Below are 103,814 nucleotides of genomic sequence, written 5' to 3'. Positions count from 1 at the left end.
AGACTAGAGAAGATCATCACTGACGCGCAGCAGCTCGAAGAAGAGCCTTGCGCGGCCGTCCTTGCTCGTGACCTTGATGTTCAGAGATGCAATGACAAAATCCAGAAATTGGTGAGGTTTTTGTTACAGTGGCGTTAACGATGCTTTTAATGTGTTAAGTTTATTATGGCCTACAAGGGGATGGACCTATGGGTGGGAACGGCATTTAGCTCACCATCTGCCTTCAAACTAACGGAATAACAAACAAATCAGGCATGACAGTACAGATGTGTAATGGAGAGTTAAATAGGCAGGCAGTCATCGTATTAAATATCACGGGGGGGGGGGGGGGGGGGTCTTTTTGTGATATTGCGTCTGTGCAGGAGGAGGAATCTGCCACGTTGAAGGATCAGAATAAGAAGCTAACCACAGAGGTACGATGTTTGCAACTTTTTCACACAATGCTCTTAATCTTCCGTTGTTTACTTCGGTCACACGCACATTTCGTTTCAGCTCACGAGCCTCCAGGAAGAGCGAGACCAAGATAAGCTCAGCTCGAGTAAGATCAGGGATGCGCTTCAGACGCTCGAGGCAAGACCGCGGATTCAGCTCGTTTGTTTGTTTGTTTACTTCTGGCACCTTCCTTCATGAAACACTTATTGTTTTGTTCATGTCATGTTTCTCTTCAGTTGGAAATTGAAGAAGCTCATTTGGGACTGCAGCAGAAGGAAGAGATTATTCTTCAGGTAGAGGCAGCGGTGTGAGGCAGTGACTCACCAAAACCCACACACGAAAGATTTTCCCATTAATATGGTCGTTCTCTTCGGAGTTCAGCCTTGATCAAAGGACGGTCGCCTTTCATGAACAAATGTTTTCCAAATGTGTGTTCTTGATAGAAAGACAAGCTGTTAAAAGTGTCTGAAGAGGTCGTAGAGGAGTGGTTCGGCTTCATGAATGTAAAAGTCACCCTCGTCATTATTATTATTATTATTTATTAATATTATTATAGGAGATGTTTGTGGGTTTTCTTGTTTGATCTTGTTCCGTTACTTTAGGATCTCAGGAGGACCAATCGGGAGCTGAAACGGCAGTTGGAGGACCGGCAGGATGACGCCTCATTGTAAACCATGCCGTTAATAATCCTCACACTTTAAAATGCGTCAGGTGCATTCGCTGAGTCGTCTGTTTGGATTCATGGTGCGGTGTGTTTGCTGTTTCCAGCGCCGTGCTGATCGATGTGGCGAAAGAAAAGGACGGATCGCTCGGCCCCCATCTGTCCTTCGCAGAAGAAATTAAGCAGCTGGCCTCCTCGGCTGAAGTGAAAATGAGCGTGTCGGAACCTACAGATTGTACACACGTAATGTATAATGTAACGTCCGTGAAGAAATTATTCAACCTGTGTTTCCATGACCGGCCACTAGAGGGAGCCGTTTTAACGACGCGCTTGAGATGAAATCATTAAACGAGATGATTGATTTGCTTTCCTGTATCGGCAGGAAGAAACCGACGATGATGATGATGAGCTGCTAGAATCTCAACATCTTCGTCTCGGCATTCAAACTCAAAGGTAAGGGATGCATTCAAGGTCAGAAAATAACAAAATGACTTTGGCGTGTTAAAGTCATGCGTTCTACATTCCTGCATGCATTTTAACCCTTTTGTCTCTGTTGTCTAAGGTGTTCAGGATTTAGAGCGGGACTATTTTTGCGGTTTGTCTTCATCCTCATCCTTTTGGCCTTTTGTGCTTCAGGAGGCTGTGCAGAAATCCTTTTTTCCATCGCACGAATTTGGAGCAGTTTAAACCTGGCATTACATCCCTTCTGCAACGTCCAGTATAACACGTTACCTCCCATTTGATGCAACCACTTCATTTTCACGGACATGTTAATGGCGTGCTGATTGCGTGTGCGTGTTTCAAGATCAATATGTTTTGTTTTTTTTACTCACCAGAATATAAAGCTGGACATTTTTATTTTTACACAACTAAATGCTGATTGCTTTGCAAAAATACATAAAATAAAATAAATTCTGTTTTAAAATTGTAAGTCTCTTTGCAACTTTATCTATTACAATTTTATTAAATAAAAGGTCCCACGACTTTTTTGTATTTTTTTTTTTTTTGAAGACAGGACACTTTGAAATATGTGCAAAACTGTTTCGGACAATTGCAGGGAAAACAATGAATGTCTCACTTAATCTCCAGGAGCCATTATTCTGTTATGACTTGAATTAACTCGTCCTTTAATGGCTATTTTAAGAACTCTTTCTTCATAATGTGAATATATTTTCACGCTTTATCAATGAAGGAACAAACAAACCTATTTATTTATTACCCTTTACAGCGCAGTCAGACCTATTTAAAGCCGGGAGTTAATTCTACATCATTTCTTCAGGATAATCGTTTTCATGATTTGACGTATTTGCACATCTCCAGTCGTATGGAGAGAAATTTGTGTCAAAAATATTTGCAACCGCAAAACGGATTTGCAAGCAAAAATAATGATGTTCATAGATGATAATAGAATTGTTTGCAAATATTTTTTTTGGTTGCAAATCCGTTTTGCTGTTGCAAATATTTTTGACACAAATTTCTCTCCATACAGTCGCCCCACCCATATGAATGAAGGCGCCCCCTGGTGGCCGTTTGTGAGAACAACACCCAAGACGGAAGATCCTCAAAAAAGCGATCCATATTTAAATGCAGAAGGAATCTCGGGGAGGTCCGGATGGATGGAGCGCTATACATTTATGCGTTATAAGGTACCAGCTGACGGTTGATTGTTTTTGCCTGCCGGAGTCGGAGCTTTCGGATGCGGATGCTGACAGACTGGCGCTGGGTTGGATGCTGAGGTGCGGATGACAGGCCAAACGCGTCCCAAAGCTCAAATAGATTCAGGACGATAGATCTGAAGCAACGGGCCAGTTTGATCCAGTCTGAAAGCGGAGCAGGGAGGCGACATGTTCTGAGCGGAGCGCCGGAGCGCGGCGGCCGCTGCCGGGATGAGGGCGCCGAGGAGACCGAGGCAGACGCGGCTTCTCCCGCGGCTGCTCCCGCGGCTCTGCGTCTGCGGACTCGGCTTGCTTGCAGCCACCTGGATCTTTCATTTCGGCGTTAAAGGTGCTTCTCGAGAAAAAAAGAGAAAGAAAAAACAGTATTTTGGACACAAATTATTTGTCTTTGACTGTGTAAGCGAAGTGGAAAATAAACGTTGGATCCGTTACTTCGCGGTGAAAGTTACACGTTACTATAGTATGTCGTGCGGAGTAGATACTAATACACGGTAAAGGTTGTGTTAAACTTGCAGAGTATCGCGGACGGTTCAGTACTCAGAACAATACGTTTTGTCTCTTTGTGTTTATGTTTCAATCCCACTTCGCATGCAGGCATCCATAAACCCACGACCGTGGGTCGTGACGTGTCCGTGTCTAAGAGAGATGCGACCCCGCAATCAGGAGCAAACCGGACGGACAGTGTTTCCACAGCCGGTGAGACCTTTGAATTCGGTTTATTAGTGCGTAAATGAGGAGAGAGAGAATTCATTTCTGCCCAACACGTGTGTGTGTGTGTGTGTGTGTGTGTGCGTGTGCGTACGCGCGCGTGTGTGCGTGTGTGTGTTTCGAGATGGACTTAGAGACAGTATAAAAGCATTTAACCCAGTCTATCTCTCCATCGTTCATTTCATCAAACTGCACGTCGTGATGCTTAAACCCAGCTCAGCCTTTGAATTCGGTTGCTATGGAAACTGAATGCTGAAGTAGTTGGATGCTGCGCCTGGAGCCGCTGCCCTGCGTAATGACCCGAGCCTCTCATTACGCGTGTGATCGGATCTGATTGGCTCACTTTGAACGAGGCAGCTTCATTTGTTTAGAGATGAATATATTTTTATTATATTTAACTCTTTAGAACTGAGTTTGTATTTGATGCGTTTGGCCTTTCGGGATATTGTGATTTCTCCATCATATAAGTTTGATACACAAAACAAACATTTATCCCACAAACGATCTGAGGTTTAGAGCAGAGCTGTAAATAGAGTTCATTCTCATTATCGATTAAGACATTCGTCAATTAAACAGCAGCAAACAATTGTTTGTTCTCCTTCAGTTTGCAATCACACAAAGAGCAGCGAGCAGGAATGCAGTTTTATACTTCTTTACACATAAATCAAAGCGGAATGATGGAGACAGAGAACTTGAGATCTTACAGAGCAAATGCTGCTGAACACAAATCTAATCTCAGCTGTCAAGGGGAACAAAAACCCTCTTTTAAGTGTCATCTATTCCTGAATACAAATGTAAAAACAAATAATCTCATTAGTTTAAATCCTCTAAAAATCACTTTTAAAAGGTCAGGCCAATCCATATATGGATCATCATATAATGTGGATTAGTGTCTGTCCTCCTCCAGGTGTCGGGGATTTTCCCGAGGACGTCTTTAGTCTGGAGCAGAAGCGACACGGAGCGGTGCTCCTCCACGTCGTCTGCGTGAGTAGCGCCTCAATGGGGGGGTCATCTGCTTTGTGCTGAACTCACATGACCCCCCCCCCCCCCCCAACCCCCTCGTGTCCCGCAGGCTGTCTACATGTTTCACGCTCTGGCCATCGTGTGCGACGTTTACTTTGTGCCATCACTGGAGAAAGTATCAGAGGTAGGACCTGAAGGAACACCTGAAAAGGACATGATGCTTGGATTTCAGCTTCAAAGCTGATTGACCTTTTTGATTTCATTTCAATTGATCTCCTCTAGAACCTCAAGCTCAGTCAGGACGTCGCAGGTGCAACCTTCATGGCAGCTGGGAGCTCCGCCCCCGAGCTCTTCACTTCTTTGATTGGTCAGTATAGGACAGGTGATGATCTTAATTACCTGCTTGCTCTAAAAGCAGGGGGGGGGGGGGGGGGACTTTATGACTCGCGGGCCAGGATGGGCTCTGAAATTTGACAAGAGGGGCCGGAGCAGGAACAGATGGATGGAGTGTTTGTGCGAACTAACTGGGAGATAAAGTTTAAAATAAATTAATTTCTCTGATGTTTTTATGAAGCTGTGATTTGAAATGCGCGACTTTAAAAAAAACAAAAAATTACCAGACACATTACGTGTATTTTCACAAAATATTAGTATCGGATCGATATCGCCGATACTCTCCTGTATCGAACATCACTAGTAGATAATAAGCAAACGAAGGTTAATGTGTCTGGGGTGCGCCATCTATTGGGGACATGCGGGTATTACAGGGAAAAGGTCAAATGAATGAGGTTTAATTCTAATAAAATGTTATTTAATGATAGAATTTGGACCGGGCCAGCGTTTGCCTAATGGCTGCTCTGAAGGGTTAGCCCAGTGATTGCGCTACCAGCACTCAAGTGGGCTTTACTTATGAACTGCATCTCCTGATTGAAAGAGAGGAATCAAGTGTAAGAGGGCACAAACACTCACTGGCCAGTTTTAAGACATAACCACGTGCCAACAAGAACAAGACTTTGTTTTTTCCTTTCCAGCTTGCATCAAGTTTTTATTTAATTTTTTTGCTTGTTTGTTAAAAAAAAAGAGGGACTGTTTCAATAAATATGGATTTAGTAGTAGTAGTAGTAGTAATTTTATTTCAGTCAGTATCTTAAATGAGAACAAGGAATTTTAAAAAAAATTAGATTTAAAAAAAATCGTAATTGAGTAAAACATAGATGTGGATGATAAGAATTCAGGCTCAGAAGTAAAAACGAGATTAAATATATATATATATTACAGTATTTGAAATCATAGATACAACAGAATAATAATACACTTAAGTTGTCAGAACCTATGGATTGCCACGTTCAATACATTTGATAGATTAACCCTCTACTGTCCCCTTTTGCATGTTTCTAGGTGTGTTTATCACAAAGGGCGACGTGGGTGTGGGAACTATCGTGGGATCCGCTGTCTTCAACGTTCTGGTCATCATCGGCCTCTGTGGCATCTTCGCAGGACAAGTACATTCTCTTTAACCAGCCCTGAAGCTCAACGATAGACCAATCAAACATTTAAGACAAAACAATTCTCCTTGTGCTAATATAGACCTCTGTGGCCCAGATTGTGATCACGTGATGACATACAGTATTGCACTATGACTTGCTTGTGCTGCGTCTTCCCTCTGCAGCCCATCTCCCTGAGCTGGTGGCCTTTGCTCCGTGATTCTGCTTTCTACATCCTCTCCATAATTCTCCTCATCCTGGTGAGAAATCCTCCAGAGAAAGGAAATATGCACGGGAGTCTCTTTTTTGTTTGCTGGAGAATTCATTCGTTTCTCTCGTGATGAAAAACAACATATCTTTTCAATTTCTGTGATGCCTACTTGAATACGATTGGCCAGTATCTGTGGTTATCTGATTCCAGCTGCTGAATCTTTTTTTTTTTGTTTTTTTTACCATTAATATGATTTTTGAGATGTAATAAAAGTATTTTTTTTAATTTTATTTGCAGGTGATCTATGATGAAAAGGTCATGTGGTAAGGCCTGAGACTTTTGCACAAACCAGCAGCTTGTTTTCTGGATACTGGTTTTGGAGGCATTCGACTGTGATGGTTTTAAAAACACAAACGTGTTCCTGTATGAATCTGTCTGTTTCAGGTGGGAGACCGTCGTCCTGATTTCTACGTATGCAATCTACATACTAATCATGAAGTAAGTCTTTCTCGTCTCCCATTTCCATCCCATCGGCGCCGAGCCGTCGTGCCCTTCGTACTCGGCTCCGTGCCCTGATCCTCGTGCGCGTGTCGTCTCTTGTGAAGGTTCAACAGGTCTCTTCACGGCTTCGTCGAGCGGCACTGCAGCAGGGAAGGTCAGCCATGTCTGAGCGGCCTGCGACGCGCGGCCGCTGGAGGAAGCGCTGGAGAGTGTGAGAACGACATGGTGCCGCTGAAGCCAGGTACAGGAGCTGGCTTTTATGTTTACATCCAAAACATTTGAAGTTGCCTCTGAGCGGCGCCCAGTCTCTGCTCCGCTGTGCATTTTCAAACTGAATTGGTCTGTCCTCTTTGTCTTAATCAACGCTCCTTTCCATTATACTTGCTCTGCTGCTAACCTCCATTCACGCTCCCCCCCCCACACACCAGATTCATGCGTGGTCGCCGGTCAAGACTCGGGGGTGGTGATGGTGGATGAGATGCTGAATGTGCACCCCCACCAGCTCTCCTTCTCAGAGGCAAGCCTCCGCCTTCTCATAACCTCACATTCCCCCCCCCCTCACCCGCCTGCACATGGCAGTACGCATGGTCATCAGCGAGGTACACTGCACATGCTCACCCCCCCCCCCGTAACCCCATGTTCCCCTCTTTTTGTTTTTTTTCTGGTCTAGGTGGGGGGGAGTGTTTTAAAGTGCAAATGTTGCATCTAAAATCATGGCCAGATTAGCAGGGGTACATTGTTTAAATCACTGCAGTAATTAATAAAGCATTGTCGTCGTCCCCCCCCTTTGTGAGGCTGGAACTCCTTCCTACGTTTCTGCCTGAACCACCACCGGCTTCTTTTAGCCAGAAGGGAGCAGCAGCTCGACTCTGAGCTTCATCTTAGCCCAGCCACCCTATGGAGGAAGTTCATTACAGCTGCTTGTGTCTGCAGCATCACTCTTTCTCACCCAGAGGCCAGCGGTAGGAAGAGTGTCGGCATGGAAACCAAATCCGAGGCCACGGTTCTTGACGGCCTTGCAGTGTGTGTCCCGCCTCTCTCGTATTCTTGGAGTCATTGTGTCTTAAAATTCGCATCAACGGCATCTTTTTTGCTCAGATTGTTTGCAGAAAGGCAAAAACGATGGAGAAACTGATTGGAGGATCAATACTCTGTGTTCTGTTGTTGGATGGATTGCATCTGATAAGCCACAACAAAACACACACACACACACACACACGCACACTCTCTGCCAAATGCATATTACCCCAGGCATGAAAGCAACGGAGAGTTCAATCTCCTCAATCTGCTTCCTCCATCTCGCTGCTCTCCTGCATGCGTGCTTGCCTTTTCCAGTTCCAAATTAAAGTGTAACTGAGTGCTGAGGCCTTCTTCCCCCCCTTTCCTTTCATGACCCCCCCCCCCCCCCCCAAACAGAGGCAGAGGTTGATCCGAGCTCGAGTTGGCCTAGAGGATGATGGAGTTTCACGTGAGGAAACTTTGGGTACAAACAGGCCATTGGGGATGGAGAACGGAGCAACGGCCGAGGGAGACTTGCAACCACTGGAGGCAGGCAGGGAGGCAGGTAAAGCGCTGGGCGGGGAGGAACAGCACAAAGATGAAGAGGAGGACGAGCAGGAGGAACCAGAAGAGGAGGATGCTCCTTTCAAGCCCTTCGTCCTGCCGGGTGAGTGGAGAATGAATGCAGAAGGTTTCAAATCATCTCAAAATCACATCAAGTGGCAAAAGACATGTGTTGTCCCTCAATTGAAATGAGTCTGTTGGAAGTGTTCATCCATTCATCCATGGCTTCCTTCACTCATTTCCTCCGTTGTTATAAAAGGATTTATTACAAACTGACCTGGTTTAGAAATTACTCGCAAGTCTTGACGGACGTCATGGTCTCTGGGAAACGTTTGTGTTTCTGGCTGGCTCCATTGGCTCAGGTGGCCGGTGTGCGCGTCTGAAGTGGCTGCTCTCTTGGCCCGTCAGCCTCCTCCTCCACTGCACCGTCCCCGACTGCAGCCTGCCACGGTGGGAGCGCTGGTATCTGCTCACCTTCCTGTCCTCCACCCTCTGGATAGCCCTCTTCTCCTACCTCATGGTCTGGATGGTACGAAGCACACGCACACACACACACGCACACACACACACACACGCACACACACAGATGATCCTGTTTCCTTTGTGCTTCTCTCAAGGTGACCATAATCAGCTACACTCTTGGCATCCCGGAAGTCATCATGGGCATAACCTTTCTGGCAGCCGGCACCAGCGTCCCTGACTGCATAGCCAGCCTCATTGTAGCCCGACGAGGTGTGTGTGTACGGATGCACGTGTGTGTTTGATCTGTTTGTGAAACACGGTTTGATTTCCGTTCATTTACGCCCGGACTAAACTCGAAAATACTCCTGATTGTCAGAGAAATAGTGCATAAAGACTAAATCCTCACAATTGTGACAGATTGTCCCCAAATATATATAATAATATAATAATAGTATAATCTCTCATCTCCAGAACTACATGGAGTCGTATGAGTGGCGCGTCATAAGGTGGATATTCTTATTTTAATTGGGCTATTATTGATTTTCATGATATGGGGGAAATCGTAAATATTGAATTCAAAATCTGCCTCAATATCAACATATCTTTGGCTCGAGATACGCCCTGACTCAAAAGGTTCTTGAGGATGTATTGACAGTTTTTCAAGCAAAAGGCCCACGTGCGGGTGATCACACGACTTCCATCAGACTGGAGGTTCACTGAACGGCCTTCTTCGGGGCTTCCAACTTTCTTATGGTGGTTGAAAGGTCTGGAAAGTGGCGCTAAACTAATTTAGAATGTTTCTATAAGGCACTTTCATTTAATGCAAGTGCATCAGACGAATCAAATAAACATTTGTTTAATCTGTTTTACTTGAAAGTAACGACCAATCATCCCGTCTTCATTGCATCTCAATGGCATCACATTATCGTTATGATTTATATGTCTGTCTTTCACAAATAACATCCCTCTCTTATTTCACATCACGGCACAGAAGGTCAGTTGTTAGAGTTTTTTCCTGTTCCAGTATCACACACGAGATAATCATGGATTAAAAAATATATATATATGCAGTATATAAATAACAAGTGAAAATGACAGCACAAATCTGTGATGTAATAGTGCACTATTCTGGATGGACTGGAGGCCTGAAGCCATTTTGACCTCATTGCCCTGCATATTTCAGCATGCCTTTCCTTGCAGGGATGGGAGACATGGCGGTGTCGAACTCCATTGGCAGTAACATCTTCGATGTGCTGCTGGGTCTGGGCTTCCCCTGGGCGCTACGGACTCTAATCGTCAGCTACGGATCAGTGGTAAGTCCAGCCGTTTCCTCCGTTTCATACCTTCAGCTGTGATTCTGCCACTTCCGTGTGACGTTGCCCAAACGTGCAAACCGAGATACTCACTGAGATTTTGTTAGCTGCTATTTCAAAGTTGGGGAAGGAGCGGTCGCTTGGTAAGGCAATAAATGTTGTTTTTGGTGCTATTTCTGGTTCATAGGTCACAATCAACAGCAAAGGCCTGGTGTACTCGGTGATTCTGCTGTTGGCTTCAGTCACTCTTACTGTGAGTTTAGCGCCACCTTCTATGACCAATGCTGCTGAAATTCATTTATTTATTGTAGTAAGTGTGACATGAATAAAGAAAGTCTTTTTTTCCATCTTATCTTCTTCCTGCCATTCAGAATCTAAAGTTCTCTTTCTGACTGTGGCTCCCCAGGTCCTGTGTGTCCACCTGAACTGCTGGAGGTTGGACCGCAGGCTCGGCCTTTGTCTCCTTCTGCTGTACGCCGTCTTCCTCCTCTGCTCCGTCGGCTTTGAAATTCTGTAGCGGACACACACCTTCCCCATGAATAGTCGTACAAATGGACGCACAAATAAGTGGTCCCCCTCATTCTACACCTGCACTGCTGCCATTATTAATCAAACGTACGGGAAGATGAGTTTCCATTTTGCAGCGACTCTAACAGCTGCCTGGAAGCCACATGGTTAAGCTTTGATAAATTACTATTTTGCATAGTTTTGTACCGAGCATCTCTTGCCCAGTTTGTGTGAAATCAAAGCCAACTGTTTGCACTTTGACTGACACCAAATTTATATACTACAGTATTGAATTTGTGTAATCTAAATCCAGGAATACCACATAAGAAACCCCAAAGTGTGTTCGTTTACCGATTAATGGCTGCCACAAGTAACCTCAATGACCACACGATTATACATGCAAGTACACACGTGTATTCGCTTCTCGGCATGTGCAGTCATTTTATGTCCGTCAAGCTCCCTCACGCCTTTGTGTCTGTAGTGAACTGCAACGCGCTGCTCATCCTCACGCCCCAGGCAATTGCACTAAGGCTAAGCCACCGCTTGTCTTGGCCTTGTACAGGAGGTATGTCCCCTTCGCTCCTTTAAGCTTCTCAATATAGATGTGGTGTCCCTGGACAAAGTGCGACATGCCACAAATCTTTTTTTTTTTTTAATATCTGAAGAGAATCCTTGAGTGTTTGTTGTTGAGTGCAATTAAATTGTTTTGATCTGTGAGGCTTCTCGTGTTTCATTGCGGGAGATGGACCGTAAACCATTCAGATCAATGGAATACATATATACTATATATCATTAGCCTAATAGCATACTTGCCCTAGTCTTATGCAATGCCTATTGACAATGGGCAATTATGCTACAAGGCACGCACTCGCATAGCAGCCACATAACCGTCAGTTGATGCTGAAAGTATTGGGATCAGCTAAGGGCAAAAGGCAAAACTCAAAATGCACACGTGATTCAGATTAATATTTATTTCAGTCAGGCTAAATCAGTTTTGATAAAGAAATGTAAAAATAAAAATAGCACAACAAAGTACATCATTTTACAAGTACTCATAATGGAGGTCTGACATATCAGAATAATCAAATAAATTCAAGCGTGTTACAGTCATAAAAAAAAATCAAATAGAAAAAGTCAATACACAGAATGCGTCAGCTATATATACTTGGAAGTGTTTGCTATACCATAGACAAAGTTCTACTAGAAAAGACTCCCAGTACCAATGGAATATCGTGTAATATAAAAACAAAAATACAAACAATACAAGAACCAAAAAAACCAGGTGGTGGTGGTGGTGGTGGGGGGGCATTCATACCGGTGCAACCTGCATGCAAATCTACCTCAGTGTGACAAAGATACCAAAAAAATTGATACAAGCAGCTAGTTTGTAAAAGCCTGTGTGACCAGTTGGCCAGCCGCCGTTTAAAAACGACTTGCAGGATGAAGTCACCGCCAGGTTTTCTTTTACGACACTCACAGCAGCCAGTTTCAAGGTAAGAACAGCTTTAACTGACTCTTCAAAAGTCAATATTTTCAAAACAAGACAACTTTAAATAGAACAATGTGAGCTGTGTTAGATGATAGATGAAGTAATGTATACTGAAGCATTCATTCTGCTCCCTAGCCCAACTTTGAGTGTTTAACAGTATGCTTGTCTAATTAGTAACAGAATCAGCAATGAAAACTTTGTTTTGTTTGTTTGCAAATATTTTGTGCAAACAGTCATGACATGATGACCAGAAATGAAAACCAACGCCTTACAAACCGGTCTAACCGTTTTTCTCCCATGGTCAGAAACCTCCACAGGTAATCGTGGCGTGTGTTTGAAACGATGGACCCGGGTGCTGGCCGGCGTTCCTCGGGGAAACGGCTTCAGAAGATAAATGATCCAATCAGACAAAACATCACGGACAGTTGCCACTACAAAAGTCAACTAGTAACCAGAACAATAATAAGAGTAATATAATAATAATAATACTCAACAATATACATGGTGATATTTTCTTTAACCCACATTGAGGGATCAAAAATAGATAATTTGGCAGAAAAGTAACTGTTAACTTGGCAGTCCACAATACATCATTTAAGTGTGAAAGGGTGCAGATAACTAATGCTAATGCTCATCCATTAGCTCCTGGGAGTTTCCATGGAGACATCAGTGAGTCCAGGAGAGAGTGTGTGTGTGGCTACGCTGTGTGCAAGCACATTGTGTGCGTGCTTGACGGCAAGTCTAATTTGATCCTAGACTGAGCTGGAGATATTAAGACTTCTAAAGCTGATCTGAGATCTGGCCAGAACCTGGAGCTGCAAACTGACAGGAGGTCTGATGTTTCCATTAGGGAGTGGGGTGGTGGTGGTGGTGGTGGGGGGGGTCCCATCACCGAGGGTCTGGATTCGTTCGTGTGACGTCACTCGGGGGCTGAGCTCTGGTTCTGCTGGTAGATGGAGGCCTTATCCTTCAGCAGCACCAGACACAGGTGACAGCTCCAGCTCCCTGAAAGACACAGGAGCACAGCGGGGCCGGGCTCAACATCTCTGAGTACACGCAAACCAGTTTAAGACTGATGCAAATCAAATAGATTTAGATTGTGGACTAACGTAATGCACTATTTGAAGACTTCACCCTTTGGCATTCGGGACATCAAAAAACAGCTATTTTTTATTTTATTTACTTTATTTATTATGCAGTGCAGTTTGCTGCACTCTGACTCGGTTTTTTTTCTACAGCTTAAATAAATGCGCCAGAGAAATAACGAGACGAAATCAACCCCCCCCCCCCATAAAGCAAAGATGGTAAATGATTACATTACAACGCAATTCCAAAGGAGACGTGCTTCACAGCATGTGAAATGTAAGTTCTTCAGTATCAGCTTACCCTCTGGTGGTTCAGTCATGGGGGGGCTTAGACAGTACATGTGGTAGCCTCGGTCACAGTCATCACAGAACAGCAGCTGGTCCTTGAGAAGCAACAGGTTCAATCAACCAGTTAGAGGATTTCAGACGGATAATTGCAAACAACCTTTTCGATTTTTGATTTTGAAGCGGTCAGAAGTTATGGAGCCACACATCACGGAGATGTTAGATGAGCCCACAGGAGCCGATTAGACTCTTCCTGCATGGAGACTGGGCTCGGCGACACCGTTAGCGGAAGCCCGTCGCCAACATGATTCTCAGAAGCAAACGCGCACGGTGGAAATACAATGGAGGAGGCTCACGTCATTCTCTGAGGTGCCGCAAACGTTGCAGCACTTGCACTCGATGCATTGCCAGCGGTACGTCTTCACCGCAGCCATCATCACTGGCGTGAACTGCAGACAGGTTGGGTGACCTGCAGGAGGGAGACGACATGGGCAAGACGTCCAACACAAGTAAATACGGTTCTTTATTCAAGCGGTAAGTTACATTTCAATATCAACGGCAAAGGTAAAGAGAGAGCAGGGCTTAGCGAGCCGCCAGTCAGCGATGAGAGACACAACATACCCGAGCGTCCACAGTCTGAGCAGGACACCAGCTCTTCTGATTGGCCAGTCTTCTGGTTTAAAGTGGAGTCCCCCAGACAGAAGTCACAGTAATCATTGGGCATCGCCAGCCCATTGGGACCCTTTTTAGTTGCTGAGCAGGACGAGTGAAGAAACCACTTAGAGTTTATTCAGACGACTACTTACATTATCAAGGAGCATACAGTCAGTACAAAAAAAGATTTTAAAAAAATCAGCTCATGAAACAAAGCAGAAAACCCCAAAAGGTAGGAGCTTTATTAATGATTCGATGGATTACCCTCATCTTTGACATAAAGTAGCTGAAAATATTATTGGTAAACTTATTTCATGTTTCTTTTGTTAACTCAATTCCCCGTTTCCTGCTGTGGTTTCTCATTTGCAGCTCCAAATCTAATTCCGACTTGTCAGAGTGACTTGTACTTCAGGACCATCATTAGAATTAGATAATTATCAGCAACTTCTTCAAATGATATAGCCTAGAAGTTGCTGATAAAGTTCAACGGTAGCCCAACACAGTTTAGAAATCAAATAGCCAGAACTTTTGAAGCACAGTTTTTACCTCGCAATTGGCTAATAGTGTATCAAATCAAGAGGAAAAAAATGCCAACAAACTGTTCAGGAATCCAAAGTCAGACTCAAAAAAAGAACAAGAGAGAGAGAGAAAGAGAGAGATCTTTCGTACAAACACAAGCTACATTGCATGCAATCAAACCTCCTTCCTCTCTCTCTCTCTGTCTCTCTCTCTCTCTCTCTCAGCACTAGAGAGTGACTCACTCTTCTGCTCCTCAGGCTGGCGAGGAGTGGGTGGCGCCTCGATCTCCTCGCGGTCCTCGCCCTCCTCCTCGGCCAGGTGAGAGTGTGTATAATGGTAGCTCAGGCCAGGACGGTTCTTGTAGCGCTTCCCACAGACTGACACACAAACACATTCACACAAAAGTGTTAGAGCGATGGCAGGTAACATACTGTCCAAAAAAGGCGCGCAGGTAGCAAGAAGGTACGTAGCATCAAAATAAAAGTTGGATAGAAAAAGCATCCAGATGGGCTACTGTTCTTATTTTTATATCGACACTACAAGTTCCAGGTGGGTTCTTTCAGATCACACCATGCACTGAAAACGGTTGTTTCTGTCTTCCGGGGAAAAGCGAAAGCAAAAGACATGCATGAGACAAAGAGGATGGGAGAAAACCTCTACTCACTGTCACAAGCATAAGGCTTGTCCCTCTCCTCGAGCGCTGCAGCGGCAGCTTCTTGTTTCTTCTTGCCATTCTTGTCACTGCGACTCTGAAAAGACCATTTAACAGTTGGGATGGTCAATAAAAAGAAAAAACATGTTTTACTTCGGCTCAAAGACTGAGATACAAAATCACTAAAACGAAGGCGCTCATTGAAATGAGAATCCGATGCTCACCTTGGATTTGCTCTTGCCTCGCCTCTTCGGGGTCTCGTCCTCAAAGTCTTCGTCATCCAGGTCGTCCAAGTAGTCATCGTGGTCCAGGACTCTCTGCAATATGGTGGTTTGAATTAGGCGGCGCTGTACTAAACATCTGGTTCCATCCTCTTGAACCAGATTCCGATGGCTGTACGAACTTAGTGACTCCAACTAGCGCAACATGGCCTTCGACCTTATGCATCCATCTCCCCCGTCCACTAAGCCAAACTTAAGTGAAGTAAAAATACAAAACATATTATATGTTTGTCTCCATATTTATTTTTTTTAGTAAATGAACAACTGTAACCAAAAGTACTTCTTAACCACAAAACTAAATGTAGTTTCAATTTTCAAATCACATCAGAAACATTTGGGAGAAGAAATCTGTATTGCCTTGAATCGCAAGTCCTTACTTAAGTCAGTGCATTTGAAACATTGTTGTGTGTTTTCTACACACCAATTTGAAAACAAACAAACAAAGGGGATTCGTCTATTTTCTAGCCAGACCTTGCGGACACGTCCAGAGGACGTGTGAGTGGCCACAGAGTTGGCAGGGGGCTCCACCGTCGCTGTGTCATCCTCAGAGCCACGGAGGTCCGACACCACACTCCTCCTGTCAACGGGGTCCGCTTTCAGCAGGGCCTCCAAACTGCTGCCATCCACCACCCCCAATGAATCCCGTTTCTGGCCAAGGTCACACTCTGCTACGCACAAGCCAAAACAGTAATGCAAACACAAACATGACTGTTACATTACAAGATGTACTGGTCAAGATTGCTCAGGATAAAATAACCCAATCCAGCACATTTCTGATGGGAGATCAGTCATTCCTTCAGAGGTGATACCTGCTTTAATAGGGGGGAAGGCCAGGCGTGGGTCCTCAGGAGGATGGGAACGCCGTTTCTTCCTCCAGCGACGGGCTGGGTAGGTGTAAAGCTGCCCCGGAGCTACACCTGACAAGATATGGAGCAGCGCAAACAAAGAACCAGCAGGTGAAGCAAGTTTTGGCTTGTTATATGCTAGTCAATCCTCCAAAGAGAAATAAATGGGCCGTATTGTTTCTGTTAATGTTTATTATTTTTGCACAGGTGGCATGCAAAAAAAAAGTACATTTATTTTTATTCGAATCTTTCAGAGTACATGTTTGTGTGATTGTTTATTGATCACTCCCTCTCATTTTATACCTGCACTTCGGTGTCTCTTCTCCATCCAGATGTAACAGTTGGACTGGGCAACACCAGTTTGAGAGTCCAAGAAAGGCATGAGGATGCTGCGCTCTGCACACAGACGAGCGTTGTAGCTGTGGCACTGCTCCATGGCATCTCTGTAGTACTGCTCTCCTAGCCTGAAAGGGAGATGGTAGAAAACCACAAGGTCAAACAATGAAGTCAAGTCAGAACAGCATAGCTGGATAGATATTCCAACCTGAACAGACTTACATAATAATAATAATAAATAATAAATTGTGCATCTGCTAATATAATGTATGACTGTAGACTTGAAACACAGTTTCCCCATTGTCAGAGTTTTCACACTTTCTAATTATATTACATAACATTTCAAAAGCATTTTTGAACTAAAGATGCACAACTTAATATAAATTGGCCTACCATTAGGGTTACATAAACATGTTTGTGAATAATAATAACGGCGTATGTTCTCGCCTCACGGCACACAAAAAGACTTCGCTTTGACGTCTAACGCCAAAAGCATCGCTGGGAGGGATTTCAGAACAAAAGGACGACAGTTAGCAAAAGCGTTTCGTCACAACAAAGCACGCAGCGAGATGAGAGCATGGAGGACAATGAACTCTTACTCCGCATGCGACCGGCTAGAAACAACATGGACGACGCAACACTACGCTGCTGCATCCTCGGCGAGTTTCGATTAGGAATAAGACGCAGCTAAAACATAGCTACATATTCTCGTTTGTGTTTGATCAAAGGCTAACAAGCTAGCCTTAGCGCAGGAGATAACGTCATTTTTCTGGGACAATCGCTGCGTCCTTAACGCAGCGATTGATGGTTCAGGTGCTCTAAAATAACACGGCTATTAATCCCACCAACAATAATCGCCGTATTGCTACTCGTTTTACTCCTGCAGTAAATAATGGGAAACTTACACTTTCACAACACTGTCGACGGCCGCCGCCATGTTTGCTAATTGCGGTTGTGCGAAGTGTGACTGCGCATGCGCGCACATATATGCGAACATGACTGCCCCCCAATGCCGTGCGCATTAAATAGCTTGTTTAATTTGATTGGATAAATGCAGCAGCGCGGTGTATGTAGTGATACCATAGTCACCACATCACTTCAATATATGTATGGTGAATAATATAACGGCCCCAGGGCCTTCAAGCGTCACGGCCTGCGTACCAAGGCTCGTACCAATGACGTATGGGAGGTGACGTCAGAAGCCTCGCCGGTCGGCCACGCCCCCCCAATGATTTAAAAAGTTAGGCACAGGCGATTTTTCAGCACAATGAGCAATTGTTTGCTGAAAATACTGCATGCATGACTATTTCAGTTTTAGATGGGGAACAGGAAAATGCTTTTTGTGGCTTTCTTGGTTGATATGACCTCAAATTATTGTAAACATGTTTTGTTTGTTTGTTGCACTCTTGATTCAAACCCAGTACCCTTTGCGGTGTCAGTCAAAAGCACTGAAGTATACACAACATCACCGCACTGGTGTTCTGACATATTAAACTTTACCATGAATTTAGACACGGGCATTATTTCGGCACAACGAGCATACAAGTGTTTGCTGAAAGAGCTGGGGTACATGAAAATGTTTTTTGTGGCGTCCCTGCTTGACATGACCTCAAATTATCATTGTATGCACAATGAGCATACAAGTGTTTGCTAACCATTTTAATTTCCCCATCTCTAAAATTAAAATATTTTCAGCAAACACTTGTATGCTTTTTGTGCTGAAAGAGTGCCGGTGTCTAACTTCATGACAACGTTTAATATCGCAACCCATTGGCACGTTCCTAATTCTTTCTTTCACCATTTTATGTTCTGATGGGGAATGTGTGCTACAAATATATAAACTCTGTAGTCAGTGTAGGCCTTTAATGATTCCTGCAGAACCTGCGCCTGAAGCAAAGACTGGTTACTCTGTTATCTGCTGCATATCAGGAAGTACGGTACGTCAGAGAATACGCAATAAGCTCCTTTCTCTATTTGACCTTTCCAGATAAATAGTTTTTTAATCAGCTCATTTGATAAAACTCACGCACACACATTTATCTCTTTCTCACTCTTTATTTTTTGTTTCATCTTTTCATCCCAGGTTTCACAATAGTTAAACTTATCATTTTAGATCCAATGACACATTTATTTGTATTAAAGCAAAGACATGATACAGTAGGTCCAGACAAATTATGTTAGCACATCATTAAAATATTTCTCTTTCACTCCTGTATAACATTAATTAAGTCTCATTCTAAACTTCATGGTTAGCATTCTCTCCTGTGGTTGTGGCATCACTACCCACCAACACAAAGTTATTTGGCAGTCTTTGGATTTTCCCTTTAAATATGTCCCATTTCTCAGGAATTAGACCCTTGTTGAAAAGCAGCGAAGCTAGGTAGGAGAACAACAATGTGGTAAGGATGGTGGACAACATGCAGATAGTCCTAACAGGAGAGCGCTGGACATATTCACCATCCTCAAGAGTGCAACCTGGGAGGTGAATAACAACAGGCAACCCTATTGATGGCTCACCACTCAGCAGTCTCAGTAACACCCCAACCACCAAGCCCATGACGGAGCCATAGCCGTTGGAGATGTTAAAGAATAGGACACAGATGAGTTGGGGGAACATGATGGTGTAGGTTATATCTGAGCTCAGGATCCAGAAAAATATGACGCTGTGTCGTAAGAAGGTGAGCAATGTTCCAACCAAGCCCACCAACACCAGAGTGACGCGGATCGCCCACTTAATCTCCCAATCTGAGGCCTATAGAGAAAGAAAAACAATCTGTGATTGGAAAGAGAAAATACAAAACAAGTTTTCCTTTCCCTCCAGTACCCGCTTACCTTTGTCCTCAGGATAGTCTTATAGATGTTGGAGATAAAGATAGAGGAAGCTGACAGTAAACCCGAGTCCATTGATGACATCACAGCAGCAGCTACGGCTCCGATGCCAAATATAGAGATGTATTGTGGGGTGAGATATTGCAAAGCAATAGGCAGAATCTGACCAGCCTCTCCACGCTTGGCTGGGGACGGAGAGCCGTACGTCGTCATGTTCCAGTCTAAGACCAAAAATGTAAAAATGACATTAGAAATTTAATTAGCCAACTCTCAATGTTCTTATGCAGTTAATACCTGTTGATGCCGCAACTGCTCCAATCAATGCAGATGGGATTCCAGCTATGAAGAGGAGAGGAGCTGCAATAAAACAGGTGATTCTGGCTGTGGCAGATGAAGATGATGACAGGATCCTCTGGTGGAAGTCTTGATATCCCAGGTTGCCAAGAGACTTCAAGAAACAAATAATAATTTGACCATTTGTTGCAAATTTACTTACTTATTATTTAAAGCCACCACATGAGGTAGATTTTTAAAAAAAATTGTATTTACCTTTCAACACAGCAAAATGTGCTAGATAGTAAAAAAAACTTTTTTAGCGCTATCCAATTAAACTTTAACAATGTTTCTGTTCTTATCAAGTGTCTGAACTGGAAGACATGTTTGCATGAGGGAGCTAGCATGAAAAATAAGTGATGCAGTTAATTATAAACCTCTAGATTGCATTCCTTACCATTAATAAAAAGTGATCTATCCACCTTCCAGCATTCGTTTTATCGATTGAACCAATCCAAGAATCCTGGTAGGTGAAGTTGAAAGCGGTTTTGGTGATGTCTGCCGAATGAGGATTCATCAGGATAAAGGGAACGCATAGCCACTAAAAAAAAAGGTAATGAATCACTGCATTTACATGCCTATTCACAGGATACATTGTCATCATGAGCAGAATATCAAGGGAGCAATAGATAAAACAAGACATCACAATGATTTGTCTCTCCAGAGAGAACTTTTCTTGAACCACATATGGTTGATTTTATTTTCTCTGAGATACAACTCACCAAACTAAAGAAAATGAGGATCAGCTGTACGATGTCAGTGTAAGCCACGGAGTAGAGGCCTCCAGCCAACGTGTAGCTGATGGCGACTGCAGCAGAGGTCCAAATGCAAACCGCGTAGGACAAGTCCAGAATTACGCTCATTGTGGAACCTTCAAGATTCAAGATACTTTATTGTCATTATGCGAACATAATAAAATCGTGAGAAGGCCCACGGCTTAAGGCACACATCATAATATAACATAAATTACACCAAAGCACACATTACATGCACGTAACACTACTTTACAAGAAATTCTCATTCTGTTTGGTGTCAGTTAGGGACACTGACGGTCTCCAACACCTGCAGCCCAGCGACTCTGGCAATCAGGTGAATGGTTCGACACCACGCAGCACGAGCTGCTGTTCACAAGCCTTTCATTGACAAGCTGCTTGGTTGCATCAATTGGATGAGAGCCAGAACAGAGATAAACCAATTCATCAAGAGTTTCAAAGCTCTGCCAGCCTCAGGTTCCCAGGTGAAGGGGGTAAGTGAGGACGAGTCAAATGAGAGGTGTGGCCAACTTGCTGTACTCGAGTATAAAGTGTTGGTAGGAGTTGATGAAACACATGAAATATTGAGACGTCTTACAGTTTCAGAGAGGATGGACCACTCCTCCACAGAATCTTGGCAGACTCAGCTCTAACTTGGCCTTTTATTTTACTTATTTGTGATCATGAACATTTCTGGAACTGGGTCATGCTGCCTAACGTCTTGGTAAAATGCTGATAGTTAGCAAGGCAACATTCATTCATAAAAATAATTTCCCTTAAACTAACATTTATCACATTATAATAAAAGAAAAAAGGGATGTATTGCATAATTACCTAGACCGATTAGAGTCCCAGCGACCCAGAGTATGTCAGTTATCAGCAGTGCCACTGAGAGAATTCCACTTATTACATTTCCATACTTGATCTGGAATGGGTCCATCATGGTCACATATTCTCTGTCTCTCATTGGTTTGGCAAAGAAGAGTCCACCTGAATAATTCAATCAAAAACAGGCAAACTGAATTGTTTCACTGTTTCCCTGCATTTGGTCTGTTTCACGGGAAGCTGAGATGTAAAACATTCTATAAGATCACATACATGGTAATATGTTTTACACATTTAATCTTATGTATATTGTATATAATATGTATTATGTAAGAAACATCCACTCAATAATTCAACTTGAGCAGCACAGAGCTTTAAGATTATATGTCAGATGAAAGCTGCCTTGTGTCTAATTGCCTCATTGATTACTGTTGAAATACACAACTTAACATTATTTACTGATATCAGTATAGCTGGATCTGATATTGTGAAGACAATTGTATGTGACTATCCTTCATGTGTGTGTTATAGTTGTTCGGTTTTCTGTCCTGCAAGTCCCTCCTCCTGTCCTCTGCATGTAAGAGTATCTTAAATAAATAAAATATAGGCATATAGATATATACCAGTAGTCTTACCAACAAAGAAAGATAGGGCTGCTGTTACCGGCATGACAGTCCAGACCAGTCCCATGTTTGGAGCATACACTGCCTCCGCCACACCAACAATAAAGCCCCCTCCAACAAACGTAGCTGTTGTAGGTAACGTGTACACACAGACAGACATAGTGACACAGGTTTCTTTAATTTTCTATCGAAAATATAACTTTCTGCCAAGCAATTATATTAATGAGGGGAGACTCTGACAATTGTGGAAAGTCTAATCCAGCACATCCCAAAGATTCTCAATGGGCTATGGCACTGGACTCTTTGGTGGCCCATGTGTGGGTAAAAGTTATGGTCCATGCCCTTCACAGTCATAATTTGAGCCCAATCAATTGTGGCATTGTCATCTTGGAATATGTCCATGCCATCAAGGCAGATTAAATCCATCAATGGAAAAACCTGGTCACTCAGTTTATTCAGGTTGTCAGATATATTCAATCGTTGGGCATGTAACAATGCTGACCCTACAGCAGACCTGACCAACACTATGCAGGCTTGGTGGTCGGAACAAGACATGACAGGTACATCATTTCATCTGCCTCGCTTCTTACTTTGTGCCCATTACTCTGGAACAGGGTCATTGTTCCAGAGTCCAGTATTTATGAAGTCTATTTAGCTGTTTAGCTCCAATGTTTCTCTTTGCTTTGTGCATGTGGTGGATTTGGTGGAAATTCTCTTACTTTCACTGTGAAACATATCCTTGTGATCTACATATAACACTTTAATTTCACCAACATTTTAAAGCTAATCCAGGGAAATACTCTTACCTGGTTGCTTAGCTAAATCCAGGGAGTGGTTTTTTGTTTGCCCAGGCAGTGTATACTGTTTTTATTATGTATGTAAAGCGTCTTTGAGTTCTCAGAAAAGCGCTATATAAATAAAATGTATTATTATTATTATTATTATAAATATGATGTGACAAACTGAGCAACAAAAAATATCTAATAACAATATATTACATAAAAAATAAATGCCAGATGACAGCGCCTCATTCATTTTGGATAACCTCATGAACACCCCCTTCATACCCAAAATTTAGAGAGATCTCTATACTTATATATAATATAGTAGAATGTCTCAGTTGGGCTTTGTGTTTTGGGTTTGATTGTCTGAGCACTGTAAAAAGTTATTGTAACCAGCCCAAACTCAATTCCATTACTTAACAGCACAACAGAGCAGCTGAGACACCTGAGCCTGAGTATAAAATACGTGCAGTAACATCTGATAAGGACCTGCTGGGACCTGCTTAATGCATCTACAGCATGAGACTACAGAGTATTTAAGTTAACCTGTGCATACTGCTGCACATTCTCTTGTCCTGGCCAGTGTCTGTAGCTGGAGGAGAGTGTGCCTTCAGTAAAATGAAAATAATTAAAGACTACCGGTACCTGCGGGCCACCATGTCCCAGGGCAAGCTAACAGTTTAGACATGTTGACCATTGAGGGGGAGCTTGTTCGAAGACTCCATTTCAGTGACATTATTAATGACTTTGCAAAGCAAGGCGCATGGCTTTAAAACTTTGATTTTGTGGAGTGTAGTACTTCCCGAGAGTCTTTATGAATAGTCAACTGTTTGTATCAGTAAAATTTTGTGTTCAATTTAATTGAAATTGGTTGTGAAGTTCTTATAATGCTCTTGTATAATTGTCACATTTCTGTTGTGTGGCTGTTCGATTTAAACGAATGGCTAGATGTGGTGGAGGATTATTTGGTTGGGGGAGGGGGGGGGGGGCATATGCTTCCTGCTTGTCCCGGGCCCCAGCAAGTCTGTTGACGGCCCTGGGTATACTTATAACAATTATAGTAATGCTAATGGATTTCATATTCACTGACCTGTCATGGTGAAGATCCCAACCACCAGGCCGATCCCTCTATTGCCCAAGAGCACAACCTCCGTCTGGCTTGCTTGGTTGGCTCTCATCACCTGCTTGGACTTCTTGGAGGCCCAAATGCCAGTTCCAAGCACCAGCAAGTAGAAAAACACTACCATCACCAGTCCTGGGATGTTCAGACTCATTGTGATCCGACCTTAATTCAAATTAAAGCAATCAAGTAAGAACTTTCAAAATGCCTACCACAACTTGACAGTCACCAACCTCCTTTAAACTGCTCCGTCTACACAAGATGCCGCCCACCTGTGTGCTCCTCCCGCCACTCCTGTAGGTCACCCTATGTTCTAGTCCAGTGTTTGTTAATCGATCGAACCCCAGGGGTTCAGTGAGTCTGTCTCAGGGGTTCGGCAGAGCTTCAGCCGTGGAGGGCGAGACGCACCCTACTCAACGTGTCAATTCGTGATGGACACGCCCCACTTGGCTATCATTGGCTGCAGATGAGCACGTTGCATTGCTTGGCCAATCAGTGCTGCGGGGAATTTAACGCGCTCAGTATTGAACGTGACTGTAATATTTTAATCCAGACTAACTATGTCGAGCAAAAAAAGAAAGTGCTCGGACGAATATGTACGACAAGGATTCACATGCATCACGGAACGTGATGGGAGTCAGCGTCCTATCGGCATGATGTTTCTTTTTTTCTTTTTTCTTTTTTTATTGAAAGATGACAAGTCAATACGAAACATTAAACAAACAAATGCAATAGGCTTGCTAGGGGGGAGCGCCTGCATGATTTACAATGCCAAGTTGAGCAACTCTAGTCTCGCACCGATCCAATATTCAGCCGAAATGAAAAATGTAGCTAGTATTTTTCCACTAAAGAAGGGTTCGGTGAATGCGCATATGAAACTGTTGGGGTTCGGTACCCCCAACAAGGTTAAGAACCACTGTTCTAGTCTCTTCTTATTAAAATAAGTGTTAACTCCTGCCATTTCCATCCTTTTGGCAAAATCCACCACCATCTGCCCTTCTAGGTTCCTGTCCTGAATACCAAACCTCTTTATCTCCATGTTCAACTTCCTGCAGAAGTTGGAGTCTGGAAAAGCACAGGCCCACCTCAAGCTGTGAGAGTTACAGCTGCTCTCGCTAGTGCCGAAACACCTGCATCCACCTTACCGACCAGGAAAGGAAGGCACTGGCATCACTCAAAAGGACCAAGACATCACCATTTTACCTGCTGACAAAAGTAGGTGCACAGAAGTACTCAACACAACCGACTGCTGTGGTGGAAAAATGTAAGTGTAAGGTACTTGTCTTCACTTGTGTGAATTATGTTGATATTCTTTGACATAATTAATGCTTCATTTTATTTCGGACACAATCTTCTCTGAATTATTCTTTGCTAAACTTTACATTTTCCCTGTCACCTCCGATATGCTTCCCTGATGAACCTTGAGACCATATTTGTTTGTTTTTATCTCATGGGATATATACATGCTTTTATCCTTGGGGTTAGGGTTAACCTCTCACATAACCCTTACTGAGCCTTTTCATATAAATATTGCATGCATAACCTTGAATGTTTGCACACTCATGCAACCACCGTGTGTTTGTCACGACAAGTGCCCAAAGCTGCTTTGATTAATGACTACCGGTAATTTAATTAAATAAGACAGGAGACAACCCTGTGACTCAGATCTTTATTTAAAAAAATTATGCCACAACACTAGCACACCAAGCTACAAGAAGAAAACCAAAGAGAGTTGTGCGGTGGCTTAGGACCAGATTTGACTAAAATGGGGACACGGTGGATAAAAGCACCAATTTTTTTTTATGTGCTCTACATCACCATAGCTTTCAATTTTTGGTGGGAGCCGCCTCATCAAGATGGCGGATGGTGGCCATATTGGATTTCCGCCGTGTAAAATCTGTAAATGCCAATATCTCGGCTTCCAAGCCACTTAGAAGGTCAATCTTGGTGTCAAAGTATACATTTTCTGAGTCAGGGAATGCATTAAAGCTATTGAGAATACCACTAGATGATTATTTCTGCAGAGATCAAATAAATAATGTTCATTCTGGCAATGTATGCATCATTTTCAACTCGATTCCTAAGCAGCTGGACATAAATGGATGACATGCATGGATTGAACTTGATTTGCTTCACTTTTTAACATAAGTATTATTGTTAAAAAGATATATTGGTATTTACAGATTTTACACGGCGGAAATCCAATATGGCCGCCATCCGCCATCTTGATGAGGCGGCTCCCACCAAAAATTGAAAGCTATGGTGATGTAGAGCACATAACATTTTTTTGGTGCTTTTATCCGCCGTGTCCCCATAATTTTGCTAAGCCACCGGACTAGAGTCATTGACAGACCTCTTTACCCGGATGAAATCATGGTCTCATATGACGTCACATCACTCTTCACCTGCATTCCAACGACAGAAGCAGTTAGAGCAGTAAAAAGAAGATTTCAGAATTGTCAAGACAGACGTTAGTGCTGACAGCGGTATGCAGTGCAAGGGAGGGCAGTAAATGTACCTTACACTTACATAACCTTAGATAGTTATGTCTTTGGAAGGTTGTGTGCTCTTAATAGCATCCTTCTGTTTGAGGATTATACATATCGTCGTACTGGGTGTGTAAAATCACTTGCAGACACCACGGTCACGTTGACTGATAATTGCATGCTTCATCTCCATTGACACAAAGAAACAAGCCTCTTTGTGTACTTCCACTATACAATTACACAGTGCACCATACTATTTACATACTTTGCAGAAGAGCAATATCTTTTTTTTCATTTTTAGTATATTTGTCATTTTATTTCATTATCATTGATTTGATATTAATTAAATAAAATTACAAAAACATGAAAAATTAAATAAATATAATGCCTGCACTCACCAAAATGGCTGTCCCCCAAAACACAAAATCGACGCTACTTCCTTCCTTCTACCTCAAGAAGACTTCAGTGACTTGCTTTACCAGTTTATCTGTGCGTTTCAGTTCCAATAAAACGTCTGGAGTTGGAGACTTCAGAGAAAGAAAGAAAAAAAGCTTATCTTGAAAGGCCGTCTTGCGAGTATATCTGCAACCAAATCTACGTTTCCCCCTCCTTCGTGAGTTAAAAAAGGCAAGTTTATATATATTGGATTTTTCTGCTAACGGCTCCCCGGCGTGGCTCTGGTGTGACTTTGTAGATCTGCATAGCGCTGCACGGCTCTCACAAGTGAGAAAAAAAAAAAAACATGTGAGTATCCAATCACAGGACGCGTACATGTCACGTTCAACGTGAAGCCAGCTAAAAAGCCTTACTGTCGCCAACTCGTGGTCTGATTGGCAATCGCAATTATCTATCAACAATATGTGCCCGTTCACACAATGCACAGACATCCGCATTGTTGATTCTGAAGGCCTCAGACAGATTTCATACAACCTGACAACAGAAACTAGCTGAATTCTGATTGGATAAAAACTCTAACCTAAAAATACAACACTGGGATATAATATGGCATGAATATGAATTATATATATATATATATATTATTCTTCATATATGTATGAATGCTATATATCTATGGCAAGCCGTTCAGGAAATGATTTTATATATATATATAAAGTGAAGTTTGAGAATATGGACCAAACGCCAATATATATATTTCGAACGCCGATATATATATATATATATATATATGGAAAGCTGATATATATTGACCCAATGCTGAAGTGTATATATATATATATATATACACACTTGATATATTGAATGATCGCTGACATTATCACGACGCTGCTGCGTTCGGTCCATATTCTCAAACGTCACTTTTTCTATATATACAGTGTATATATATAATTTCCTGAACGGCTTCCTGTATATCATATTTATGATAAAAGTCAATGTCATTTTAAATGTATTCTCCCATGATTTCTGGTTATTTTAGTCCAGCCACTGTGTAAATCAAATTAGGAGGGGAAGAGCTGCTCGGCGGAGGTCTGCGCTCTCTGAGTGCTTTTCTAGTTACTATTGCCTCTTCTGATGTAGCATTTAGTTTTATCCACCCTTTAAAATGTATTGTCCAAGCAGCTTGTATTTTATTTTTTTTCCTGAGAAATCTTGCATGTCTAGCAATCTCTGCATTCTTCTTTGTTAAATGTTTATTAATAAAACATGGGCTTTCTAATAATTAATATATACATTTGTTCCTCTCAGATTGTTTGCTTGTCTTGGCATATTTCTATTTGTGAACCTGATGATGATGGTGGCTTTAGCATTGTCGTTCCTCATTGGTTTGTTTTATATATATATATTGATTGATTTTGTTTAGTTAATTTGAACTTGAGGGGAGGATTTTTATATAAGCCCTTTCGGCTTCTTTTCCTCTCCTGCACTATTATTTGCCTTTGTAATGTTTTTGTTTATTTATTATTGTGCATATGAATAAAATGAAATGAAATGAAATGAGATGATTGTACTGTTTATTTTAATGTCTTTAGTGCCGAAGAACTGTTCTTCTATTGTGTCGTCCTCTTTGTCTTGGCCACCGGAGTTAGCTGCAGCTCTGGCATTGTCTGGTGTTAAATCCACTCAAAATAACATATGGTAATCTATTCTTAAATACTGCTCCAGTTCTTTAGAAGGCATTTTTTTTTTGTCTTTTTCCATGCTTGTTGCTTCAGCTTGTGGACATCATCCATTATTTTTTCTATTTTTACAATATTTTTTATTCCTCCAAATTTATCTCCTCCAAATCCTCAGCACTTCTTTGTTTTTTCGGTGCCATTATTTATGTTTCCTGAGTTTCTTAGTTGTGAGTCGATTAGGATTCGTCCCATAAAAGAGTTGCCAACGCCCTGAGAAAGAAATACGGGACATCTAGTGGGCTGGGCTGGCCAACCAGGTGTGTGAAAGAATCTGGATGAAAGGATTTTATTTTATTTTTTACAATTTTATTAATTGCTGCAATATGTCATATCCATTCTATAATATTACATTAAGAATAATAAATGCTATAGCTCCAACATTTACCAGACGGGTAAATGTCTATCTATAAAAGCCCAAATACCAAGACACTTAAACCTGCATTTGATTGGATGAATGGTTTTCAGTAACAGGCTGTTACGACCAGATAACAGCTGATAACAGCCAACCGCTGTGGCTGTTATCAGGTCGTGGGCCAAGCTGGAGCCTATCCCAGCGAGAAGCAAATTGTCATTCAACAGTTTATTTTTTTTGGTGCAAAGCACATTTTCTTCAACAGAACGCTGTCCCGCTTAACTTCAGTTGTTATAAAAATATTTATGGTGCTCTTTGAAGTACTTTCGGCAGCATACGGGAGCCACGCCTCCGAATTGGTGACGGTGTCGTCCATGCTGCAATGTTGCGTGTTCTTCCAAAAAAAAAAAAAAAACACTGCGTGACAGGCAGCGCTTCGGCCAATGAGGTGAGCCGCATTCAGTTCCGTCACAGAGCGCGGAAATGACATTTGGATTACCGTAAATGCTCAAATAAATCGCCTGAGAAATACGAGACGCGCATTCCTGCGTCCAAATACGCGACGATTCAGTTTTTCAAGGGACGGTTGGCATTGGCAACCCCTCCCCAAAAACGACGCTGGTTAGTAGGCCAAAGCCAAAAAGCCGGCTAAAGTTAGCTAGTCGTGTTAGCCAGTTGCTACACACCTGGTCGATGTTTTCGTCCTCTTTTGTCTCCTTTCTTTTCGCCTACGTGTCACATGTCACAACAAAATGACTGCTGGCAAAGTTTAAAGAGTTAAAAGAGGTTTAAAAAATGTATAACATATTAGAAATATATGCAAAGACAGTTAAGCATGCTTTTGATTGGACAAACCGTGTATGTGTTCACACACGTGTGTGCCTGCAATGTGTAATAAATGTATATTTAGTTCCAGTCTGGCCTGCCTCCTGGGGGATTTGAATTTGATACCCCTGATGTAGGGTCTGACTGCCTCCAGCAGGTGGCGGTAATGCATGACCGTTAAATGCCATAAAAGAATAAGAGGAGGATGCGGAAGAAGAAGAAGAAATGGTAGTAAAAGAAGAAGAAAAAGCATGACTGTCAACTACAAGAACTTGATATAGCTGTTCGTTGTTTACCATTTTATTGGCTTTGAAGGTGAGCTGCTGTGTATATTTTTTGCTTAAATATACCTTAAAATTAATCTTGAAGTTACGCTGACATCCGGATTAAAACAGTGTTCTAGTGTGTGAGTTGTTGATGTCAACATGATAGCGTTACTAGCGCCGTTCACGTACCAACGTATAAATAATGTACGGAATGAATTATTAATTCGTTATTGATGATACCTGTTCTACTGATAAAATGTGTATCTCTTAGTGGAACTGATTGTGATCGACGTGAATTGTTAACTAACAATCTGCGTGTATGACTCTGAGGCAGGTTGAGCATCCGGATATGACACAGGAACTATGCTGTATTTACAAAAGTATTGGGAAGCGCCTCTCTGAACAGTTGAATTCGGTTGTCCACTTCCAGGTGTATAAACTCAAAATGTGTCTCTCTCAGGAGAATTAAATTGAATTAAAGCGTGGCATCGTACTGGGTTGCCACCTGTGGATGTCCATTTGTTGAAATATCCTCAGCGCTAGATGGCTCTCATTCAGTGGCCGAGCAGCTGCTTTCAGGTCTTGCATCAAGTGCAATGCAAAGCTAGGGCAGTGATGGCCTGGTCTCGACAGTGGCGTGTGCTGCTCTGGCAAGCCGAGCCTGGATTTGGCGTTTGCCGAGAGAACAGCACTCTGACTGCATTTTGCAGAGTGTAAAGTTCGGTGTCGAGGTGTTTTTCTGGGGTTGAGCTCAGCCCCTAAGTTCCAGTGAAAGGAATTCATAATGCGTCAGCTTACCAAGACATTTTCATGCTCCCAACTCTGTGGAAACAGTGTGGAGATTGCCCCGGTCCAGGTCTTCTCCAATAATGTGCTTCTGGAAGAATGGACAAAATTCCCATGAATGCACTCCTAAACCTCGAGGAAAGCCTTCCCAGAAGAGCTGCAGCTGCAAAGGGTGTGGCCAGCTTGATATTAAACGCTACTGATTATGAATATGATGCTGTTAAAATAGTGAAATAAAAAGTGATGTGCCATTGTCCATTTCTTCTCATAACTGTTTTTTTTATTGCCCTCAATGGAAAAGAAATAATGTATAAATTCTTTACCTTATGGTTCGTCAGTCTGGGACAGATTCTGACATGATTTTGATGTGCTGAAGATGGGCGACTAGAAGCACGTCTTGAGGTGCTTCACCCCGTGGGCGGTTAAGTTGTTGATAAACACAGTCCAAACATGGAGAATCAATTTTAAAAAAAAGTGAAATCACGAGTGCCGAGAAGGAAAAAAGCGATGAAATCTTGCAGCAAAGAAAGACTTGTGTGTAATCAAGACAGGAATGTAATATTGAGACTATATTTGATTAAAATAAATGTTGCCCTCCAGCAGCTTCTTGATTGTTAAATGTTGATTATTTTAATAACCCTGCTTTATGTTAACAGCATCAGGTCCATAGCAGAAATGGAGGCTGGAGGAGGAGAGGTGAGTCTGGATGTGCTGGGGGCAGCCGCAGCACCAGAATCAAGTTTTCCTGGACACAGACAGACTTTTAAAAAGTCCGTTTGGGCTTTGCTCGAAGACGCGGCAAGATTGAAAACAGAGGGGAACACTTTCTACAGAGAGAAGAACATTCGCTCAGCGATCGGCCGTTATCATCGTGCCCTGCTGGTCCTCAGAGGCCTTGACTCTGAGGTGACGATGTCACTGAAAGAGTTTCAACCCGAGACGTCTACGCTCACACCTGAACAGGAGGCTGCGCTAAGAAGCACTCAAGTGGACTGCTACAACAACTTAGCTGGTAGAAGTCTGCAGCATTTCAGCGCAAACATATAAATACATTTTATTTATGCATAATATATGAAATGTATTCTTTTAATTTCAGCCTGTTTGCTGCAGAAACAGAGTGTTGACTACGCTCGCGTTCTGGAATATAGCCTGCGGGTACTGCAGCGGCGACCCAGAGACGTCAAAGCGCTGTATAGGGCGGGAGTTGCCACTTTGGAGATGGGAGATGCACAGACTGCTAAACAGTATCTCACACAGGCCTGCAGCGAGCAGCCAAATGGTAAGATAGTAGCCATATAACAGCTTAACCATTTGTTTGTGTATAATTACACAGTTCAGTCCTGAATTTTGTCTACACTGGCTTGAGAAGTTCTGGCAGCAAAGTACGCAGTACAAAGTCAAAGTGGTCACATGACCCACTGGGAGGGAAATATACTTTGAGTCACAGCAGACAATGTAAGGTACAAGTAAAGCATGAGTCCATATGTAGCCCATCTAGATTCAAGGGCTGTGCATCACACAAAAGACTAAAGTCTTATTTGTGGGACTTTTCTTAGTACAGTTACTCTATACAAACCAGCCTGTTTTAGGTTTGATTACACAGACGTAAAACATGTTGAAAATAGTTTTATTTAAAATCATCATGAAGATCATTATTCATGTTCTCCCTATGAGCTGCATGAGAAGTCCATACTCCTCTTTTATATGGCCTACTGTGGCTTGGGTGGCAAGAGCAGCGTCCCCTTATCAGAAGGTCTGTGTTTCAAGCCTGACCCCCCCCAGTCTACATGTTGATGTATCCTTGATCTGGTCCATAATTCAACCTGAGTCGGGGGTTGCCCACTGCTCCTCAGGGATGTTTCAAATGCAGGGTTGGGGGATCAATACATGTATGAATGCAAATAAGTCTCTGTCCAAATGTATGTAACAAGGTAAACCTTATCTGAACGGCATTATTCTAATAAATATATTCATCAGAACTACTGCATTCTTCTGTCACAGATGTCAACGTGAAAAAGCACCTGCAGAGGGCAGAGGAAAAGCTAAATCAAGAGTTGCAAAAAGAGAAGGCCATGTACCGAGACATGTTTTCCTCCAGCCCGAACAGCAACACCGGAGAAGGAATTAATGGAAAGGACAGAGTCCGAGCAGCTCAAGCAACAAAATCAAGCCTCACCCTGAGAGAGACTGTTCAGTCTTAACTGACAAACCGAATTCAGAATGTTTATACTTCTGGATTTGTTTTTATTTTTACATTTTAATGTGGTGGGTAAAATGTGTGCGTCATATAGAAGATTGGAATGTGGTCGGTGAAGCTGTTGCTGCTGAAAATAGGAGAGGACAGAAAACGTAGTTTCCTAGCAACACGATAGATGACGTTTCTGTTTTGTTTTTTTTTTGAATCCAGAACTAAAGCATATGGATGCTTCACAAAATGTCTCCGAAAGTTCAGGTGAGATTTTTTCAAGCACTACACGGTTATTGTTATCAAGTTGCCTGGACAGGTTTGTGAGTGTTCATTATTTTATTATGTAAAATATGTTTTATAAATACTGTTCAAAGTCTAATGTCTTGTTTCTGATTGTATTCACAAGCTCGTCTATGCATGTCAGCCACAGCACAGGGTTTGTTGTTACATTTCTTTTATTAATCTTAAGCCATGAGAAGCAACATTTAGTCTCATTTTTGATTTCTTTGAAAAACCTGAGCACAATATCAAGTTAAAGAGTATCCGCTTGGTTTTGGTCATTATCTGGCCGTTATGATTGTACTTCAAGAGGCAATCTTGCCCAGTAACAAAGAGAAATATCACATTCTCACAAAAACTATAATCACCGAACAAGTCACAGAGCAGCATGCAGACAGGAAGTGTACACAAATACATTCATGATGGTTAAAGGACAACTCAACCAATAAACCAATATCCATTGAAGTGGCTCATAGCTTATAAATATCTGCACTACTTTTCAGCCACAAAATGACTCGTATAATATTCTTGCCGCCGAGTTGTCAAAGCCTTTGAAACGACATTCACAGCATGTAAAAGCGCCACTGAAACCAGATGTTTCAAAAGGTGTTTGCAGCTCATGAAAAGGATTTAAGTTCCCCATCGCTGACATTTCTACATTGGTCCCATTACAGTGGACTTGCTTTCTAGAGCTGTCTGTTTATACACGGTCCGGGAGGAAGGTCTTCTGGCTTCAGTACGCTTTTAGAAGGAACAAAGCATTCTGAATATGCTGCAGAAACTTTGATACAGCTGTATTATTTCACTTTTTTTGTGTGCAGGTGCTAAAAATAAAAAAATTAATATTAAAAGTGGCTAAAACATTTCTAGAATGAAAAACAAAAAAATAATTTGTATGTTTCGAAGGCCTGAGAATAACTTCAGTCAGATTGGTAGCGGATAAAAGGACTGGCAGTCCTATGGCCATTAATATAAAACCATTTAATCATAAATCTGTGAATCTTTACCTTTCAAAATCCTTTAATATAAAATGTTATAGCAATGATTGCGGCTGTCTGATTATAATACATGGAAGATGAATTTACGGTGAGAGTCACTTCTTGGATGGCTTCCGTTTAAGACTCAGAGACCTCATGGAGCCGAACACTCTCCTCCCCAAGTCCCTCAGGGATAGAGACCTCTGAAGGGGCATCCGTGGTGGAGGGGATGGAGAAAAGGAAGAGGAGGATAGAGGAGAAAGGGAATGGCAGCTGCCTTCAAGGCTCTGAGAGCACGAGAGGTTAAAGAGACTAGCAGTGGAGGACAGCTGCTTGTCTTCCTTCTTCGCGCCCAGCAGCCTGACGCCTTCCTCCTTACTGATGTGCACGCCGCCTTGCCCCACGTCTAATGAGGAGACCCAGTGTGTACGCTTCGCAGGCTCCCTGCTGTGGTTATGAGGTACAAGCAACCCTTGGGACTCGCTCCTGAACAACGCTCTTCTGGAAAGCCTGAGGCTGGAGCTTCGTCTCTCTCCCTCCTCCTTGCCCATTTTCACTGAGAACATTGGGGAGTCTACGTTTGGCCTCTTGTCATTGCCGCTGGATGAAGCCTTCAACCTTCGATGCTCCTTCCGACTTCCAATGTTGTTTCCCCTCCAACTGTGGCCATACTGGACTTTTCCCATCTCCCTTTCACTTTCTTTGCTCCAAAGATGTTCTTCAAAGCCCCTCCAGAGTTTGTTGATTTTCTTCTGTGTCCGGGCTGCCGACTGATCGTGCTCCTCATCCCAGCTATAGTCTTCTTTGTTGGCATAACTACTTACTGTGGCTGCCCTGATTAACTTGTGGGAGGCATGCTTGCCTCTATAAAGCCCCTCCCCCTCTGCCCTTTTCCACCCGCCACTTCCTCCCTGGCTCATCCGAAGTGAACCGCCCCTCGGTGGGATACCACCATGGTCTAAAGGAGAGTTCCTTGCATTACTGCATGGCATGGAGCACTGGAAGGGCGCATCCCGTCGGAAAACGGAAAGCGGGGCGTCACCCACAGAGGATGGCTGGAGAGGGCGGGGAGGGGATCGGCCTCTGGAGGCGGGGTGGTAGGCAGGGGAGGAGGCCGTGGAAGAGGGAAGGTTGGATGGAGAATAGATCTGCTGGTAGTGGCAGTGTGAGGAGTAATGCGGAGAGGGAATATGGATGGTCTGAAAGGGACTGCTCGGGCGTGAGTGAGGTGGAGTGAGGCTAGACGGAGACCTTGGGGAGTGGGTGACCTCGAGAGACAGATGGATTGGTCGCTGGGGATTCGATTCGGTCAGTTTAGTGTAGTCATGTGACCGATCAGTCTGGGGCGTCAGATGGCTTTTACTGTGACTCCTTACCTCATCCTTGCTAAAGCAGTCGATGTCCAGTTCTACACCTTGTTCCATTAGCCCAACAACAACAGACCTAGAGAGGCCAGAAAGGCGGGAGATCTCCCCCACCATGGGGGAGTCTTCGCTTAGTTTGGGACTAGACTTGGTCTCTTCAATCAATTTACTGCGCTGAGAACCAGGAGCTGATCCCAAAAAGGTAACGACTGCCGATTGTCCGGTCTCAGGTGGAGCGCAGCTGCTCCAGTCCAGTGAGCGACTGAAGGTAGATGAGCCAAATCCAGGACTGGACCCTGACCCTGACGTAACCTCCAGTGAACTGCGATGACTCAGGTTGCTTGGGCAGGTTGAAATGCGAGGGCGTGTCCGAAGTGCCGGGGTGGATGTGGCGGAGGAGAGTGACGTTGCAGAAGCTGTAGAAATTGCAGCAGCAGATTCGCTCCTCAAAGCTCCACAGCTGGCATTTTGTGGATTCTCCAGCAGCTCGTGGCTCGAATGTAACCCAGGATTCAGGTTCAAATTGAGGTTGAGGCTTATGTTTAAGTCTTCTCCAGTTGCTGAAGGAAGGTTCCCTAGATTAATGGAGTTCCTTGTAACTTTTTTGCCAGTAGAGCTGACGCCGACTCGGGCAGCGTTTCCCATCAGCGACTTGCAAGGAGTCATGCTGAGTGTATTCCGACTCTCAAATGCAGAAAGTGACTGGGTGGAACCGTGACTTTTGCCAGGAGTACAAAGACCTCTATTTGTGGCCATACAAAGACCTCTTTGTGCGATCGGACCAGTTGTGGCGCCTAAGGTAAAATCAGAAGCGGAAGAGGAGGTTACCCGACTATGATATTGCCTAGCCAGTCGGGAAATATACTGTTCCAGCTGGGTGAAGGAAGCCATGGCGGAGGGCTGGGAAGGCTGGAAAGGCAGAATGTGTTCGGCGCTGTCCTCTTGGGTTTCATCTTGCTGGGCTCCTTCAGGATTCAGAGTGGCCGATTGCTCTTGGGTCTGCAAAGTGAAGAGGGGGCTCTGGAGAGCGACGGCATGCAGCGGGCTGGGATAAGGGTACACTTCTTTTGTCCGACGGGACATAAGGTCTGTGCAGTAGCGAGGCTCCAGCTGGGGGTTTTGGCCAAGAGAGTAGGTGGAGGAAGAAGAGGTGGGATCAAGAAGTAGGAGGAGAGAAGAAATCAGGGAGTCACTGAGTCGCAGCTTTCTGTCTGACAGAAAGCTGAGACCTGTAGAGTCGGGGTCACTTTGGACTGCAAAAAGTGAGAGAATGATGGTTTCAGACAAAACATGTTTTAGGTGAATCAATACACTGATAGCCATATTGCTATTTTGGACCATTTTCAGTTGACCTGTTTGAGCCACCTTTAGCTGACTGCCTCAAATTCCTCTTTACATGGACGGATTTACAGTCTGCACTGGCTCACCTGACACAGGTGCTCCTTCTGGTGGTTCGACGACTTCCTGGTTCCTCTGCAGTGCAGGCTGTTGTTGCAGCACTGCACCTTCTGACCACAAGATGTCATTGTGGTCGGCACACAGAGGAACCTGCTCCCATAGCTTTGAGGGTCTGGCTGGTGGAGCCGATCCACCCTGAGTAGCATCACTGGACACGGAGTAGCTAGAATCCGAGAGCGAGCTTCCACTCACAGAATAGAAACCTTGAGAAGAGAGGTAAAGGATTCAGTACACGATAACATCTGGGTGACACCGTCCAGAATATTTTACAGTTTAGGTGATATATACACGCATGATTTTGGAGAACCCGGAGAAAACCAACAAGGGGGGGGAACAAAAAAACTCCCCGCAGAAAGGAATCGAACCCAGAACCTTCTTTCTGTGAGGCAACACCACTACACACTGCGCCACCACTGACATTACAGTACTAAAATAACATGATTACACCGTAGAGTAACAACAATGGCTGCAATGGTTTAAAGTTATGGATTCCAAATATAAAGTTCTGACATATTACCTTTCAAATATTTTTGATTTGAGATTAACTGTTTTGAAGAAGAAGAAGAAGAAGAAGAAGAAGGCTTTGAGGAAGAGGGGAAGTCTGACCGGGATGTTGACAAAAAGCAATTTATGAGGGATGATGAGAGTTTGGCAATGAAGGCCAAAAGTTGAGCGAGTGAGTCAGAAAGAATTCAGAGAGTGTGGAGTCACAAAGTGCAAGTAAACAAAAGTAAAAAAAGATGACCGTTAATGGTTAATAGGGTTTCTCTGACACAAGGTGACCTGCAGTGATAGAAGCTTTCGGCTGTTTCGGCCATTGTGCAGGGTCTGAACACGCATTTAGGTGTGTGTCTACCTGAACTCGGTCTGGAGTCGCTGTCCGGTTGGACCGTGCCACTGGGATCTGGTGTCGGAGAAGTGAGCAGGTCTGAGGGAGCATCCCAGGACAGCGCAGACCAGCGGGGGTTACTTCCTCTGCCAGAGGCGTGGATTGCCCCTTCCTCCGGTGGAGCGCCACAATCCTCCGGGCCGCTCCGACAGGGCAAAACCACCGTGCATGAGGGAGGCGGAGCCTAGAAAGGAACATGACGGGGTTTGGCCTGAGCGACTTAGACAGAATCAGATATTGCAAAGAGATATATGCATGTACATAAAATTAAGAATTATCTGTCATTTCTCAAGTATCAACTGTAAAATATTTAAACTCTACTAAACACCTTTGAAGATGAAACAAAACCCGCAACAGCTAATTGTATGATCTAACCACTACAGCTTACTTTCAGTGGTTATTTTCTCATCGTGTTAGGAGTGTGTCATCACACTCTGATTGCGTATTCAAGAATTCTGTGCCAAGCAATGCTGAGATCTTTGGAGCGAAGACCAATATTAAATAAAGAATGTTTTGTTGTATCAATATGATCCTTGAAATATGCACTCAAATCCCCAAAGTTATACAGCAGTGGCAGTCTCCCAATCTCGTTGTATATCCACTATGCAATGACAATAAAGGCTCTCTATTTCTATGCGTGTCACATACACGATTAATCTAAAATGGACTTCAGCATAGAAATCTTCAATTATTCACACATTCAATAATGGATATTAAAACTGCTGAATAAACCAATGTTCACACAGATATCTCCATTTTATTGATGTCATGTACAACTACCATCCTAACTTTAGTAGAACTATCAATATTTAAAAAAATATATCTATAATTGCCCAAAAATTGCTGTACTTGTGTGAATTAATGGCTGCTGCATTCTGAATGTGGGTTCGTTATTGACCAGAAACACGCTCCGCTGACAAGAAGAGCCGGGAATGTGAGCCACGCGTAACACCAACACGAACCCCTCCTGCCCAATAAGGTCAGCAAAGTCTCTCCATTTCCGAGATTAGAAAAAGCTTGGTCAAGTAAATCCCCTCCTCCAATGATCCTCCCAATCCCCTAGCCCACCCCTCCAGGACAGGAATGAAGCCAGACAACAGAAACCCTGTGAGTGGCACTGATCAGTCCTCTTGTTAGTGGACGAACAATGCAGGTAGTGAGTCATTGTTGAGACAAATGTGGACGGTGGGGGTGGGGTGGGGGTCAGAATATAAAGGGAGACGGCAGATGACGTAACAAAGAGCAACTGGAGAGGCAGAAGGGGAGGGGGAGGGGGGGGGGAAAGAAGAAAGGGAGTGGAAGAAAAGGAAGCGGGGCAAGAGTTTGACCTGTCCTGTGGGCTTGTCCCCGTTTCCTTCGTGAGGTCAGCAGCTCAGACTTTAAGACTCATTCTTGTCCCGATTGTTTTTCTCCTCCCTGTGAAACTTCGCTGGGGGGGGGTCGGTGACCAAATAATCAAAGTGATTGAGAGCAACGGGAAAAAAGAGACCGAGGGTGAGTCACTGGGAGAGAAGGGCATCTTGAAGGGACACCCCCCCCCCCCACACACACACACTCTTCTCTAATATCCTGCCACCTCATGCTCACCATGGCTACAGCCCCCTCCCCCCCCCCCCTCCCACACAGAACCACAGCAGAACAGTCAAACTCAACCGGGTCCTGATGTAACACCTGTAGGTTCTGTTGTCTGAAGCCCGGCCGTTCCAGCAGCACCACTGGTCCACTTGGTCCCCCCCCCCCCCCCCATTACCTTCTCTAATGTCTAACTCTTCTTACAGGAGCCCGGGGTCTTCCGGATCATAAACATAATGCAGTTACACATAGCAGGATATAATGTTACAGAGGTCAGAGCATGATCAAATCACGGGAGGCCGACAGGCGTGAGGGTGGGGGGTGGGGTGGGGGTGGGGGGGGGGGGTCTGCCCAGAGCGCTGTAATATGATATTCCTTTAGCAGAAGAAGCCCCTCATACACCGGATGTCGGCTGATTAGATGATGTTGCCTCACGCCACGAGTGAACGGCGCCGTTCTGCCATGTCGAAGAGCAACGCTGACAAAACCACGAACGATTGGAGCGAGCGTTCGTTTATTCTTCACTAACAGGATTTATGTTTGTGCCATTTAAATCTAACGACAGTCTGTGCAGCTTCAGACTGTGGAGCGGTGTTACATGCTCGAGCTTTTTGGACATTATTCATTTCAATAATATAACTATCCTGAGAAGAACTAACTTCTATATCCGTCTCCTCTCTGGTTGCTACGGTTACGAGCACTTTTGCAAGAACAAGAATTAGTGAAACTTCTGAGGGCAGAAATACTCCCCAGCACCGACACGGAAAAGCTTCTCAGTTTATTCCTTTCAAAATTCTTCTTTATTGCCAGTATTCAATGACGTATTATTGAATGCACCCCTCACAGGCCTGGATGCAAACCCACAACCTTCCTGCTGTGGCCTTTATGCCACCCCTCCCCTCCTGCATTAGATTTCAGATCACATTCCCGACGTTCGCAGCACAAAAACAAAAGCACCTCTGTATTAATTCCAGCTGAAGGATGGAAATCGTTACTTTGTGTGTGTGTGTGTGTGTGCGTGTGTGCGTGTGTGTATGTGGACAAACACATGAGATCACACATCCCTGACCTTCTGTTACATTCCACAGTAAAATATCCAAGCTGCACTTTTAACTCCAAAAATGCATCAGACCAGACAGTGACGCACGTCGGCTTCCTTAGCGCGGTGATGGGGGGGGGGGGGGGGGGCACGCAACGTGACCCTTACAGCTGATGGCCCCCCCACCAGAGCCGAGGAATGCTGCAGTGTCCGGTCGTTTTAATATTTCCACCTGACACGGCGCCACTTTGCGCCAAGCAGGAGTTCATCCTGGTGCTGTGACCTCAATGACATTTGCTCTATACGCCACGGTGCAACACACGCACACACACGCACACGCGCACACACCCACGCACACACACCCACGCACACGCACACACACGCGCAATGCTGATGTGTAAGATGATCCGGCTGCATGTTTGGATAGTCTGGCACCATCTGAATCAGCTGCGTGTTCCAGCTATCCCACGGCCGTGCGCCGCAGGGCAAACCGATGACGCTACTGAGGGAGGGGGCATGTTGCGTCCATATTTAATAGCTGTCTCACCTGTTGCCTGCGGGATGTCGCAGCGCCGTGCTCGGCATCCAGTGCGACGCTTCCTCCCTCCACCCGTGTCGGCTCCACGGCGTCCACGACCTCCACGGCGCAGACGCGCTGCTCCAGAGCGGCGTCCACGACCTCCAGCTGTTTGCGCCGGAGCGCCTCCAGCTCCAGGACCCCGGCGAGCGTCGCTTTGAGGCGCTCCGCGATGCGGCCGCGCTCATTGCCGGTCCAAAGCGAGTTCACGCAGCCGCGGCGGCGGCCGGCCATCCTGGTCGCGGAGCCGCGGCGCGGCGTGGCGTGGCGTGGCGCACCGCCGTGAAGTGGACGAGGGGGGGGGGGGGTGAATGAGGCTAAACTCCTGCTGCGGGTTGAGGGACGTGCGTCCGGATGAACGGCGGAGACATTTACGCACTAATGTCCAGCATCTCTAACGCGTCATTAGCCGCACGCAGCGCCGGTGAGAATAATAGAATACACGCATAACGGAGTGACGTCAATAAACCGGAACGTATATTATTCCCGTGCTTCCTGCAGCGGACGCCGTCCTCGCGTTGCCATGGCGCTGCGTCCCTGCTGAGACAATGAACGCAGGCGGCGGGCGCTCCCGTTAAACGTGGGAGCAGGCAGCGGAGAGGAGGAGCCGCGGCAACAGGGCTGCATGCTGATTGGTCGACGGAGCTTTTCGAACGGTCGCGTGGGAGAAAAAAAAGACCGTCCGTGTCCGAGATGACGTCAGAGGACAAACTCGTTCCCGCAGGAGCGTGAGTTTATAAAGCGATGCCGCGTCTTCGTCTCCTTTTATTGGAGACTGTTTTTTTTAAATGTGGGATTTATCCGTAACCAGGAAGAAGAAAGAGTTCCATTATGTGCCCTTAATTTAATAAAAATAATAATAATACATTATTTGCAGATGTCTATCTGCTGAGCTCACTTTGCCTTTGTTACAGATTCCATAAAAATGTGAGCCCCCTGAACACACAAAGATTAAATCAAACATGGCATCTCTTTTAGGAGCAATCCGAAAAAGAAATCCAAACCCCAACAACCAACATCCCTCTTGTCGTCATTTAGTCTAAATATAAATAATATCTGTTGATACTCAGGTCATCCAGGTCACTAATGTTTCTGTGTATAATCCTGAGACTGACAACACAACATTTAGAGAAATAGCCATGAAGTCTTTGTCCAAATGGTCCCGAACAACCAACCACTCCCTTTATAAACTAATGTACTATAATAATAATAATAAAAAAATATATATACACACAATAACTGAGGAAACGTTCCTGAAACCACGGCTGGGGCAAAAATAACCAGGATCGTATCATTGACAATCCAGAGGTTTTTACTTTTGAATATGAAAACAATATTGTAATTATTTTAGTATTGTAATTTATGTTCTGTTTGGTGACGCGTTAGATATTTTATTTAGTTTCTGTTTTAATTAAGATAATTGCGGCATGCTAATTAGGATCATGACGCAGGTTGTTTTCCTATGATGCAATAAGAAAAACCGTTTAAAACCCGCGACATTAGAGGTTCGTGTTTTCTTTAATCAGGCACCTTCGACTCGCTGTGTGTCCCTCTATTCTTCCTTTAGTTTAGACATTCAATGTTCCTCAGCAATTTTATACCAGTAGTTGTTTAAGAATGCCAAAAGTCCACCAGTTTTAAAACTATAATTTGAACAATTACATTTTTTTTTTCTGTTGAGTGATCTTGGCATGTCAGTCATGTATCTGGATTCTGTGTGTTCGATATGGATGTAGTCGTGCAACTTGCTAAAGGGCCATATTTCAACCAGCAGAGGGTGATCATCTGCAAGAAAGCACAACTAATCGCATCTCAAATTCATGCTCGCATCTTAAAGAAGTTTTGCTAGTATCTCGGAACGCTCGTATGTCGAGGTATTACTGTAGATGCATGCAGAAGAAACCCCATATTAATCCCACGCTTGTAATCTCGATTGCCATGTAGGACGCGACCAACATGACAATCAGGCTGTAAGGCCAGGCGTTAACAAGACCCAGAGCATTCCATGGTGTCATGGTAGAGGAGGTGGTACCAGGGTCAATCGGCGCCAGAGGCTGGCTCCTGGTGCCCGGTTTGGCTGAATCCATGTTGGCATGTGTTGTTTCTGTTCTCCATATACTGTGGGACGTCCTCATCGCGCTCCTCCACATTTAAATGTCTACGTGACAGCAGCACCAATATCACAAGTAGACGTGACAATGCTGTGTGAGATAGACAGTATGTGTGAATCTGCTTTGAATCACACGCACACACAGAGAGTGGATCTCCTCCCGACTCTGTCTCCTATAAAACACCAGCGGTCGGAGGAGCTCACTGGGATTTGCTGTCGGCCCTGGGAGGATCGCCGCGCCGCCTCCGCCCCTGTTGGTCTGTGCAGACAGACCCAAGCAGCAGACATGGCTCCTTTTGAAAGATCCATGGAGCTGATGCCCTTCAAGCAGCGGAAATGCCTCGGTATGTCACGTTCTTTTTACTGCTTGCTCGATTGCCATGATTGTTGCATATATAACAATCTGACTTCACAATATATAATTTAGAAACAAGAAAAGATGAAGTCTGCAGCATTCGGTCTAAATTTCCCAACAAACTACCTGTGAGTTGTTTTCCCATTCTGTGTGTTTTACAAAATGAATGCATCCCATCTCCGGTTTTCTTTATAATACATGTGATGGCTGTGGCAGCTGATCCCAGGTGTGTTTTTTGTATTCAGGTAATTGTTGAACGTTACACCCGTGAAAAGACTCTTCCTCTGTTGGACAAAACAAAATTCCTGGTTCCCTTTGAACTCACCCTGGGCCAGTTCCTGTGCTTGCTCAGGTAAACGCTGCACGTGTGATACTTGACTGTAGAATGGTAGATTTGATCAGACAGTTTTTGATTCTTCTATTCTTTGTCTTGCCGCTCTTATCTTTTCACTCCACCGTCTCCCTCCAGCGGTCCGATTTGCATTGTATCAACCCCCCCAACCGTCTCTCTTGCTGTTCTGTTAGGAATAAGATTGCCTTGGACTCCACCCAGGCGCTGTTCCTCCTAGTGGCAGAGAAAAGCATGTCCTGCATGTCGTCCAGCATGGGGGAGATTTATTCTTGCCACAGAGATGCTGATGGCTTCCTCTACATCACATACGCCTCGCAGGAGATGTTCGGAGCCCCCTCAGTCACCAGCCGGTCCGTCCTGCTGAGACGATATGAACTCCACCCTGAACCACTGGTGGGGACATCACTCAACCTGAAATGGGAAGACAAAGGACAGACTTAGCCAAGCCCAAAGTTAGTCCATTATTTTCAATCGCATATTGATTATCATCCTACCTCATGAACTGGACTTTCTGACAAAGCAAATCACTCGACCCCCATCCCCCCCTCATCTCGCTGGTATTCGGACTTCACCTGAGCACTTATCTTCCCTCTTCTTTAACCGATTGCCTCTGAATTCATTTTTTTTCCTTTTTTTAAAAATGTGACCATTGGATGAACTTGCTGAAAACCAATTTCTCCAGTTTTTATCCCCAGTAATAAATAAAATGTTTAACCTTTTAACTTATTGCCCGTGTGTGCTCTGTTGATATTACAAAACATATTTACGCCAAAACAATGTGACGCACTACGTACCACTCCTCTCAATCCTTTTTTGATTTACTTTTGTGCCACAAATCCATTTGATTTGGATGGAGCTCGAACAGATTCTGTTGTGTAGCGCTGTTGTCTCACAGCAAGAAGTTCACAGATGAATGAACGAAATGACTAAAGAAACATTTGAAGATATTAAAAGTTTCAATTATAAACTCTTATAGTCATGCAGCAATTTGTAGTCCTGGCTAAGAATTCCGGTTATAAACAACAGCGGAATACTGATGGGAAAACTGACCGAAAGTCCCCGTGCACTCGTATCCGACAGGGGCCTCACTCCTCACCTGCTTCACAGAAGTGGTATTCCCTCCACACGATTGTGTGACATCAGGCCGACCTATAAGAACCTGCGAGGGTCAGCGTGTGTCACAGGCAGGCACTGGAGAAACTATATTTAAACACGCAGACAAAAAGGACAAACCTGACCCTCAACGTGGACGCAGGGGTCGAAGAGCGTACAGGGCCGATGGGAATCCACATGAGCAACGAAACAGAAGCAGAAAAACAGGGGAAAAGCCGAAAAGGGGACGGGAGAAAATAGGACGCCCTGGCAGTGGAAGACAGGAAAAAGGAAACGGTGTGCAGAACAGATATAGTAGGGAAGAGAGCCAGCTATTCAAACACAGAGTGTGCTGAAACAACGGGAAATACAGTCATGCCTCCTCTCACTTCACGCCGCTGTGGGCATTCCAGCAGCTCTCTGTCAGGCTATTATCACGCCAGAACCGCAGGAGCCCTGAATCCACCGCAAGACACGCAAGACAAAAGAGGAGGTTCCGTTTTTAATGCTTCTCGTGGTTTTCTATTAACTTCTGCTGAAATGTGAATGTCGTCTAAATTATTATTCTCTTTAAATGTCTGGAATTTGCAAGCTGCTTCAGTTTTGGTCATGACTTATCAACGTTCTGTTACTCTTTCTCATTCCTCAACATTTTAAAATATTAAGTTGTATTGTGATTAGACAGATTCAAAGTTTAGTAAAATAAAAACTGGAAGCGTCCGTCTCTTCCATGTCAGCGTGGAATACATTTTTGTTTTGTAAACTTAATTTGACTTCTTTCAAAATCCTTCATTTTACGTTAAACTACCCTAAAGAACATGCCGTCAAAGGCAACGTGTCCTGCAGCACTGATGACAATTACATCCTCTTTCCTACAGAGAGCAGTGTAGCGCGCCGCAACTATCAAAACGAGGGCATTTCAAAATAAAGGTCATCGTAGTGACAGAGGACAACGAATGAAAAGCGAAATCTAATTTACTCCTAAAACTCCTGTAGAAACACTTTCCTCTCTATAATCACAAGTCTGATGCACTCGCATGAAACAAAAACCCACATACCAATAAGTTACATGGTCCAATATTCCTTTTTATTTATCTGGCAAAATAATAAAAAGGGGTGTTTTTGGAAAGAGTCAAAGTTGACACTCAGGAATACAAAAATAGAGATAGAACAATTCTAACAGTCGTTTGATCTCATTTATTTTCTATCTCTCCATAAGGGGAAATCTATTTCTTTGGAAGAACATAATATGGACTATATAATTAACTGACATCTACACAGGATGCATAAATCCATGTTCAGCCCCATCATGGAACCTCCATCTACTCATCAGTTCATGAACCAGTAAAGTCTTTTCATCAGTTTGCAAATCACCCCCACCCCCATTTTTTTCCTAATAGATATACAGCAAACATTAGCCCCTAATGCACAAACACAGACCCCCCCTCCCCCCCTCCCTCCCCGAAACCCTCCAGTCTCTCTCTGGTGAACAAGATCACAGCGATGCCTCCTTGCGGTGTGCGAGGAAGCCTGGAGCATCTTGAAGAACGATGATCTCGCTTATGGTACTTTTTTGTTTCTTCTGGAGTATACAAAGCGTTGCCATGGCTTGTTAGAGCAAGCTGCCCCCCCCCACCCCATCTAGTCCTCCGATTCTGTGCCACGTTTCAATGGAGGTATCAGATGCTTGGGAAGCTCGGCCGGCAGCTCGTGGCCCTCTAACTTCACCTTGATCAGGTGGTTGGCCAAGGCGAACTCGTCTTCGTCGAGATAGCCGTCTTTATCCACGTCGGCTAGCTTCCAGATCTTTCCCAAGACCGTGTTGGGCAGCTTGGACTTGAGCATTTCCTTCTTGGCTGCAGCGCCGCTCACTTTACCGTTGATGGGAGAGAGGGTGTAGAAGATCTCGTCGTATGTCGGCTTGTCGCGCCCCACCACCCACTCCATCTCATCGATCCCCTCACTGGCGCCCTCTCCATAGCCATGACCGAAGGGACCACTCATGGTTCCCTCAAAAGCTCCGCCCTGGACGCACTGGCTGGGCATTGTGGCTTCTTCCTGGCGCACCAGGGCCATGAGACGGGCAATGTCATTGGCGAGCATGTCCTCCACGGCCTCCAGCAGCTTGGGCTTCAGTGGTGCGAACTTAGTGAAGTCCTGGCCGTTCAGCAGGTCCTGAAGGGATGGGGGGTGGGGGGGGGGGGGGGAGAGAAAACAGGAATTGCTGATAGAAATAGATCAATCTTCAATGGCTCCCAATGGGAGTGACACACAAGAAGCAGGATTTCCTGACAAACCAGGAAAAATAAATCTCAACCCCATCCTGGTGCGCAAAGGCAGGAAATAAGGTAAAGTGCAAGGGTTGGAGGGTCATTCTACTCTAAACCTTTGTCTCCAAATGGCTTATTTAACATAAAAACTATGTTTAACTCACAAACTACTTTGTAGGTAACCAGATTTAAAAAGTCATTTTTGTTAAATCGCACCTGCATCTTGGTGAGGTTGGGAAAGTCTCCAGGTGAGATCTGTTGCTCCTTCTCGATCTTATGGTAGATTTCTCCTAAGTTGGATATCAGCTCCTTCTTTTTGGAATCCTTTCCAAACACACTTGGCATTTCCTTTTTCAGAGAGCTGATAATGTAAGCTTGCACCTGGAGGCCATAAAAAGACATATTTTTAGTTATTAGCTGAGAAGCTAAACATTAACGGCTTCTTTGGGGCTGGACAGGAGGGTTTCCATCAGTGGCACTTTGCATCTGGTGCACGTAAGCTAATGTTGATCAAAAAGTAAGCCGATGAACATGTTGAACACGACACTATCAGCAAATAAACAATGCCATTGTGAGCATATTGATGTTAGCCTTGAGCTCAAACGAGCGCTGCGCCCCACGGAGCCGCTAGCGCGGCTGTGACCCTCTTTTGTTCGTACTGACCTTAGCGAGACGGGCTCGTTTGATGAGGTCGTTGAGTTTGCGTAGAGCCGCGTTACGCGGCAAAGACTGAATGTCCAAAAACAGGTCCTGCTCCTCGGCCTCAAACAACTTCCGGTTGTCCGGGACCAACAGGGGCTGGGCCCAGAACGACCCGATGTATACACGAACCACCTAGAATGGTTCGCACAAGTTATGCACAACAATTCATTAGGCTACACTTCATTGCCCCCACCCGAAATTGTTTTTTTAAGGTCACGTACATGACAGAATGTCACACACAAAAATGCTTTTTGGATACTCAAAGTAGAAATGCATGATGCAGGATGAAGCGCTGCAGGATCGACGATGAAACGAAAGGGATCAAACTTTTAGATGTGCGCGTGTTCTCTGCTTCAGATTCGGCGGAGAGACTTTGGCTGCAATGAGTCCTCAAAATCAATGAATAATTCCCTGCGTGATCCAAAGGTTTCTTTGGAATCGGTTTATGAACGCGGGACCGGATCAAACATTAACTCAAGAGCCGGAGGGGAATCATGAGACGGACTAGGTCGCATGGCATCAAGGCAGCACATGCACGTTGAGGAGGATGATTTAAAAACACTTTGTCACATTCACACTTTCGTTTTTGTGACACAAACTCAGGACATTAGCTAAACGCCGTCATTATCCGACTCCTCCATCTTTGGGTCAGTCGTCTGCGAGTCTGTCCTGATCTCCCCAAGATCGCGTGACATTTAAAGGTCGTTTGAGGGCTACATAAATCTGACAAACAAATTCCGTCTCACCTCAGGTGTGTTGACTATTTTCCCCAGAGACCACATGAGCGCTCCGTAGACCCTCATCAGCTGTTGGGTGCTGATCTGGTCCGCTTTGTTCAGAACTACACGCATTTTGTCCTCGTGATTCTTGAGGGCACGGATCACTTCAGAGAACTCGTCAGAGATGTCTAGCTTGTGGGCGTCGAACAGCAGGATGATGCGGTCCACACGTTCTGCAAACCACTCCAACACCGCAGCAAAATCATATCCTGCAGAAAGACGGGGGCGAGAAGACCCACCGGTTAAAGACGGGCACGCCCAGACATCGTTGTGCTGCCCGATAACTCACAATGCTAAACCCTTCCTGCCATTATTTACATTTACGTCCAAGGATTCACTAATAAAAGATGAAAAAAGGTTCAAATTTGTCAAATAATTTGTTTGCATTGTCGTTGTGAAATCATGAGAGGACAGCTAGTATTCAGATTTAGCTCGTCATATCATGTTGACTACTCTATTTGTCTGAAGCAAATACTGATATTAATATTTAGGAGCTAAACAAATTGTAAAACAATATACAGGTACAATATTAATTAATGATCACTTTGATCCATTTTAAAGAAATGTGATCAAAACACATTTTAAAAAAGGGACTTTTTATATTTGAGAAATTGACATTGTCATTGCCAGCTGCAGCACGTCATAATGGAAGCACCCAGATTGCCTCATACTTAGTTTGTCAATTCTGAACAGTAATCTCTTGCCACAGTGGATATATATTGTATGGCCCCGACACTAACACATGTACATTTATATAATACTAGTCAATAAATGGATCAAACTGCAAATAATGGGTCGAGAGATAACCAGGGTTGGTAGCAAAAAAATACGTTTTTATTCAGAGTTTTGATGGAGAATTGCTGAGATCCATAATCTGGAAACTTAAGTAAGATAAAAAATTAAGATAAATCAAGATGACATTTCTTTTAAAAGATCATTGTACCTTAACAACCTTTAATTTTGGGTCTCATAAGACGGGTTACTGCACCGGGTTTACCTGTATCTTCAGTTCAAACAATGCTTTATACGAGTCTTTGTGAGGTGGAAAATGAGCTTGTTTTTATTTAGTTTACTTTAAAATTGTTAGTCAAGTCCAAGACCACCAATGGCAGGACATTCCTATTTGTACTGTGACCAGATGAGACTCGCAATTTAAGCATAGAATTGGGCAGGAATTCATAACTGTGGATCTTCATACATAAAACCCTTTATTTGGCTTAATCCTTTTGAAAAAGACTCTTTTCAATTTTAGATCGTACATATGAAATGCTACAGAGTTTTTTAGACGTTGAGTCTGAGCCGGGATGTGCTACAAATATATTCTATAGCGGTTTGAGGACAGAAACGAACTGCGCTCCTCATTTCCTTTGGTTACGTGGATGAACAAGGGGACTAACTGAACAATTCTTGTGAATCTTTGACCGCTCCTTTGGCCGGAGGACCCACGGAAGGATTGAGAAAGACAAAAATTGTGGTTTTGATTAGTGACTGTGCGTCTTCTGATCTGAGGGGAATGCAGTTTCTCTCAAAGCTCATCTCGGCGGTCGCACAATCGGCACCAGATCTGCCGCGCACGCATTCCTACAGGGCAGGCTTTAGGCCGTCTGAGCGCATGCCTACGAAAGACAGGCAGAGAGAGACACAGTGAAGTGAAAGGAAAAGGAAGGAGAGAGCAGTTAGGGTCGGGTTACCCGCATATGTGAAAGTAAAAAGAAAATGCACAGCAAGGAAGGCGTGTGAAAAAGTGGGGATATTCAAATTCAATGATCCGTGCGGGAGACGGTTCAGGATATTTGCTCTTCTCTCTTAAGTCTGTTTTCCGTGTGCGTCACAGAATCAGACGGAGACAGCTGCTGCAGTTGAGGTTCACTTAACAGGTTAACAGGACCTCTAGTAGAACTTATCAAACGTCCTGTTCACAAGTTCCCTTCCAAGCTACCGGTAAGCTTTTGTCTCCGGCTTCAGTTTCAACCAAGCTTCAGACGCGTCTTCATTTTCGGGTCAGTTCGTTTTGCTGAATTAAAAATAATCCAAACCAAGTTACAAGATGTGGGAAAGTTGCCAAGTTGTTCTGCAAATTCACGCTTTTATTTTCAGTTTTTAATCACTTTGTGGTTGACGAAAGAAGAAGCAGCACTGAACCGCACTTCCTGAGGAGCACGGATGAATCCACAATCAAAGCGTCATCCAATGAAAACACTCGATTGAGAAATATTATCTATTGGTTTCTGAAAGCAAAGGAAGCACGCGGCTGTTAGACCTGTACTCGAGCATTTGTGTGTGAGCATGCACACACATGCACACGTGCACCAATACACACACACAGTCACAATCCTGTCAGTCCCGTTTACAGATGGCACCGCTATTACAGTAATATCTTTGTTTATGCCAAAACAGTTATGGCGATAGCCTGTGTGTGTGTGTGTGTGCGTGTGTTTCCCTGTCACTGAGAATACGTTTTTTGGTCTTTACTGAGTCCTTTACTTCCTATTGGGAATGCAACCGACAAATATTTTCATGATCTAGAATTAAAAAGTCAGATAGCGGTGAATGCCGATGAATTGTTTTAGTTTCAGAGAGCTCGGAGTTTTATCTTTGATTAGACGGTTTGGTAAAACCCAAAGTCCAAAATTCACAGACAATCCAATCAACTGCGATACCAAGCAGAGAGCAGCAGCAAAAAAAAAATCAAAGAAAATTTGTCTTAAATGCCTTTGATAACAAAACAAATATCAAAACAAGTATCTTCTTTATTGCCAGTTGCCTGACAGTCGAGCACCAGTTTTTTAAAATCCGGTCTTTATGCAACACAGGCGGTGGAAGCGTGAGGCGGAGTCTTGGGAAACTTTGCTATGTTTGCCGTTTTACTCCACATCCTCTTCCTCGTGCACGCAGAATTCTGCTTCTCAAGTCGGGCTGAAAAAGCAGAAGCTGCATTCAGCCGCACGGTAGAGCTTCAGCCTCCGTTATGTCAAATCATCAGAAATAAAGCCGCGTGTGTGTGTGGCAATTCCAAAGTGACCCTGAAGCGTGATGATCGTGAGGATCGATTCGTTCACTCGGCGCAGAGCAGAGGGAAACGCCTCAGATACGAAACAGTGAGAAACAGAGAGGGCGCACAGACGCGGGTCATATTTACAACTACTGCTGACGGTCAAACCGAAAACAAAAGGACCAGAGAATAAAATAGGAAAGAATGTGAACGCAGACGACACGACGGAAAAACACATGGAAATTACCTAAAAGACTCAGACTCGGTCTGTTTGGGTAGGCTGGGGCCCGAGGGCATTAAAGGGTTAAATACAGGTTTGGCAGCGCTAGGAGTGAGTCGGTGATTGCTCACTTAGAGGAGCACAAGCCAAACAGTTCAGGACAGGAAGAGCACGCCGGATGCTTCCTGCTCGCTCACAACTTACTTCCTTCCTTCGCGTTTCTGTCGCACGTGATCACGGCTCTTCCTTGTTCCGTTGTGTGGCTTTATTACGGTAAATGGCAGTAGTAGTGGGAAGTAGCCGAGCGTGAGAGTGTGTGTGTGTGTGTGTGTGTGTGTGTGTGTGTGTGCGTGCGTGCGTGCGTGATTCATCCAGACCTCTGCTTAGCCTCTGTTTCTCCCCAGACAGGATTCCCGGAGTGTCGATGATACTGATGCTCTCCAGGACAGCGTTGGGCATCTGGGCGCACATAAACCTGGATGAGAGTGAGGAAGGCAGGGGGGGGGGAGGAAAATCAGCAGGTTCATACGTGGGCTTAGATTTAAACAGACATTATTCTGGGGGGTTTCAAACCTTTTCGGTGTGGAACATAGTGGAACACTCTGTTATAAAACACAGTGGCAGTGGGTGGAAGGAAACGTTCGGGTTCCAGGAGCTGCCAACCACCGCGCTCGTCTACACTAGCAGCTTTAAAATGATAAAGCCAAATGCCGTGGCTCACCTGATGTTATTTAGCGATCGATTAACTACTAGTATCTGTGGAGGATGAATCAGTTCGTCTGTAAATCATACAAGACATGCCGCTCTGTTCCTTCAGCTATGGGATATCGCCAAAAATGCTTTTGCCACCCCCGTTTAACATCGCACAGGGGTGGCTTTCGCTGACGTATGTTTGTTTTCTACAACAACAGTGGAACTATATTATGACGGCCCGCTTTCCCACACTGGGGGGGGGGGGGGGGGGAACACTGACATTATTTCATGGCTTGACTGCCAGAAGCAATGCTTTTGTCTCAGTCAGGACACTGGGATTTAAACATCAAAGGAGGGGACGTCTCTGTCTCTAAAAGAAATCAAGCCAAGACACACACACACACAGACACACACACACACACACACACACACACACTTTGTGGGTTTTGCATAAACCCTCAGAGTCCTGCTGGAGACAAAGGAGGAGATTGTTAAACACCCCGCAGCCCAGAGAGCTGCTCCTCACTCTACCGTGAACCATCTCAGCGGCGGCCGGTCATAAGACCGGCAGAACCGTGCGTCCACATTCCTGCTTGGAACCATAATCGTGGTCCACAGACACACCAGACATCCCATAATTCATGTAAACATGAGAGAAGGGAGATCCTTTCCACGGCATTGCGTTACATTTTTCCACTGCTTCTCTCACAGGGAACGAGGGATGATATTCCGTTGGAATGTTGGCAGAAGTTTCCATCCATCTATCTGCTGCTTTTTCCAAACTCAAGAAACCCCAGCTGGAATTCTAAGAAATAGCTGACCCCTCCGTACACTGGGGGGGGGGGGGGGTCCCCAAGGGACATGAAGTACAATAAGCATGGTCCCTCACTGTCCGGAGACATCTCGATTAAATGATTTAACCATCCCCATGGCGACCTCTGTCACATGATTGGAAGTCCGACTCCAACTTGCCCGACAACCTATGACCTATGACCTTCCTTCACATTGTAACCCTAACTTCCTCTAGCGTAGAGGAAACACAACCAATACTGGGGAAGTAGTACACAACTGGGTATTTTTTGTTTTTTATTCCTCGATTTGTCTAAAATCGTAACATTTGCGCTACAGCGCGTAGATTGATGCACACTCGCAAACGTTCATGTGCAATTCCTTTCTCAGTAAAGTGCAGAGTCAGTGTCCTGGAATAACAGGCCACGGCCAGGACGGTGCGGGCTGGGTGTGGGGGGGGGGGGGGGGGGGGGACTCCACCATTGCTGACTAACGGCTTACAGAGAGGTCAAATACACGAAGGTCCTCCGACCCCAACTGGGTTCAAAAGCTATAAAATATAAATGTTCAACCGGAGACAGAAGAAAAGTTACTTTATAGGAAAGTGTGACTTGGGACTCGGTAAGAATCTAAACAACATGCAAAGGACACAACCAGAGGCCGGGCTTTAATAAATAAATAAAACGTACTCTAGTACGCTAGCCATTACCCTTTGAGTCTGCTCAATCCAAGAGCATACCGTGCGTGTGGATCACATGATTTATGTTTACTCATAAATAGCTGATTATACTTTGGTTAAGTCCGATCTGTGGCTGGTAGTTAAAGGATCGTCGGCAGGTTGAATGACTGGTTCGAGAGCGACAGTGGAAACGGCATCGCGCTGAAGGCACAGCCTGCTTCTCTGCTACTTACTGCCGGCTATGAGATCAGTCTACCCTTCAATGTCGCCATCCACCTGTTATTAGGAGCAAAACACTAATTCAAGTACTTTAAGCTTCCTGGGAGGGAAAAGGGAAAACCGGTTCAAACCGAGATTATAAACAGCCCCGGTTCTAAATGCTGCAAAACGGACGCCGTCGTCTCGGTTCAAGGCGAGCTCTGGAAAATGTGCCATCAAAAACGGACTAAATATTTTGTACACAGCACACTATTTAAAACGGGTCCTGCACCTGCTGTCTGTGACACACACACACACACACACACACACACGCACGCACACAACCCTCCAGCCTGCCTCTGAGACAAAGATGCAGACTCAATTCAACGGCAGCCATCTTCTTACGGGACGGAGCCCAAGGGTTTCGTAAACGATGCCCTGCTGAACAATAGTCTTAGATCGTACACAATCTCATCTGGTTTCCCTTCAGGCCTGCATCGAGCGTTCCAAAGGGGCGACGCGCGGCCCGTGACGCGTAGCGCCACCGGCCCTTTTAAAGCGTCACCTGAACTGCGTGAGCGACTTTCCTTAGAGCGACAGAGAGAAGCAAACACTCCGTGTAATCGAGCAGAACTCGGTGGGTAATGGGAAAACTGGCTGAACTGGGAAGGCGTGTGCGTGAATGTTGTATTACTGGAACACGCGATCGTTCGTTCCACTTAATAATCTTAAATTAATGACAAATGAAGCTACAGACTCCTCCTGAGCTCGTAGACCGTGTGTTATCCGTCTGTCACGTACCCACATACACAACCACAAAGGAAGTGACACCGAACGATGCCATCCAGAATCCACACAGACTAGACGAGATTAACCGTAGCAACGTCGGCCCAGACTCTTTCATCTTGTTCTGGGGCTTTATTTGGACTATAAATACACAGACTACAACTAGGTAGTTCTGATTCACAGGGGGTTCTGCCACAAGTACATCACTCCGGACTGCACTATGGATCCAAAGAGCTGACTTGATGACTAATAAACATTTGAGAGGTGTTCTGGGAATAACCGAATAGGCTCCAACAAGCGGAATGTCTTGAAGTACTTCTTCCTTAGTGAATCACCTGCTGACTCAATGCTATAGTGCTGGAAGATGCCAAAACCTTTAACCTTATGTGCCAAGATTTCACACCACCTAATTGCTTTATTATTTTTTATTTATGATCACAAGGAACCTCCGAGGACAGTACAAGGTCAGCTTGTTGCCTAGCAAACTATTTCTGCACCGGAGGGGGGGGGGGGGGGGGGGGGGGCACACTGTGACATTGACAGAAAACAATCCGTCACCGCCAGGTGTTTTTCAGAAGAAGTGCCAAGTGATGAGCAAGGATTAGGATTAGGATTAGGTCCAAAGGGAATACGAGTCCTTTCCCATGAGCGCTGGGTTTTCCTTCTCTTTACTGTCGGAGACACAACCGGATCCACACATATTCTCTCGGGATGATGAAAGAGGGAAAACTTCCACGCAAGTTGGGAGCATTGAGCAACAGCAAGATGTGACGTTAAAGTAAGAACGCTCAGGGGGGGGGGCGTCGAGGAGAGACGGGTAGAAGGATGCTGAGGACGGGACCACCAGGGGACGGGGCTAGAGGACGACCCACACGGACGTAGTGAGGGAGGACATGAGAGTGGCTGGTGTTGGGGGGGCGTTGGTTTGCTGTGGGACAAACCGGAAGTACAGCAGTAGTAGCAGATTAAACCAAGGATGACGATTTCTTTAGAAAGTCGCATTCCTGAATGACATTAACGCCATAACGCTCGCTTCCGGGTCACGTGACTAGATAACTGTCGGGCTAAGCTCCGGTAACTTTTTACATTCAAGCTGCTCATTTCAAGATCTCGTCTTTACCTGTTGAGGAACGCGTTGCCAAAGGCGTTCAGTTTGCGGAAGGGCTTCTTGGGGTCGACCACCAGGGCATTGCCCGGTATTACCCCTTCCTGGTCACCGTGCATCACCGCGATAAACGAATCCGTAGTCGGCTCGGGGCCAATGCGCATACCGGGGAAGTCCTGCTCCATGAGGTGCCGGATGAAGGTGGTCTTGCCCGTGGAGTATTGCCCCACCAGGAGCACCATGGGCTTGTTGTCGAAGTCGGCGTCTTCAAGCGCCGGGGAGTGGAAGTCGTGGAACCGATACGTGTCCTCCAGAGGGAATAGTTTGGTCCGGTAAAGCCGCCGCAGCCCTTCCGAGACGTTCTGGAAGAGCTCGGGATCCTTCTTCATGCTTTTCCTGAACATTGTTGCCCCTTAACTTGACACAACTGTGTCGGCCTCCCTTGAATGAATAAAAAAAGAAGCTAGCTGTGGTTCTAGCTGTGGTTCTAGCCGTGGTTCTAGCCGTGGTTCTATCCGTGGTTCTCTCACGCTGTTACGCGACTAGCTCGCCCTCTGGAATGAAGCAACTGCTGGGGCGAGGTCTTCGGAACTTTTGTCCCCACCCTCCTCTTCGCTAGCGGTCCACACAACTTCGGCTCGGTCATTCAGAGAGGACTCCCCCCCCCCCCCCCCCTCCACCCACTCCGGCTGACGTCGGCTAGCCCGAGGTAGCCCTAGGTAGCCGAACACCACCACACCGCTGCGTAGCGTGACTGCTGGGCGGCAACAATGACAACAAAACCGCCACAACGCCCAAAGGCTAATTTGCCTAGCACCCACCAGCTGTCAGTTAGTGAGCACCACCGAAGAAGAAGAAGGCTGGCTGGCACGCGGACGCCGGAAGTAGATTATTTCACAGTGAGAGCCGCACGACAATGCTGATCGATTCGTCGCAACCCTCACTTAAAATAGTCTCAACTATAAGCAGTTGAATATTATGTAATTAACAATAACCCATTTCAATTCTTAAATAATTATTACACAAACGTCTTGATTGTTTGTTTTTCTTACACCCCTGTAATTTCTGCTCAGTGGTCTGGGCCGTTGCAGAGCAAGCATACGTCACAGCGCTGCTCGGGTACCTGGCACTAGAAACTATACAAAGAATTGCAGTACTGTATTGTATATTGTGTAGTAAAGCAGGTAGCTTTAATAATTACAAATGTAAATTATTTTTGATATTATTGCCTATCTTTGTATTTTAGTCGCAGTGATATGCAATCTAATAAATGCTTTGCTATCTCCTCCTGACCTATAGCTTTTGGATACTCAAATAAAAACTTTAATTCATGTCAGTGCAACTTTTTTTTTTACTTTTTCAACTGGCTGCATCATGTATGATTACAGTGTTCATCTTACCGTTGTCTGCCTTCTGTTTTGATTTTGCATGATGTCAGGGTCATCCATTCAGACATTATGTCAATACGAAAGCCTTATATTTACACTCATACTATATTATTTATTTTCCAAAAAATAGTATGTTATTTTCTCTTGAATCCTCTATAGGATCACATTTAATAATAGTACGTACCTTCATTTATCATTTATGCTTTGGTTGTCCACACACACACACACAAAAGACAAAATATTTTCATGCAGACAAGTCTTAATTTCTTTATTTTATTCCAAAGACTATCCGTAGGAAAGTGTACAATTACAAAAAGAAAAAATCAACAACAACCAGAATTGGTTGCTGTACACAATCATTAGAATTTTAAAAGTTAGGTATGTGAGCTGTAAGTTACGAAGTCGAAACAGCTTTGTGATGAAAAGAGGTGTCCCCCCACAGATAACAGCAGCTCCACTGGAAGCCAGAGATTTTCCATATGGAGATGCTGTTACAGCTGGTGAGACCCACAGGGACAGCACAGCAGATGCCCCATGCAAACCACAAGAACCTGGTGGTGGGGCTCATTTCACCTGAATAGTGGGTTGGAAAGTGTTCATCTGATATTTCTGTCACAATGATACAAAGAGATTGAGGTCCTTAAAGTGTTTAGAAATACTTTTTCACTTGTAAAATAATAATAAAAAAAATAGGATTGTGTTACTTTGTTCATTCAGCGCCCACCGAACTTGCATTTCATACCACGTGTTAAATAGACATAAAGTATGTGAGTTCTTCCCAGCAGAGTCCAAAGAATCATAGGTTTAATGTTCCAATAGACACAATGGCAAACAAGTAAAAAGTCACATCCTTGATAACTTCATATCATTTTAGAGCCCTCAAGTGATGAAACCAGAGGTCGTCAGACTTAATCTAACATATCATCATGTCTGCTGATCTTGGTTTTTACTGCTTGTAAGAAACTATTACCCACCCAGTTTGAAACCAATAAATTCAGGGTCAGGAGGGAGCATCATTTCAGCCAATGACTATAAGTCATAGTCCATCAAAATTAATCTTTGACATATAGCTATTGATATGGCTTTAACACAAGTTGTAAAGGCAAGTGTACATCACCTCCTCGTCTTCCTCTTCATTTCACAGAATCTTTCTTCACTTGTCCTGAATGAGCTTTGACCCTAAACCATCTCCTTCTGTAAAAAAAAACAGAGCCATAAAATAATTGAAGCATAGACTGCAGAGACCTTCGACCCTTTTGTCTCCTTCAACTTTATCCACTCAGCTACAGATAATTCTACTGTAAATGTGTGAACAGATTCAGTTACAGAGAATGAAGTTTGAAAAGTGTGCGTCTGTCTCTCCGTGATGAAGAAATGATTCATTATTTTCTCGTAACCTTTTATAGTGTGAGGTTGACTTTATACAATTGACTTTATGACCCTACATTAAATTAGTATGGTTTCTTGACATTTAAAAAAGATTAGAGGCCGGAATGCGCGTGCGTGCACAAACACACACGCACGCACACCCAAGGGGCTTGGAGAATGCAGCAATGAAGAGAGATTTTAATTTAGATAATTAAATTGCTCAAAAGTTGATCTGTGACTATTTACTTTCTTGAAGCAAATGGGAGTTGTAGTAGAATAGGTGTATTTGGTATTTACTTGAATCAAATTACTAATAATTTCGATATAATAGTACAACTACAATAATATATAATACCACTAAACCTGCTACCCATACGCCTCATATATTCCACAAATGAAATGAGAAGTAATTTCATATCATAATGGAATATATTTCTTTGATTACTAATTTTCCATTTCATTATTAAAATAGGAAAATGTCATACTCACCAAGAAAACACTGGAAAAAGAGGTACGTAGCAATTAAACTGTGAGAAACATTAGAAAAATGGAAAAACATGAAAAGAACAAATGCATGGTAACAAAAACAAACCAAATATATAAATAGAGGAGAGAAGTAAGAATGAAGTGAACAGGAAGAGAGAGAGTTATGTCTCTGAGTACTGCTGGACTTGTGACTAAGGGCTGCTTAAGACTGAATGGGGGGGTGGGGGGGTACAAAATCAATCATTACACTCACTGTAAATATGTAACAGCCTAAACCAGCCCATAAAAGTTAGGATATTACATCGTTTGAACATCCTGGTACACATAAGCAAAAGATTATTCTTAAGAAATAAGAATAAGAGAGAAAAAGAACCTTGTCGCAGACATCAAATGAGATGATGTCAGAATGAGATTATATTTGAACATACATTTTATATGGCTGAAAACGATTTGCAAGTATTTGCATTATGTTTTAATTAACATTTTTGAAACAATAACCCAAATGTTTTGAACGGGGGTTTGTAGTACATGGCGGACTACATCAATGGCTCCTTCCCATTCTCAACAGATTTACTAGCTAACATTAACAAACATAAATTTGCCAGCTTTTTATGTTGTTTTTATTTATTAAGTGTTTAGACTTTTATCGTTGGTTGTCATATTAAAACGAAACGTTGAAAAGTATTCATAAAAAAGAAAAAAAGCGCAATCGTGAGTTTGACCTTTGTGGGCTCCCGTACGAAGCATTGCTACTGAGAAGGAGTGTTGTGGACTGATGTGTAAGAAGCTACCTAACCTTTTCTATTTGTGTATTTGCTGCTGTAACTGCCGTTATGAATAAGATAACACTCGTTTATTTAATCAAATATTATATACAAGCACACATTAGTAGCTGCGATTATGGATAGTGTGTTCCATGCCGCTACAGAGCTAGCCAGCGAGGCTCACAAGCTAGTTTTTAAGCTAATTCGATCGTTAGCCACAGTAATGCTAATTCTGGCATTCAGCACAAGAGCTGATGTCAGGTTTCTAGCTAAAGTAGCTGCAAGCTAAATCGTGCTGAAGTTGAATCACATTGGCTTACATTGTGCTGGAAGCGTGCTAGCTTCATTAACCTCATTTATGGTTTATTAAGCAACGCATCAGAATGACAGCTGAGCAATCTGCTATGGATGCCTATGATCTGTTTCAGGTCAAAATGGAAGAGCAAACGACACTAGAAAGCCTCTTGGAGATGGGCTTCGAAAGGAACAGAGCGTGAGTGACGCTAAATCCAAAAGGATGATGTTCCTAGGTTTAAATGGAAGCCGTCCTTTCTCATCTTCATGTCTTTCCAGTGAAAGGGCGGTGGCAAACACAGGAGACAAAGGAATAGGAGAAGCCATGGATTGGTGAGTCTCCCACACACACAATCTAACACGCTGGCGTGGAAACGCCTTGCTGGACGTTTACTCTGCCTTCTCTTAGGTTAATGGAACATGAGAACGACCCAGACGCCGATGAGCCCTGCGTGCCACCTGAGGGGAATACGCTCGGAGAAAAAGACGCCAGCCAGTCACCCAGCGAAGGACCGACGCTGGCGGAGACGACCGAAGGTCAGCGTCTTGTAGGGAGTTACGGTAGCGTGATGAAAACAAGCCCGTATGGAGTACATCATGTCAAAACCTGACAAAATGTAACGACATATACCTGCTTTGTAGGGTCCATAAAGTTCTACATCTCCATTTGTTTCTCCTTTTGATTAATCACAGGTATATCTGAATTTGGGTAATTTATACGTGAGTTTGCTCACATTCACCTGGTCACGGCCTCGCCACGCAGCACAAATGGACATATTCTCCATGATTTTGTATTTTGTTTTAAAGAGTAAATGTCTTATGTATTTAATTTACAACACAAGGCAACGCAGATGTTCACATTGTAAATTATGAAGCCTGATACACACACACACACCATTGTGTCATTGTATTGTTCTGCTTTCTCTGTGCATTATGTTGTGGGTCTTAATGGTTGTCAGTAAAACATTTCATTACTAGTCGATATATATTAGTTTTTTTCATGCCCTTGCTCATGTGTATTTTCCCGGCTTTAGAGTCGACGGGTACCGACGGTGATGATCAGCAGGGTGTGAAGAGGCCAATGTCAGAGGAGGAGAAACACGAGCAAGTTAAGAGGTGAGCCTCGACTACGCACCTGAGACAGTGTTGGTCTGCCAATTTTATAATACCAATTCAGTACTGGTGTAAAGCTGATTCCTGAGTTTCTGCCTGTTCTTCAGGCTAGAGGAGCTGATGCGAGTGAAACAGGCGGAGAGAAGACAGCGCGAGAGGGAGGAAGAGTTGGAGAGGGAGAAGCAGCGGAGGAAACATGGCCAAGAGCTGCAGCAGATTCGCCAAAAGCTGCAAGAGAATGATATGAAAAAACTCACTGATGACCGCAGGAGAGAGAAGATGGAGGATAAAATGGCAAGGTAAGCTGTTGACCAAAGTACACGTGTTCAAGTAATAATAGATGACAGCATACAATGACTGGACTGCGTTTAAGAAAAATGAAATGCTGCTAGTTGATTGAATGTCATCCTTATTCATCAGAAGGGTGGACTCCCGAGTCTTATCACAAGCTGAGAATAAGTACATTCTTTGTGGTCTTTATTCCCATCAGACAACGGGTTAAAGAGAAGATAGCACGAGACCGAGAGGAGCGAGCACAAAAGGTAACCTTTGCTTTGTTTGATTTTTAGTTTTCTGCTCTCTTCTTCTCCTTTTTGGATTTAGTCTTTGGACTTTGTGACTTTTTTTTTTTGGAACCTGTTTAGTTTGGCGGTTGCGACCAGCCAAGCACGGCTGCATCGTCTCAGCCGGCTCAGCCCAGCCTCCCGTCGCCCACCAGTCACGGCCCTCCACCCACGAAGAAAGAGTATGACGAGTCCAGGATACAGGTGCATTTCTGAAATGAGCATTTTATGTTCAAAGAAGCACAAAGAACAGATTTCATTTTAACAGATCGACTCCTATTTTAGACTTCAGTTTTTAAGATTAAAATGGATAAAAAATGTCACGCATCAGCAACGCTTCTGCATCAGTGAAATAGTCAAATTGAAAGATGGCAGAAGATTTGTTTGTTCTTTTCCTTTTTTAGGTCCGTCTGCTGGATGGGTCGGCCATCTCAACGGTATTTAAGGCCCAGGAGCAGCTAGCGGCAGTACGTCTCTACGTGAAGATGAACAGCAGCATGCCAGAGGGTGAGGACTTCACGCTGCTGTCACCCTACCCCCGACACGTTTACACCGATCTGGACATGGAGAAGTCCCTCAAAGAACTGGGTGAGCACTGTGATATAAACACACATGATGTATTGATTATTGCTCGTCATATGCGGTGACACATTCTCTCTGTTTTCTCTTCTCTGTGGACTCGTGGGGAGCCCAGCAGCTCTGACCTTTTTTTGTTTCTGAATTTCCATTGTCTTTCAGGCTTGGTGCCTTCAGCCGTGCTGGTTGTTGCTAAAAAGTGAGATCAGCAGGATCTGCTCTGAGCCTACCTCACCACCGCTTCCACTACGTCGACACAAAATACACCAGAAAGAGCTTGAACCAGGAACGGAGCTGCGCCCTTCAGTATCACTCAGCATGCCTGCTAACTGAACTGCAGCTTTCTGGAACTTTTCATAGTAACACTGGAAAAACAGTGCGGTTAAACGGTTGAATGATGCCTTGCGCCCCCTGAGAAGGGATTGATTTATGTGCAGTGTTTTGGAAAGTGACTTTTACGATATGATAGCTGGCTTCTGATTGGTACTGATCGCTTCACGGTTTTCCTACAGCACAAAACCTTCCTCATATAGCAAAATATCACACAAAACCCAGTTGATTGGTTCTGAAAAGGCCTTAAATTTAATCCTTCCTGATTTTTGGTATTTTATTTTGACAGGGTTTTTCTTTTTTTTAAATAAATCTAAGTACCGGGTATATTAATGTCTGCATAATCACCAAAATCTACTTGAAATAAAAGTGACTTGGAGAATTCTGACTTTTGTGCAAGTATCTTTTTTTCTCTTTTAAAAGAAGGATTTATTATCCTTTAGTCAGAATTGTAAATGCCTTCAGTAGCCACAAATTGGCACGCTATGGGAAGTTGGAAGCTGACAGGGTTACGCTATAGAAATAACTAGATCACTGGCAACATCACAAAGCTGTGTTGGAATGTCCTGAATTCCCGGGCTGCAGCTTTATTAGGACATATTTCTAAATTAAGGTTAAGGCTGGCATAGCCCGTTACTCTGATTTGTCATTTATATGAAATGTTTAGTTCCAGATCTTTTGAACAGATAAGTCCAAAAACCTATAAATATAATTCTTCCATTTTGGACTGATGATTGGCGAGTCCTAACAAAATCAGAAGTGAGCTGCTTATAGATGTTTTTCATACACGACGGTACAAAAAATGTGTGTAAATAGATGAATGACGGCCGCTGTCGGATGAGACGTCAAGTTAATATAAAGACTCGCCTGTGCTGTGAAAAAGACCAGTCAGTGAGCAAGACACAAACCTGAAGTTGTTCCTAATCGCTGTTTTACGTTTGCCTGTGTGAATAGTTATTACTGCTAAAGAGCAGGTGGCACCCTGCATGGCATCCTCTGGAACAATTGAATGAATGTGTGTGAATACTGGCTTGTGAAGTGCTCCGAGTGGACGGTCAGGCGAGAAAGGCTGACCCTTTAATTGGTAACTGCATACAACTTTGTGTATAAATGGGCAGTTGGAAGAATGCTTGAGGTTAATTTAATTGCCCATTAATGTAATTAGACTGAGGTGAAGATTATAGCCTCTAAAGCCCACTTGCAATTGAGCAAGATTAAAAACTCTGTTGACTTTGCACATAAGAGTTTCTCTATAATCCCTGATGTGAGACTTGAGGCAATGCTGTGATTTGTGACCAAGGTTTTTGTGTTACAATAATTAAGATTTTCCAACCCTCATTGATCTGTTGCGACACACTATAAAAACAACTTTATATACATTAGAAAAACAACACAGAAGCTACTAGGGAGAGTACAAAACATCAATCATCTGATTAAAACGAGACTGATCGCTCAGAGGACGGACGTCGCGGTCTCCTTTCATCATCTTTCCACTTGAAATTATTGACATATAAAACCAGCTTCTACCATTTAAATCCAGGACGGTGAGGTGACGGAGGAAAGGACGCTGGCGTGTTTTGTTTTTTTTTAGCAGGGGAACTGATAAGAGTCTGTTTCAGTTTGTAGTTCAGTCATCTGGGGGTCAAACCGCATCAGGCGTTCAGACCTGGTTTCAGGGTCACCGTCTCTAGCTGGGAGGGTAGTAGCCCTGGCTGTAGTTCCAGGTGTTCTGGTAGCCATAGCTGCTGTATTGTGGCTGCTGGAAATGAATCACAACAAAAAAGGGCTGTTGAACATTGTGCCAGTGTGCTCCATCCATCCTAACCCTTCCACAGGCCTGAGAAACCATTTTAGATTAAAGTGGACACATCTTTAATGAGAACTGCTGTTTCTCATGCACGAAAAGACAAACACACACTCACAACTACAGACAGGTATGACCGATTCACCCGAGTCGCGTGTTTTTGGGATAGTGGGAGGAAGTCTGGAGAACATGGAGAAAACCCACACAGAAACATTTGCAAAATCTTGAGCCCAACCTGGTACCAGCTGCTATAAGCCCCATAGCCGCCCTGCGCGCTCCTGTCGGCTCCCGTCACAGGTGGAGGGGGCGTGGTGATTGGGACGTGTGGCGTGGTGGGTGGGGCTTGTTCAGACACAGCGACAGCAGAGTCGTCGTCACCTTTACTCGCCTTCTCCAGGTCCTCGTCCCTTAAAAAAAAAAAAGTTTCTCTTGAAACTGATCGATTTCAACATCGAGTGTTGTCGTCCTTTGTCTCTCACCCATCCTCGGCTTCTCGCTTTGCTCCGCCCAGTTCCTTGAGCAGATTCTGGTGCTCTTCATACACAGACAGCACGCTGAAGAAGACACACGCGACAGTCAAACGCAACGAAGGAGCTCCACCGGGGACTGTAGGACTCCTCGGGGCTCGGAATGCTTCACAGTTATCAGAAGGTTTTCTGTTTAATTCCGACCTGCGGATGGAGTCGCCGTAATCCTCAGCAAACTGCAGGCCTCTCCGCGAGAGGAGGATCTTCGTGCGCGAGGCGAGGGGAGCTGCCAGGGCCCGCGTCACACACTCCTGCACCGCCTCCGCCGAAGCCCAGGGATCCTCCGACACCTCCAGCTCCAACAGGTTCAGGTGTAGTTTGTCGTTATCCTGATGGAGGACACAAGGAGAGAGAGGAAGTTACACACGACAGGCGTTTATGTTTCTAACTTACGAACTTCTGGCTTTTTAACGCTCACGTTTCAAGAATGGAGCTGCAGTTTTTATTTTTGCTGGAACCTCACAAGGTAACCAAAGCAAAGAATATGACACAGACCTTCGTCTGCAATGTCTGGCCCAGTTTGTCATTTTAACTACAGTTACTACTACATCCGTTTCGAAGTGGTACTGCTGTGATGTTGTCTCACCGGACTAATGGCCAGTGCATCCTGTAAAACTGTCCGGGCTCTGCTGGGGTTCCGTCCCAGTTTCAGCAGCAGACGAGCCAGTTTGATGGAGTAGAACGCGTGTAACGTGGGCCTCTCTTTGGAATCAGCCACAGCTGCCTGCAGCAAGGCCTCCGATTGGTCCAGCCGACCCGCCCGTCTCTCCAAGGCCACCCTGCGAAGGAGGACCACGGCCAACCCGGGTAGCGTCTTGTCTAAGGCATCCAGCACTCGTCTGGCCTCATTTAAGTCACCTGATGGAGAAATAATGGGAAAGACAAAGGTCCCGCCGGTTTGTCTTTTTTGAGTTTTGGACGATTTTCCGTGAGATAATGTCTCCCAATCAACTAAATATGTGAATCATAAATAAAATAATAAATTGCACAACTCTTAATGCAACAGCCAGTCTCACTGTCAGCAAACATTAATATATATATATATATATATATATATATATATAGTCCCTGTCTCTCCTCTGGACATGTCCAAACCATCGAAGTCTGTCCCCTCTGACCTCGTCTCCAAAGCGTCTAACCTTCACTCTCCCTCTTATTGTCTCATTTCTAATCCTATCCAACCGGGTCACTCCCAAGGAGAACCCCAGCATCTCTGCCACGTCTAGCTCCGCCTCCTTTTCCTCGGAGCTCAGACACGGCACTCAGACACGCAAAAAGACCTTCAGACATTTCCCGTGACAAAGAAGAGGCTCATTTTGCGTGTGCGATTTGACATACCGCGTCTCTCCTCAAAGGTCGACCAATTCAAGTGAATGTTGGGTTTGTGCGTCAGGTGGATCTCACAGGCCCGTCTGAAAACAGCCTGGGCCTCACGGACGCTCTGCGACTCCAGGTACCGCGTGTACTGAACACAAACAAGAGATGCTCTCACTCGACATGAATATGCCTTAAGATGTCTCAAAGCAGGGCTCACACAAAAAAGGTGCTCTGCTCACTCTGGTCCAAAACTCCTCATACATAGCGCAGGCAATTAGGCAGCGCTCAAAGAGGATGCGAACCCTACGGTCGTCATGGGCAACAGCAGCATCCGCTGATCCTTCCGGAGGCTGGGCTGCCACCTCTGTTTCTCCTGTGGCTGCCTGGTTTGGATCTAGTAAAAGATAATGGGAATTTTCATCAGTCGGTAAAATCCTATTCAGTCTGATTTAAGCCCGAGGACCAATGCCAGACCGGATCGTTTTATTAATAAGCATGTTAATGTTGGTGGGATAAAATGGAGGAAGCAAAGAACATGTGGCAGAACCGTTGATGCTTTCGGATGTTTTCACCTTGGTTGGGGTCTTTGGTGTCCTTGTCCAGCTGAGAAATCTCCCAATCAAGATAAGAGTGCCAGGTCCGCAGCTGGAGACGATCGAGGGGCTTGACATGGAAGTACGGACGTTTGATCTGCAGAGCCAAGAAACGGAACACAGTCAAGTCAAGCGGACTTGCGAGAAATGCTTAAAGACTGTAAAGGCTGGTGGGGAGTTCCAGATCTTAAACCAACTAGAAGTGGACAAAGTTGTGAGGTCATAATGATAATTGAGGTTAAATATCTGGAACACTTCGTTTGATAAGATGCAAAACATCTTTTCACGTTAATCCTAAAAATCAAGTTTACTTTCCATCCATGACATGGATAACTGAGAATATTCTCAGATATCAGTGAAGCAGCCACTGAGAAAATCTGGATTTTTGTATCCAGACGAGTATCAGGATCTCAAAATGTAATGGGATCTAAATTAGATCCATCTTCAGATCCCCCCCCCCCCCCCATCAAAATACATCCAGCAGTATTTTCGTAATCCTGCTAACAAACAGACAAACGGCGGCAAAAACATAACCTCCTCTGCAAAGGTAAATACGACGATTGAACACAAGAACTTCGGAGATACAAAAGAAAATACATCACAGTGGAGTAGAAAGACAAAAACACTAACGGCTTCTTCAAAGTGCCATCTGTTGCGAACTCCTCCCTCGTTGTCGTGGTACACTTTGTCCCTGCGAATCAGCACTTGCTCCCTGATCTTCTGCATCAAGTCCTCCTAAACAAAGACAGAGGAATCCCCAAAAAGAATCCTTTTAATTTCTCCACCTGCCCATCCTGTCGGGGATGAGCGTGAGCCAGCTGGAAGTAACTCACTGTGTCTGCGCCCTCAGGTGTGGCGGGTCCTTCCTCTCCTGGAGGCCTCTCCTGCTCCTCCTCCTGGGCCTGTTCAGCACGTTCTGCCTTCTGGCTCTGTCGGCACATCAGCCTCAGCTCCTCGTACTCCTCTGGGGAGAGCACCTCTTTGGGTCCGTGGCTGCTCAGGTGTTCCTTGAACCTGACAGATGAGATGGAAGGAAGAAAACGCAATTTCAATTTAGATTCACAAGAAAAGAAAAGGGCAAGAAACATATCTGAATCTGAGCGTCATTCTTGGAATAGTAAATGTAGCACACAAAAATGCATTTGTATAAATTGATTTCCATTCCTTCATTTGTGTGTGTGTGTGTGTGGTCTTACTTTTCGTAGTGGGTATTGTAGAGCTGGGTGGGGACTCTGAGGACTCTGTCCAGAACAGCTGCCGCTTTCCTCGCATTCCCTTGCTCCTTCTCCCACTCAACATAAAGATCCCAAAGCCGATCAGAGTGGAAGTCCATTCCTGCTGCCTGAACCGCATTCTCAAACACACTGGAAGAAGATATATATATATATGTAAAAAATATATACATATTACTTGCAGCTAGAATAGTCATTTACCACATTAGAAATGTATAGAGTGTATTTCTGATTAGTATAAAGTTATCATTGAAAAAAACATTGATTTTCTTTCAAAAATAAGGACATTTCTAAGTGACCCCAGACTTTTGAACGGTAGTACACACGTGTACGTACGTATTCAGACACTTCTATTTTAATTTTTTTATTCATCAAATTTTCTTTGCGCAAAGAATGCTGTAAGACGTGAACTGGAATAACGTGAGAATGTTCATCTACCTACGAATTCGCGGGTGTGACTCGGGCAGGTTCATGTCAAGTGTTCCCAGCAGCAGATTGATGTAGTGGATCCACAGATCTACACTCAGAGGGATTACCCGGAGACCCCGAATACACACCTGGCACAAATCACCACAATATTAGCTCACAAAGAATTGCGAGAAAGCCTAATTATTATTATTTTTTAATAGCATTGTACGCTCTCCAGTTTTACCTCCTCTGCTTTCATGTTGTTCCCTTCACGGCGCTCCAGATCGGCAAATTTCTTCCAGTAGCCGTAGCAGAGCGGGTAGCGAACAAGAAAGGCTTCTAGAGCTCTGCGTGACGCTGCAACATGGCTCTGGTGAGGTGACAAAAAAAAAATACAAAGTCCAACAGCCAACTTCCAGAACAAGATGCTTCGTAGCCTATTTTCGGCCACTAGGAGTTAATATAGGTTGCTTGGTAGTTTGAAGTTATTGTAATGCACATTTATTGAAGGACGGCAAGAGTGAGTTTACATCTACCTCGTTTGGTCTGGACTTTATGACTTCAGTTTTTTGTGGACCAAAAATGCACCATGACCATCGGACGCAACAGCAACAGCACAGAATTTACTCGTCACCAATAAAAGCGGCCCGTTTACCAATGAGGATAATCATTCGGCAGAATGTATGTATGTTGTAAGAAGTTCTTTAGTGTACTTTGAAAAATCATAGTGAAACAAAAATGGATGGAATCAAAAAATATAAAATACCACAAAAGCCTGAACCTTGGTCTCTAGTCTTCCAGTTGCAAAGCCGCCCTGAGAAGGTTTCCCAATATATACGAACCTCAGTGGTTGTCCTCCGTTTGTCTATTCAAAACAACAAACACACCTCTTGCTCACAGTACTGCAGGAGGTCAGTCCAGCTGGTGAAGTCTTGGGGACTGTCATTGGCTGCTTTCCACAGACGCTCAAAATCTGCTGGCATTTCCCCTTCCTCTGCAGCGTGAGGTATGGACGCCTCAGGGGCCTCTGCGGCGATGCTATTCTCTTCTGACATCGCTGCCATCTCAGTCGGAGGTGATGTATGACCTTCATGAGCCATATATGTACCTGAAGGGTAATAAGCAAATAAGCCCTTCTTGGAACATGAGATATCTTTTTGATGTGTGATGTTACAAGAGCATTACAAAAGTGTGTAAGGATTTGAAATTTATACTCAATCTGTGGATCAGAAAATCATTTCAGCATCAAAAAGCTCTTGTTCCTCAAAAATAAACGAATGAGAAGTTAAAGTTTACATTACAGTTTGTACTAATGTTGTATGGGCACTGCATGATTAATATCTAACATTTAGAACCATAAATGTATACAATGTTAACAATAACTAATAATATTGTATAGTGAATGCTGTTTTAAAATACTTCAAGTACACCGGATTTTGTAGGGGAAAGGTTACTTTGAAGATCCAGCTTATTCTGTATTGATAAACTATTACGGGTGATGAGTAACCAAACCAGAACACCGTAGGCAGGACCCCGAGTAAGAAGATCCTGCATCAGCTCCAATGTTTATCATTTTAAAATGAATTAATTATAGCAGACATCAATAAGGAAAAACATTGATCCCAATGAAAACCAGTAAATTAAGATATATCAGTAATGGCTGAAAGCACTTAAGTATGAATGCAAAACCTTTCCATAAGAAAATACCACTGGCCGAATTTAAGAAATTATCTTTCCAGAAAAAGTATCTTCCTACAGTAAAATTAAAAAAAGTGTGACAAAGCACACATTCTCATACTTACCTTTATGACAACAGTAAATCAATGGAACGGATCATATTATATCGTATAACTGTTCTATAACCGACAGCTTGCGATTCACGCACGACTAACAAAACAAAAACAACATCCGGTAGCTTTCGGCTTTTTTTCCTGAAGCACCACCTGCCTTATCCTGCAGAGGTATCTGTCATTCATTAAAATAAAATTAAACATCAATCGTTTTGGATATTCTTCCATTAATTTGTGAATATGAAGCAGTGACAAGCAGCCGAAACACTGAGTCGCTTCACCTGCGCTACCATGGGTCTATTAAAATAAAGTTAGCCTAGCCTAGCTTGCGTTCCTTTCTCCAGACCAGGTCCGTCTAAGAGTTCGTTCATAATGCTCGACTACATTAAAATAATCCAAAATAGTCTGCTAAAACGCCAAAACTTTGTATTGTCAATTCCTTAACATTAATAAAAACTACCTGAAGACTCTTCATGCTCCCCGTTGACGCTCATCTCCTCAAACCCTTCAGCCGCCATGTTTAAAAATAAAAATAAAAGCTCCTACGTCATAGGTGTGCGACAACAGATGAGCGCGTTCGGTCCATGCAATGCGCCGACTTTAAAGTGGCCGTCCGGTTGCCACAGCTTTTATTAATTTCTAGTGATTCTATATTTATGTAGAGTAAACACCATGTTATTAATTTAGTGCAACTTTTCTTCCGAGCATGTAATTGTCTGCATTGTTTTTATAAATTGTGACAATTCTAAAATGACAAATGTATCAAAACTGGGGCGTTTTTTTTTTCATTTGCTCAACTTTATTGTCACTTGGTCTCATCTTTTAGACTAGAGTACATCTGATAGCTTTGATTGACAACCGACATTTGTTACCACCAATTCAAGCCACTAGTAACAAAATGTATACATTAATGATGATTAAAAACTAACTTATAGAAAAAAAATCCTGAAATGTAAAATTATTTGCCTAGTCAAGAATTCTCCAGCACATTTGTTTGAATATTAACTCATTTAATATTCATTTAGGTTTACTTTTGTAAACACCAGAGAGAAAAACAATATTTGCTAGTGAAGCAACTTGAAAATAAATTGGATTTGACCTGATCATTAAGATCCAAATTACACACTGGAAATACTGGACAGTCCTGACTTCTAGTAACACAAAAACCTATCCACTTCTCACTTCAAGTGCATTAAAATGATCCAGCAAATACAGGGGGGGGATTAAGAAAGGGCAATGACAGGGTGATCAACAAGCAACGGTAGTTCAGCCCCCTGCAGTGATTCCTGCTGTTCAAAAGAACAGCTGAATTCCATCGTATCTTCGTTGAATGACTGAATCACTCTCACTGTGACATCATGACAATGAATCACTCAACGCAAACTCGTCACTTACAAAGGAAGACGTTAAACCAGCATGAATTGGCCAGAACTGGTGAGAAACTCGTTTTCGGTTTGTGGCATCAGAAAGCTGACATTACAGCCCCACAGTTGTTCTCAAATACATGAAATGTGACATGATTAAATATAGCGTGCCTCTGAGCTGACTGACGTGCTTGGCCAGAGGGAAGGAATGAATATTTAAGTCAAACTGGAAAGGTGGCGATAAATTGCCAGTAGGTGGCGCGTGTGCTTTGCGAATGTGAATCTTCATTTTAATTTGCAAAACAAAATCCTCCATTGTGATATTTTTGCTGAGGCAGACAGGATGGAGAACCCAATCGATACTTAAACCATAAACAAATGCATTCCAGGACATTTTACCTCTCAACTCCAAAAGATTCATCACAATGGCATAATTTGTGTTTCTCGATTGTCATCTACCTAAAAATGCGACAAACCATAATCCAACTCGTAGTAATCCTTTTGGTTCCAATAATTGTGGCTCAACACGAGAAGGACATTGCAGATGCTTTGTAGATTAATTCAAACAACAAGTTAATTATGCATCGTAATGTGCACTGTATTCCCCCCCCCCCCCCCCATTATTCCTATCCTGTCTGTTAGTCCTAAGCATCAGTGCCTTGTATCTGTTCTCTACTTATGTTCAGTCATTTTCGTCCTCCTGTTTCTCCTCTATTGCTACTCAAGCGTCACAATCCAGTCTCCGCCTGCATTCATGCCAGGCTTGCGGAGTGTCAGCACTGACATGGAGGCATCAAAGTCATACTCCAGCTGGCTCTCCTCGCCACCTGCAGAGCAAGAAGGAGACAGCATCACAGAAAGTAAACTTATGGTTGAGGGGTGGGGGCAGTGTCAAAACAACTCCAAGAAAGAGTCAGCCAAGTCACACTAATTTAATCGGTTTTGAAATGTGACCACAGCAACCCTCCTCTCAGCCATTTTCTAGCAGACTTCCACAAAGGCGCTCTAAATTCCTATCCGATCAGCGGTCCACGTAGAACGGTGCTCATCGTAACCGAAGTATTTACAGCAGTCAGCATGTTCTCTGGTCTACGGCACTCACCGGCAGTCTTCAGCGTGGCCCGCTTGGGTTTACTGGCACCCAGGATGACAACCCGCTCAATCCAGGAGAGGGTGGAAAACTGGGAATCGGGAGCCAGATTACTGTGGACCAAGCCATGGCATGTGATTCATACGTTATTATTTGAGGTTTTAAAATACAATGACAAATAATGTTTTGATGTGCAAAAACAAAAACGACAATGTGATGATTTGCTAAACTACTTTTAACAACATTAAAAACTAGACAGCTTGTTTTACAGTTGTCCACCCTTATTAGAATCCACTTTGTAATATTAGTAACCCGTATGACCAATCACAAATATAGCCGACTGGCCTATTCCTATTGGCGTTGCAACTTCCGCTTCTAACCACAGACGTTTTACTTCAGGGAAGGAAGTATTACACGCAGCTAAAACCTGAAGGATATCCTTTATTCACTTACACAGAGGTGAGGGCGTTGTTGGTGAAGGAGAGCCTCCTGTGGATGAACTCCTTCCTTTCATAGTTAAAGGTGTGGCCGTCGTCTATATAGAGCTCCCCCTCTGCAGTTCTCTGTCGGGTCAGAACTTAAAGTGTGACAATGCCACTTGGCAAACAAACGTGGTACAACAGCAGTGGGTGACAAACTGTGGCGTAGATCTGTTGTCAGGGTTAACACAGGTGCGTTACCTGGGGGTTGAGCGCCACAAATAAAGTGTAGGGATCATGCTCCATGCAGGTGGAGGACCTGCGAACTCGAAGCTTCCTGGGAATAATGGAGCCGCCACGCTGGAACACGGGAATCTGACAATGAGATAAGAAGCACCGCATTAAAAACACAAGAAAAAAAATTATGTTTTTTGTGTGTCATGATTTGGAATCATCATCTGAGACGAATTCTGCTCACAGACTGAGACCAAGTTCAACTTAAAATGATGGAAACACACACAAAAAAGAAATAGAAGGCCTTTCAGAGCAAAAGGGAACTCATTCTGGCTGGGATAATTAAAAGACGTGGAGGGCCTCCAAACACTCGTCTTTCGTGATTGAGGAATTAACAAAGATCTTTTGGCTTCTTACAGAGCTCATGGTGACGGGGATGTAAAGGTTCTGGGCTCCGTTGTGCTTCTGGAATGTATGGACATCAAACCAAACCTGAAGAACACACAAATATCCAGGTTAGGACTCTAGAGTCATTACGACACCATGTCTCATAGAAAGAAGCAGTCGCCACAAGAAACATACTTTAACTGTGTCCTCTTACCGCATCTTTGCCAGGCAGGTAGGCAGTGAGTCCCCTGGATCCCTCCTCAGTAACTGGGTGAACCAACAAGTCTCTCCCTGCAGCAACAGTTGAGCAACATCAGTGTGTCTGATAATCGTTGGAAGCTGAACCTTCCTTAATGTAATAATACACTGTTATTTGTGTGCAGAATTTTAGTCATCCTGGAAATGCATGGATTCTGTACGACACTAAAGACGTCTATGAACACCAGACAGTTGTTTTTTTTGGGGGGGGGGGGGGGTTAACAAAAAGTCAATCAGACCTCTTCAGCTTTGGGTGACTCACCGATCAAGAACTCATCATCCAGAGCAAAAGTAGCAGGATCCTGAGGATACTCCACCCACAGCGGTCTGTGGCACAGATACACAACTATTCCGTTTCTCTTTTTACAGAAGTGTGTTTGTAGATGACATGAAAGAGTTCGTGTCCCACCTGGACCTTACCTCATGACAGGCTGGCCAGTCTTGTGTGCATGATAGAACTGCTGGTACCAGTAGGGCAGGAGGGTATAGCGCTGGCGGACCGCCTCGCGGATCAGCGCCATGTTTTCTGGGCCGAACAGCCAGGGCTCGCGGCGGGGTGTGTCCAAGTGTGCGTGGGCCCTGAAGAAAGGCTGGTACGCCCCGGTCTGGTACCAACGCACAAGCAGGTCAGGGCTCGGAGATTTGAAGAAACCACCGACATCAGCTGTGAGAGGCGGGAACGTTTTAGTGTTAGCGTCAGGTCTGGGCCGTTCCAAACGATGACTGTCAAAAAGTCAGTCGGATGATTATTCAAAGGTTGCGTAAATACACCGGGCCTTCGAATTTATATGCCGACAGACCTTAACCTTCATAAAACTCACCACCGCAGAAAGAGATTCCAACCAGGCCCAAGCTCAGACACATAGGAATAGAGATCTTCAGATGGTCCCACTCTGCAGAATTATCCCCTGTCCATACGGCGCCTAAAGACAGGTATCAAGATGCTGCAATATAATATAACCCGCCACAAAGGATTCTAGCACATTACCCAAAAGTATTAAGGGTTTCCCCAATCTACAAGCTTTGTTTTTGTGATTTTACTTAGCTTCATTTACAAAATAAAGAGCTTACCATAGCGCTGTGACCCAGCAAAGAAGGCCCTGGTCAGAACAAATGGCCTCTCAACTCCTCCTGACCTCTGGATCAGACCCTCTGCTGTGGCCATGTGCTGTTGGTTGGACAGAAGGATCAGGATAATTAGTGGAGGGATATTTTTTTTTATCATCTAATGTTTTAGAGCATATTGTGGTTCTCGTTTTATAGAATTTTGCAAGTTATAACGGTTTAATAACATCATTGAGTTTGTGTCTGGTTTAAATTGAACCTCTGTCAAGACGAAACATTGTGAATTTCTGAATTTTCCATTTTCTAAACCTTATTTAACATTCATGAGGGCAACGTAGGCCTCAGTCAGCCATCTAGACTTAACTATTTACTGGTCCTTAAAATGTTAATTATTATTCTCTACTCTTTGAGGCACAAAGACTGAGTCTATTCAGTTTGCATCCCAAAGGTGATGTCTTTATTTAACACTTTAATTTCATGCTTTGCAGTCAAAATATTCTTGCCATTGGATCTCCATAAACTCTTCAAAGATTATTTTAAAATCATAATGTTAAAGTACAGTGATATCCTGCTAGCTGTGCAAACCGGTTTAATGGCCAAGCTTCACAATTGTTTTCTGCCATAAAACAAATCAACCTCATTAGTCATGCATAAACTACCAGACAAAGTGTGTGCACTTACGACATAGAGGCCATACAAGTTGTGCACGTCACGGTGCTCCCAGGCTCCGTGAACTGCATCCTTGTGCATGGTGACCTCTGGTCCATTGAAGACAGACGGCTCGTTCATATCATTCCAGGTGTACAGGTTCTCCATGGAACCCTGGAGAAGGGACAGAGATTGTGGATGCAAGTCTGGAAGCCAGAACGACTATGGAAAAGCTTCCATTTGGAATCTATAGACAGACTGAATGAAGTGTCCTCAAGACTCACCTCATACTGATCGTATGCAAACATGCTGGCCCACCAGGCCCTCATGTCTGTACGGGTGAAGTCTGGATAAGCGGCACTACCTAGATGTCACCGTGCGCCACGAGGGGAAAGAAGGAGAATGGCGAAAAGTACATCACTATAAACCGATTACCTCAATGAAGAGGGAGGTAATTAAAGTATATTTATAAATGTATTTTCATTGTTTTATGGTGATTATTTCATGTTGCCGGTCTCTTACCGGGCCAGCACCAGCCCTCATAGTCTCCACCGTCTTTATTCTTGATGTAGAAGCCTCGAGAGCGGATTTCATTATGGATCTTGTAGTTGCTGTCTATTTTGATATGAGGGTCTACAATGGCCACCATCTATGAGACAATTGAGGAGAAAACATGTCAGTAAGTATTGAAAGTGTGAAGGGTGCCGTTACTGCAATATCAGATAAAGATCGACGGAAGGGGAGCAAAGTAGATACTCGAGAGCTTCTGGAATGAAAAACCTTTGTTGTTGCTTTTTAAAGCAGCTCGACACCAGATGAATCAAATATCCGCACCTTGCGTTTCTTGTCCAAAAGACGCTGCAGCATCTCCTTCGGTGTTGCGAACTTGTGTGGCTCCCAGGTGAAGTAGCGCTTGCCATCTGTGTGCTCAATGTCGAGCCAAATAAAGTCATATGGAATGTCGTGCTCGTCAAAGCCTGCGTCCACCGCCTGCACGTCCTCCTGGTCATTGTAGTTCCAGCGGCACTGGTGGTAGGCGAGAGCAGCCAGGGGAGGGAAGGCCTGGGTGCCTGATGAATGATGGGGAGAGAAGCGTGGACCGAGGAGATCAATCAAACACTTTCAATGGTACCAAAGTACACAGGTAGGAAATATGATAAATGGTATTCTGACTTTATATTTGTTGTTTCTCATATTTATAAGCTTGATTTAAGTAAAAGAGAAAAGTTTTATTTAATCTAATTATCTAATTCAACCAAATGAATATTGTTATCTACAGCCTGCAGGTATTAAAGATAACGGACTGTTCTTCATTTCGTTGTAATATAATGAGTATATAAATAATGAGGCAGTGACTGACTGAAATATCCAAACCACTAAAAGGAATTCCTGCATAATGACTGACTAATCACGGTAATTTGCAAAAAATGTTTGCCAAATTTCAGCGTTAGAAGTTAGAACTTCCTCAGGCAATAAAAATTTGTGTCAAGAGAGACATAATCAATAAAAAATAATTAAAAAACACTTTTTAAATTAATCATCCGTCTTCCTACCTGTGAGGGAGGCATACTGAGCGAAAACATCTTTGGGGGTCGGTCCAAGCATTATGAAGACATCAATAATACCACTCTCAGAGATCCAACGCACATCCGTCTGCGGCGTCTCGCTGGAACCTTGCACGTAATCTAACATTTTCCCGAACACAGTCTGGAGGGGGGGGGGGACAAAGTACAGAAGAAATATTTTTGCCAATTATCTCTGACCATATCCATCCCGAGCAAACATAAGGCGTAGGGAAAAAGTGATGCACCTTCCCAGCTGTGTTAGAGCTGATATCCACCCAGGTCTCAGCAGCATTGAGCCAGAAGATGCCTGTGGTCCGCTGGGCACTGTGGGCCAACATGACTGGTACGGCACCATAAAGCGCCATTGGGTTATACAGCTCATACTGAAAGACGTCCAGGCTGTAGAGTCGATAGGGATCGCCATTACTGAAATAGAAGAACGCACACTCACTCGGGTTTGATCCATGCAGCTAGGAACCTTTCACAATAGATCTTTATTTTGTTATTAAAATTGGACTCATTACAACTCACTCTGTTGTTTTCAGCCGAAGGTTGTCGGCGTGTTCCGGGATGCCGTAGACGTGCTCAACCCCCGGCAGCGAAAAGTCTAAACTAACAGCAGATGGGCCTGTAAGGTGAAAGCATCCAGTCAGTTAGAGGCGGCGAAGCATAAGGAAGAGTCAGTTATCAGTATTCTGATACAAGATCATTTCAGACATCCCCTCACAGTTCAATGGAAATGAGCGGGAGTGGGAAAATAAAGTGGTCACTACCGTTGGGTTTGCTGTCTGAGTGCGATTTAAACATTTCCTCCCACATGCCATCTTCTTTTTCTTCATCTTCTTTTGCTGCCTGACACATAGAACAGAAACAAATTTAAAACAGTGGATCAGCGAGAAGAAATTTAAATGGGGAATAGAAGAGGGAGATCGTTTTTTTTTTTGTGGGAGGTACCTCAGCCTGGTTCTCCGGCTCTGCTTCCTCGTTCTTCTCGGCCTCGGGGTCTGCCTGACTGCTCCACGGCACAAAGAACGGCGGAAGGGGGATACACAAAAACAAAGGACATGTCACTTTGGCAAAGTTATCTATTCTTGTGGCATGAAACCATATATGGGGAATAGAATTAAACTGTAATAAAAGAAAAATGACATGCAAAAAGGGAGGGTGGTGAGAAACAACCGACTCCACAATGACATCCAACAAATACCTCATTTGGTTTTGAATTACCATAATTATAAAGGACAAGAGCAACTCCCTACCTTGTGGCTATTTCATACTTCATGGGACAGACTGCAAGTACTACCCATAAGCCTCCTTATGGAACCGTCACCCACCGGCTCCCCCAATACACCAAAGACACCCTCAAAGACCAACTACTCGCCGTCTCACACAGAGGATGAGGCGCATTATCTACCGCAGCGCAACCTGGCAGTGGAGCCAAAAGGGGTTTTCAAAATCTTACATGGAATATTCAATAATACTGTGAAAAATCAAGGCTTGTGTTGTGCGTTCTGTTTGTTTTTCTCTGCGCAGAGTTGTTGGGAGGACTTTTGAAGCTATACCTTCAAGGCAAACAGCAATTTGTAAATAATTAACGAATACTCCACTAACTCGGCATCGCAAACGTCAGCAGATTCACAACGGACAAAATCTTTCTTCTTAGCGGACCCACACCTGCTGCAACGAGCTTTATTCTTCAGCTACGCTCTCACCGTGAATCGAGCCAGTGTGAGAAATCATTGCACATCGAGTCAAATCACACGGCTGCTCATGCAGTTGCAGTGCCGGATTAGCCGGAATAACACTTTAAGCCATATTATTTTGTTAATCAAACACTGATCCGATAAGACAGGTTTGCAGTTATTATCGCTGGCAGGCACAGCACACCATGCGTCATGTGATCGTTCACCGTCGTCTATAAATCAGGATGATTTCTTCTTCTTCTTCTTCTTGGATTCATTAAATAAGGTTAGAAATAAACAAAAGTCGTTACTAATGTTTAAATGGCCCTTTGAGATTAAAATGATTGAACGTAGGAAAGGGGACTGGGATGACCCCGTTATTCCGGACCAAATCCAACGCAGGCATGTGAATACTCACCCACACGGCTCGCCCTCACTCTGTCACATTTCTTTTTTTTTGGGTGAAACTGTGCGGTGTGATGGGCACTCCCTACGCTTTTTTTTTTTTTGTCACTTGGCAGCATTAGCACAAGGTACAGAATAAACACTTACAAATCTTAAGGGTCTTTACCTAGAGAATACCCTCTTGATATTATCCCACACGCTAGCCACTGTGCTAGTTACTTTATAGGAGAAACTAGGATGATAGGGAAAAGAGGACAGAACAACGAGTCAGACAGTGCTCAAAAAACAAACCATTTCATGGGAACAAAAATAGAAATCCTCCACCGAGTGAGAACGTGGATTAAAAAGAAGCTGACATTTGTAAATGTGTACGCATGAGCAGGTTCTCACGTGTCCTTGCGCATCCTCAGGTGCTCAAAAGCCAGCAGGCCACGAGAGTTAAGTGACATCAGCACGATTCGCCCTTCCATGATGTCCAGCCTGAAGGGCCGGGCACTCAGGATGATCCTCTGAGACTCCGCCCCCAGGGACAGCACCACCCAATTTTCATCCTGGGACAGGAGAGACAGGCTGAAGAGAGAGAGAAGAAGAAGAAGAAGAAGTAAGGATGTTAAAGAGGCGCTTTCCGTCCTCACAGGACAAAAACTGAACAACTCAAGTATATTTATTGGATATGGACGGACACAATAAATGCTGACTCTATATTAAATCCTCAAAAAAAACTTAAAATTAGACTCAAGATAAACCCAGCAATATATTGTTACTATTAGAAGGATGTCTTATTTGTTTCAACGGATGAATTTATGTTTTCTTTCCAGCCCAAATGTAGCTCCAACGGATTTACTAACGAAACACAAACACACCCCGTTTACTTTGCCTTTCCGGTTCCACCTAATAAAATACCCACACCACACCCCAGTCAGTACAAGTACTGCAATACTCATGGGAGACTTACGGCTCAGTGGGAGGCTCCTGCATAAGCACGTCTGGGACCTCGTAGCGAGGCTTCAGTGGCTTCAGCTCATTTATCTTCACCCTCGTCATGTTCCCCTGAAGACGGTAGAGCTCGAGCAGCAGACGCACCTGAAACCGACACAGAGAGAGGAAGAGGAGGGGTGAGACAGAAGAGAAGAAGATGCGTAGAGGGATACAAAGGGATCTAGTCATGGGCTCAAGGCAGTTGAGATTAAATGAGTTTGCTCAAGGGCCATCTTTGCAGTGTTACTATCCATCATCATCTGGTTTAGGATGCCTCAAATTAGTATCTTACACTTTCACAATATCATGACTATTGTCACAGAGAGGTTCCGACCGCCTTAAGAATATATTTACCAAATATCAAAGAGAATCATTTACCCCTCGGGAACTACCTACCTTGTTGTTGTCGTTAATCAGCTGCAAGGTGAGTCTGGTGTTGGTCAGCTCCATGGTCTCCAGCAGCGCTCGATAAGGAGATTCACCAGGCTTCAGAGCTCGCTGGCGCCTGCGGGGATTTCAAACCAGTGACAAACCAGCATTCAGTTTCTCTGCCAAACAGAAATACGAAGTAGATTGAAAATAAGTGTTCCATATTTTCCATCTTGCACCCACTTGCAGAAGGTACTCTGCTCACAGGTCTTGAAGTTGGCCTTGTCCACAGCCCATGTGCCGCTAAGGCTCACAGCCAGCCAGAGCACCAAGGCAGGCGCCATCCTGCAACGAACATCGAGACATTTATGGCGCTTCAGGCGAAGATACGCAAACATTCACTTCTTCAATCCAGTGCCTCACATCTGGAGGGCCAGTGCCCAAGAAGGAGCCTAATTAAACAACAGCACGTTACACAACATGAAGTTAAACACACCAGGACTTTGATTCCTGAGTGGGTTGTGGTTAAGAGTGCTGCCCCCCCCCCGGCCCTCAACTCAAAGGCAGAGCCAGAGCCAGAGCCGGGCAGCAGAAGCACTTCCCGTTTGCTCCTCCTGCTATAGCCAGACAATGTACACGTTAAAATAGAAATCTTTTTTTTTCACATCAGACCTCGAGGCACGCCTACGTTCCAGTCAGATTATTTTAAATTATACAAAAGAGTCAATATTAGTATAGTTAGTGTGTAAGCTAATCAGGGCTAAAGTTAGCTAGCCCCGGCTCAGAATTCTGTTGGATTAAAAAAATAAATAAATCGGAAAATCGTTTTTTTTTTTTTTTTTTTTAACAACGACAATGATGCATTCGTCTCCTTTGGACCGACTGAAGTCAGATTGCATTACAGCGATGACATCGCTATTTACTCTTCTAACCAGGATATCCTGCTAACCTCGCTACGAGCCCGTCAATACATTAATTCAATTGGGATGGGGGGGGGGGGGGAGATCTCTCGACATTTTTCAAGCAGTTTTTCTGAGCGGATTTACGCCCCGGGAGAGAATGCCGTTTACTACATGCATGCCGACAGCCATTATCTCCGACGCATTCCTGTTAAGTGGGGAAAAAAATACTAAATTCACAATGAAACAGCAGCCCTGCTTTGTCTTACCCAGTGAAGGTGGCCATCTTGACTATGCTTTTGGCTAGACTCCGCCCATTTCAGTTGTAAAATATTATTTAAAAAATTAAGATACTAAACTCTCTGAAATGTTTGTCTCGTTTTCCTTTATACGAGTCGTGCGGATTTGTATATTCAAATCAAATAATTTGCGTAATGGCGTTTTCGAACGAATTTCTTATTTATCCTCTCGGGCGGGGGCGACACGTCATCGCCTAGCTCCAGTCAACGAAGTACACGGGCAGTGTCGTCACACGAGACACTCCCCCTGCAGTTCATCCCGAGACCAGAGGCGGCATTAGAGAGCAGCTTTACGTAATATGCAGCGACACTTTTTTTTTTTTTTTTTTTTTTTTTTTACACTTTAATAAACGGAAATGGGCACGTTAGCAGTTTCCTCCAGGAGCGCCACTTACCTAACCTATTTATGGATTTAACCTCCATGCTAATTAGACTTGAGATTATACATTAAAAGTAGGTCTTCATACCTCAAAATGTATCAATTTGGGAAATCCAATTTACCAGGTGATTTCAATAGAATCACGCTTATCGTCCGTCTGTAGTTTGAATTATCAATAAAATTGAATACTGTTAATCCAGACCCGTTTCATGTATTATTCAACTCAAACAGCAATTAAGGAGCAAAATGCATACATTTAATTTAATTCCAAAATACTAAAGGGGCACAGTGCAATAAATCTTTTATTTAGATTTTAGTGATCTACATGAACAAGGTGATATCATTTTAATATCAACATGGGTGCTAAACTCAAGTTACTCTAGGCCAAAATTATCTGTGGTTAATTAGGATTAGCAGTTTGCACATGTGACAGCAGTTGCGAGGCATGTTTGTAGCAACGTTAGAAAAGGATCTGGGGGGGGGGGGGGGATCCATAATATGGCACAGATGTATTTTCTAACCGAAGTGAGGGAAGATGGATGGATACATTAGGGCTGAGTTTTGTGTGAGGCTAATTCTGAAATAATTCTGGAGTAACATAAATGTGTTACATTCCTTTTGTAATTCTCAGAAAACTCCTAGATAGAAACACGTCGTCGAAATAAATGGTACAAAAAGATATCCACACACACAAACACAACTACATTTGTATGAAAATGAAGCACAGTAATTCCAACTTTCCAGTCTAGACTTGATGAAATGTAACACAGCATTCCATCGAGTTAACGGTTGGCATTTATTCCTCGTTAGCTGCCCTCCGTAGTTAGAGCTGGAACCGCCAGCACAGATGTCCAAGCCGATCAATATTTTTATGCAGGACGCTGTGGATTGGTGCCACGTATCTTGCCACGTCACCGTCCCTCGAGAAATCCCTGCAGAACAGGCCCTTCTCTGCGTTGAAAACAAACTTCTGTGGCATGGGCCCATTGCCTCTCACGTACTCCCACACAGCCAGGAGCAGCAGCCTCACCTCGAAGGGGTTAAGGTGGGGGAAGGCTTCGTGGACGTTAGCCAGCACAGGAGGCAGGAGCTGGCCCTCTCCCATGCAGGACACGAGGATACACGATGCCTGGAGGTGCCACGGGGAGTCTGTGGATAACGCGTCACGGGACGCCTCCCAGTGGGACAGCAGAGTGGCCAGCAGGCCCCGGAGCACAGCGGAGCAATAGCAGAGAGCCGGACGTCCAGACGCTACGACCTGAAGCAGAGGAAAGAGCACCGGGTGGACCTCGAAGCACCGCCGAATGTGGATGTCTCGCTCCACTGTGGTGCGGGCGTGCTCCTCCGGGGGCCAGGACAGTTCGCCATTGGCCACGTCTGGACAGACATTTTCCACCAGTGTGACTGCGACGACCTTGGCTGCCTCGGCGTTGATGGGCACCGGCTCGTCGGGGTCAGACGGCGGTCGCGAGCCATTAACGGAACCATTAAGACCAGAGGAGCCGCAACACTGGACCACAACCGCCAGCAGAGTCTGAACATTCTACAGGCAAAAAGAGAATGCAAACAGAAATGCTAAGAATCACGGCAACTCCTCTTTCTCCAGAAGCTAAAAGTACAAACGGATGAAATGCAAGAATCCACGTTTTGCTTGAACCTGCGTTGAACTAAAGTTCTCACCTGGATGACGGCGGACGGGTCCGGTAGCTTCGTGGCGGTGCGAACCTTCAGACCCTTGCCAATCACCCCCGCGTGAAACACGGACCATACGCTGCTGGAGAAGTTCACGGCGGTGCCAAACCGACAGTTGATGTCCAGCAAAGAGGCGCCGATGTCAGTGGACAGGGAAGGGGACGTGACAGGAGTACCAGCCAAGTCTCCGGAGTCGCCTCCAAACAGGTCCACGTTGCCTTTGTGCAGCGCTCCTTCGACCAGCTGCTGGAGAACCGCCTTGAGAGCGAGCGGAGAATACGCCGCGACGCGAGCCAAGAGCTGGATCGAGCGATTTACCGCCTCGCGCGCCGGCCCCCCATCTCTGCCGGCCTGCATCCCGCCGCCTCTCCGCCGCAGCGCCAGAAAGAAATGATTGACGGCAGCGCGGCAGAGGAGGAGCAGCTGTGCTGGGGAGGCGGCGCGAGGGAGCGGGCTGCAGGACAGGAGGCGCACGGCTGCGTTAGACACAGCTGGATCGCCGTAGAGAAGGAGGGGGCCAAAATCGTGGAGGTGTCCCGAGACTGCCGAGGCCATCTGGGCGGCCATGGAGGACTGCGGGGCAGCCGTCCCTCTCCTCCCCTCATCCTCACTCTGGATGGCGGTGGCCAGGTTGAGCAGAAGCTGCCTCAGCTGCCCGGGCCCCAACGTGTGAGTATGGATCTGGGCCACGCAGCGAGCTGCAGCGGCGGGTATGAGGCCCACCATGCAGGAGGACAGCATGGTGTGGAGCTGCCAGGCCAGGGCCAACTCTTCGGGGTTGCGCGCCTGCGCGAGCAGCTGGCAGAACGCCTCGGTGGCGACGCTGAGGCCTCCGTAAACCGAGAGCAGGCACAGCAACTGGTGCAGCCAGAGGTGGCGCTTCCTCTCCAGCCGCAGCGTCTCGGCACAGAGCCGGCCGACGTGAGACCGCAGCTCCTCCAGGAAGGGGATGACCCGCTGGGGCTGGGCGGAAGCAGGGTGGTGGGGCTTGACCTCGGCGCCATCCGAGCGATTGAAGACCAATTTGTGAAGATGCAGAAGCAGCATCTGCAGCAGGCGATCGCAGCCTTCTCTGACGCCTTCGTGAGGGGAGGGCGTCGGGCCGGAAATGATGACCGAGGCCGGGGTCGCCGTGTCCGCGAGGAAACGGAGTACCTGGGCCCCTCCCGACGGGCTCTGGCTAATAAGGTGAACGGCCAACCCAAGCATGCTGTCCAGTTCCTCTCTTGGGAGGCCCTGCAGCAAGGTCTGCAGCTGGAACAGGACGGGAGGGCGCAGCAGCTCGACGAGCTCTGCAGACACGGCACCGAAGAGGTTGGGGGACATCGCAGCCAGCTGGAGCAGGAACGGCACCGCAGCCCGGCGGAGTTGGGGGGAACTCTCCCAGGATGTCGAGGACGAGATGGGCGATAGAGGGCTGGATGGACTCAGGCTTTCTTGAAACATTCTGAGCAGCTCCTTTCTGATGCTATCTGAATGATGCGCCGCGAGGTGCCCCAGGATTCCCACCACCGAGCCGATCTTGGGCACTCTGCTGCCTTTATCGCCTCCCATCGCCATCGCCGCTTGGTCCTTTGCACCGTGAGAACAGAAGTCCTTGAGTCCACACGCCAAGACTCGGCTGATGATCGTACCCGGAAAGGCGGAGCCGATGTGAGCTACCACCCAGTCGAAATGTGGCGAGTGCTGAACTGAGGTGTCCAACAGCGCATCCACGCAAGCGTCGGGGCACCAAGCCAGCATGGCGGCCAAACACTGGGAATAGGCCTCCATGAGGGAGCGGGTAGCGGCGCAGGACATCCAGAGCTGGAGGAGCTCGTTGAGGCTGGAGGAGTGAGGCGTCACCCTACGGCCAGCATGCTTGCTGCTCAGTTGGCCCAATAGGTCCACAGCCCAGGTGGACACCAGCGGCGCCCAGGCCCGTGGGTTGAGACATATGAACTCTGACAGCACGCCATGAACCTCCTGCAGACACACGGAAACAATTCCAAACATCAAATCTGGAATTTCCTGCCCTTTTGTCACTTTTTTTTTTTTTTTTTTATAAATGCACAATATGAAAAGGTTTAGGCTAAAGATATTGTCTGTGTTATGGATACTCTTTACAAACCTTCTTACGTTACATAAATATCTATATAGGGCTTCATTTTGGTGCCCATTTTAACATCTCCTTGTACAGGGTGGAACTCTCAGTTCCAGGCCCTGGTTCCTCGCAGGCTTCTGGGACGCATTAATTAGACACTATGTTTGATATCTGTCGCTGAATTGTGGGAAACTTCTACAGACAGTTTCAGTCAGATACACTCTCTGAAATCCAAGAAGTTAAATGTCCTGTGCATCCTTAGTTCTGGGTTCACACGGACTGAGTTCCCACCTGAACCGAGACCAGCTCTGTAATTTACCTGCGCTTAGTTCAGTGCACAACAAATGACGGCACCAACAATAGACCAACTGTGTGGGGCTAATTCTGAAATAGTTCTGCACAACATAAATGTGTGACATTCCTTTTGTAACTCTCAGAAAACAATAGACAAAATCACTTTTTTTGTCTATTGCATTCCATAAAGTAATGGAATATTGCAGTAAATGACATAAAACAGAATGTGACAGTTAAAAACAGCTTGCTTTGTCCAAAATTAAAAAGATTTGCTTATTAAATGGGCCAAATAAAAGCAGCAAACCATCAGAACGCAGAAGCTGGGTAAATTTTTGTTTTAAAGCTTACAATAAAAGTTACTAATAACAAATGACTTCATAAATCTTTGTCTATGTCATCGTCTTTCATGATGGTGTTTCATAAGACGTCCCTGTGTGTGCGTCCTTGTGTTAACACACACACACACACACACACACACACACACACACACACCTGTATGACGTCCTCCAGGCTGGCGCTGGCAGCCGAGCTGGAGTCACCCTCTGTCTCCAGGTTGTGCAGGAAGGTGGCGACATGTTCATCATAAACGCCCCTGAGATGCTCCAGCACGGCTCCCCTGCAGGCCGGGACTGAGCGCAGCAGGCGCACAGCACAGCGGGCGTGTTCCCGGACGCCGAGCTTCCGGCCCTGGACGGTGTCGACGCCGTTGATGAAGGACTTGATCTCCTGAGACAGCTCCTGGCCACTAAGAAGAAAGGATAAGAATGATGAGCAAAGTAAAAAGTACAGACAGTTTTAATTAAGAAAATTAATTAGAAGTTGCACTAAAACTCCTTCAATATTTCTTTCTTTTTTTTTTAAACCACAAAGAAAATGGACATTACAATAAAGTTCGAAAACCCAATTTATTATTGCATTAAAACTATAATTTTATGTCGAATTTGGTTAAAACTTTGCGTCGCTTTTCATGGAGCGTATGAATAATGGATTAACCGAAAGGTGCTTAATGTTAGGTCTATTGTTCAAACAGTAACTCAGCACGGGCTGGCTCCATAAACCGCTCTGGTATCGCTGCCTCGTTAATCTCTCCACAGCCAAGCTCTCTAAACAAAAGCGTGACGTTCCGAACCGACTGTAAATGACGTCATTAACATTCCGAACCGACTTTAAATGACGTCATTAACATTCCGAACCGACTTTAAATGACGTCGTGAACGTTCTGCCGACCCGGCCGCGTCCTCTTCCTCTTCCTCTTCGCTCACCTCAGTGCGGTCTGGTGCGTGTGCGCGTGCGAGCTCTGCATCGCTTTCAGCGGGTTCCCGTCAAACGCCACAGACATCGCTTTCGGTCCTTCAACAGCAAAGCGTCATCTCAAATCGAACCCCTCGGTCGTGGGGCTTCGAACTCATGCTACGGTGATAATAGCCGCGTTTAAGCTCCATTCTCCGTATAAAATGTGAGCAGACAGAAAGCAGCGACCCAAGCCCGGAAGTTTGTCCTTCTTCGATAGAAAAATGGTAACCTATTAGAGACGCCTGACATCACTAGCGACATCTGGCGGCCATAAATATATCAAATCAAATCAAATCAAATCAAATCTTTATTGCAGACACAATGGTCCAATTAAAAAGCACACATAACATTTACAACATTTACAACGTTTACACAGTAAACACAGTAATCCTATAATAACATCAGGTACCAATGACACCAAATACCTGAGTTAAACTTTACAGCACTTAGGCTTGGCTGAGTCAGTGTTCTGATGATGTCATTCCCTGAGTCATGCAGCCGACATATAAACCTGTATGACAGGTGCCTCAGCTGAGCATTAAGGGCGTTAACCCCGACACCACAGAACATCTCACTGGCGCTGGACCATCTTGGCTTCCTGAGAAGTATCCGCATGCAGTCATTGTATGCCACCTTCAACTTCTGCATGCTGGCCTGTTTGTACTTGATCCACAAGGGGGCAGTATAGAGTGGCGTACAAAAGGCCCTGAAGAGGGTGACTTTGACCGCTTCAGAGCAAAAACTAAATTTCTTCTTCGGCATGTTGGCCTGCGCATACAGCATCCGCCGCTGTCTATACATGTGATCATCATCTCCCAGCTGGTCATTGATGATGTGGCCCAGATATTTAGTTCTGCTGCAGACAGACAGCACTTGCCCTGACAGATAAAAGTTTGGGAAGTCCAAACCCTTATCCTCTCTGGTTCTACAAACCATGACGGCACTCTTCTTGGCATTATACTTTACATCAAACCTGATACCATAGCCAGTGCATATGTCCAGGAGCTGCTGGAAGCCAGCACTGCTCGGTGACAATATGGCCAGGTCGTCAGCATACATGAAGTGATTGATCAAGGTGTCACCAAGCATACATCCAGTATTACAGCTGTTGAGCTGCACAGAGAGATCATGCATGTAGAAGTTAAAAAGCACCGGCGAAAGAAGCCCACCCTGGCGGACACCGTTCCCCACAGTAAAAGGAGGAGAGACCACATTACCCCCCCTAACCTGCATGGTCTGATTCGCATACCAATATGCCAGGATTCTAAGGAGACAGTTTGGCAGACCTCTCTCCCTCAGCTTCAGGAACAGCTTCCGATGGTTCACACGGTCAAACGCCTTAGAGGCATCGATGAAGCCCACCAATACAGAGGAGTCTTTAGCCTTATACATGTCAATCCCTTCTTTCAGACCATAAATACACATGTCAGTACCATGCTTGGTTTTAAACCCAAATTGATTGTCAGTGGTGTTAAGAAAAGGACTTAAGCGAATCAATACGATTTTTTCTAAGACCTTAGAAATTACACTAGCAAGAGCAATCGGCCGGTAGTTATCCAGGCTCCCCACCTTGCCTGTCTTATCCTTAATCACCGGCACCAGCGTAACATGCAACATGGAGTCAGGCAGCAGCCCATGCGACAATAAGCCTGTAAAACATAAGGCGAGCAGGACAGAGACCCTCGGGCTAGCATACTTTAGGTGCTCTGCAGTGATTCTATCTGGACCATCAGCTTTGTTATCTGCCAGTTTATCTATTGCTTCACGCACCTCAGTAGCTGTGACCCCCACCACCTCGCTGTCAGGGACGCTCCCTACCTGAAAGGGGACACTGTCAACACAACTAAAGACAGCAGAGTAGTGCTGCCTCCACAGCTCAGCTATATTATCAGATCCAGTGACTCCCTCAACAGAACACGGCAGGGCCACACTTCCCTGATTCAAGGACTTCACCTCCTTCCAGAACCCAGTTACATTACAGCTGAGAAGCTTCTCAGCCAAAGAGTCAGCCCTCATCAGTCGTTCCTGCCTGGTGACATAACGAATGGCCGATTTATACCTGGCATGAGTCAGTTTTCTATGGTCCAGAACAGGCCCCTGCCTGAACCCACTCTCTGTGAGCGTCCCTGGCTGCAGCAAGGTGAGGAGCTACATGTTTGTGCCAGCCTGGTTTGCCTGTTTTACCGTGAGACCTATAGTTAGCTAAGGTGCTGCCAGCCGTACATAAGCTATCTACTATAGCATCATACATGACACAAAGATTACTGTAGTGGACTCTATCTTCAGACAGACTAACAAACCAAAGCGGCATTGGCGGAGGTAATTAAATCTTTCTAGCATTGCGTCTGAAGCAGGTTATTGCTTTAACTAATCACCATTTAATCGAACTGTATCGTTGTAAAAAAATATATATATACGTATATAGCTATAAATATATTTTAATTTGACAATCTTTGATCACTTTGCGCATGCTTTGACGTTTGGCGGTGCTTTTATTCTGAAGGTTCTGCTTCAGGGCGGGTCATCCTTCTCAGCTGATTCTTGTTGGCCGGGTTCTGCGTTCCACTTCTGAGAAAACGAAGACAACATCATCATCAAAGGTAAGAAGACAGTTCGTTTAAACATTTAAATAGTCTGCAGTGTCTAAAGATGCGACGTGAACACAGATCACAGCAACAAAGCGAGCTTTCAGCGCCTCCGCGTTTCATTCCTTGTACTGTCCGATGATATCTCTGGATTATTTAATTGTTAGACGACATTTGGTCATTAATGGGTGATAGTGATACAACCAAGGCCTTCGAAAAGTGACTTGTGGGAGTAAACTAATATAAATATAAATATAATACTCCTCGCCAGTCAGAACCGACATTAAAATATTTTTTGGGGGGATTTATTTACTCCTCCCGCATATAATGAGTTGTAATGCAACTGTCCTGCAATAAAGCCTCACTTAATTCTACTGTCATTTATTTACATCAGAGTTTAGACTGTTTGTTTAATATTTAATGGTTAATAAATGATTTGTATCTTCCAGGTGCTGAAAGTCGTCTGGAAAGCTTTGCAGAAGAAACCGATTCTAACATGGCTCCGACACTGGTTAGGATATATTCTCACAATATAAATAAATTGACTGTTGTGGTTATTTTCATTCATTAAAAAAAAAAGAAATTCTGGTCAGTTTAAGCAATTATATTTAAATATGACAGTTTTGTACAATATAGCGAAGGTGTCTTTTGCTTTATATAACCTTTATTATTTTAGTTAAGTCTACTATTTGTTTAACCCATATTAGGTTAACTTTACTTCTGTTACGTGATTCTTCTTTTCTATATATTCTACTCCAAAGTATGATGAAAAGCCTGAAGTTGGGGATCTGATAGAAATCTTCCGAGGCTCCTATCAGCACTGGGCTGTGTATGTCGGCGATGGCTTCGTTGTTCACATGGCAGCACCCTGTGAGTCCCCCCCCCCCCCCCCCCCCCCTACACGCACACACCTAACTTCTCCCAGTGCGGAACAACAGCGTCTTTCATGACAGCCCACATTCACAGTAATGATTTCAAACCGGAACATCAACTCTTTATTAAGTTGAAGGGATTATAATAAACAAACCACTCAAAAAAAAGACAATATATGTTGCAGTATTTCCGTTATTCTGTTTTTATTCAAAGGTGAGGTTCCGGGTGGAGGCCCCGGCAGCATGATGTCTGTTCTAGTTGAAAAGGCCATAGTGAAAAAAGAAGCGTTGTGGGACGTGGTGGGAACCGATCAGTGGAAAATCAACAACGGCCTGGACGAGAAGTACGAGCCCCGGGCCGCCGGCGTCATCGTGAGCGAGGCCCGTGCGCTGGTGGGCGTGGAGCTGCCATACGGCGTCTTCAGTAGGAACTGTGAACACTTTGCAAACGAACTGCGCTATGGAAAAGCAGAGTCCCGGCAGGTCAGTGGGACCCCTGATAGACTGTTCACCTCAAGGTGCTCTAATTCTGAAACTGTTGTTGGATGGAACGGAATCTATAAACAGGAGCCCGTTGAATGGGTGCGCTGGATTATAAGTGACCGTCCTGTGTGATTGATGGTTTTCTGGAGGTTCTAATGGTGAGAACTCATCTGTGTGCGTTCCCCTCTGCAGGTGCGTCAGGCAGGAGAAGTGGTCATGGCTGTTGGAGCGGCGGCACTGGTGGGTGTGGGGATTGTTGCTCTGGCAGCAACTCTGTTTGGAAGCAACAAAAAAAACAAGGACACAAAGTAATTCAAACCCCTTGCTTCCTGTTTAGGACTCCGTGAGTCGAGTCACGATGAGTCATCAATGATATTAACGATCGCCCACAGAAAACGCAACACAAACACCCGAGCTCCTCTGGGTGGTTTGGAAACGCACTTTAAAAAAAACTTTCTAGACATCCGGTACAAGCACAACAAACAGGTTTCGGAACTGAAACGTGTTTTTTCAATTTTTCTATACGAGTGTTGTTTTAAGATCTTGAAGGCCTAAATGTGTGTGTTGGATTGTGACAATGAGATCCACACGGTTTAGAGATCTTTTCTATAAATGAAAATAATTGCTACTCAAATCAAATTTAAACAATCTGTGAAGTGTAAATGGTGCTTCTCATTAATAACAAGAGCATCTTACATAATCAGACTGTCGGTCACATCACACAGAAACACCATTGAAAAGCATATGAACTTTTGCTTGCCAGTTATTGACTCCTCGATTAATGGTAATGGGGTGAAACATGAATTTCTCTCAGAAGATTTCACCTCTAAAGAGTTTTAAATTTATTGTGATTTTATCTTCCTCTGTCATGTAATTGTTTGAAATAAATAATTCCAGATACATTTGTCTTTCTTTCTGCACATTGTCTCCCTCTCACACGGGGGTCATGGCGCTTGGCAGCTTCGCTCTCAGTTGGGTTTCAGTTTTGAATCTTTCCTAAAATATTCACCCGACTTGAGTTTAGTTTAGTTTTGTGCCAATACAATTTCAAATCCTTTTAGTTAGCGGCAGCCATCCGCATTATAACGCATTGCTTTTGTGGCCTTCGTTCTTTCAAGCTCGGAGATCCAATCCGTCCGATAGGTGCGAGTCTCTGCTGACTGACCACAGATGTCCAAATGAATTGCATCTATTTTGGAGACAGAAATCGGTCAAAACGTTTGCTGAGTGGAAATATGACTTTAAATTCAAAGAGAAACAGAATTTGACTTGCATTTATTTTTGGAATAGCTCCCATGCTACATGATCGGTATATTCTAGGTTGCATCCAGGATTCCTCGGTCTACCAACACAGCATAGCTCTTTAGCCGACCTGACCCCCCCCCCCCCACACACACACAAAGACATCGGCAGTGAGTCCGATGTCCTTTTACAGTGGATCAGATGTGATTTTACAAAAAGGCACACATTTTGAAAATGAAGAGAAGAAGCCACTTTTAGGGAATTACTTTACCCTGACTTGCACAGAGCATAGAAAAACGATGGACAGATAAATTATAAAATCCTCAGATGACTCTTAAAGGGTTTATGAGATCACCTGCTGAGGTGGAATTGGTATCTTTACAGAGCCATGGCTGACCTCTGCATGAAAACTGCATCACACAGCAACTTCAAGCATTTGACAGCGACCTTCCAATGATTTCAAAACAGAACTCCCTTTAAATCCGTAACAAAGCAAACCCCTACATGGAAGACAGGAAAAGCCATGTAAACGCATTCATTTTCCCTTTTTAACCAGTCCTCTGTGCCCTCAACGGTTATAGTTGTTCACCATGAAACCCTTTGTTAGGTCACTGAAATATACACGAGCATGCAGCCATTGATTTTACGTTTTAAATCTGTAACTTGGTGACAGACGAGCATTCATTTCCATTATCGTCTACATTGTAAACTTGTAGAATACTTGCTCCCACTATGCCATATATATATATATATATATATATATATATATATATATAGAGAGAGAGAGAGAGAGAGAGAGATTCAAATTTGTTAAAAAAAAAAAAAGTGTTGATTCTTTATGCCATTTTAAGACAATATGCATTTACATATTTACGTTATAACTTAAGTTTTATGAGTGATCTACTGAAACAACAAGAGGGTGAATGTCGCGTGATGAACGACGAGTTGAGTTCCGTGAGTCTCTCCGTTTTAGGTCTTTGCATTCGTTTCTCTGCCGTTCACACCAATGCATTTCGGTCTGAATGTCATCTACTGGCAAGCAGCGTCCTCCGGTCCGCCGCCAGGCCAGCTCACACCGCTACAATGTCTTTCTGGTCCTTTGTTTGCAGAGTGCCGAACCTCCGCCCACTGTTCTGAGTCCGGTCCCCGTTTGTCCATGTCCCTCCTCGGCTCCAGTCCAACACTTTATCTTCGCAGTTCCACTCAGTCTACCTTGCGTGCGCCTAGCTTGAGAGGACCTTTGGCAGCTTTGCGCTCTGCGCGTTTCGCCTCCAGCTCTTTCCTCCTCTCCTCCCGTTTCTTCTTGGACAGCTCGGCCTTGCTGAGACCTGGTTGACAGTCAAAGATGGTTTGAGGGCATACGGTCAGATGGCCGGCGGTCCGCTGGCATCACATAAATGAGAGACGTACCCTGGTTCCCATCCACCGACTCCCAGCTTTCCTCGGCTGCCCACTCCCCTGCTGCCTCAGCCCCCCAGCCGTCTCCAGCCTGACAAACCAAACAGTGAATGTAAACGACACCGACAACCTCTGGCTCTTTTGTAGCTTGTCCTCACGCCGTTCCTCACCGCAGCAGCAGCAGCGCCGGTCGCGTTTCTCTGAGACAAACTCGCAAACATGTCATTCTGGCTCGCCGCCTTGGCTGCGCCGTCCCAGTTGTAATCGCTGGCTAACCGCACTCCTTCCGGCAGCGGGAGCGTCGAACCCATCAGGGTCGTGTCCGTGTCCTCCTCAGCCCAGTCATTGCCCCAGCCTTCCTCGCCTGCAGAGCTCTGACCTTGTCCGTCCTTCTCATTAGACCAGCTGTCGTCAGCGTCCCAGCCGGAGCTGCTCCAATCAGAGCTCTGCTTTTTTGCTGATGCGGAAGATGACCGGCCCACCTGGTATTTAGCGAGATCACAGATTGAGACTACCTAAATGTAAATAAAACGCTAAACCTTTATCTACGAAGAAAACATTGACTCTTCGCAGTCAATTATCAATGACATACAGATAATATCATGATTCGATAATGTCACAGAGTCATTAGTATTCTAAGTAGTAGTGTCAATAGTAAATGAAGTAGTGGTACTGGCAGTACAGCTGGAGTTGTATAAAGGACTCGTACTCCTCTGTCGCTGGCCTTCTTTTTAGATGAAGTCATTCCTGCCCAATCAGCATTCCAGACATCGGTCTCGGCGCGAGTTTTCTCAGAATCCTATTTTTGAAATTTTAAAAACACAATGTTATGACAGCGTAATGTCAGACGTACTTCATCTCTTTCAGTTAAAGATGTTGACACCCTACCTCCAAACTCCCCCAGTCTTCATCGTCATCCCATCTGTCTCCTGCTGGCTCTTCTTTTCTGTCCATGATTTCAAGCACTTGTTTGCCCTGATTAGAAGCATCGTCAGTAACAGAAGCTTGAGAAGTTTCGCCATCAGACCCTGCGAGGAAAGAGTTCCTATTTAGCAGTCCATAAAGGGGTTTGATCATAAATAATAGAGCTACACGTGAATTGTTATTCTTTGGGTCTGAAATTTTACAATTAAAATGATCTGGAGGTGTTTTTGTTTGATAAAGAAGTGATCCTTGTGGACGTCGGCAGCTGCTGCTAATCCCTGCTAATCCCAACATTTACTGCCGTTAGAATAACATATCAAAATCTCTCGGTGCATCGTGGATAAAATAGACACAAGTTATTGATGAGGAATTCAAATGTATGTTGTATAAAAAAAGACAACGCTGAGTCCAACGATGTTACATGAGTCAAGTAAATCAAACGGAAGCGCCGTTACCAGGGGGCGGTGCTTCACTGGTGGAACCGGTGGTTTTGTTGGCCGGCTCGCTGCCCTCGGCCGAGCTGCCATCTGTCCCCGGAGCATTCCGGATGAGTTTAGATGTTATGGAGGACATTCCAGTCACGGCCCAGCCGGCCCAACTGGAAGAAGCCCCCGCAGGCTGAGCACAAGACGCTACGTCTTTTTCTGCAGGACGGAAAACAAAGAGAGTTTCAGGCTAATTTTAGAATTAAAAAAATATTTTTTTTGAAAGAAATGAGTAAATTCATTCCGCTCCCATTACTTCAGTAACAGCAAATCACAAATAGGTAACGTCATCCTAGCCAAACCAGACATGACAGCAGCGACTTTGCAGGTAAAGGCAGTGCACTGTACCGATATCAGCCAGCTGGGAGGGGTCTTCTGACACAGTCTCAAGCTTGGAAAGGAAACTCTTAATGGCTTTGAACGTCTGCCAGAGAGAGAAAAGGGCAGGAGAACATTATTAACGATGTTAAATAATGAGTAAATACAGGGTCAGGATCCGCTGCAGCCAATAGAGAAGAGGCTCGAAAACAACACGTCAGAAATCCACATGGGCGTTACGTACCTGCTCCCTGACGCTCTTATCAGGGTCAACAGTAACGGCACAAAGGGTGGGCAAGATACGGGCGGCAATCTCTGTTACGCTGTAGTAGTTGTGTGTGGCAGCAAAGCCCAGCACACCAGCGGAGCGTGACGCTGGGAACGGGTCTTTGGTGGCCCGCGAGAAGGCAGAAATCAGAACGCGTTGTCGTGTCTGTGAAGAGAGGAACAACCTCATCCTTCCAGGGATTCCTTCCTAAACCTTTGAGCGCTTTAGACATGAAATCATCGTGTTACCCCAGCGTTAAGGTGGGAGGCAATTTTGCCCAAGCAGACTGTGGTGTTGCACCGGATTGGGCCTTGTTCATCTCTGGCTTGCAGCCGTGCAAAGTGACGCATGAGCTCTTGATTCAAGTTGGTCTCGTTCAGCTTGGGAGCCAGCAGCAACATAGACTGGAAGGGCAGAGGAAGAAGAAGGACGCGCCGTGGCTACAGCAGACAGGAAGCAGCTCGTGGAGCATTGTGCGATGGCAATGAGGCGTTAAGTCACACCTTAACAGTCTGCTCCCTGATGGCAGGGTTGGTGTCTGTGAAACCGTGGACAACATGAGGGAAAATCTGAGAGTTCACTGCTGCCTCATTCAAATACTGAATGAACTGCTCCATCTGAAAGAAAAAGGATGCAAAGCCACACAAATCAGGGTATTACACATTTAACTGCATTACATTCCCTGCTCCAGAGCAAAAAAGTGTTCTTGCGTGATGATACGTCAAATGAAATTAAATGCGTGAGACTATCGGCAGCAGACGAAACATTTAATTCACCTGCTGCAGTAATCGTATCCTCATGGCTCTGTCTGTGGAGGAAAACATCTTTACAATAACCGGGATGATCTTCAGTTGGTATTCTTCTGCCGACAGGAACTTCCCCACCTTAGAAACAGACAAAGGGAGATGAGATGAGCAGAAAAGAAAAGGAAAAGTAGTACTAGAGAGTTCCTCTAAGAAATCAATTCAAATGTAACCTATGACTGATCCTTTTCAGAGCAAAAGGTAATTAAACTGCAGCGTATTATCAGATTTTTTAATGTGAAATAAGTAAGGACTTACCTTGAAGAGTGGCGTAAGGACCACAGCTCCGGCATTGCCAAATTCAAAGGCAGTCAGCAGCTGAGGCAGGACCTTGTGTTTGCAGAAGTCTTCGGGAAAGGAGTCCAGATTGTCACTCAAATCCTGGAAGAACTGCTGCTTCTCAGCCGGCTCCTTAATCTGGGCACAAACGTTGAATGCCACTAACCTACATTCTATAAAATATATTTCAGGAAGTGAAAAAATGCCCTTCTAGGATATGCAGGACCCTTAATTATTAATCATAATCGGAGTATTACGGACCAATTAAGGGATTATTTAAGGTATCTATTAAAGTAACCTGTAACAACACGATAGCTGGCAGCACGTAGCCCGTGGCCTACCTGCATGTTTCCGGCTCCGTTTACACAAGGACTGATTTACTGATAGGGGGTTCGCTTTTCTTTTTGTTCACATGGTAACCGTTTCAAAACAATTCCTGTACACAAAGATCAGCAAACCCGTTCAGAATCAACACAACAGAATGAGATTGCAGTGGCATCACAATGCAAAGCAACCTCCTTCCAGTCGTGTCTCCCCACACCTCCCTTGAATGAAACTGCCGCACCCTAGATAGACTGTGTTTCTGCAATTGATATGTTGCACACAAAAGGATTCAGTGCTTTTAAATGCCAGAATACAGACCTGTATTTCCTCGAGGAAAAGGTTGCTCTCCACAAAGCTGTTGCAGAAGAAACCCCCTGGAGCGCTGCAATTTTGGAGAAAGCGAGCAGGATTGGGTCTCGCTCGAGGGTTAGCCCCCACCAGCTCACAGTAATGAGGGACCAGGCTCTTGTGGATCTGTGGCCACAAAGAGATCAATGTGTACCATTAATCATCTGAACATTTCCTGTGCTGCATCTCCGTTTCACAAAATGAACCCTCACAAGAACGTGAAGGTTAAATTCCTCATTTGAGGTCAACTGAAATGCACGTCATGCCCTCGGCTGACTCTCAAGTACAGTCCTCAAGTTTGACAAGGCTTTCATTTTACGATAGAAATGTTTGCTCTTTGATTACCGGTAACAGAAAAAGAAAGTAGAATGATCTAAATAAGTATCATTTCCAGTGTTCCTTTTTTTTCCTAGAAAGGTTTACAAAACGAAATACTAAAATAGGTTTATAGTCAGATATTCTGATGCAACATAATAAATCCATATTTATTATTTCATAAAAATCAAAAAGTAATTACACCACAGGATCAAGAACAGCAGTGTCCAGGTGTGGTACCTTTCCCAGTGAACGGAGGGAGGACGTGCGTGGCAGTGAGCCGTTGAACACCTCCCAGATCAAACAGCCGAGTCGCCACACCTCCCCTGACCTGCAACAAACGCCCAAACAGTTATCATTAATACTCCAACTCCCTTCTCTGTATTTTTTGCTTTTTAAAAACGCCCCTATCTTACCACTTCTCTGCATTGCTACTGGGCATCTCTGGAGGGTCATACTTCTCCATGTCTGGGTAAACAGCCTTAGGAGCCGGGAGTGAAACCCCACTTGGGTCACCCTGCTCCGGGGCCACGTGGTCGAGGCCCCCGAGCTTCCACTCCCCAGCTCGATCCACAAAAACAGACCATACCCCCAAGTTGTTATGGAGCAGGTGGCAGTCGTTGATGAGGAAGTTAAGCGCTTTCTGTGGACGGATGAGAACAGCTGAAGTGTGATCAGGGCTTACATAAAAAATGTCCCCAACCCGAATGTATTAGACGGCTCTCATCCTTACCACTATCTGGTGCAGCCCCCAGCAGACCTGGAGGTCCCCAGCGCCCCCCTTCTCTGCCTGTGCCTTCAGATGAACTGCCAGGGGTGTCACCTGCTCTGTAACCAGGTACAAACTCTTCTCTGTCTGTGAAACAAGTCAAATCAACTCGTGTGCATGCCTGAGCTTATCTTTTCATGTTGCTAATATACTGAACCCCATGGCTGAATGCAACCCCATTGCACACTAGGTTTTACTGGTTTATATCCCATTTTTCGTCTGTAGTGATGAAATCACAAAGCAAGGACTGGTTAACTAGCTCAAAAATATATTTTGAATCAGCTCCCTTGCTTGTACAAGGCAATGATGTTTTCCTCATACAGCAAGGAAAATGTAGAATTAAATACACAGAGTATGCACTATTTTTGCAACACGTGACAAAGCAAGCTGAGCAGATGTGTGTATATTTGCACACACACACACACACACACACACGCACACACACGTACCTCCAATCCATCAACGTAAGCCAAGATGTTAGGGTGGCGAAGAGTCTTCATACGTTTGAAGGCAGCCTTGGCTAGCTGAGTTTGCTGCTCGGTTCCCTGTGTGACGTCATACACGAACACCGACACTGGTTCTCCATTGGTCTGGGAAAGATGGGTCGCACTACGATGAATGACCTACTCAAGGGACAGGCACTCTGTGATCTAACGCCATGGTGAATGCTTATGCTGTGAGAGCAAATCAAAGATGACAAAATAAAATACACAACTATAATGTCGCCACAGTCAAATACCATCAAACGTGACGACGCAGGAAGTGCTTCGTTGTCATTATCTGCTCAGATTGAGTTGTAATAATAATATTATATTATTATTATTTTTACAACTGGCCGTGTGAGGTGCTATTAATGAAAGATGGAACCTATAATAGTGTGATAAAGCCGTAGCTGAATAGCGACCATAATAACCTGTTAATAACTGTGAACTCGGTGTGACGTGGCGAGAAACACGTCGCATAGTAAACAAAGCCTGCGCTCACCGTCATTGATAAATAAGGATGCAGAGAGCAGGTAAAATAAGATTAACCAGCAGCGACATTGACCGGACAACAAAGGCAGCAAGCGTGCCGATAGATCTGACGTTAAACCACGCCGAGATAACACCAGGCCCCGTCTCTAATGATATATCAAATTAGCCATTAGTAACGTTAGCTAACATGCTAAGTGACAGGCCTCTATAAGGAACCAGGCTAACTAAAGCTAACCGCTAGGACTGAATCGTTAGCCTCTGTTACCTTTCGTTTCCCGCGATGTAGTGTCCATATTCCAGTTTTCTCTTGGGTGTCTGGCAGAATTTCATAAGAAAAATCTTTGACAGGGTCCCTGGCAAAAAAGGACCACATCTTCTCTCTCTTCCACGCCTCATCAAACACAGAGGCGAGGCAGAGCTACACAGACCGCTAGAAGACCCGAGCTAGGATCGTGCTAATGTATAACGGGTCCGGGTAAATCTTGGACCCGTACATTAGTTCCCGAATAAGGTTCCCCAAAAATACGAGGCATGCGTTCATACTTGGTACTATTAATGTTAGGCGCTATATTAGAATATATCAAAATGAAGAAAAACATTTCTGGAAGAACGTTGCTGTCATTTTGAATATGTTATTGTGATTTTGCTGAATTGTACATCTCTGATGAAAATGTGTGTACAATCGTTAATTTATTTGAGCATCTAAACATCAGGCATAAACGAAAAAAATGAACAAAAAATAAAATAAACAAATAAAAACAAACAAACACATTTTCAGAAACATATATACATGCGAAGCGCATGTGTAGGATGCTCAAAAGGAGTAGGATGAAGTGTAAACTTATAAAATCCTACCCCCCCCCCCCCCTGCACCAACAGATCAGCTGGCAACTGTCATAGGTACATATGAATACTTAAATATATTTGTCCACACATTAACGTGTTTATCTACATGTTAACCTGTTAGTGTTCTAGCAGGTGGCCATTGCTCAGGCGTGGTCTTCCTGACACTACCGGCAAAACACTCATTAAGTGTTAACTTTTTGAATACGTGCGCTAAACATCAAATTCCTTGATGTTGAGGAACGAAAGAACCCCAGGAATGTTTTTCTAGCCGTCCCCACAGTGTATGCAATAAAACATTTTAATATGCAAGTTGTTAAATTACATTTACAACTTGCACCCCCTACCGTAACCATCCGGCCCTGGTCAATCACCTTTTCACCAGATTAGAACCCCTGTGAATTTACTTAAAGTGCAAGAAGACATTTACATTTACCGGTAGTAGATAGCTCAATGTCATCGCATTGAACCAAGAGTCCAATATATTCAAATTGGATGAAAACCATAATTGCGTGAGAATTGGATTTCCTTCTGTAGCTACGACACCTTGTTAAATGCACATTTAGTTTCTACCACGAGGCTTCAATAATCCTAAATGTTGCCTCCAAGTATGTGAAGTCGTCAACTATGGACTCACAAAATAATGGCACTTTACTCCAGTGATACATGCAGTTCTTTATTTTATTCTGTACACTACATAGTGTGCAATAGTCTTTTGTTATAGCGGCATGGAAACTGTAGTCCAAGATGGAGAGAACATTCCTGTTTGGTGGCAGAGTGTCCATGTTGGAAAGTACGCAACGGAACGTCTGTGCATGGTGACCAGCTACACTGAGCGGCTACAGCAATACAGGTCTCATATCCACCTTACAGATGTTGCTGGAGCCTATCCAAGCTCGTCTAGGGGTGAGAGGCGTGGTTCACCCCCCCCAGCGGTCCTCTGCCTGTAAACATTTCTTTACCACACAAAACATCAGCCAACGGGTGTTTCGTTTGACAAAATCCTTTGTATTTCTCAAAAACAGGGATAGTTCTTATCTTTTCACTCTTATTTGATTACCCTTCAGAATGATCAATTACTGCAGCCCTAATAAAAAAAATTATGACGGGGAACCAAACTAAACACGAGTGAAATAGCTCAACCCCTCATGAATCTTAAAACCCTACTACAGGATGAAACGTTTTCCTTTATGCAGCACATTACAAAAAAAGCAAGACACCGCAGGGAATTGAACCCTGTCCCGACGCAGTCAGGAGTGCCACCACCGGAGCCTTTTGCTTTTTTGTTGTTGCTGTAATAAGGGTGAAAGCAAAACCTGGAGGAACAAAGTTTTTGTTGCTCCAGGAAAAGAAAACCCCTCAACACTGGGCTGCTACATTATCCTGTCACAAGCAGACAACTCTCGGTCACGAGGCTGAAACTTGAAGAAAGAGACAACCGGTTTCCACAATCCCAGCATTCCCCACCACAAAGCACTGGCATACGAGCGATCACACAATATCCTTTAATCCACATCAAACCCACAATACCGACATCCCTGGTGATGCTCGCAGCCGCTTTCTCTTTGCAAATTGACTGGACTCGCATGGCATACGGACAGCGAGGCTTTCTTGCAAAGTTACCAGCTGTAGCGGAAAGAGACAAGATAATATTAACCCCCCCCCCCCCCAGATCCCACACATACTCATCCAAAACGACATGCCAATATAGCTGACTACAGCTATTCTTCCTTGGCGATGCTGAATTCTTCAACGTATTAAAAACCAAAACCTGTTGCGGGCTAGAGCCATTCATCCCACGACTCCCTGCAGATGTTAAAGTCACCTGTCTCAGCTGCAAGCCAACCTAAACAAGAAATCTGAAAGAGAGAAGACTGTTGTTTCCCCCCCCCCACCACCCCAATCCCAAGTAAAAAAAGAAAACCCCTAACATGAACACGATGTTCTGTGTTACACTAGAAATAAAATGTTATGCAGAGCTTACGTGCATGCAACATGTTGATACACATCAAAGCCATGGCATGTCAAATTAAAATTAAGGGAACCGAAATCACTTAACTTCGCACCCATGAGACAGAAGTGATGCAGTATTAGCGAGACAAGCTTGCAGATCTTGATCTTAAGGTCACTGGATTCTCCATGACAGGTTAGCCATCCCAGGTGACAAAGTAAAAAAAAAAAAAAAAAGAATTTAGGCAATGCGACCTGAGAAACCAAGGGGAGAAGAAAGGGGGCACAGACACAACACAGAGCGGGGCGGGGCTTCTGCGAAGGACGTCAGGGGCTCAGACTTAAGCTCAAGCAGACATGGGGTTGGTGCTTCATTTAGGGGCCACACTTGGATTCGCCGATAGCTTCCTCAGATGACTTTGCATTCAGGGACAGGCGAGATCGGGGCGAACAGATGTGAATGATCTGAAAC

General features: G+C 44.5%; 13 protein-coding genes across 14 annotated transcripts; 5 read left to right on the top strand and 8 right to left on the bottom strand.

Moving 5' to 3' along the window:
- Window positions 1–2,944: 2,944 nt before the first annotated feature.
- LOC137895383 (sodium/potassium/calcium exchanger 3-like) lies at window positions 2,945–10,491 on the top strand. Its single transcript, XM_068740864.1, is given in 18 exon segments — window positions 2,945–3,097; window positions 3,364–3,465; window positions 4,385–4,461; window positions 4,550–4,624; window positions 4,723–4,807; window positions 5,839–5,942; window positions 6,110–6,184; window positions 6,433–6,458; window positions 6,580–6,633; window positions 6,741–6,877; window positions 7,065–7,186; window positions 7,188–7,235; window positions 8,053–8,302; window positions 8,562–8,728; window positions 8,817–8,931; window positions 9,862–9,974; window positions 10,162–10,227; window positions 10,381–10,491. Coding segments are annotated over 18 exon segments (1,845 nt in total). The 5' UTR covers window positions 2,945–2,979.
- A 2,398-nt stretch (window positions 10,492–12,889) lies between these two features.
- dpf2l (D4, zinc and double PHD fingers family 2, like) lies at window positions 12,890–17,564 on the bottom strand. Its single transcript, XM_068740863.1, has 11 exons — window positions 17,533–17,564; window positions 16,595–16,755; window positions 16,256–16,363; window positions 15,918–16,114; window positions 15,390–15,482; window positions 15,178–15,262; window positions 14,756–14,890; window positions 13,962–14,093; window positions 13,697–13,809; window positions 13,357–13,438; window positions 12,890–12,975 (listed from the first exon to the last, which is right to left on the bottom strand). The coding sequence occupies exons 1-11, from the start codon at window positions 17,562–17,564 to the stop codon at window positions 12,890–12,892; spliced, it is 1,224 nt and encodes a 407-aa protein (XP_068596964.1).
- Window positions 17,565–18,672: 1,108 nt separating this feature from the next.
- Window positions 18,673–24,045, bottom strand: LOC137894828 (high-affinity choline transporter 1-like). Its single transcript, XM_068740300.1, has 8 exons — window positions 23,862–24,045; window positions 22,002–22,115; window positions 21,376–21,531; window positions 20,512–20,660; window positions 20,187–20,330; window positions 19,751–19,904; window positions 19,460–19,677; window positions 18,673–19,379 (listed from the first exon to the last, which is right to left on the bottom strand). Exons 1-8 carry the CDS (start codon window positions 24,043–24,045, stop codon window positions 18,864–18,866), a joined length of 1,635 nt encoding a protein of 544 aa, XP_068596401.1. The 3' UTR covers window positions 18,673–18,863.
- Window positions 24,046–29,877: 5,832 nt separating this feature from the next.
- Window positions 29,878–33,887, top strand: ttc9c (tetratricopeptide repeat domain 9C). Its single transcript, XM_068740431.1, has 4 exons — window positions 29,878–30,004; window positions 31,398–31,753; window positions 31,838–32,020; window positions 32,743–33,887. Exons 2-4 carry the CDS (start codon window positions 31,417–31,419, stop codon window positions 32,940–32,942), a joined length of 720 nt encoding a protein of 239 aa, XP_068596532.1. The 5' UTR covers window positions 29,878–30,004; window positions 31,398–31,416; the 3' UTR covers window positions 32,943–33,887.
- Window positions 33,888–34,121: 234 nt separating this feature from the next.
- On the bottom strand, window positions 34,122–41,318 carry si:ch211-168f7.5 (uncharacterized). Its single transcript, XM_068740694.1, has 4 exons — window positions 41,055–41,318; window positions 37,864–38,080; window positions 36,977–37,210; window positions 34,122–36,802 (listed from the first exon to the last, which is right to left on the bottom strand). Exons 1-4 carry the CDS (start codon window positions 41,316–41,318, stop codon window positions 34,302–34,304), a joined length of 3,216 nt encoding a protein of 1,071 aa, XP_068596795.1. The 3' UTR covers window positions 34,122–34,301.
- A 2,162-nt stretch (window positions 41,319–43,480) lies between these two features.
- Window positions 43,481–44,342, top strand: map1lc3cl (microtubule-associated protein 1 light chain 3 gamma, like). The gene is made up of 4 exons (XM_068740693.1): window positions 43,481–43,538; window positions 43,622–43,677; window positions 43,795–43,901; window positions 44,075–44,342. The coding sequence occupies exons 1-4, from the start codon at window positions 43,481–43,483 to the stop codon at window positions 44,340–44,342; spliced, it is 489 nt and encodes a 162-aa protein (XP_068596794.1).
- A 1,722-nt stretch (window positions 44,343–46,064) lies between these two features.
- Window positions 46,065–56,720, bottom strand: ehd1a (EH-domain containing 1a). The gene is made up of 6 exons (XM_068740026.1): window positions 56,222–56,720; window positions 52,334–52,431; window positions 48,712–48,953; window positions 47,927–48,097; window positions 47,480–47,644; window positions 46,065–47,168 (listed from the first exon to the last, which is right to left on the bottom strand). Exons 1-6 carry the CDS (start codon window positions 56,608–56,610, stop codon window positions 46,635–46,637), a joined length of 1,599 nt encoding a protein of 532 aa, XP_068596127.1. The 5' UTR covers window positions 56,611–56,720; the 3' UTR covers window positions 46,065–46,634.
- Window positions 56,721–60,188: 3,468 nt separating this feature from the next.
- Window positions 60,189–63,474, top strand: ubxn1 (UBX domain protein 1). The gene is made up of 10 exons (XM_068740425.1): window positions 60,189–60,227; window positions 60,641–60,705; window positions 60,786–60,839; window positions 60,916–61,043; window positions 61,541–61,622; window positions 61,727–61,918; window positions 62,110–62,161; window positions 62,264–62,386; window positions 62,587–62,770; window positions 62,921–63,474. The coding sequence occupies exons 2-10, from the start codon at window positions 60,647–60,649 to the stop codon at window positions 62,959–62,961; spliced, it is 915 nt and encodes a 304-aa protein (XP_068596526.1). The 5' UTR covers window positions 60,189–60,227; window positions 60,641–60,646; the 3' UTR covers window positions 62,962–63,474.
- Window positions 63,475–64,439: 965 nt separating this feature from the next.
- On the bottom strand, window positions 64,440–71,277 carry si:ch211-114c17.1 (pre-mRNA-processing factor 39). The gene is made up of 15 exons (XM_068740450.1): window positions 71,220–71,277; window positions 69,857–70,077; window positions 69,214–69,339; window positions 69,000–69,118; window positions 68,526–68,693; window positions 68,163–68,343; window positions 67,960–68,064; window positions 67,309–67,426; window positions 66,976–67,130; window positions 66,758–66,884; window positions 66,006–66,277; window positions 65,564–65,748; window positions 65,372–65,446; window positions 65,128–65,299; window positions 64,440–64,847 (listed from the first exon to the last, which is right to left on the bottom strand). The coding sequence occupies exons 1-15, from the start codon at window positions 71,275–71,277 to the stop codon at window positions 64,776–64,778; spliced, it is 2,154 nt and encodes a 717-aa protein (XP_068596551.1). The 3' UTR covers window positions 64,440–64,775.
- Window positions 71,278–72,760: 1,483 nt separating this feature from the next.
- Window positions 72,761–81,319, bottom strand: ganabb (glucosidase II alpha subunit b). The gene is made up of 23 exons (XM_068740691.1): window positions 81,251–81,319; window positions 80,832–80,959; window positions 80,267–80,446; window positions 80,043–80,108; window positions 78,744–78,801; window positions 78,563–78,641; window positions 78,321–78,417; window positions 78,033–78,215; window positions 77,778–77,896; window positions 77,059–77,294; window positions 76,747–76,873; window positions 76,509–76,588; window positions 76,258–76,398; window positions 75,583–75,679; window positions 75,333–75,434; window positions 74,932–75,175; window positions 74,774–74,838; window positions 74,468–74,544; window positions 74,284–74,358; window positions 73,894–74,007; window positions 73,667–73,776; window positions 73,226–73,326; window positions 72,761–72,950 (listed from the first exon to the last, which is right to left on the bottom strand). The coding sequence occupies exons 1-23, from the start codon at window positions 81,302–81,304 to the stop codon at window positions 72,841–72,843; spliced, it is 2,643 nt and encodes an 880-aa protein (XP_068596792.1). The 5' UTR covers window positions 81,305–81,319; the 3' UTR covers window positions 72,761–72,840.
- Window positions 81,320–83,164: 1,845 nt separating this feature from the next.
- ints5 (integrator complex subunit 5) lies at window positions 83,165–88,208 on the bottom strand. Its single transcript, XM_068740547.1, has 4 exons — window positions 88,132–88,208; window positions 87,362–87,614; window positions 84,481–86,457; window positions 83,165–84,343 (listed from the first exon to the last, which is right to left on the bottom strand). The coding sequence occupies exons 1-4, from the start codon at window positions 88,206–88,208 to the stop codon at window positions 83,624–83,626; spliced, it is 3,027 nt and encodes a 1,008-aa protein (XP_068596648.1). The 3' UTR covers window positions 83,165–83,623.
- Window positions 88,209–90,154: 1,946 nt separating this feature from the next.
- Window positions 90,155–93,002, top strand: LOC137894829 (phospholipase A and acyltransferase 3-like). 2 transcript variants are annotated; one of them, XM_068740301.1, is made up of 6 exons: window positions 90,155–90,302; window positions 90,678–90,762; window positions 91,197–91,258; window positions 91,509–91,617; window positions 91,834–92,102; window positions 92,295–93,002. In XM_068740301.1, exons 3-6 carry the CDS (start codon window positions 91,244–91,246, stop codon window positions 92,412–92,414), a joined length of 513 nt encoding a protein of 170 aa, XP_068596402.1. In that variant the 5' UTR covers window positions 90,155–90,302; window positions 90,678–90,762; window positions 91,197–91,243; the 3' UTR covers window positions 92,415–93,002. The 2 variants fall into 2 exon arrangements, with proteins under 2 accessions (XP_068596402.1, XP_068596403.1); XM_068740302.1 differs by lacking the exon at window positions 90,155–90,302 and having other exon boundaries at window positions 90,671–90,762; window positions 91,852–92,102.
- A 594-nt stretch (window positions 93,003–93,596) lies between these two features.
- On the bottom strand, window positions 93,597–100,944 carry scyl1 (SCY1-like, kinase-like 1). The gene is made up of 18 exons (XM_068740877.1): window positions 100,815–100,944; window positions 100,025–100,165; window positions 99,540–99,662; window positions 99,223–99,449; window positions 99,047–99,137; window positions 98,462–98,617; window positions 97,799–97,957; window positions 97,514–97,621; window positions 97,241–97,354; window positions 96,986–97,141; window positions 96,714–96,902; window positions 96,500–96,575; window positions 96,122–96,310; window positions 95,631–95,770; window positions 95,452–95,541; window positions 94,913–95,224; window positions 94,755–94,833; window positions 93,597–94,672 (listed from the first exon to the last, which is right to left on the bottom strand). The coding sequence occupies exons 1-18, from the start codon at window positions 100,920–100,922 to the stop codon at window positions 94,548–94,550; spliced, it is 2,583 nt and encodes an 860-aa protein (XP_068596978.1). The 5' UTR covers window positions 100,923–100,944; the 3' UTR covers window positions 93,597–94,547.
- Window positions 100,945–103,814: the final 2,870 nt, after the last annotated feature.

The sequence above is a fragment of the Brachionichthys hirsutus genome, chromosome 6 (genome assembly GCF_040956055.1).
Source record: "Brachionichthys hirsutus isolate HB-005 chromosome 6, CSIRO-AGI_Bhir_v1, whole genome shotgun sequence".
NCBI lineage: Eukaryota > Metazoa > Chordata > Actinopteri > Lophiiformes > Brachionichthyidae > Brachionichthys > Brachionichthys hirsutus.
The sequence above is the reverse complement of the archived record's forward strand: the minus strand, read 5'-3'. Positions and strand labels throughout refer to the sequence as shown.

Bases quoted from the DNA above. Each gene is read 5' to 3' on its own strand.
- ehd1a (XM_068740026.1), bottom strand. From the start codon at position 56,610: ATGTTCAGGAAAAGCATGAAGAAGGATCCCGAGCTCTTCCAGAACGTC. The intron at 48,098-48,711 runs GTGAGACGGAAT...GAACCATTCTAG, and splicing joins AAATAGTCAACACACCTGAG to GTGGTTCGTGTATACATCGG. The intron at 47,645-47,926 runs GTCAGTACGAAC...TATGGCCTCCAG, and splicing joins AACGAGCCCGTCTCGCTAAG to GTGCAAGCTTACATTATCAG.
- ubxn1 (XM_068740425.1), top strand. From the start codon at position 60,647: ATGGAAGAGCAAACGACACTAGAAAGCCTCTTGGAGATGGGCTTCGAA. The intron at 60,840-60,915 runs GTGAGTCTCCCA...GCCTTCTCTTAG, and splicing joins ATAGGAGAAGCCATGGATTG to GTTAATGGAACATGAGAACG. The intron at 62,771-62,920 runs GTGAGCACTGTG...ATTGTCTTTCAG, and splicing joins GAAGTCCCTCAAAGAACTGG to GCTTGGTGCCTTCAGCCGTG.
- si:ch211-114c17.1 (XM_068740450.1), bottom strand. From the start codon at position 71,277: ATGGCGGCTGAAGGGTTTGAGGAGATGAGCGTCAACGGGGAGCATGAA. The intron at 65,749-66,005 runs GTGAGACAACAT...GTCCTCCATCAG, and splicing joins ATGCACTGGCCATTAGTCCG to GATAACGACAAACTACACCT. The intron at 65,300-65,371 runs GTGAGAGACAAA...TTTTTTTTTAAG, and splicing joins AAGCGAGAAGCCGAGGATGG to GGACGAGGACCTGGAGAAGG.
- map1lc3cl (XM_068740693.1), top strand. From the start codon at position 43,481: ATGGCTCCTTTTGAAAGATCCATGGAGCTGATGCCCTTCAAGCAGCGG. The intron at 43,678-43,794 runs GTGAGTTGTTTT...TTTTGTATTCAG, and splicing joins AATTTCCCAACAAACTACCT to GTAATTGTTGAACGTTACAC. The intron at 43,902-44,074 runs GTAAACGCTGCA...CTGTTCTGTTAG, and splicing joins CAGTTCCTGTGCTTGCTCAG to GAATAAGATTGCCTTGGACT.
- ganabb (XM_068740691.1), bottom strand. From the start codon at position 81,304: ATGGAGCTGACCAACACCAGACTCACCTTGCAGCTGATTAACGACAAC. The intron at 78,802-80,042 runs GTAAAGACCCTT...GCCGTGGAGCAG, and splicing joins ATCAAGAGGGTATTCTCTAG to TCAGGCAGACCCCGAGGCCG. The intron at 73,777-73,893 runs GTAACGCACCTG...CTGACCCGACAG, and splicing joins TTGTGGCGCTCAACCCCCAG to AGAACTGCAGAGGGGGAGCT.
- si:ch211-168f7.5 (XM_068740694.1), bottom strand. From the start codon at position 41,318: ATGGCCGGCCGCCGCCGCGGCTGCGTGAACTCGCTTTGGACCGGCAAT. The intron at 37,211-37,863 runs GTAGACACACAC...TCTCTTCTCAAG, and splicing joins CGACTCCAGACCGAGTTCAG to GTTTCTATTCTGTGAGTGGA. The intron at 36,803-36,976 runs GTGAGCCAGTGC...CACTTTTTGCAG, and splicing joins AGAAGGAGCACCTGTGTCAG to TCCAAAGTGACCCCGACTCT.
- scyl1 (XM_068740877.1), bottom strand. From the start codon at position 100,922: ATGTGGTCCTTTTTTGCCAGGGACCCTGTCAAAGATTTTTCTTATGAA. The intron at 96,903-96,985 runs GTAACACGATGA...CTCTCTTCACAG, and splicing joins CCTCCCACCTTAACGCTGGG to ACACGACAACGCGTTCTGAT. The intron at 96,311-96,499 runs GTACAGTGCACT...TCCGTCCTGCAG, and splicing joins CTCCCAGCTGGCTGATATCG to AAAAAGACGTAGCGTCTTGT.
- LOC137894828 (XM_068740300.1), bottom strand. From the start codon at position 24,045: ATGAGTCTGAACATCCCAGGACTGGTGATGGTAGTGTTTTTCTACTTG. The intron at 21,532-22,001 runs GTAAGACTACTG...TGAATTATTCAG, and splicing joins AGCCCTATCTTTCTTTGTTG to GTGGACTCTTCTTTGCCAAA. The intron at 19,380-19,459 runs GTAAGCGGGTAC...CTTTCTCTATAG, and splicing joins AGACTATCCTGAGGACAAAG to GCCTCAGATTGGGAGATTAA.
- LOC137894829 (XM_068740301.1), top strand. The intron at 91,618-91,833 runs GTGAGTCCCCCC...TTTTATTCAAAG, and splicing joins TGTTCACATGGCAGCACCCT to GTGAGGTTCCGGGTGGAGGC. The intron at 92,103-92,294 runs GTCAGTGGGACC...TCCCCTCTGCAG, and splicing joins GAAAAGCAGAGTCCCGGCAG to GTGCGTCAGGCAGGAGAAGT.
- ints5 (XM_068740547.1), bottom strand. From the start codon at position 88,208: ATGTCTGTGGCGTTTGACGGGAACCCGCTGAAAGCGATGCAGAGCTCG. The intron at 86,458-87,361 runs GTGTGTGTGTGT...GTGTGTCTGCAG, and splicing joins GCCTGGAGGACGTCATACAG to GAGGTTCATGGCGTGCTGTC. The intron at 84,344-84,480 runs GTGAGAACTTTA...TTTTGCCTGTAG, and splicing joins ACCCGTCCGCCGTCATCCAG to AATGTTCAGACTCTGCTGGC.
- dpf2l (XM_068740863.1), bottom strand. From the start codon at position 17,564: ATGGCGGCGGCCGTCGACAGTGTTGTGAAAGT. The intron at 16,364-16,594 runs GTATAAAATGAG...ATATCTTGTCAG, and splicing joins GAAGAGACACCGAAGTGCAG to GTGTAGCTCCGGGGCAGCTT. The intron at 13,439-13,696 runs GTGAGCCTCCTC...TTGCTTCTCAAG, and splicing joins GCGGCACCTCAGAGAATGAC to GACCAGCTGCTGTTCTGTGA.
- ttc9c (XM_068740431.1), top strand. From the start codon at position 31,417: ATGGAGGCTGGAGGAGGAGAGGTGAGTCTGGATGTGCTGGGGGCAGCC. The intron at 31,754-31,837 runs GTAGAAGTCTGC...TTTTAATTTCAG, and splicing joins CTGCTACAACAACTTAGCTG to CCTGTTTGCTGCAGAAACAG. The intron at 32,021-32,742 runs GTAAGATAGTAG...CTTCTGTCACAG, and splicing joins CTGCAGCGAGCAGCCAAATG to ATGTCAACGTGAAAAAGCAC.